The sequence below is a fragment of the Dryobates pubescens genome, chromosome 17, assembly GCF_014839835.1.
Source record: "Dryobates pubescens isolate bDryPub1 chromosome 17, bDryPub1.pri, whole genome shotgun sequence".
Lineage (NCBI taxonomy): Eukaryota > Metazoa > Chordata > Aves > Piciformes > Picidae > Dryobates > Dryobates pubescens.
In genome coordinates, this window is record NC_071628.1 from 11,532,661 (window position 1) to 11,665,767 (window position 133,107).

The 133,107-nt window shown below is 41.3% G+C and overlaps 5 protein-coding genes across 7 annotated transcripts; 3 read left to right on the forward strand and 2 right to left on the reverse strand.

Annotated features, from left to right (window-relative positions):
* The first annotated feature begins 2,455 nt into the window (after window positions 1-2,455).
* HDGFL3 (HDGF like 3) lies at window positions 2,456-41,132 on the forward strand. Its single transcript, XM_054169106.1, has 6 exons — window positions 2,456-2,979; window positions 25,517-25,593; window positions 28,808-28,946; window positions 30,246-30,404; window positions 32,684-32,830; window positions 40,046-41,132. Exons 1-6 carry the CDS (start codon window positions 2,896-2,898, stop codon window positions 40,049-40,051), a joined length of 612 nt encoding a protein of 203 aa, XP_054025081.1. The 5' UTR covers window positions 2,456-2,895; the 3' UTR covers window positions 40,052-41,132.
* TM6SF1 (transmembrane 6 superfamily member 1) lies at window positions 40,897-64,335 on the reverse strand. Of its 2 annotated transcripts, XM_009897282.2 has the most exons (10): window positions 64,174-64,335; window positions 61,879-61,982; window positions 60,503-60,600; window positions 59,410-59,513; window positions 58,475-58,557; window positions 56,984-57,105; window positions 51,706-51,810; window positions 49,560-49,652; window positions 48,454-48,573; window positions 40,897-43,007 (listed from the first exon to the last, which is right to left on the reverse strand). In XM_009897282.2, exons 1-10 carry the CDS (start codon window positions 64,263-64,265, stop codon window positions 42,816-42,818), a joined length of 1,113 nt encoding a protein of 370 aa, XP_009895584.2. In that variant the 5' UTR covers window positions 64,266-64,335; the 3' UTR covers window positions 40,897-42,815. The 2 variants fall into 2 exon arrangements, with proteins under 2 accessions (XP_009895584.2, XP_054025080.1); XM_054169105.1 differs by lacking the exons at window positions 40,897-43,007; window positions 49,560-49,652; window positions 51,706-51,810; window positions 56,984-57,105 and having other exon boundaries at window positions 48,457-48,573.
* An 8,854-nt stretch (window positions 64,336-73,189) lies between these two features.
* Window positions 73,190-89,465, forward strand: BTBD1 (BTB domain containing 1). The gene is made up of 8 exons (XM_054168884.1): window positions 73,190-73,633; window positions 79,832-79,988; window positions 80,506-80,611; window positions 82,259-82,456; window positions 82,706-82,898; window positions 83,429-83,516; window positions 87,422-87,568; window positions 88,429-89,465. Exons 1-8 carry the CDS (start codon window positions 73,227-73,229, stop codon window positions 88,585-88,587), a joined length of 1,455 nt encoding a protein of 484 aa, XP_054024859.1. The 5' UTR covers window positions 73,190-73,226; the 3' UTR covers window positions 88,588-89,465.
* A 495-nt stretch (window positions 89,466-89,960) lies between these two features.
* C17H15orf40 (chromosome 17 C15orf40 homolog) lies at window positions 89,961-93,301 on the forward strand. Its single transcript, XM_054169241.1, has 4 exons — window positions 89,961-90,069; window positions 90,148-90,274; window positions 91,120-91,247; window positions 92,362-93,301. Exons 1-4 carry the CDS (start codon window positions 89,995-89,997, stop codon window positions 92,452-92,454), a joined length of 423 nt encoding a protein of 140 aa, XP_054025216.1. The 5' UTR covers window positions 89,961-89,994; the 3' UTR covers window positions 92,455-93,301.
* An 18,195-nt stretch (window positions 93,302-111,496) lies between these two features.
* On the reverse strand, window positions 111,497-115,792 carry RAMAC (RNA guanine-7 methyltransferase activating subunit). Of its 2 annotated transcripts, XM_054169240.1 has the most exons (3): window positions 115,726-115,792; window positions 113,840-114,014; window positions 111,497-112,356 (listed from the first exon to the last, which is right to left on the reverse strand). In XM_054169240.1, the coding sequence occupies exons 2-3, from the start codon at window positions 114,004-114,006 to the stop codon at window positions 112,173-112,175; spliced, it is 351 nt and encodes a 116-aa protein (XP_054025215.1). In that variant the 5' UTR covers window positions 114,007-114,014; window positions 115,726-115,792; the 3' UTR covers window positions 111,497-112,172. The 2 variants fall into 2 exon arrangements, with proteins under 2 accessions (XP_054025215.1, XP_009895581.2); XM_009897279.2 differs by lacking the exon at window positions 115,726-115,792 and having other exon boundaries at window positions 113,840-114,024.
* Window positions 115,793-133,107: the final 17,315 nt, after the last annotated feature.

The window sequence follows — 133,107 nt, forward strand, 5'->3', positions numbered from 1 at the left end:
TCTCTGCATGGTCCTGCTGGGGCTCTGCCTTTACTCCCTTCTCCTGCATGTACTTGTATATACTGCTCTGCTCTGGAAATGCAGTACCTATCTAGAAAGACAAAAAGTGAGATGAAACTTGATCTTATCATGTTGGGGAGCTTAGGGGTGAGAAGAGAGCTATAGCAGGAGATCTGAGTTTTTGTCTGCTGTGATGAGTGGCTGACAGGTAAAAAACTCCTTTGCTGTTTGTGCTGAGATGCTTTTCTGTGATGTTAATGTGCAGAACATACGATTTGGTTTTTCATTTATTGTCAGGGAAATTTGTTTTGTCTTCTCCATCCTTTCCCAGCAACTTAACCATGGCTTGATGCAGGTAGTGTCTCCAAAGTGTATTTAAGAATTTTCATCTGGCCAAACCGGAGCAGAGTTCTTACCTTGGCAATAAATGTATCCATTGCAGCCTATATACATGAGAAAGAGAGAGCTGCATACTTACAAGTCCATGGGATGACTTTTCTTTGGAGCTTTAGTATGTGATTATCTTCACTGCAGACTAGAAACATTATTCATTCTCCCTAGAAACCAGTGCTGGTACAAAAGAAAGTGAGAAAAAAATAAAAAAAGTGGAAACTTCAATGAGAGGTTTCAGTTCAGTCCTTAGGTTGCATTTTGCTGCTCTGACAGCAGCAATACATTGTTGCATGGATGTGTACGCTTTCCATTTTGAAGAAATTAGCATTCATCCTACTGCTTTCTGATGTAAGGTCACTTAAATAAGTTAGTAGAAAGAGCTATTCATATCTGAGATGAAAAGCACTTTTTAAAAATTATTGTTTATTTGAAAAAAAAAAAAAACACAAAAAAACCAACAAAACAAACCCAAGCCGCCACCACCACAACAAAAAACACAGTTCCACCTTGGAGATAAGGCTGGTTTGGGGTGGTAAAAGTATAGGAAGCAAGAAACAGCACATAGGATTATTCTGTACAGACTTATGTCAGAGTCCACTACTTCTATACTCAGAGATTTAATATTTCATTTTTCTGAAGGGAATTTAAACTGACACGTAGTATCAGTTTAAAAGGATGCAAAGTCCATCCTACGTGAAAGTGAAAGTGAGCTCCTTGGCCACATGTCTATTCTGGCAACCCCGTGACTGATCTCAGTACTTGAGGAGCAGATAACGGCATTGAGCACAGCGCAGACTAATCATTTAAATTTAAATCCAGCTTCTTGGAATTTTTTGTATACTAGTGATACCTGAGCTAGTGATTTTACAACGGTGTGTCTTTCAGCAGCTTCCCAGTGCTTTATCCTATTTTATGACAGAGAGTGACAAACTTTATTGAGTCATGTGCTATCAACAGCAGTGTTTGAGTACCAGACCACATCTGGGGACACCATGTATGAATCTTCTTGGTTCTGTTCTTGCCCATGAACAGGTGCTAGGAGTAGCATTTCTTTTTCTGCCATTCCTAACCCTTACAGCCTGGTAATGCTCTTTGTGGTCCATATACTCTCTCCCCAAAATGTGGCTCTCTGGTTTTCAGATACCTCTTTCCTTCTTCATCATCAGGAACTGCCTGCAGCCAGGTTCTTTCCTTGGGACTCAGAGAAGCATTCTGCCAAAAGCAGATAGTTCCCATCTTGCATGTGGGAATGGTTGGGGAAACCACTGCTACAGTCTCAGACAAAACTGAAGAAAAACCTTTCCTAAACTTCTTTGCTTGTGGCCCATATTGCAGGTGCTGAACACTCACTGATGGGAAGTCCCTTTTGTGAATTTAAGATCTCAGGTCTTCGTGACCGAGTTTTTGAGCTTTATGCCAAGAAGGCAATTGGAGGAGTTGGCAGTGAGGAAGAGGCTGGGTTCAGAAACTGGAAAAACCCTGTGCCCAGGAGCCAGGCCTTTGCCCAGGGCCCTGTTTGGGGCTTGATGTTTGGCTGCATGGGGACGGCTGGGGTGAAGCCCGACGTCTGCAGGCACCCACCGGGTGCAGGCAGCCCTGGTGCAGAGGAGGCCTTTTGACAGGGTGTGCACCAGTGATACTTGCGGGCTGAGGCTGCCCGACAGAGCCGATCTGTGCTGGGGCCTGGGCCTCCAAGATAAAGGGGAACAGGGCACCCCCGCACGCCCAAGGACTGGGAATCTTTGGCCAGCAGAAAGCGGGGGGCCCTGATGCAAAAATCATCCGGGCACAGCCGGCGTCTCGTCGCCCGGCCTCCATGTCGGGCGCGCATAAAGAACCATGTCATGCTTCATCTGGGAAGGAAGGGCCGGGAGGGACTGGAGCTGCTCTCTGCTCTCCTATTTTCATAGAAACCGATCTGTGTACCTAGAAAATAACAGGAAGGGAAAGCGCAGGGGGGAGGCGCGGGGCGGGGGAATAAGAAGATCCTGTTTTCGGTCGCTGCCCGAGGAGTAATTCGGAGGAGACGGCTCCATATTCGCGGGGCCGCCGCGGCTGCGGCGAGGATGGAGCGGGCGGCGTAGCCAGCTCGCACGGGGGGGGCCGCGGGCAGCGCCGCGCCCGCCCGCCGCCGCGGGGTGAGGGCTCCCCGGCCGCCCCCGCCCGGCCAGGCGCCCCGCCGCCAGCCGGCTCCCTCGTACCGGGGGCTGCTGGGGTTGTGTCCAAGGCCTCCCCCTCCCCCGCGTACACACTCACACACAGAGACACACACACACACACACACTCACACTCACACACACACACCCCATCTCCTCCTGCTGCCGCCGCCGCCGCCGGAGAGATCGGGGATTGCCCGCGGCCCGGCCCCGCTCCCGGCTGCTCCCAGTGCCCGGGCGCATCGCACCCCGCGGGGGCTTGCCTGACTGCCCCCGGGGCGGTGTGTGCGGGGCGAGGGGTGTGGGAGGGCGGGGGGACACACGGCAGCTCCCGCGGCGGCTCCCGATGGCTCGTCCGCGGCCCCGAGAATACAAGGCTGGAGACCTGGTGTTCGCCAAAATGAAGGGGTACCCACACTGGCCGGCCCGGGTGAGTAACCGCGGCGGGGGCGCCCGGACCCGACTTCGCGCCGCCGCCGCCGCCCCCCTCGCCCTGCTACCGGCTGGGCAGCGGCTGGGCCGCGGCGAGCCTCCACCGGAGGCCCCGGCCCCGGGCCCGCCGGACGGGGGGCCGCGGTGCGCGCCCACCCCGTTATTATTGTGCATCTTTTCTTTGATCTGCAGATTTCTCTCCGGCCCCCCGGGAGGAGGAGGAGGAGGAGGAGGAGGGAGGGAGGGGGGCGAGCGCGGGCTGTACCTGGGTTGTTATCGCGGGGAGGAGGCTTGGGGAGCCGGCAGCCCTGCCTGCATGACAACGATGCTGTTTATTATACGCCCTCCCTCGCCCCGTCCCTTGTCTCCCCCGTGGGGTAGAGGGGCCCTCATCACCCCCCGCGGCCGGCGCCCGGGGCAGGGCAGGGCGGTCCGCTCCCCCGGGCCCAGCGCGGCCCAGCGCGTGGGCAGAGGACATGGCTTCGGGCCGGGCCTCGGACCCTGTGTGGGGCAGGGGCAGGGCCAGGGCCAGGTCTAGAGAGGGCATGTGGGGAGGGGGGGGCGAGGCCCGGTGGCACGCCGTGGGAGGGGGCTGAGGCCTGGGGTCAGGCTGCGGTTGTCCCCAGGGTAGCGGGTGCCAGGGTAGCCCCGCGGGCGGGAGCGGGGGCATGGCTGGGTGCGGAGAGGTTGAGTGAGGTGAAGCAGGGCCTGACTCTGAGGTGCGGCAGGGTACATGCAGGGTGCTGGCATCCCAACAGCTCGGTGACTACCCCTCTGTACGCAGGCTTCTGGAGTATTTGGCCTCCTGCTTTAATTTAGTCTTTTACTGTGTTGACTTTTTTCCATAGTCCTTTGTCATTTTTTGGTTTACACTGCCATGATATAACTGAGGTGGAAAGGTATCGTGGGCATTTGGCAGTCAGATAAGCACCCTATTGTATTTAAACATCCCTTTTTTGGTGCTGCTACAATAATGCAGAATGGAGCTTTCTCCAAGGGTCTGGTACTGTGGCACGCTTACACGGCCTGTTCTTTCCCTCCTTTTTGTTCACTACTGTGTTAACTCGCTGTGTGACATGTGCTGTGTGAACTGATTGTCAGGCATCAACCAGTGAGAGTCTGTATTTACTTGTCTTCTCCAGCCTTACCGGCATGATTGGGTAGTGCTTCATGCCATCATTTTCTAGTCAAGGGAAGTTGCTGGTCTTTATAGACTGTAAAGAGCATCAAGATAATGAAGTGTTGTATGCAACTCGCAGGGAAACATAGATGGGCAAGATAAAGATGGACTGACATTTTAGCATTGTCCTTGTCAAGGGAGACCTGGAAAGGGATGAGTGTAAGTGGCAGAAATTTGTCCTGAGTAAAACTGAGGGAGCAAGAGAAGTGGTGTTGAGCAGCAGACACTTTACAAGGAGGGAAGGACAATGCAAACAACCGAGCAGGGGTTGGTGAAGAAAGAATAGTGGGGGGGTGCTAAATATCTAGGAGCCTGTAAATAAGGTGGTGCATTCAGTTATTTTAGCAGAACAGACTAAAATTAGCATGCAAAAGGCTGAACTTAATCAACACTGGGTTGTGGTTTTGTTATTCTATCATTACACAGGTTGGTAGATATACTACCTAAAAACCCGCAATTTATGTCAGTAGAACAGCATGAGCCACTGAAAATTGACTTCTTTACTTCCTCTGTCATGGTTTAATTTACTGTGAAAATTTTAATGTGAACAGTTGAGACCATTACCACGTTGAAGCATGTTAATCACTTTCCTTTTTGAGCTTTTGTAAAAGTCCCATGTGTTTACCCATAAGCAGAGCAGAGCCTTTTGTTTTAATGGTGTTTTCTTTCCTCTAAAAAAATCATTATATGTTATGCAGCTGGTCATAGCCTTTGCCTGGGTGCCTAAATAGGTATCAGAATGGCTATAATATCCAACAGAACATATCTTTGCTAGCAAAAAATAGGTGTACTGTTAACATAACTTAATTCCTTTGTGCTAACTTAACAGGATGTAAAGTTCAAATGAAGACAAAACAGTCTCTAATTTTAACATGACTTAGCAAGCAGAGGTAGAAACCGTAAAATGCCCAGGGTCTGCCGTCAAGTAGGAAGACAGCAGTCAGGCTAGGGAAGTGTCAGTACTGGGGTTTAGTTCACCCAAATGTGCTCCTGTAAACACATGATGTAGTTGCATACAGCTTTATGTTAGACCAGACTCATGTTTGCCTGAACTTATTGCTTGTTATATACAGTTCGCCCCGTCTTTACTGGGACTTCATCTTTGTTGCCAAGTTTTGCATGATGCACACTTCCTCAAGCAAATGAAAAACCTAGTGAGGACACTAGTCTTTCTTCTGTCTCCTAGAAAGCATTATTGTATATGATTTAAGTAGGAAAGAAGCATTTGAGACGAAAATGTAATTCAAATACTCCGATCAGCTGAATGCCTTTTATCCAGGGGATGTGCTCTTGAGTATTTTCTACTTATTTTGTTATTCATTATACAATTGGCATGCTTGATCTTTGTATTCCCAGGTAAAAACTTACATATTTCATGCTAATATAGTAGCTTAATAATATGAATAACAATATTTTGAATGGCAGTGTTACTGCTCCTACTAAATGGTGATTTGCGTCTCAGAGACCTTTGGCATGAATTTCCTGTCTAGAGATAAACTTCTTAAACTGTGTTTAATCAACTTGAGAAGTGTTAAAGCAGGATAGAAGGACTCTGCCTACCCTTTAATGAAACCTAACTGACCTGACTCAGAATCAGCCATGTATTTTTTGTGTGCATGGGCAGTGTCAAACAGAAAATCCAACTCAAATCCCAGAAGCCAGTCCAGCTGCAGTAGTGCAGATCTGCACTTAGAAGAGTTACTCTTGTACCTCATTAGGTATAATGTTCATGGTCTTGGCCATCTCCATGTGGCACAACACTGCAGTTGTATCTAGCCTAGGCAGTAATCTCTAGTCCTGAGCCATTAGGTTTGCACCCCCTCTCCTTTGAGATATGTTGACCTGGCAATCAGCAAGAATAAGACTTGCAAGCCTGACTTTCATCACAAAGAGAGAAGCCATAAAGAAAGTGGCCAGGTAGTACTGATATGCCCAGAGACCACTGAAACATTTTGTCTAATAATTGATGGTGCGTTATAGCAGTCAAACTACCTCTAAAGTTTCTTTGTGGTTTGGTCTAGAATTAATTTGAAAAGGACCAAAGTTGCCATACTTAGTTAAAACTGTAATGGCCAGTAAATCTCATCTTTACATGCACTGTTAAAATAAAACTGGAGAATAAACCTGCTTTTAGATAATAATAAAAGATGCTTTTAGATACTTGGTGCCTGAAAGATGTCACTTAGGTCTCATTACTTGCAAAAGCTGGGGACTTTTTATTGGGCAAAGCTGAAATTTCCTTTAGCTTAACTGGTGGACAGTGAAAAGGTTTAGGAGTTAGTTCCCAAGAATTGTATTGAAGCTTAATAATAACAGATAAAATACTTGTATCAGTTTGGTTTAGCATGGGTTTTATGCAAGTCTGTGATGTCAGTTGTCTTCAGATGCTCATCAGAAGCGCAGAATAAATACCAACTGGCCAGGTCATCTGTCACAGTAATCCAACAAATTGTCTATCCAGGGTGCACACAAAACTAGAGGGAAGATGCTGCTGTGCTTAACATATATGAAATTTTTTTTTTACTCTATGAATGGTCTTTGCCTTTGAAGCAGTAGATCCCTCTGTGTCTTAGTTTTAACAACATTTTTCCCTTTAAAAAGATGTTGTGGAGGCAAGATCACATGTATGAGCTGCTTGACTAGTGCTATGCTAGGACCTGTATAAGCATACAGGCAGAAAAAATCTCTTCAGATACCCTAGTTTATCAAGTGTAGATGTCCTGGTTTATTGAGGAATTGCCCCTTGAATAATCACTCAGATGAGATAAAACCGAAAAACTGGTGGTAGATTCAGAAAGATCAATAATGGGGTTTGTTTTATGAGTGACCCTGAGGAAACAATAAGCACTCAGTTGCTGAAATTAGCTGCTGATTTAAAAATAGGAGAGAAGCTGTTAATGCAGCTGTAGAGAGCGGAGGAAAAAGTCTGGAATGACCTCAATAAAATAAGAGTGTGCCCAAGTAAATGGCTCATCCCATTGTTGAACAGAAAGCTGGGATCATACATCTGGGAAGACAAGAACTCTATTTGGGTAAACACAAGTAGTTTGTGTAGGGATGGTAAAGTTGATTTGGAACAATACAAAAGAGATCCAAACAGGTAAAGCAGTGCATTTTAGTGTAAAACGCATGAATGTTTAGAGCTGTCCAAAACATTTTGTGTTGGGAAGAGAAAGCAGCCTTTAAAGTGATGGTGTCACACTGTCATGAAGGTGTATTTACTGGCTTGTGAAGGCAAATTCCTGTTTTGTGGACTCTCATTTGTCTTGTCCAGTTCCTTTATTTCTCCTCTGAATTAACATCTACTTGAACTCCCAAGTCTGATAGTTAACTGACAATCCTCCTATGTTAATGTCACTATTAAAAACATCTGCCAATAGCAGTGGCAAAATGGTATTTGGGGCACTTTCATGTATTAGAATTGCAAATGGGTATAAATTTTCAGTATATTGCTTAGAGTAATACATAGTAAATGCTGTCATTTTAATGGGAACTTGTGTCTGAGGCAGGCTGAGCATCAGCAGTGCAATGGTTACATGTTAGATTGTAGCCAAGTACATTTTTTCAGTGTTGTTAACTATGTCTTCAGTCCAGCAAGGCATGAAAGTAAGGCACCTTAAAATATGAACTAAAGTAATACAAGGGAAGGGCTTAAAGGTAAGACTTTGTTAGACTAGAGCCTAAAAAGATAAGGCTAATAACACAATAGTATTAAAGTATAATATAATATTAGAGCCTATTCAAAGAAATTACTACTACAAAGTGACAGAATTCCTGAAGACTTTCAGTATCAATAAAAAAGTACAAAAAATGGCTATTTTGAACGCCATTGTGCAGGCATTTTAGTAAGTAAACCTCTCTCCTCCAGTTCAGTGAAGTATGGATGGAGCTAGTGGGCTGATTGCAGTGAAGCTCTCGGTTCAAGACCGAGGCCTGTGTTCTGACATAGGCTGGTAAAATACAAGGCACTTAACCAGGAACAACTTTGAGCAGTTGTAATTGCAAGTATGACAGCTTGGAAATATCAAACTCTCAAATGCATCATAGAAGAAAGATTCTACATTTTTAAGTGTTTGATATTTAAAACAGACCATTTATTTTCTTATTAGTATAAGGATAAGGGAAGGTAGGTTTTCCCTGGCAGGGTTTATCTTTTTTGGCAAAGAATGACAGACAAAAATCAGATTAGATCCAGAAAACTTCAAAGGGTCCTTCAGAAATAAACAACAGATCTTTCTCTGTTTTTCTGCCAAAACCCAGTCTGCAGTCTTTTGAGCTTTTCTTCTTGGCCATTTGGGACTTGTCCAGTCCTTCACCATGTGCTTTTCTCCTTTTTCACCTTTTGGTTGCTCTAGTTCATGACCTCTCTTTTGCCATGTTATTAAATATGAGTCTCCTGAGACTTATCCTTTACCAGCTCCGAGCTTCTTCCATCTCTTTCCCTCTTTAATTATGTACCTCACTCATACATCACTCCTTGGAGATCTGCAAGCAATTTTTCATGGCAGGTCTCTGTTCCTTTCTGAGATGAGACGTGATTTGCTGATGACTGCAAAGGTCTCTCTTAACCTAGGAACTAATGGTAAAGTCATGGCTTCTTCGGGCAGCACTCCCATGACTTCTGTGGTGCATCTGAAAAGAGCACATTTAAGGCAGCGAGTTCTTTATGGAATCGTTTTTTCCTTTCCAAACCTTGTGTACCAGGCTGACACATGTTGCTTCGATAGGATTTACATTTTTATTTGCAGATATCTGGCCACATTTAGAGTACATATGACTGCCTTTTCAGTGACTTCATCAGCTCATTGAGTACTGTTTCCTTCATTTTCTAAACAAAAATAACAAAAAGTATGCTCCTGAATTCTGCTCTAAGTGTGACTTAAAAACAGAGGATTGTAGTCTAAAATGGAGTATTTATTATACATAAAACTGAGCCTTAGCGTACAGCAAAATCTTTCCAGTTACTCATTTGGCAAATGATTAATTTTGGAGGCGAAATATCTATGTTATTAGCATGTCAGGGATATTTGGGAAAACTTCTTTTAAATCAAGCTTTTTTAAATCTTTCTGGTAGTGTTTTGGTTTTTTTGTTGTTGTTGTTTGGATTTTTTCGTTTGGTCAGTTGGTTGGTGTTGGGTTTTGGGGTTTGTTTTGTTTTGTTGGTTGGTTTGGGTTTTGTATTATTTTCTTTCCTTGAATTGGTTTAAATAACTAGCCCCAAATGTGCAAGAGATCTTTTGTGTGAATGACAATAGATGGATGCATTTTCTTCTTCGGTGTCATGACTTAAGTCCAAATTAAGCTATCCCAGAATGTAGACAGCTGTCTTGTTAATTTTGAGGCAGTAAGCAATTAAAAGTTTTTCATGCTCATACAGTACAGACTTTTTGTTGGATATTTTTCCCTTGTCACTTTGAAGTCACTGAATAATTTTTATCAACTAGTCTTGTGAAAATCATTGGGTATACGTTTTGTCTGAAGGAAGGATGTCCTTTCAATGAAATCTGTAGCTTGTCAAGTCATTCTGCATGTTCTTACTGCAAAAAGAAATGAGAAATGTTAGTTTCCATTACGATACCTGACAGATCTCGTCTTTTTATTATTATGTAAAGAACATTTTAGGACCCCCAACTGGAATGAAATTTTTTTTAAGTGCAGAGAGCAAAATGAAGGCTGAGTTTTCAGTCTTAACTCTTCATTTCCCCATCATAATAATGCATTAACAAGCCTTCCTGCATTTAGGGTAATAAAAATCTTCTCAGCAAGTGATTGCTGACAGTAAGTATATACAATTGTCATTTGAGGATAGATGAAAGGATTTCCTGATAATACTGGAAAAGCGATGACAATGTAGAGAGCTTGGACATTTTAGCTATTTGAAATGGTGTTGCCTGAGCAGTAAAGACCTTTCCGCTGTATGCTTAAGAGGTGTAAAGGAGAACAAGACTGCCTGAGGCCTCTTGGTAATACTGTAATTCGAGTGATAAATATAGCAACAAACACTGGAAAGTAGCTTGTATAGAGCAGTCAGGAAGAGGTGGTGGAGCCAGCTTTTTAAAGGCGTTAGGAATTGGCTGAACACCCAATACTTCACTGTATTTTTAGGTACCCTGGTACTTTTCTAGTCCACCTCTATGTCATCTGCATCCCCATCCCATGGATAAGTAAGTGTGTGTGTACATATAGCTGTGCTTCGGTATACACACTCCAATAGACAAGATGCTTAAAATGGTGTAACACAACATGGTAGCAGATCACTTGACTCTGGACTGCAGTAGAAACAGCATCAACATAGAAGAGCAAATTGTTTGGCTGAAGCACAACAGGAGCAACAAGAATGAACAGTTATTCAAAAGATTCCAAGAAATATTTGGCAAACAAGTGAATATCATGAGGTAAAGCTTCTAAAACTTAAAGAAGGAAACAGGTAGATGCTTCCTCCTCTTGGGAAGGTCTCTGCATTACTGGCTTTGCACATCTGAAATTGTTTCATTCATTTGTGTAACAGCCAGTTCTAAACCTGATACAGAAATTGGAAATAAACTGCAAATTCATTTCCAGTTTTCCTTTCTTCTACTCGGACTATTCAGTAGTCTTGATAATTCTTGCTTTTACCTGAAGGTTGTGTGAGACCTGGTTTTGAAGTTATTTTTGAAGGAGTGGAGGGTGGGGGTGTTGTTTAGATTAATTTTTTGTTCTAGAAAACAAAAGGAATGTAAGAAATTGGAGTAAATGCTACAGCATCCTAATAAAACAATAAACTTCCAATATGATGTAGGTCCTATTGTCCCATTGCCATTGCCCCGTCTCCATCCTTCCAATGGTCTCAGGTCAACTCATCCTTGGCATCATTGCTGCCCCAATAAGGCACACAATGTTCTTGAATTTCAGAAGGATTTAATCTCTGTCTCCTTTTTTAAAGCCCTGTGAAATCTGACAATGAGTTCAGTCAACATAAAGAGAGGAGATGATGCTGTACTGTGCTCTGGGTAGCATAAAGCCCAACACTAGAATGGACAGATGTCCACAGACTTTGGCCTCTGCCTTAGAAAAGTACATGTAAATCTCTTATGGTTTTCTATTAGCAGATTGAAAGGATAATTAGCATACATCTCTAGCCCCAAAAATGCAAACTGGAAACAACTGTTTATTTTGCCTTGAAGCAACGTGTAAAAAAACTAGAGAGGGGCTGTTTGCCAGCTCTAGTTTGGCTGCTTGAATAGAAGACATCATATAACAAAAGAAGAGAAACAGGGCAAGGAGTATCATACACCAAAGAATTTCTTTAAGACCATCAGTTAACAAAGCAGCCTACATACTGCAGAGTAAGTCAGGGGTCAGGGAAGAAAACAAAAAAAATTCCAGGCTGTAGGGACCTCACAGATACCACTGTTGTGTCACTGATGTCAACCATGAAGCAGAGCGTCATGACATTAAAGTCCTTGGGCTTGTACGGCACCTACCTGTGAAACCACCTAAAATACAGAAAGTAAAACCACCCTGAGGAAATGAGTAAAAAAACCTTGAAGTTGGGGAGAGCTAGAGACACAATTGCACAATAATGCATACCATTTCTGGGAATCAATCCTGTTCCAGACTGAATTACTAGATGTACTAAATACAAGTACATATTGAAACTTAATAACACAGGGAGTGACCTCACAGCGGTAGGTAGCGTCAATTTGCAGATACAGTCCAGGTGGGAGAAACAGGAAAGTTCTGATAGAGGAGCAAATGCTGTAGGTGCAAAGACCAATTCTGAGTTCCTGTCTTTCCCATGATATGTTTATGTGTTTTGCATAGAAAGTCATTGGAAACAAGCAGATTGTCTTTTGCTTTTCTGTAGCTCCACAAATCTTAGTTTTACAGTGTTCAAGCCTCCATCAAAGGGATACTGTGAACCCCTTCTTTTAATTCGTGGAGTACAGGGTATCTTCCTCAGCTGGAATATCCTCACATGTGAAGAAAACAAGAAGCCAGGTCTCAGTCCCTAGCTGTTACCCTAGTCCCTAAACTATTGTTCAGTAACTAGGAGGCAGTTCCTCCAGCTCCTCCTCCACATTTCCTTTGGGAAAAATGGAGATGTAGGGCATTTATGGTTCACCTTTTCTATGGCATGTATCAGTATCTTCCCATTACAGCAGCTGTGGGATGGGGGGAAGCGAGGAAGGCAGTGATGGAGTGGCATTTAGACTTGCATATGCCATTGGTAGCCATCCTGACAAAGCATCATGTTATGCCAGAAAGCAGAGCACTGTGCCTCAAAAGGTTTGTGCCCTTCCTCCTCTCATGTTTTACCTTTTTTTCTCCTACTGCCTGTGCAGAGACCACCCAAGCACAATGGCTGAGGGGAGCTCCAGAGCCAGCAGGCATGGAGGGGTGTGATTTGCACCCTACAGCAGACATGAGGTCGTCCGTGCAAGGCCTGACTTCCTTCCTTGGGATATGACTTATTATTTGTCACTGTATGTAAAGCAATCTCTCCAGCCCCATTTACTGTTTTTGGTGTGCAAGTTAACATAAATGTTTGTGTATTTTTATTTAGCTTTCTCCAACTTGTTACCAGACTGTGTGGTGATGTCCTGCACAAGGCCAAAATAATTTTCCTGGGTGCGGTCGCACTACATGAGGGTTGTCTGGCAGGATGTGTGTTTGCATATGGGGATTTCTGCATATTGCCTTGACCTTTGCAGCACATTAGTTGTTCAAATGTAACTTGTCCACTGTTGGCTTCCTGTAGTATTGCTGCTTCCAGCTTTCTCTCTCTTTTGTTGCCAATCCTTTTTCCCAGATGTGTTAGCTTTTTCCTTTTGCAAACTAAATTAAGGTTTACTTGCAGCTCATATTTCTCATGGGCCCAGGACTCCGAGAGTCAGTTGTCATGTTGGTGTTACCATCACTGGGTGTAGTGAAGTGACTGCATGTTCATGCATACGTACATATGAGCACAAGAGACTATCTTTGTCTTAATAGTTGCAAAGGTTTCCAGCTTGCTGCCCCAGATGCCTCTTCCAGAACATGGAAGAAGCTGTTAAGTGAGGGAGATCCTGGCAAGGAATACACCTTAGCAAGGCGTCTTATGCCAGACACTGCCCTACTGCGGTGGCATCTTTTGTCATTTTTGTCAAAACCTAATTAGTTGCTAGTTGATTTTCAGCCAGATGTCACTGTTCCATCTGAGCAAATGTAAATTTGTATTTCTGTAAGGATTTCTTCAGACATTATAATCTGGAATCCAATTAGGTAGCATTCGTTCAGGATTAACCACATGTGGAAGTGTTTGCAGAAGTGAGGTTCCTGTGTTCTGGTTAACACCGTTTCATTATCCTCCAGCAGGCAGGGGCTTGGGCATTTCACGTGCTCTAGGACTAGCTGTGCACAGATCCGCTGCAGGGCTGGAAGCTTGCTGTCCTGGTTGTTACAGAACAGCGTAAGGAAGATGATACCAATCCTATTAGTTTACTCTCTTAACGGCCATGTCCCAAAGGCAGTGAATGAGTTTTGACTGCATAAAGATTCCTTGATTTCAATAAAACTGCTTACATGTGTGCTGCCATGCCTGCAGAAACATAAAGTAGGACCACAGCCTAAGGGAGAAGGCAGATGTTCATCTTAAGAAGGAGAAAAATAAAAGATGACATTCCTCACTGCAGTGCCTCTCCAAATACCAGGGGTTTTGAAAGATATTAGTAGTGCAGCAAACTCAACAGATAATTCTTTCCGTATGTTGTCTGGATCAGGTGACTCGCATATGTTCACATTTTCAGGTACCTCTTTTGCTGCTCTTTATCAGGAGCTTTTCAGAATCTTCCTCTTGTGCAAGCCTTTTTTTCTGCCCCTTTGTCACAGTCAGTATTTCTATCACAGCTTTTAGAAGAAGGTAGCATGAAATTATTAATTTAATCCTTGTGGTTAGAATTTTAATGTCTGCAAAGATGTATCACCAGTAATAAGCTTGTTCTATCTGTTAATATTTTATTTTCTTTGCATTTGTTTGAGAGACATTGCTTTGGAGCTTTTTTATTGTTGGTTTTTTTTTAAGGGACTGGGTCAATTTTCTAAGCAGGTTTTTTGAATTGGAACTTCTGGTAAAATGACAAGGAGTTCTTGTTAAAAGATGAAAAGAGATTAGAGAAGACACATTTCTCAAGCAGGGCTCTTGAGCATTAAAATGCTGCAAATGTTTTCTCCTTATCTTTTGGAAAATGCCATCTCCTGCCTTACAAAAGAATGGATTCACCTGTGTATATAATTGCTGTGTTATTTTGCTGGATGGGATCTGATCATACAAAGACAATGGCTTTGTTTATGCTGCCAAACTATGCCCAGCTGTGCTTGCAGGATCAAGCCTCTAGCTGTTAAGTTTCTAGAAGCCCATAATAATAAAGATTTTAGTGGCAGTATGTTAAGAAGAAACACCAGCTTCTTTAGCAGATGTGGGAGCAAGGGGAACAATTTTTAAATGAGAAGCTTACAGTTTTTATGAAACATTTGCTGCTGGATGAAGGTGTTAGTTTACTTGTTCATCAAGTGTCAGCAGTACAGTTTACCTGGCATAGTAATGGGGGTGTCAGGCTTGTCTCCAAGGCGGTTTTATTGAAAAGGACACCATCCTGAGTGCTGCCTGTGAGACTGACTTGGGGATCTTGACAATTAAAAGCAGTGTGAGCAATTGCAGAGCACGGTTTGGAAACATGTATCATCACCAATATGTTAAAAAGTATAGGAAAGTGACACTTAGAATTACAATTCTGAATACTGACTTAAAGGCTTTTGATTGACATTTGCTGATTTGTATGAGGTGTATACACCAACTATATAAGGATTCCAGGATACATTTATACATGCAGTGTTCCCTGATGCCCATCCTACTTTTAGGTACGTGTCTCACTAACCAAGCTCTCTTTCATGTGCAATTGCCCTTTTCCTGTTGTTTGCACAATATACACTGTTTCTTTATAGCTGCTTTTTAGAACAAAATGACAGCCTCACTTGGAACATTGTTTTTTACTGAGCTGCCAAGGGAGCATACTAAGCTCCTATGCTTAGTAGGAATGTCATCCCTGATGCAGAGGTAAAGAGTGTTTGAAATAATATTAATGTATGTAGGCAAACAGTTATTACAGTTACACGTGCAATTTGTCCCATGACAGACTCTGTCCTTTTAAAATCATCCCTTTAAAATTAATCTGATTGCCCCTCCAAGTCCAGTATAGAAATGAGCATGATGGCCAGAAGCCCTTGGTCTTCTTTAGAGAAGGAATGTTAGAGAAAATCAGAGGCTTTTGGAAGAAAACTAATTCTGGAGTAAACTTTGTGACTTCTGTAACAGAAGTGCAGCTGAGTCAGTAGGCTTTGTAGATAACTTGTGTTCATTGAAACAGCATTTTCTGAGAACACCAAATACTTGCAGATACCTCATACACATATTCAGCTTAATTTATTGGGTAGAAAGAAAGGATGTTGGAAAGTAACTCTTCATCTTGCAAGTATATAAACATGTAGGCCGCTTCAAGCCCATGATTAATCCATGTAAATTAAAACAGAATACTAATGCTTAAACCTCATATTTAATGTTCATGATGTAAAATATATCTTTTTAGAATAACAGACATGCCACCTTAGCAAGTATGATCACTACCATATTGCTATATTCATCTCAACTTGGATGTCAATGCCATTTACACTTCTTGTACACTTCTTGTGTACACTTCTTTGTCCTTCATGTTTTTATTGCTTCATTTGAGTCATTTTCTTCTAACATAGTTTAGTAATTAAGATTTAAGTTTGTAGGCCTGCAGGTACATAATGGTGTGCTTTGCGTATTTTTATATAGAGTTTATTCCTGTAAGTTACTGCTTGAGATTTCATTATATTTTATTTGATAAATAAAGCTGTTAATCTTTTAGGGACTATCTTAATTTCAGCAACATTGCATTTTTGGTCAAAACTAAATGAAAACTCTAATTCTGAGGTTTTGGAAGCAGAAAAACAGTCAGGTGGGGAGGAGTATGATTTGGCCTGGAAAAACTTGTTCCCGAGTCTCTTTGGGCAGACAGATTAAAATTCCTAAGAGTTTAACCTAGACTGAGGGACTTTGCAGAGAAGGTATTTGACACTGTAATGACAGCTTCTGGAAATCTGAGCAAACCCAGGAGAAACAGCAAAGATGGGTCTAAGTGCTGTGCAGAGACTGCTGTGACTCCACAAGTCGCTTTTCATTCCATGGTTTTAGTGACCCACTCAACACACACAGAAGTTCCATCTTAGCAAAATAGTCTGCCAGTTTAATTGGGTTTCTACCATAGATAGTGACTAAGGCTGCAGAGGGAGGGAGTCATTTGGTTTGTAGTGACCATAGGCTTTCTGCAGACAGTGAGCCCTTCTGCAGGTAGGAGTTTGCAGTCTATCAGCAGTGCAAACAGGAAAACCTACCTTTGAAAATTTATTGTAAATTGCTCCATTTTGCTGGGTTTGCAGTTAGGTTTCTTTGCTTCTCCTTCCTCCTAAACCGTGTACATGTTGTATTTGTATGTCTTATTTGCATCACAACAAATGAGTTGGCCTGTGTACCAGTGATGCTTGGTGACTGCACTTATTCTGTAGCCCCAAAATCTGGACTGAGGCCTCTTCCCTGCTGAAGAGTTCCAGTCCACCATCTTCATGTGAGCACCCTCTGTACCATGATTTGGTACAAAGCATGCCTGTGTCTCTGCAGTCCTCAGCACCTGGAGGTTGTGTCTGTTTAGGACCTCCTGCATACTCAGTTCCTGCAGAAGATACCTGTTCATGTGGCTTCTGCACTGTGTGTGCAGCTCAGCTCAGACTGCCTGTGCCTGCAAGAAGATGGGTAGGTAATAGTAAAAATAGTTTATGATACCGTGAAACAGAAGTTTATGTTTTGAAGTAGTTGCTTAAATCCTGCAAACAGATATTCTGATGTGAACACATACACTCAGATGCTGAAACCCATGAGTCTTTATGGTCTAGGAGTCCACAGAGAGCAACATAATGGAGACAAATACATACTGAGCTGTGCCTTCATTCCCTCTGGAGGGTTGGTCATGATACTCGGGTTCTCATCTCTGCTGCTGCACCCATACCTCAGAGGGTTGTAGGACGCTAATAATGCTTGTACTTTGAGTGGACAGAGATTTTGTGTTGTTTTCCCATGTAACAGTGAGGATTTTTTCTGTGCAAACACTTGCTCCCTGCCAAGGAGTGTTTTGGTTCCCTGATATTGTACAAAACAGGCCAGACAGGAGACAAGCAGGAAGGTTTTCTGTACCCAAAGGCCCAAATAAGAGTTGCAACCTCCAGAGACACAAGCTCTGAATCCTCCCTAGCGGGAGCCTGTGGGCAGCATCAAGTGAAGTAGATTGTTCCCTTCTTTGTCTCCAGGAAGTTTTTGTGTCCACCCTGATACAAATTGGATGCTCGTGTGGGATGGGACCTGCAGTCTCCATCCATCATGTTTCCTTACTCAAAGGAGAAAAAAACTAGCTGCAAGCTTAGTGTCAACAAGGTTTTGTATACTTTTTGGGAAGCTGGACCAAATATTGCATGGCATTCTGGAAATATGCCATTCCAATGTTTTTTTTTTTTCACTTTTTAAAGAAGTAAATTACATTGGAAAAGAAATAGAAAATTATGCCAGCCAAGTCTGGGAAATGGCAAACTTCCAGAAATGTGCTTACCTTTTGGCTTTAAGTGTGCCAATGTGAGTATAAGGACTAGCAAGACTTCTTTTAATAAAAGCTTGAACAGTGGAATATGAAGCTTTTGATATATGGAACAGATGAGCCTCGAGTATAAAATTTGGTTGCATGTAGCTGACCAAATGTCAACGCTGTAGGGCAGGTTGTGTCTGATTGAAAAGGTTTTGATCAAGCTGACTGGCAAAAAAATTCCTGTATTGTGAATACAACATTTTTCCTTAAAACAGATCAATGAAATAGTAAAATGATAGTGTAAATATTTGAAGGCCAAAAAAAAAACGTTCCTCAGTCTAATGGTTTCTTACACCATTCATCCTCTCCTTATAGCAGATGTGATAACGGAGGGTGGCAGGATTTATCTGGGCGCTTTAGGGAGGAAGAATATAAGACTTTTCATGTCCTTTTTGGCTTATGAGAAGAGAGTAGCTGAGAAAAATATGGTGTCTGTGAATGTTCAGTCTCTAAAATTTCTTTTTTTTTTTTTTTTAATGTATTTATTGACTGATCAATGAGTTTTTCTTTGCTGTATGTCTTCCAAGCACACTTTTGCATGTTCATTTTCTTGCATACATTCATATTTCAAGACAAAAATATTTGTAACAAAATGATAAAGTAGGTTAACCAGATTTTGTCATCAGAAACTGCTTTGATTTGGTATTGGTGGGCTCACTATGGTTTACTCAGGTGGATGCACCTTGCAAACAGTGCTTTTATTTCTGAGGAATAATTTAGACAAAGGAGAATCAAGCTTCACTATGTTTAAGGGGAAGTAAACACAAAATGGCTCAGAACTGGCAATATTTGTTGAAAATTAACATCCTCTCCCCACCCATCCAAAAATAAAAAGTAATTTTGTGAGGCATGAAACTTAAGAAGCTTATTTTTCTCTGGCTTGCCTTTATGTGGATTCCCTGTTGTCTGATGCTTTGGTTGAGCCTGCATTGCAAGCTGTCTCTCAGCATATGCGCTATTTGTCTGGCCATTTTCTGATGGACAGCCTAATTATCAAAAAACATGGGGAATCTTAGTATGTCTTTGGCCTTTCTCCTTTTGTCTGATTTGGCAAAATATTCTGATGTGTCCCTGAGTTATTGCAGGTAAAAATCAGACTGAAAACAGTATGATCACAGACTGTGGGGGGGGCGGGAAAAGAATCTGAGTGGTAGCACCATTGTTTCCCTAACAGTGACAAGGAAACACTTATTTTGGAAAAAATGGAGCATTTTGTCAGCAGTCTAACTATGGGGTGTGTTCACTGGGAGGAGTACAGTTTGGTAACCTGAAATCCTACTCTGACAGTGCTGGAAGGATTTGTTATTAGTAATGTCTAGCATTTTAGCAGTGAACCTCACATGTTTTACAAGGAGAATATTCCCCATTTGTAGAAGTGAGACTGAAGAAGGTGCAGTGATCTGGCCAAGGTCACTCCAGAGGCCAGTGGCAGAGGTAGGACTAGCCTTTGTAACCCTCGAGTCTCCTCTGACAGTCTTCTGTCCACCAGCCACAAAACCACACAGAGGACTTGAATCACATGAATCTGTTATCTACAAAGTCATGCATATAGATACCAGTCACGCAGAACTAAGCTTTGGCCCCGATTTCATATCAAAGATTAAAGCAGCTCTGCAGAAAGTGTATTTAAACTTTCTGTCTTAAAAATATGCTGCTAATTAGGGATGTAAAGGGGCTGAACTCAGCTGCAAGACTGCTGATCTTTCCTAGTGAGACATTGCCTGCCAGCATTGTTTGGACTCCAACTAACCCTTCATTGTCTTCTATCTCGTTGAGGTCCTGAGCATGCACACACACACACACACACAAAAAGGAGGATTGATGTCTTTATATTGTCATTTCTGGCTGTCTGCAGGATACCCTTCAGCCATTTTCAGCAGTGCTCTAAAGTATGCTCTGCTGTTTTTAATCTTGTTTTGCTTTTTGTTTTTTGCTGGTGGCACTCTTCCATGCCTAGAGACTTTTTTAATTTTTATTTTTGTAGCTGTACAATTCCACCTTATTAAGCTGGATTCTGCTTCTAGTTTCACTCTTCACAGGCTTACCTTTTTTAATGGGTGGAAAAATGCATATGCCAGCATTCTACACTAGGTTCTACTATGTGATGTACGTCAGGGAAGGAGTTGTGCTCTGCTGCAAATATCATATAGTCCTGATAAATGACAGAAACATTCAGCAGTCTCCAATCACTTGGGTTGCTCTTCAATTTGAAGTACAACAGAATCAGAGTTACAGTTTTCAGCTTGAAGTAGCTTGGATATTTTTTCTCTCTCTCTCTCTTTTTTTTAACATTTTAGGATCCTCTGGGGAAAAGAAAGAATATTAATATTTTACATTTTACAGAACAGCATTTTAAATAATGGTTTAGAAAAGATACTGCCATACTGCTGGCTCCCAGTAGCGCTAGCTATTAAAAAGCATATTAAATCCATCTGAATAAAACTGTTGTAGAAAAGCAAAATATCTTATTTTAATAATGGAGCTTGAAGAGTATTGCTTTTATCCATGTAGAGTTTTGCTTATAAGCTAACTGCAAAAGTTCAAGCTGCTTGCATGTGTTGGGCAATAATAAGCAACTTGAACCACTTTCCAGCAAAAATACTATAGGCCTTTGCTTGACTGCTGTGCAGTGACTCCAGGGGTTTCAGTGGGAGATACTGATCTCCGCAACGCTTCTGTATGCCTTTGCCAATCAAAGGCATTTACACTATGTCAAAACAATCACTGATTACTGCTCTGCAGTTTTAATTCTTTCTTTTTACAAAATAAAAGGACTTTGTGGTTTCAATGCCCACAGAAGCATCTCTGTATGCTGCAGTAAAGCTTTCTTGTCTGTACATGTGGACCTGATAGGTGTTTTTTCATAGTACCTTTTTTTGGTTGTTTTTTTTCAGTGTAAAATTATGTTGGAACCCAGTGGAACAGGGTTTGGTTTGAAAGCCACCCTGACAGCCTGGAATTCTTGCTGCTGAGCAGCAGCTTATCCACAGCAGGGAGATTTTGTGATAGCCCTACAACATGACACCTGCTCTCCCTCCAAGTGGAAGGAGGCACATCTGGGATGCCCTTCCGCCTTGATGGGCAGAACTGTCCCTTTCTTGACTGCTGCAATAATGTAAACCTTCACAGAAAGCTGCTTTACACAGACAAGCAGAAAGACAAAGCTTGCCATTTTGTGTGTGTGTCTTGGAGAGACGTTTCCCATTTTGCAGGAAATGTAGAGCTCTGCGGAGCAGAACACCCAGGAGGGGGTGCAGCTTCCTCTGGTTCTGCACCAGCCCTCCCAGGGAGCTCCTCTGCCTGTCTGGAATATGCCTCGTTATCCCACAGGCAGGCATGGGGATGAATTGTGCTTCGGGGAGCCACTGTTGTTCTCGGAGAACAGCTCTGCGGCTGTGGCTCTGCAGCTGCAGTCCAACCCACCCAGCCAGTGCCTCTCTCCCTAGAGTCCCTAAGCTCATGGCAACTGGGAAGAAAGTGTTGCAGTGTGACTACTGCCAAACCCAGCCTGTGAGAACCAGCTGGAAATACTTCCTGGGAAGTCAGCAATTACTTAGCACCACTGAGAGCAAAAGATTCAGGCTGCACATACATCCTAACCTGTATACTACACGGCAAGGAGACAGATTTCATGCTTGCACATTGGTAGTCCCTAGCAACACCATTTGATAAAGCTGTGCTCTGGTTTGAGAGGTCTAGGCTGCGTTGTCTGCTCAGTGTTCCTGACCCTAGAAGCCTGGCACTTGTTTACCAAAAAAAAAAAAAAAAGACACCGTTATATCTTTAAAGCTCTGCTGCTTGGTTGGCAAACAAATGCTGGGAAGCGCAGCGCAGCTGAGGTTGTGCAAAAAGAAAGCAATTGTTATTCATTAAGCAGATGACAGCAACGGGAGCAAAAGGGATAAAACTGGAAATCTGAAACCACCTGCTTTAATTTTAGCCATAACTGAAGCGGCTGCCCATGTTGTTGCTGATGCACATGTCAGATTTGGACTCCATGCGTTCTCTGATTTCTGTGGCAGCAAGCTCCAGCCCGCTGTCTGCTCTGGTTCAGGAGGGGATGGATCTCGTGTTTGATTGCAGGTTATAACAGGCACTTTAGAATCTGTTTGTTTCCTTCCAGGAGCAAAATGCAGTGGCAGTCTGGCTCTCAGATAGACAGCTGCTTTAGTCATTAGCGAGGTTTCTGTGACTACAACACTGTGTCCTAGTATGGGTGCACTTATCTCTTTTGTTCGTGGTTTGAAGCAGTGATGCTTTTCTCCCTCTCATGCTCATGTGCTTATTCTCTCTCCCTCCCTCTCTTTTTTTGATCTTGCTGATATGGGGAAGAATATCTGATCCAAATCTTCAGCGTATTTAACAAAAACATCTTGTAGGATGGGAATAAATTGTGACTGAGTGCAGCAGCAGGGGGCTGCAATATGGTTGCTTGTACTGCTTGCTCTCTGTTAGTACAAAACAGCAGTGATTGTCAGGGAGTGCTGGGCTTGTTCTGCAGCTAAATAAGCATTTTCAGAGGGCTAAGGTGGTTTTACTGGAAATGGGTGGAGTGTGCAAAGCTCTTCTCTCATGGTCTTTAATGCAGGGATTTGTGTGGAATAGGTTTAAGGGAATAGATCTTATCTAATGGCAGAGAGGGTCTCATCCTTCACTAAATTCCCTGGAGTTTTTGCCACAGAGTTAAATGGCTGTAAGATAGCACTGCCACTTCATATTCAACCTCATTACTGTACATAAGCCTGAGAGCTGGGCAGCTCACAGCAAAATCAGTGAAGGCAGGAAAAGTCTTGACCTCAGCTGCACAGTGAAATGTTAGAGTGGGAGCACTAACAGTCTATCCTTGAGCTGCTTAGTGCAGGATTATACTGCGTGTGTTTGTACGTGTATGCCAACTTTCAAAAGCTATGAAAAGCTTTTCTGTGGTTTCCTGTGATGATACATAGTCAGAGGGTATACTTGGATGAATAAAGAAATGTCCCATGAAATAAGGAACAGGTGAGCTGTGTGACAGATGTGTGTGCTGTCCTTTGTCAGATTGGTGCTGCTCCTTTGCTAACAGTATTAAAGTGCTGAGAATACAACATGAGGTTTAACTATGCTTGGGATGTTGCTTAGGAGAAGATCCTCACTGCTTTGGAGCGCAGTACATTGTGTGATGTAAGATCCCCATTCCCTTCTGATCAGAGTTCTCTACTTAGCATGTCTTCATTCCTCTGCTTTACTGATCATTTACAGCTGTTTGCTTTATTTCATGAGACATTCTTAAAGAGCTGAGACAGTAACTGAACTGTGCTGCTCTGTAATGCAGCCCAGAGCTGGCGCCGTGTTGCAAGAGGACAAATAAGATTCACACTCAAGCCCCAGCAGACATTGTTCATTTTAGTTGGGGGAGTCTGCATTTTTCTGGGGTCTAGTATCTTTCTGGACATCTTTCTTGTCATAATAAAGAGGAAGATGGCTGTGGCATCCAGACAGTTGAATACCTTGTATTGGTAATCTGCCAGCACAGCCTTTTTTTGGTCTGAGGCATAGACACTTCCATCTTTAAGGGAACATTAAAATGTGCTGCAAAGTGGGACATACTATCTCCCTGACTCGTTATCAGTTTGTAAAATGAGTTGCAGTGTTTTTCCCCTGCAGTCTTTTTATCACTGTTCTAGTCTAATGCCTGTATTTAAATCACGAATTAGTGAGCAAGTAACCACATTATGGACACTTAAAGCCAAATAGTTAGTGTCAGGAAATAATGAGTTCTAAAAAAACCTCTTTGGCAGTCTTTCCTCTGTGTATTCCTGATGATGAAAAGGATGCCAAGCAGCATGTCATGTCATTTCAATTTCTTCTTACACAGAGCTGAGCTAAAAGGCCACACTTCCCTCTTCCACCAGTATCTTCATTCTATGTGTATTTAATCTGTTACAGACTTTCCTTTTGTTTATCGATTCATTAGCTTTGTTAAGTAAAAGAAGTTGTGTAATTGCTGTGCCTGCAAGGCATGTGACACCTCTGACCATCACAGATTGTCTCCTGCAGACCATGATGGGCAATGAGTACACAGTGACACACAGCCCAGCATGCTAGAGCCCCACCATTCACACCTCTGAGCTGTGCTGCAGAAGGGAGACAGGGAATGATTTAGAAGTGCTCTTGTATCACCTGATTTTGGTGTAGCTTCAGAGAATGCTCCACTTAGACCTACGAGATAGATATCCATTTCTTTTGCAGAGAGAAGTCCTGTGAGGTTATAGCTCCACACATGGCTCTGGTTTCTCTGTCCCCAATGGGTACCAAAAGGACTTGAATTCTTCTAAAATCTCATACTCCTTTGAGAGCTACATAGCCAGCAGATGCTTTACAGTGAAAGAGAACATCCTTTGAAAACAATCTGGTGTTTATTAATCAACAAGAATTCAGTGTATGGGGTCCTTGGTCAGGGAAAGAGAAGGAAAGCACATGTGGGCCTGGCCTCCTGAGTGAAAACATGCAGGTTCCATCCCTGTGCTCTGCTGAGGAGCAGATTTCGTTATGGCATTGGTATGTCAGCACTTTGCTCTCAGTTCCAGTGACATTTGGTGGGATTCAATATGCTTATGTCGAGATAAGTTGCCTAAGACCCAGCCAGCAAGCCATTCTACCTGCTCTCTGGTGTTGCCCTATAGATGTCTAGATTCATTAAGCTCCCTTTTAGCCAGAGACTTCTTTGGACATTTAATTTTAGACACCCACATATGCTCAGAAGTGGCATTTCTGGGAAGGCAGGCGCTCAGGTTTTATTTAAAGCTGTGCTGTGTTTCTGGTTAATGTGGGTAGACACCTGGACTCTCTCATTTCTGTTGTAGATGACTGAAAATTTTGATATGGACAAGACTAAGGCACGGGCCTAACCTCCTGCCTCACAACCAATGCTCTACCTCAAGATGTTAAAAATGGGTCTAGGCACTGATCAGCCGAAGGGGTTTGTCCCAGTCCTGGCTGGTCAGGAGAGCTGTATCTTGAGAAATAAGAGGCTGGGGATAAAATGTGAAAAAAGAGACAGAGTAGAGGGGGGAGTGGTGACCAAAACCAGTTGTTAGGATGGTGCAGAGGAAGGAGAAGCCCAAGCCCTCCTCCCTGGTGTGCATTATGCATTTTACACTATGTACCACCATCACCACCAGGAAGTACCAATGGGGGGTTGTCCAGTTTTCCAGCTGCAGAGTCTCACAAATACCATCTGTTCCCCATTTGTTGCAGAAGTTATTTAGGTGACTGTATGAGACAGACAGGATAACCCTCTGGGCTTCAGTGCCTTTGATGAGGCACCATCTGAAGTTAACACTAAAATTAAGCAGACTTAATTTCATTGCCTTTGTGTATTAGAATGCCCATGAAATCGCTAAAACTTTGTCTGCTCCTCGGTCTTCTGTCGTCTGCCTGTAGTGTTCCTGTCATATGCTGACTTTGTGTGATCTGCCTGCCTGAAAAATCAACAGCTGTCTTCCCTTCCCTACCTCAGCACACAGTGGGACCTCCTAGGGCTGCGGGATACCTGCACTAGCACTTCCATGACTTGTTAGGGATTCTTGAACAAGGAACACCACATTTGGGAATAATCTTTTTTTTTTTCCATTTCTGTCTCACAGATTGATGAGCTCCCTGAAGGAGCTGTGAAGCCTCCAGCAAATAAATACCCCATCTTCTTTTTTGGGACTCACGAAACGTAAGTGAATGAACATGATCTTCTCTTCTGAAAATACCTTCCTCCACTGTAGCTAACATTTTCTCCAATGATTTTATTGGGGCAAATCCTGACTGAAGCCATTGGGTGCCTAGAGATAGGTCCTAGGAGCCCTACTCATGTGTATTAACATGAAAGTGAAACCTGAAAGTAGATGAGAACACCTCTGCATGGGTAGTATACTATGGTCAAAACATAAATAATAACCACTGCCTCTGTTTACTGGCATAAATTTATTAAAGACTCATCTGAACTCAGATGCGGGGCCAAAAGCTTTTTACTTGGAGGTACATGATAGCAGGGATTAGGCTTCTGTGTTCATACTCATTTGGATTTGTGTCCTGGGTGAGAACTCACTTGGTAGTTTGTAAAATGAAAGCAAGCAGACCCCAGAGTCTCACACGGTCCTCACATAGCTTTAAAACAGATGCATTCCTGTGAGATTGGTGCTGCAGTAGGATTGTGTAGGATTGTAGGATGGAGCTCTCAGAAGTGATAAAAGAACTATGCTGAGTGAGCTCATAGGGAAAGAAAGGAATCAGAACAGAAAGGCTAAGTTGGGTCTTACAGTAATTGCTACAAAGTACAGAGATTCAAAATTACAATGTACATGTCTCTGTTTTAAACTTTGAAGTATTGAAAATAAATCACAGTTTCCATTCTGTATCAAATGTTTATATTATAAAGCTTTTTCCTCCCCACTTTCAGGGAATGCATTTTCCAGAATCCCTTAAAAAATGAAAAGAAAAAAAAATTCTGATGATATTTTACCCTCTATTTTAGAGCTTTGCAGCTGCATTGAGAGTGTGTGGTTAATTTTCAGATTGTAACGTTATTCCAACACATAAGCCCCATATGTCACAGTTTATTTTGACAATCTTTAAAGGCAGTTTCTGCTTAACAAAGATAAAAATTTCCTCCTATTGCTGTAATTATTTTTTGATACATTGTGTTCTACTACCACAGTCACAAGATAATCTAAAAGGAACAAAGTTCAGATAGGCTTGTGAGGCTTTTAAATCAGAAACCCAAATGTAATTGTGTTTTAATTGATGTATTTTTCCTGAGAAACATTCTGAGAGAAAAAAAAAATATATCTGGCCCCTTTTATTCTGAAATGAATGAGTCCCAAACTGATAATCTCTTTTTTCTTAACCCATCATCTGACTGTAACATCTGAAACAGGAAAACAGTTTGTAGTTACTACTTGAATAACTTAGAAAGCACAACTGTTAAACATGAACCATAGATTGCAGCTCCTTACTCTGACAGCAGAGCAGTGGAAACTGTTGTACTCTGCCAGTGGCAATGAGTGTAGTTCGGACAAAGATGTAGACAATTTGCTAGTGTTTACTGTATGTAAATGCTGTAGAAACATTTCCATTCATGTCTGTTGAGCTCATGGCAAGTTTTCATAATGATTTTTTGTTATTGGTATTAGAAATGTTTGTGTATATTTTTGACAAGTAGACATTTCCTAGTATTAGCAATAGCACAGATAGAATTATTTATTCAGATCCCTTGCCCTATTGTAGCCTTTGATATTAATGAGACATCCATTAGTTTGGAAATCACTGTTTAGGTTTCAGGTAGAAATGCATTCTTGGCTTTGTAATGATATAATTGTAGTACTTCTCAAGGAGATGGTGTCTCCTGTGTAGTCAGAAAGAAGCTTTTTCCCTAGAGGCTTGGCCTCTGATGCCTTTAGCCACCAGTTGGCTCTGTACTGGCAATCTTTTGGCTAGTGGGATGATTTAAGTGAATGAAACTTTGCACATTCATAAATGCTGGGAAGACTCAGAGCATAAATCAGGCATTAATCTGAAATAGTGTTTACAGCAAGGAAGAAATATGGTTCTGTGATTGAGGTATTAGACTGAGAGCAAAGATAGTTGGATTTTCCTCTGTACTCTGCTGTCAGTTCAAGTTTGACCTTGGGCAAATCTCTGTGCCTTAGAAGCCCATCTGCAAACAAAGGCAACTTCCCAACCTTGTGGTGATGTTATGAGAATAAATGTATTGTAAATGGTGGAGCTCCATGATCCTGTAGTAATGGAGACCATAGAGTTAACATTAATTGCAAAGATCACCAGGGAAGTAGGACAGTGATTATAGTGAATATATACTATATATATACTAGTGAATATATACTGTGACTTGCTTAGCTCCAGACAGTGGTGTCATAGTATCTTCCATGCGAGAAGGAAAGGATGCTTTGCCTTCACTGTTTTCAATTTAACTTACAATTAGCCATGCCAGTACTGTGATACAGAGCAAAGTAAACACACTGGATGTGGGTACCCAGTGAAAAGGAAAGTATGCTTTCTGCAGTTTTATGTAAGAAGTTCAGATTTAAGAGGTTTACTGTAATGTATGTATGAAAAGCACTCTTCCCCCCCCCCCCCCACTTTTTTCCTTTCCCTGCATTGTGGTGCCTGTGATTGAAATTTGTTGGCCCAGTGCATAGCTGATTTATACAGCAAAAAGCACAAAATCCCTCCCTTGCTGCTGTGGCTGGGAAAAAAAGAGTAAAATTTGGCCACAAGTGTGTCTCATTGTTTCCTTGTATTACTCATCTGCCTATGTGCACCCATTGTTTCATGTCTTATATGAAATTATAAGATTTTTGGGAACAAGGGCATTTTTATTGTGTTTGCACAGAATCCTGCATGTTAGGGGGCTTGATCCAAGAAAGAAGCTCCCAGGCTTACTGGCAGCAGAGATAATAAGAAATGTCACTGCTTTTTCTGTCCTGTACTACAAAGGATGAGTTTTGGCTCATGGGTTCTAGGCACTCCTTACACTCCTCAGCTTTTCTTACAGTATTTTCAGGCCTTTCTGGATTTGTAACACATGGACTTGGAGGTTTGGTCCCTTGCTATCTCAGGAATGATGTCATATAATCCCTTTCATAAACTGTTCAAGTGCCAGTTCCCAGCAGCAGTTAATATAATAAATGAGAGTTGTTTTAGTTGTTTCTAGAGAGGCTCAGCATGATTTTGCAGCATCAAACATCAGGATGGCAAGACAGTCCATTAAATCAGACTCACAGCAGTACATTCAAAGCCAGTGTGTTAAAGAAATAAACAAACAAATAAAGAAAGAAATGATGGAATGAACAGAAGAATAGGGGAAACATTTGGGTTTTTCTGAAGAGGAGGAATTGTATTTGAATGTTACCTCTGTTATAATGCAGTGCATTCCTGGGGCCCAAAGACCTTTTCCCCTATAAAGAATACAAAGATAAGTTTGGGAAGTCGAACAAGCGAAAAGGATTTAATGAAGGCCTGTGGGAAATAGAAAACAACCCTGGAGTAAAGTTTACTGGATATCAGGTAAATTATTTTCACTTTAATTCCACCTTATCTTTCTTGGTTTCTTCTTTGAAGACTTCTTGTCAATGTAAACATTGTATGAGTGATGTGGAGTGTCCTGGTTTTGGTAGAGCTAGAAAGCTTCACAGCTTTTGTAATGCAAAGGCAGCCGTGGTCTTGAAGTCTGTGACAAATTGAACCTTAATCATAGTGCAGAGCCCTTTGCTTTCTGTGATGTGTTAAGGTGATGAAGTGGAAAATTCTGCAGCAGATTTAGTTGAATTAAAAATGGAAGGTTTTGTTTACTCCGGTGTAAATATGAATAATTTCTGGCTTATTTTTTTCTGTAGTTTATTTTTATATCAGGTTTAGTGCACTTTATGCAGACCTTAAGCTCACTGCACTTTTGATTTTCACATGGGCAATGTGTAACATGTAGGACATCACTGCCAAAGTCGTGAGGGGTGAGAAGGTAGAGGCCTGAGCTGCTGTTACCAGATAGTAGCTGCTGTCCAACAGCTCTCCCTGTTGGATGTCTGGAGCAAAAAGTCAGTGAAGCTGGAGGGGGAGAAGAGTGGTCGTGGACTGTATAAAACTAAAGAACTTTTCTCGTTAAAAAATGTGGTCCTTTGAAGGCAGAAATCACCTCCAAAAGAAGGCAAACACCTATTACATTATTAGCACAAAACCTTACAAACCAGAGTTATGGACCACCTGCAGACAAGCTGCTGCCCTCTCAGTTCCTGTTTCATATTTTCAGCCCTACAGATGTTTTGCATATGCCTGTGGATTTAAAACAAATCTAGTGAATAGTCTGTGGGAGATGGACTGTCAAAGAGCCCTGAGCCTTCTGGTCAGTGTTTGCTTTTTCCTAATACAGAGATGTTGCCCCTGGGGGCAGTTTGTAACAGCCATCTTCTCTCCTGAATGAGACTCTCCTATTGTAGCCGAAGTCAGCAAGTTTCCATAGTTCTGCTCAAAGCAGAACATGCCAGGTCTCTCCACTGAGCAGCTCTTAGTTCTCTGGCAAACACATTTTTTGTATCCTATCTTCTGTTTCTGTCTAAACCCTTCAGAACATGCTATCCGAGAATCTGCACCTGATAACCGTTTTCAAGTGGTGACTAAGTAAACTGTCTTTGCAGCCCTTTTGTCTTCATAATTGCAAGAATAACCTGAGCTCTGCCTGACTAGAATAATTGAAGTGTAAGCTGCCTGTTACCAGTGTTTCTATCTTTGATACAGAACCAAAATTAAGTAATAGATTTTAAGGATTCTCTTCTTGGGTTTTCTATTATTGTTGCTTTTATATTTTTAAAGGCAATTCAGCAACAGAGCTCATCAGAAACTGAAGGAGAAGGAGGAAATACAGCAGATGCCAGCAGTGAAGAGGAAGGTGATCGGGTAGAAGAGGATGGAAAAGGAAAAAGAAAGAATGAAAAAGCAGGCTCAAAACGGAAAAAATCCTACACTTCGAAGGTTATCTTCTGAGTTTTTCCCTTGCTACTGAAGTGTGTTTACAATTAGAATACTGCCCACCTCATGGCAATCTGTTCTTCCTTTAGCATTTTGATTCCAGTTCCATTATGATAGTGTTCAAACAGGCAGAGGAAAGTGCTCTTGCATTTGTAGACAGCCGTGGTGAGATAGCAGTTGAAACACTCTGTTCTGTTCTATTTCCCACACTTTGAGAAAGAGGTAAAGGATAAGAAGGAGTTCAGAAGGGCTGCAAAGTCCATGCAAAGATGGATTGATATGTTTGATCATCTTTGATAGATATTTCCCCATGAAGAGGAAAAAAAAACTTAGGAGTGTGCCTCCTTGGAGACATGAGTTCAGGTTTGGTTCTGGTCCAGGAGACTCCAAGCTTCCCTCTGCCATTTCCAGCGTGAGTGCCTCAGATAGCATGCTGAAAGATATGATAGGGTCAGATGTGCTCAGGTGCTCCTATTGTAGCTGAGTGTAAAATACATCAGTAGAGGATACAGAATGTGAGAGAGGGAGAACTAGTTCATGAAGCAGGGAGTAGGGCACTCTATCTCTAGACAAAAGACCTGTGTTGTATTGCCCACCTGGCCTGTCAATATCTAGGTAGCAGTGTAGATGACAAAGCCTGGAGTAATGTGTCTCAGACTGCCTCGTGATGGCTAGTGAACATAATCACTTGTGTGGTGTAACGTGGGGTTCAGACACATCTCTCATTTGTCACCTGGGTGATAGGGAGGGTCAGAGTGGCTGGAGAGCAGTCAGGTGGAAAGGGACCTGGGGGTGCTGGTTGATGGTAGGCTGAACATGAGCCTGCAGTGTGCCCAGGCAGCCAGGAGGGCCAATGGCATCCTGGCCTGCATCAGGAACAGTGTGGCCAGCAGGAGCAGGGAGGTCATTCTGCCCCTGTACACTGCACTGGTTAGGCCGCACCTTGAGTACTGTGTCCAGTTCTGGGCCCCTCAGTTTAGGAAGGATGTTGACTTGCTGGAGCGTGTCCAGAAAAGGGCAACAAGGTTGGTGAGGGGCTTGGAGCACAAGCCCTATGAAGACAGATTGAGGGAGCTGGGGTTGCTTAGTCTGGAGATGAGGAGACTCAGGGGTGACCTTATTGCTCTCTACAACTACCTGAAGGGGGGTTGTAGTGAGGCGGAGGTTGGTCTCTTCTCCCAGGCAACCAGTACCAGAACAAGAGGACACAGTCTCAGGCTGCATCAGGGGAGGTTTAGGCTGGAGGTTAGGAGGAAGTTTTACACAGAGAGAGTGATTGCCCACTGGAATGGGCTGCCTGAGGAGGTGGTGGGGTCGCCGTCACTGGGGGTGTTCAGGGCGAGGCTTGACAGGATGCTTGGTTGTATGGTTTAGTTGATTGGGTAGTGTTGGATGATAGGTTGTACACGATGATCTCGAAGGTCTCTTCCAACCTGGTTAATTCTATTCTATTCTATTCTGGTCACTTCCTCTGGTTCTGTATGTGCCTCCAGGTCTGCACTTTGCTTAAAAAATTGTGGGAAGTGTGGCAGGGTCACCTTCATTCACATTCATGTTATTCTTCTCTGAAAGTGAAACCTAAATGAAATGAGAAGAAGCAGGTAAACAATCTGATCCAGGCTCAGCTTGAGGGACAGGGAGAATTTTCATCTTTCATCCACCAACCAAAACGTATTACATAATTTGACCCCCCCTTGTGTGTTTTACATTAGAAATTCAGGTCTGGTCTACCATCTTCTTTCCAGAAGATGCTGAGTAAACAGAGGATTAGGAAAATGGTGGCTTAATGCCACAATTTATCCTTTTGTACTGTAGAATTGCATAACATAAAGGGAGCAGAAAAGATGTATTGGTTCCACATGGCTTTAATGTTAATATATTAAAGCTGACAGTACTAAAAAAAAGTATGGAAAGCAGCTCTGCTAATGTTATTCTCATTTTACATCGCTGTGTTTAATCAAAACTTTTGTCAAGCTGGCACCATCTGTTTCATTAACTAACAAAACCTACAGGTGACCCAACACTAATACCCATCTCCTATTACTGCGCCTGTCTTACAGTCAGTTGTGCTGCCCACCTGTGCTGAACACAGAATTTCTCCTTTTGCTTTATTCACTCCAACTACTTTACCTGAGAAACACTTTTCACCCCAAATCCTCCCTAATACTCATCTGGAACGAGGAACCTCAGGTTCAGGCAGCATCCCGCCTAGAGCTGAAATGTGTCTCGCTGTGTCCGAAGCTGAGGTTTTTATTCCTTACCTTTGTTGTTGATCGTTTTAGAAATCCTCCAAGCAGTCACGGAAATCTCCTGGAGATGAAGATGATAAGGACTGCAAAGAGGAAGAAAATAAGAGCAGCTCTGATGCTGGAGATGCAGGCAATGACACAAGAAACACTTCTTCAGATTTGCAGAAAACCAGTGAAGGGGTAATCTTCTGTTAATATCATTCACTTCCCATGCTGTTTGCTACCAGGGGGCTTTGGAGCTCGGGGTGAAAGGCATCGCATTGCAGTGACCTGTGCATACCATATGCCAGCTTTCTCTGTTGCACTTCAGTGCTCAGAATGTGTCTAGAGCAGACACATGGGACTGGTCCTGCACTGCTACAGATTTTTCTCTAGAGCAATGACTGAATTATTTTTGTTCCAACACTTGCATGGATGTCAGCTGAGAGGAACTACTGAAAACCATGAGCTGGAATGATGCAAAAGTGATGTGAGAGCAGAATCAAACTGTCTGATAATGCATTTTGACTCACCAAACAGTGGAAGCCTGCTTATCCTTTCACACTTGTTTAAAATCTGTGCAGTCCCATTCATTTCTTTGGAGTACATGAGGGTTCAAATGCACACTGCACTACAGACCCTGCATACTGCAGGTTTCAGGACAGATCCTGCCTTGGGATATGACCTTCCAAAGCAGGGATAGGCAGCTTCTTACAATTTCCTTCTATGTTTGTGTCAGTTGTGTGTTCATATCAATGGCACTTTGTTGTGACCACAACAGAAAAAAAGGCTGCTGAGCAGGGGAATTAGCATGGGAATTAGTTAATCATCAGCTCCTTTTAACAGCCATGACTATTTCTGAGCCTTTGGAGCAAAACAAGCCTCCCTGCTCCAGCACTTACAGCTCCAGCTCAGAACCAATTCTTGTGCAGTTCCCATGCCAAGGCACTGCCACATTGCTGGCAGCCAGGCTGGGCTGTCAGAGGAGCTGCTGAGTGACATGAATGCCCAGGTGGGTGAGGAAGCCATCCAGCACAGGCTCTCATCTGATATTGCTGAGGTGCCTTAGCACCCAGCTGCATGCTTAGCCTCAAATCGTTCTCACAAAACGCAGCCTTTGGGGAGCTGCTGTTGTCTCCTGTTTAAAAACTTCTCCCAGAGCTTTATTTCCCTTGTCTCTCTGTGGCACACTGTATGTGCTTTGTGGCTCTTCACCTTATAAAGACTTTTTATGTGGCTCATGGGGTCAGGAGCCTCTCACATTCACTCTGAACAAGCATCTGGTTTGAACCAGAGAATGAAGCAAGGAGAAACTTTGCCCAGCTGTGCCTCCCCAGCACCACACCCACAGAAATTTGATGAGTATGGCTAGTGCATAGTGCATATATTGCCCACTTTCAGGCTAGTGAACCCTGTGACACTTTGGTGTCTTCAGATAGGTCTTTGGATGAGAAAACTATCCATAAGGTCCTTCTGAGGTGACAGGAGGTTCAGGAGTGCCTGTTTTGTTTGCCATGTTTATAGCAGTGACAGCAGCTATGCCTGTGAACTTCAGGGTTGTTTTCCACGTAAGGGCCAAATGCTTACTCAGTTAGGTCAGTTGCAGACTTAAGTGGCTAAAAAGTCACATCAGACATTGGCTTTGTGGCTGGTGACATTCATATAGCTCTTCCTTCTGCCTCTAACCACTAGGAGGTAGAATCTAGCACGCTAGAACATCATGGTGCTCTTCAGCATTTTCAGAATTGCAGATATTTTAGTCTCTGTGCTAAAATATCATGAACAGTCTGTGTCCTTCCTGCCAGCACCAACTCCACAGAAATACTCACAGTCCGTGCTGTCATACCTTTGTGAGGAGCTGGCTCTGCCTCTGACTTTGGCTACCCCAGCACTTGGGCTTGACCTCACACTTGAACAAGTAGATCTTGGATGCTTTTAACATTGTGGGAAAGGTGGCATTTTAGCATCACATACTAAAGAGAGACGGAGAGATGGTTCAAGGGCAGCTAGAGATAAATGCACCTATAAGTAAGGAGAAAGTCACATCCCCATACAAACCTTTTTACCTTGGGTGTTCCTGCTGTAGAATCAGCATTTCATCAGCAGTGCAATTCTCTTTTCGGACCAGGAGAGGACACTCTGTCTCCTGGCATCCTCAAGGCAGACCAGGTGTCTTTTCAGAAGGCATGCCTTCCTCAGGCACAAAGCATGCAGAAAAGCAGCAATCAGGTTTGTTTTTTTCCCAGTTGTTAAACAGCATGTCCCACAGCACGTGTCTAAATTGACCTCCTTAGGTACAGGGCAGGCTGTCCTGCAGTCACATTCTGCTGGACATCCAGACTGGGAGTCTGCTGGAGGCTGTTGAGCTCCTCTAGCCCATGCACTTGGCCTTCTATAGAAAGGAAGGTCTGAAAAAACCAACTTGTGCCTGCAGAGTTGAGATATGGTCCTCTTGTTCACACACATGAGTTCAGAAGAATGTCTAGGTCTGCTAAAAGGCACCATCACAGATGAGATTATGGTCTCTTTAAAATCATTTAGCTTGTGAGAAGAGCATTGGACCAACAACACGCAGTCTGAAGAAGATGGGCTTCCTCCTCCTCAGTGTGCAGCAGAGGAGCTGCATACCCACGCTTCGCCTTCCTGCGAGGCCAGCCAGGCTCAGGACGTTTGTCTGGCCATGAGATGGCGCCAGGAGCACACCCAAATGAACTCTGAGTGCGACCTGCTCCCTCCCCCCCGAAAGGTAGGGTGCTGGGGGCTGCGTGAGACACACCAGAAAAGCATTTGTTTCAGAATGACTTGTAGAAAGGTGCTGTGAAGGCAAAGAGACACGAAAAGCAAGAGTTCAGAGCCCTGATCTCAAGGATAGGCATTCCCATGGCTTTGCCACCACGACTGACTGCTTAAAAGATACCTGGTAGCGGAGGCTGGGAAGGGCTGTAGAAGGCAGGTGGGCAGAAGGCTGTGGACTCAGCAACCCTGCTTGTAGTGCTCCCTACAGGCTGCGTCCTGGAGAGCCTTTGGCTCCTGTGCTCTGCACGTCCCAGGACTCTGACCATGCAAGAGTTGCCTAAAGGACACAAGCAGCTTTTCTCTTAATAGAATACTGAAAATGATGAGGCAGTGATGATGTTTTATAATGCCTGGACTTCAGGCTGAAGACACATCTCCCCCCTCCAGATCAGAGGGAACCTTGCCTTTTAATCACACTCTTACCCTCAGCAGGATCTTCTTGAAGGGTTAACAGCTGAAGCCAAATGATTGCAGGAGCATCTTCGCCTATATTTTTAATGAAATTTCTAACCTCCAGGTGGTAGAGGAAAGCTTGAAAATGTGAACTGATGGCTTCCTAAAGACTCAAAACCCAGAGCAAATAAAAGTACTTCCAAAGCTATGATTCTCTTTTTTCAGCCAATTTCATACCGTTCAAAGGCTCAATTTGTGCTTTTATTTTATGCCTGGGGTTGACAAAGCTGCTTTCTCTTCTTATCTCTGTCTCTTAGTTTCTCAACTGTTCTCAAGGACCACAGACTCTCTCAACATTAGCTTTCTCAGACTCAGCTACAGTTTATAACTGTGCCCTGCCACTACATGTTTCACAAGCTCTTTCTCCCACTGCTGTTCTTTGTCCGATTCCTTCCCCAGAATGATGCAAGGGCTGAGCCTCAGGATTTTATTATCTAATATTAATTAGATAATATGTTATCAGCTACTAAAGTCAAGAGTCACCCACCACCCCTCATGACAGTGCCCTGCTATTAAATATTGAATTGTTTTGGCTTTCTCAAAATACCACATAATGTTCCAGTGGCAAGGTGTTCATGGCTCTGTGTTGTCTACTTTCTGTGGTACAAAATTAGCTCAGAAATTAGGGAATTCAGATTTCCACTCCACACTGAAATCTCTGCTGACTTGTGTGGTCGGTTCTCAACTGGCATAACCGAATCTTTACAGCTTGAGTCACTTTTGACTTTTACTGTCTGGATGCCCATATAATGGTGTTTGGCAGCTGGCTGCAGTCCTTGCCCTACTAGAGAGTATTTGAATTTGAAGGTCAGCACTCAGGGTACGTGGCAAGTTTTTCTTCTGCTATTCATTATTTTAGTTACAGACTGGACATTGTGTTGCTAAATGAGGTGTTCTCTTCTGTACAGGTGCATGTGGTTGCTTTTCAGGAGGTGAATGACTTCAGAGAGTCTCTGAGAATGGATTTCTTGGAAATTAAAGACATTTCTTTTTGCTGCTGGTACAACCTGAATATTAAAGTGGACCATGATCTTTTTACTCACACTGACAATCAGTTACTAACATAGGAGTCAGTGGAGCTATTTGTGGAGGCAACTGCTTGCCAGCATGAATAAGGGGATCAAAATCTGGTCCAAAATTACTGCCATCCGATACTATTGCAATTGGGAGAACATATTTAAAACAGCCTGTGTCCAGGACATATTTTTTGTTGTGATGTTCTTGTGGGGTAGCAACAATTCCAGTTACTGCTGTGAAAGACAAATGTTATGGCCAAACTGACCAGAGAAACATACATTCACTGTGTCCCGATGTTGTTTTGAGATGTTTGATTTCTCTGCCTTTCCTTCTTTACTTCTCAAGGATAGCACTGGGTAGGCTGCATGGCAGCTTTGGGGCTTTATCAACATTAAAGTGTAGCATTTAGGGCCCTATTTAACTTGAAAGTATTTATGTGCATTTTTCCAGGTGCTGAAAACACAAAAAATGTGTTTCTGATTGTTTTTCTGCAGTTTGAAATTAAAGTCTATCCTTAAGTTCTTTTCCTCAAAAATGGAGTAGCATTTGTAAAAATATATTTAGCTATTGCTCAGTAAAAATTTCTACCTAAAAAGCAAATACTAGCATGCTCTGGTGTAAAGAGCCATGCTGCCTGCTGCCTTCCTGTAGCTCAGGATAGCAGCACTGAGGCAATGAGACATAAGTCAGGAGAAACATGTATCTCTGAATGCAAGTTGAGATTAAAGCAGCCAATATAGATGAAATATACCCTTTGCATCCCTGTGTACCCTGAATCTTGTTACCATTCTGACCTCAAACCGACGTGGAATAGCAGTGATCACACAGAGAAAGCAATTAATTATCCTTCTGCTCACCCTGCAAGAGCTCTTAAAGTGCAGGACGGCTAAGTCAGTTGCCAGACACTGTTGAGGAAAGATTTTTCAGTGCCAGAAAAAGCAAGGCAATTTGTGGATGTAGCTTTATTCCCTGCTCTCTGTGTTCTGTGTCCCTCAGTTTTACTGATGACTGAAATTTCTCAGTCGAATTGGGTTCTGAGCTGTTTCTTTCGTGTGCAGCAGCACTGGTGAGTGTGGCACACGTTGTACCATGTCTTACAGTAAAGCAGAGAGACTTGTTCAAACAAAGATGATGTGAGCTGATCTGTTCCTGAAGAGCTGTGAAACCATGGAGACCATGGAACTTGCTCAGCTCCACCGCATCCTTGTGCAGCGGCTGCTGCGGAGCTTGGCAGGCTGTGCTGCCTGGCTGGGCAGCACAGCCTGGGAAGGAGCCAGCTCTCTGCAGCCCCACTGGCCACAAGGGCTGCTTGCATCTGAGAACTGTCGACTTCTGGGACACCCAGGAGAAAAACATGTGTGTTGTGCTGAAAGATGATGTTGGAAACTGAAAATCCTAGAGGACGATTTGCATAGCTGGCTCCTTTTACTAGCATTCCCAGTGCTCCGTGTAAGAATGATGCCTACCCAGTCTTCTAGCCTTTAGCCCAGGGTGGGATTAATAAGTGGTAAGGTTTGATGCTCTAAAAGGGCAGCTTTCCTTCCTGAATCTGAGAGGGATACTGCAGGGCTCCGCTTTACCACCCATCCTGCCTACCAGTGCTGGGAGGCAGCTGTCATTAAGAGCTTTAGCAGAAGGCATGGTTTGGTTGACTAATCATTTGTAGTTGTTTTAATGGGTGTCTGCACTTCCCGCTGAAGGGAAAGAAATGCCAGTGACCCTTCCAAGCCACATCTCCAAAGCAGCTCTAAGTACAATCTCATTGACTCTTAAAGAGGAGTGCAGAGCCCTGGATCAGCAGTGCATTGTTACACCTTTTGGGGAGAGGCAGGGCTTGGGTAGTTCCTGTAAGCCATCATTATATGCATGAGCGTTTTATAATAGCCTCTTATCATGTGCTGTTAGTCAGGATGTAGCAGGACCTCCTACACGGAAAGAGCAGGTTTCCATTACTTACTGTTTGCAGATGCCTCGTAGAAGAGAACAAACACAGCCTTTCGTTCAGAGGCACAGCAATCAGACTGGCATCCCAGACTGCTAACTGGGCACTCCTGGGCTCCTATCCTCTTAGACAGAGAAGCATTATAGCCATGACATCAGGCACAGCAGGTATGGTGGGCCAGAGGGGAAGAGAGCTTAGCATCCAGGCTGCTAGTGTAGGGATGTAAAAGTGTCTTCATGTTCTCCAAATCTTGTATAAGATGAAACTTCTGACATCTCCAGTGGATTTAACCTGTACTCTGCCATTTATTCCTTGCTTTGTTTTCTTGAGGGATCACATCAAATACAGTGCTAATTCCCTCATCCTGCTTTGTGTGCTGTGCTTCTTTCCATCTGTCAGAGTGTGCATCATTCGTGCTCTGAGTCCTTTACAAAGGAAAGGGATGCCTTGCTTTGATTAGATGGTCATGTAGTCATGCTGCTGGGCAGAAGTAGGGTGTGCCTGTGCCTGTGCCTGTAGGTGAGCTTCACTGTGTCTGCTTAATATGAAGAAACTGAGTCTTGGAGACACTTGCCACGATCACATGAGGACAGCCTGATGCAGTTCCCACTAATGTAAGTGGAAGCAGGAGCTGACCTTGATTCCAGTCATGAAGTGGGAGTTTCTTCCTTTTCTGTCATCACCTTACATTGGACTCCAAGCCAGACCGTTTCCTTTTCAGAAACAGCATGCAGACATGCTAGCTGTGAAAACCTCTTCTTTCGTCCGACTTGCCAAGCGTTCATTTGTTTGGACAAAGGGTGTTCTCCTGGCAAGCCGTGCAGGACGCAGCAGTGCCTGAGCTTTGGCCTGCAGCCAGTCTGTGTAGTGGGAAAGTGCAAAATGGGGTTGTGTGAAGTGTGCCACCAGAGTCATAAATCAGTGATTGGGGAAAACAAAAATCAACCCACATACCTGGCTGGAGCTGCTTGTTTGAATAAAGCCCTAAGCGTTAACTTCTAAACTGTGTTCTTTAATATTTTGTAGTGTTGTGTTTGGTGGATGTAACATAAGCAGTTTTCTCTGGAAAAAATTTCTGCTCAAGCTGGCCAGGCGGTTACTTGTACCAGTGACTGAAGCGTGGGAATAAGGCATTCCAGATACCAAGTTTGTTGCAGTATACTTTTTCTTACATTAAATGTGATTCTTTTTTTCTCTCTCTCTTTCAGACTTAACCAACATAATGACTGCTGAATATTAAGGGAAAACACAAGAAGGTTACATGTTTGGTTGTCTAATATTCTTGGATTTGATATGAGTCACCACATCTGTCCATTAGTATCATCAACAGCATCCCAGTTTGTATGCACATTATTCACATTCCTATCTGTTGTGTTTGCAGAAATGACATTTTACCCTTTTTTCTAAGGGTTACTTTTTGATTTTCATATTATTCGGTTGCATGAAGTTGCCCTTTACCAGTGGCTGAGGTTTATGAAATATCACATACTTGAACATACTTTAGATTCCTTTTCCAGACAGAAAAGGTGTAACTCCAAATGATGCCATTCTAAATCGGTGGGTTTTTAACAACCAGTAAATCTTAGAAACGAGTCCCCTCCATACAAGTACTACGATAGATTTCACCTACAAACATGATTTAAAATTTCCCCATGTCCATCCTTGCTTGATTTGTGATCAATTTACGACATCAAAGAGAAATTTCTCTTCGGTTGAGATCACCGCCAAGTTCAATAATGTAATAAAATACCCTTCCTTCTTAGAAGTACCTAGCTAGTTATACTCTTAATACTTCTCAAAACCATGATGTAATGTACACTATCTGACTTAGTTCCTATATGTGGAGTTAGTGAAAGTCTTTTTGTGTTTCTTTAGATTAATACAAGGATTTTTTCCAACGCCAACACAATTTGAAATCGTTCATTTGGATGCTTTCCATTTTTAAGCTTACTGTGATATAAGAACCCTATGGGAAACCAAAAGAAAAACATCACTTTTAAATACCGAAAGGCTTAAAAAAGGATGCTGTCATTCTGCCTTTTTGTTTGGGTTGGTTTGGTTTTCTTTCCTTTTGGAAATAGAACTAGACTAGTAAGTAAGCATTCCAAATCCATTACTCTGTGTACATTATTGTTGCTATTGTGATAATAGAGATTTTTATTTATTTTTATGCCAGCTTTTATTGTGAAAACATATTTAGTCTGGTTTTATCAATCCTTGTTATGCTTGTCCTTGGAACATCTTTTGCGTATTCAAGGTTTGTAGTTGATGAGTTTGCTGTAAAAAAAAAAAACTTAAGAAAAAAAAAAAAAACCACGACAAAAAAACAAAAAAGGCAACAAAAAGGAAACAAAAAAAAATGTATTGTTTTTACAGAATAAATTTATTGGAATGTGTATTGGGAGTAAGGTTTGAGGTTGTAAGCAACTAAGTTAGCGTCATATTTGGCTTCATACGTGTAATAATGTGAGGTATTAATGTAAGTCAAGTATTAAAGCAAAACATTCTGTTAACATGAGTTGACCATAAATAGATACCAGTGCAGGTGAGATCTTTATTTTTTTCTGTACTTTGCCTTTTCTGGATAACAGGAGGTTATTAAATTCACCTTGAATGTATTCAAAGTTTCTTTGAAAACGTTACAAGTGACACTGGAGGCTCAAATACCTGCTTGGGAGCCAGCGTGTCCTGCTCCAGCCCAACGGCTCTGGGATTGTCTGTGGGAGGATGGACTGGGGTGGAGGCATCTCAAATTGTAGCCTATGTGGAAGGAGCCAACAGCAGGGAGGCTGGGGGCTGGAGGGAGTTGTTGCTACGGTCCTTTTAGCCAAGAAGCGTTGCCTGAGGTGTGCTGTGGTTATTTTGGACCTGCCCCTTTGGCTGGAGGTATAAAACCCTGGTTCACTCCTCTGAGCACTGCTCAGTGTTCAACAGGAGAGCGTTAAAGCATGAATTGCTCTGAAAGTGTCCCTGTGCAGAGTGCAACGCACTTGCACATCAGCTGATGCTCTCTTGTTCCTGATTAGGTTTAAAAAGAAAATTCAGTTTCTCTAAACCCAAACACCCCAAGTCAACATGCCGAAAGAAGGTGTTTCCAGTTCAAGTGTATCAGCTACGCTGATCTGTGAGAAAGGCACTGAGCTACTGCTTTTAGTATAAATAAACGTCCAAGGCATAAGAAATACTGTAACTGCAAACAGCAACAGAAGCTACACAAACCCAGGTTGCTGTATTTGCTGCTACTCAAAGTAGCTGTGGAGAAGAACAGGGCCAAAACCCCTCCTCCTCTCTGGAAACACATGCTATGGTGTAAGACCCAGTTCTTCAAGGTAATGAGCCCTCCATGCCCACTTCAGAAGTGCTCGTAAGCACATGCTTAACTTCAAGCGGATGAGCAGTCCTTGCAGCAGTGAATCCTTTAAAGAATTAACTAAACTCTATGATTTGCTTATCCTCTCTGGAGTCTTACCGTAAGAGTTGATTGCTTCTTAAAAGATTTCTTGGGATTTTTAACGAGGCTGACCCACAAGACATACTTTTGACAAATAAAACATGTGCATGTGACAGAGTTATGTATGGTAATTTCTCACACTTCCAAATGTTGACCTTCACCTTCTACAGTAGCTGTGTATTTGCTAGCACTGATACTCCTCAGTGTGTGAAGGCTAAACAGTGACATCATTATTATGGTTTAACTTTGTGCAGTATTTCTCAGACTGTCAAAGCAGCTTGCTTAAAAATAGCTTTGGGAACTAGCGACTCGCTGCAGCGCAAAGTCAGACGGTGAGAAGCGGTACTGAAGGCAGTCGTCTTTATTTTCCCTTTTGGAGTAGGATAAACAGAACAGCCCATGCAACTTGACACAACTCTGCGCTCTTACACATCTTACACGCTTCATCTGGCTTCCAGCTGAACAGTTCAGTTACATCCCAACTCAATTACAAACACCGCCAGGAGGAGGAGCTGCACACAGTTGCGCTATTCTGGTTTTTCTTCTTGTTTTGTTTTCATAAAAAACTCTGGCTTGTTGACACACCTGTAAGCCAGCAGCTGGGGGAGAATCCCATACATTATGTTCAATACCAGGAAAAACTGTTTTGCTTCTTCAGGGACTCTGTAGATGTAAGGAGTTCGAGCATGAAGAGAAGCACCAATGTGGGAGAACTGAGCCTGTGGTGTGCATATAATGTAGATATTAAAAAAAAAAAGGTAAAGTCGATGTGTATTTTGGAAAGACAGCATAATCTGCATGCAAGTATGCATCTCCAGTGGCATCTGCCAAGCCAGCCCTTCCATTCCAGAACTATCCATCATACTTTTGCACAGTGGTATAAAAATACAGTCTAAACTGAGATCATTAGTATCTTGGTACAAGAAGCAGAAAGAGAACCATCAGTGGCATGGTAGGTTTGCTTTATGCACATGTTGGCACTGATCTTTACACCAGGTCTAGGATTTCACCCTTGGTTTATAGTTGACTATTCATACAACAGGGTCAGTGATCCTGCCCCAGGCGAATGGCTACTGCAGTGTGCACCACCAGTAGAGATCTGCACTCAATAAGCCTCAGCCCAGCAGTGGGGGTAGGACTCACACCCACCTAGCTGGGAATGCTGGAGTTAGCATCGACAGGAAGCAGACAGACACACACTCTGAACAGTTAGAAAGTAAAATCTTGGAAGTTACCCAGTCTTCCAGATTCTGACCCCACAGCTCACGACAGTTTCAGAAAACATCTGCAATATTTGGCTTTTGGGCTGGGGGTGGTTCTGAAGGTTAAGTTTAGAGTGGAGGTTATATGCAAAGCCAAGAGCACTGGGCTGAGACATATTTTTAGCATAAACAAGACACTTAAAGATAGAAGCACCAGGATAGTTGCTGTCTTTTGTCTCCATCTGTTACCTGCTATTTCAAGCCACAGCTCATTAACTATTGTGCATCCAGTGTTTTGTTATTATTTAGTAAGTCAGTAGGGGAGGAGCTCTGAGAAGCTAACCATCAATTTGATCTTGAGCAGACCTTGAGAAAAGGCCACCAGGATTTTAGTAACTATGGCCAGATCATGTCCACTGTTCTGGCTTCAGCAGGAGCTGGACTCCCAAAAAACACACATTTGCTCACTTAGCAAAGTAGAAAGTGAAATACAGGGCAGGTGCCTTAATATACACCCCTCTAGCAAAAGGTTAGGCTGGAACTATCCATCAGAACAGAAAAGGGAATTGGTTTTCAGGTGATTCTAATAACCTGCTCTGAACAGGGACAGCTGATCTAGCAAACCTGAGTCAGGAAGTGGAATAATTAAAGAAATCAAATACAAACACTTCAGCAGAGCACCACTTAACATGCTTCTGTAAATAACTATTGCACAGTAAACACGTTCAGGAGCATGCTATCAGTAGCCTTTTTTATATCAGCCTCTGTCTCAAAGCCTATTCTCACCTGTCTCAGGCAGGAACTATCTTTGGCACCTGGGTGGTCTTGCTCAGATCTCTGCTACCTTTCCTTGCCTTGGGAGCCATCTCAGCCCAGGCAGCTGGAGCATTAGAGCTCAGCAGTGAAGTTCTCCTGTTCTGTGAAGCAGCCATTTCCCAAGCAGAGAACCAGCCACCATCAGGCATAAGGTAGGAGGTTTGGGTCTGTCTGATGTTCACCTAGGCACTAACAGCTTCCTGGCAGTATTTTAGAGCCTCTTGGGGTGAACAAGATGCTAAGCTATGAACTTCTCTGTGGAGGACTGTAAGCCCTGCATGTCTCTTAAGAGTGGCCAGTGGTCTGTCACTGTAAGTTGATAGAAAATTCATAATAAGTTGAAGTAAACCTTGTCAACAAGAGATGTAAGGCTCTGCATCTGAGAGATACAGTTCTCCCAGTTTCCTACATGCCTCCAAAGATGTAAGCCTTGTGTGGCCTTGTCTCTTACATGAGTAGCAGCACTGTGGTGATCTTTGAGCATTATAAAAAGAAAGAGGAGAAACATTTTGTTCTATTTATAGGCCATGAAGATTTTTACTAGCTAATGATGCACTGTGTAATGAAATCATTGTTTATTAGACTTGTTTTTCAACATAAGACATGGCTTTTCCCTTTGATTACAGTCACCTGGGTTTTTTACAGAACATTTTATTTGCCTGCGTGGAAGTTGTTCTAAATTTCATGTGTTTCCTTTTCACGACTGTATTCTACTTCTGCAACAGTCCAGTCCTGCTTTTCTCTCAAGTGCCAGGCAGACTCGTACCAAGTCCATCATTTTAAGCAATAAGATTAGAGCTGTTAGTTCCTGCACATCTCTGTGCCTGTTGTGCAGGAGGCTGTCACTGTGGTGAAAGCAGCCAGAGTCTGTTGTGTTACTTTGCTGTGATCAGGTCCTCTCAGCAACTAAGCCATTTACTTGGTGCTTTCTGTTACTGAACCCTCTCATGGTGGACAATTTTGAAGATCAAACCCCTAAACCTCAGCTGAGAAATCAACCAAAAACTTTGAAGGTAGCCTTAACATGCAGCCTTTGTTAACCTTGGAGCCTCTGCCAGTCTGCTGATCAGGCTGTCCCACAGCAACTGGAAGCTGCCTGGTGCTGGACATGGCACTACTGACCTTGACAACTGCAATTTGTATATGCCTGCTACTCATGAAGATTCTTGCCTGTATCAAATAGCTTAGGTTTGGTTATTACTTGTTTTTACTTTCTTTTTTTTTTGCCTGTAACCTAGTCTTAGGCAGTACTTCCAATATTTCTTACCTTGCAGTACAGAAAGCCCTCCAGCTAGGGACAGAGAAGGGCCTGGAAAAAAGTTGGGAGTCTTTTTTTCACTCTGTGCCTTCTTTCTAAAACTAAATTCAGGCAAAGACTAACTTGGTGTGGAGGGATTTGGCCTAGATCTTCTGAGCCAAAGGAAAGCCATCAACTAGATTACGAAGCGAGTAACCTAGAAACATGTTCCTTGGGTTTAGGTTCTCTTGTAGGCTAGAGGCACTGCCACCAAAAATTGCAAGGATTAAGGAAAACACTTAGATGGAGAAGGAGTAGAGACAAGCTTGCCACACCTGAGAGAACAGGGAAGTAGGCTATGGAGAAGGGGTGAGACACAACAGTTTGGATTGCAGGGCTATGGTTATTCACACCTTCTCAGGTGCATAGAGCTCTTTGTGTAACGAAAGCTCCTGGTACTTCAGTCATGTGACATTTAAAAAGCTTCTTCCTGAAGCTTCAGAAGGCCTAATAAGGGTCACTACTTGAGTGTGGAGTCTGGATGCTGGTAACAGAGTAATTCAAGCTGAGAGCTATATGTAATTCTGAACAGCAGTAAATGTTTCCTTTGTGTGTGAAAGGCTGGGCACTTTTAGAGGTTCTTCGTTTAGGTGCATCACACAGGATTTGGAGACTTGTTTATGTAAAAAGAGCATCTCTCATAATGATAGAAAGAGCTAAAATCTGCACGTTCTGCATCTGTGGGAGCAGTGAACGCTCCCAGGGAGCAGTGCCCACTGTTTCCATTGATAGATATTTACCTTCATTGGACCTTTCTGAATAACAAAAAGCAAAATGTGTTTCAGTAAGTACATGTTTTATATACCAGTTACAATGTCTTAACTTAAGAAAGCAGTAGACAAACCTGGAAATGTGTTTTGTGCCTCAAAATGGCCAAAACAAAAAATAATATAGAAGTCCTCATTTCATTGCCACATTTCTTTTGTTCCAGATTGCTCATAGTTCACCAAGTCATATCAATTAATTCATGTTCAGATGTGGGATGACTGAAGTTCATTCTGCAGTACATTAAAGTAAAAACAAACAAACAAAAAAACCCCCTCCCAAACTTAAAGAAATGGTCTGAATCAGAATAAAATGTGAGGGGTGTGCAGCAACACACAGTTCTCTTAATCAGTTTTTGTCAGCTTATGGCTTTTGCTTGTGTCTAGGACAAGGTTTAAAGAGGAAAGTGACAAATTTTAAATGGTAGCTTTGGGTTGTCAGTAGCTTTCCTTCTCCTCTAATGTGTAAATCACCATTATCTTGAAGCCAAACCACGAGGGACAACGGGAGGGGTTCTAGGCTTCAGCAACAAGTATTGCATGCATTAATCATGCAGCTAAAAGGTACAAAGTGCTGTTGAAAACAGTGTTTGCTGTGGGAAACATTTAAAAGAAAGAAAAACAAACAAGCCAACCACACACACACAAATAACAACAAAACAAAACCCAACAAACAAAACCAAAGCAAACCCCCCAAAAATAAAACCAAACCAACCCACCCAAAATCATCTCCAATCTTAGAGGCTGAGCTCTTTCCTAAGTCTGCAAGATTATGATGGTCAGCACACTGATTTCTGGTTTACTTTTCCTTCTGCTATACAACCTTTGAAGGGGTAGTTTCTCTCCTGACTGTCTAGACAGATCATGAACCTGAATAGCCTTATCAGCAGAGAGGCTACTGACCCTGTCTTGCCTAGTTTAGCCAGCTTGTGGGTCTTTTTCTGATTAGATTTGGGCCACACACAGATCTATATTATTTATGAGATGTTTGAGCATCTGAACCTCCTCATTACTGTTTGCCAGATTCTGAATTTTGATTAAAATTTGGCAATTCAAGGTTCTCCATAAACTGTTTAGTAAAAAAAAGAAGTCATTCTCTGAGATAACTGCTGATAAATAACAAATAAAATGTCACTCCTCTCATCCTTGCTGGACAGTGGAGCTGGGTTGTAGTTTGTATCCGTGACTGTTCTCTCAGGCCTGAGGAACAAAGTGTTGGGCTGTGTTTGTCTCATAGCAGTACTTGAATTACACTTGCTGCCGCGTCCCTATGCTCCCATTATTGTTGCAGGATTACATGTGTATTTTCTGCATTGTCTGGATGCTCAGAGCACATTTCAGTTCCTATGTACAGAACAAATCAATTGTCAGTATGTCTCAACTGTTCAATGGTCATTTCTATGTCAAGAGCAGTCATTTGCTGGTTCCTGTCGACTTTTCCTGGTTTGGTCAGTCTTGTAAGCGTCAGTACCATCCAGCAATTAATGCCAGTTGTTTATTTAAAAGAATCAGAAGAGAATGAGTTAAGAAAGTGTGATCATTAGTGTGGCTTCAGCAACACAATCATATCTCAGTGTTACTGTGGTTTGTGGCCCAGGAGGTTCCTGGTGTTCGTATCAACTGATATCACCAACTGATGCTGTTCATTTTGTGTGACTTGTTGATACTTTTTCCATTTGTATTTCTCAAACTGCCTGGTTGGCCAACAGATGTAATGGAAACAAAGTATTGTACTGTGCTGTTGTGTTTGGGGTTTATTTACGTGGTCGACTGTTAACAGCTTTAAGATAGGCTTCCTTTGTGGTCTCAGCTAAAGAGTCCCTAGTGCTTAGTAAGGTTTAAATCAGCCAAATAAAAAGATTCTGCAGGAGAGAAGTCTGCTAAAGCAAGCATGAAGTCACCAGAGACATGTAACAGGTTTGATTCTTCACTCACTTAAATTAGTTTTTTATGGATACAAAAGGTGATCTGAGTTACCAGGCTGTAAGCAATGCATGGGAAGATCAAGCCCTGAGCTCCCTGTTTATTTCATAGCTCAGTGCTTATTAACTTGTAATTCAAGAGCGAACATTTTGCAAGGAAATACCTGAGCTAGTCCTCCGGCATATATAAGGGTTATATCAGGCATCCAGGAACAACCAGGTACCAGCAGGCCGTACAGAGCAATCACATGGTATGGCACAGAGTAGAACATGTATGCCAGCATCTGCATTTTAAACAGAAGTGTTAGTTGTTTTGCAGTGTGAGGGAGATGTATTTAAAAATTAGCCATCTGCTGACTGAGGAGTTGAGACTATTCAAAGCCACACTCCTGGCAGCAATGATTCCCAGGCCTTTTTACAGCTCTGTCTTAACTGAGAAATGGGTTTCACACCTGAATGCTGTTGAGTGGATCCAATTACCCTAAAGCCTCCAACAATAATGATGACTCTTGCCATTTTACTCCACCCAAATCCACTTCATTCCAGGATGTGTTTGCCTACCCTTTTGCCATCTTGAGACCATGCCAGTAAGCATGGCTTGACCTAACTCAGCCCAACACAACAATATGGGTGTCCCTGCTGCCCTTTCAGCTGAGAGGTGTGAGATGCACCCAAGCCACCCTTTCCTGGAAAGAACAGGTCCAGCAGAGGTACTTGGTTTCTGCTTGTTGCCTCTCACCGTGTGGGGCCCTGTCCCCATGCAGCAGCCAGGGTTGCAAGAGTGGCAGCTTTGCAGCTGCTATGACTGTAAAGCACAACGTTCCCTTCTCTGCGATGCTTGCGTGAATAGGGTTTGTAAAAAGTGTCATGCTTCAAGGCATGTGTCATTGGTGACAGGAGCATAGATGAGTCTAAGGATGCTCCCTAATACTGCAGCCCTTTTTGACCTGTTAATCCAGACTGAAAGTCTACTTTGCTCCTCTGAGGAATGGTCATAAAAAGCATGTGGATCTGTTTCATGGACTATATCAAAGGAAGGTGGAGTAACTAGAATGGGTAACTCTAACAGATTTGAGTCTAAGTCAAGTTTATCACAATGAAGACCTGGAACCCTGCAATAGCTGTAGTAGAAAGTAGGAATTAGCAGTGAACTTGCCTTGAAACAGTACTTCCCTTACTCATCTTCTCATCTGTGAAACCCATTGCATCATCTTTGCACCAGTTAACACATCACTTGGTAACACTCCATGCTCCCCAGTCAATGCTTTACCTGAAGCTTAGGATAGGCAGCAGGATCTTTTATGTAAGGCTCATGCAGCTGGATATATAACCGGCAGAGTTCAGCAGGGCAATCCAGAGCAATCTAAGAAGAATTTTTAAAACTTCCCATCAACAAAGAGTCTGTTTTCAAAAGAGCTAAGCTGACACCAGCCCTAGAAATACACTAGTGGTCTGCTGCACTGCTACCCTGGAGGCTTGTTCCAAGTCTGTTGCAAAGGTGATCCATCAGATCATCAATTAAAAAAGCTGAAATTCAGCTCAGAAGGGTTAAAAGGAGATGCTGACAGCCTGCTTTAAAGGTTTTGACTGGAAGAGAATTCAGTCACTTGGTTATGCTGAAGCAAAAGTATAATTGATACTGATTTGCTCTGATAAACAGATTTTAATTCCACCAAATAAGCTTTCCAATGGAAAACCACTCAAACGGTGGAAACTTCAGGTTAAGCACCCGAGTTTAGGATAGCAAGCTATAAATGTAGTCCAAGAAGGGCTGGATTGTGGCAAGGTAGCAGTGGAGAACAGTGCAGAGGGACAGGTGTTACTTAAAACAATTTTTGAAAGAGAGTAGCAAAGGAGAGATTATTGAATTTGATAGTAAGAACAAAGTTCCTAACAATATTAAGAGTGACCCAGTTGCAAAAATATTTCCTTTTCCTAGTAGCCCTTAAAACTACTAGAGAAAATGCTATTCTGAGTTAGCAACCCGTGCCAACAGCTGCCACTGAAGGTGTTTTATGGCAAGGCATCACTAATGCCAAGTTTTCAGGACTGAGCAGGAAGCTTTGCACGTTGTAATTTCATGTGTATGTGTTTTGTGACTTTGAGGGAGAAATGTGAAGGTTTACAAACAGTGGATATTCCTCCCTGTTAATTTCCAACATGGCATCCAAGAAGCAGGTCTGAGTGGACTATAATGCATTATGTTTTATTAGGTTTTTCATAAAATCATGGCTACACAAAGATATTCAGTTGCTGCCTGTAAGCAATTCCTGTTTGTTGAAGGAAATATACAAGGAAACAGACAAGCTTTCAAAATAAACAATTAAAACATCCTCTGAGATATGAAGTGGTGGGATTGCAGAACCAAGTGAGTCTTTAGACCATGAGAGTAACACTTCCCATGGTGAAATTACAGGTAAACCAGCTGATTAATTTGCATCAGGGGTGCCCTGAGGTAGCATGATCTATAAGAAATAAAGCAGTCTGTGACAAGTTAGACAAAAAAAATATTTTTGAGAAGCAAGTTGTCAGAGAAACAGCAGAAGATGAGAAAGTAATGTGAGCAGCAGAACTACAAAAGGCCAGCCTGTGCTAGGTAAATAAAATGTTGCTTGGATACTATCATCACTGCTCGCTTGAGCTGTAGACAGAAAGGGATCTGCAAATCAAGCCAGCAGGCAGTTGCCTAAGACACCTAAACATCTGAGCTCTGATCAGTGAGTGATATACAACTTCCCTTCTGCTTAAGCAGAAAATGCTTTGGAGCTGACAAAGGACTGGATTTACCTACTACCGGATTTATCTACATCAAGCATTTTCTGTCCTGATTAATTCCCTCAGACATTTTAATTGAATCAACTATGCTTAAAAAGCAAACATTTTAAAGCTATCAGCTCTTGGTAAGTAGAAGCCAACATGTCTTGTTTAGGTAATGTGGAAAAAAAATGTCTTTTTGTTGTATTTTTGGTTTGGTTTGTTATTTTCCAGTGGCAATGTTCTCTGCTGTCCCATGCAGTGTAAATTAACTTGGCTTTCTATATATGTGCCCCTCTGTTTAGAAGCACACAAATACAGATTTAACTTAGTGTGTCCCTGTGTTCTTGGCCATAAATATAGCACCAGACCAATGAAAACAGTTTTAAATCATGTTTATCTGCATGGGATGCTGGTTACCCTTGTGATTGTGCACTTCCTTTTGAAAAACATGCTTTACACAGAGCAAAATGGAGAAGCAACGTGCCGCTAAGTATCATGAAGAATAAATTTGTCCTTTTTTTCAATCCAAGGCCTATTTCAACCCTGAAAGTCACAGGATTTCCCTAGACTAAAATGTACGTGCTTTCTGACACAGGCACAATGATTTCAAAGTTTGACTGAGAATTAGAGGTCAGAATATTGAAATATCTTCAACTTACCATGCCCCTAAATATGCAAAACCCCGTTGCTAGAATGAGGTACGCAGCTAACATTAAATCGATTGGTCGTCTTAAGAGTCCTTTCTTCTGGACCTCCTGAACCGCCTGCAACACACAATGTTGACTAAGTACATTCTAGTTCCACATGACCTGTATTTAATACCAAATCAGTCACTACCAGAAGGGCAAAGTGATGAAACATTCTGATAGATGCAGTTAGTTACATTACCCTGTTGATCCACTTATCTCACAGACAGAAAGTTTTCCACAGCTAAAAGGATGACTTCAGACTTTACAGGATACAGTGAGGAAAATGACTCTGAATAGTCTAGAAATAGATGGATCCAACTAAAGCCACTGCAATACAGATTGGATTACTTTCAAAGCAACCTAAATCAAGTGATCACTAACTCTGCATCTGAATTAATTTTCCTCAGTGTCCCTATGTAAGAACCTTTGGAAATGTAGGTTTGTCTCAAATAGTTGAAGTTGAATCTAACACACTTTACATAAGGAGTATTTGGAGGGGCAACAAAGTGAAGGTTCACCTCATTATTAACAATGAGTGATGTTTTTCATCACTCTGTGACACTACTGAAATTAATGGAATACCACTGGAATAAAATAAAAGCTTTTCTGTGGCCAGCTGAGTTCTCTGCAGAGTTCAGTGAGCAAATAATACAACACGTAATGCAGACCTGGAGAATGTAATGTGTGTGCCTATGGAGCATCTAGAAAATGCTCCTTTCATTCTTTTATCACTGTGTACTATTGATGCTCTGACAGACACTGAAGGTCTTGTTGGCATCTGGATCCCATCTGTTCTGTACCTCCGTTCATCAGCTCAGAACAGGACTCCCCTCCCACTGCAATGCATCAGAGGGCTGATGTAAGTTCACGCCCCACAGCAGAAAAGGCCATAGAGATATTTAACATGGAAGACGGCTTGGTGCTTGGTTGCATGGTTTAGTTGATTAGGTGGATTGGATAATAGGTTGGACATGATGATCTTGAAGGTCTCTTCCAACCTGGTCTATTCTATTCTATTCTGCTTAGTAAAAGATCCATGGAAATAATTTGAGGTACATTTTCAGCCCCATGTAGTCACAGACAAAATTCTAAGTACATCACACTGTCTTTCTGTAGTTCAGTGGGAAAAACTTCCCCATTTATATGTGTTACTCATTTCCTTTTCCTTTTCATTAGCCATGTGTTGGCATGAAGACAGCAAAAGAAAAACCTGATTTCCTTCCTGTTATACACTGGTGGAATTATCTCCAAAGCACAAAACAATAATTAGGATGTAGAGGCACAGTCAAAAGCACTCAAGATCAAGATACTCACAATGAAGTTATTGAAACAGGAGAACTGATCTTGCAGGCACAATTCCTGAGTAAGAACTGCAAGATCTGAATTGCAGATCAACAAAAATAAGGCTGTTATAAAATCTTTCATAAGACTCTTCATTTTTTTCTTTTATAGGATCATTTTCAGGGAAAAGGAAAAAGTGACACCTTTTGTTTGCTTTTCAAACACAGACACCAGGTCTGCAGTATGGTATCACTTCAGAGTATTTAAAATACTACTGTAGGAATGTTTATAAACTACCTGCAAAGAATGTCTGTATTCCTATGAAAGACAAATGCCTCCTATGGCTGCTGAGCTGCAAGTCATTTTCAGACGTAGAGTTCCTGAGGACAATGGAGAGCTTGAGTGTTGATACATTATCTTTCCACTTTTGTCTAAGTATGAAGCTTAGATATATATAAATGTATGTATCACTCCTCCTTTCAATAGGTCTATTAGATTAATGTGTGTATTCATTGTGATCACAAAGCTACAACAGAATTTTGTACTCAGAAGCTCTGGAGACAAAGCCAATATTGGTGAAAATCACCTTTGGTCCAATACAAGTTTGCAGAATTGCCAAGGTACAGAAAACTCACACCTCTTTTTCTCTGTGCATACAGAAACACAAACAAATGAAAATACAATGCTTAAGAGAAAAAAAAAAGGGGGGGGGGGGGGGAGGGAGGAAGGAATAACAAAGAATCTGAAAGCATGCAGCTGCTGACAGACCTCAGCTACACAGTACTTTTGCCTTACCTTTCTTTTACACAGCAAAGTCACATCCATGCATGCTACAATGAATGGCATGTTAAGTACCCTGGCAGAGTAGAGATCACCTGCCACAGGTTTACCATTTACTGCAAAGCAGCATTGAACTCTGCACAGATCTCACCAACCATGCAGTTTCTTTGTGTAGTAAGGAAGTATTCAGGCACGCTTTGCAATCTCTCACTTCCAGGAGAAAGCTCTTCTCCACAACTTCTAAGAGGCTCCTTACATGATCAGTTGTAAAGGATTAGAATATTCTTGTGTGCAGTCCATAGAAGTCAGTCCATTAACAGAATTAATGCACATAAATTCAGGTTTGCACATGAATCCTTAATGGATTTCACATTACATTAAACTTTCCTGAGCTGCTCCACCTGTAGATAGATAAACCTGCTGAGCTTTCTAAACACTGCAGCACAGCTTGGTTTGCTTCTAGAGGAGGGCATAGCTCCATTCCCCTCCCATGAATCCACTTCTGTTAGGAATCATAGAATCCTTCAGGTTGGGAAAGATCCTCAGGATCCAAAACTTGATTACCTCTTCTCTGTCCTCACAGTGATTTTATTCTTAAACTACCTGGTTTATAATATTCTAGCAGTGAATACCTTGGCCAACAGAATATACCTTGCTTCTGTTGCTTTCATGTATGTCTTTTTCTACATACTTGCACTATTTTCTTCCTACATCTTTTAATACCAACTCTGATAAGGATAGCTAAAAAAAAGTTCAGTTTTACAGCTAAATTGCAAGGGATCTGTGGAAAAAGAGCTAAGTATTCCCAGGACTTACAATGATTAGCTAACTGAGAAGTTGCATTACACACAATTATTTCCTGGAAACTTAACAAATTGAGAAAAAAATCATAAGGAATTTAAATGTATAAAGTTATTGAGCCCAGATATTTGGGATATGGAGCATAAATTAGGTGTGAAGGTAAAAAATTACTTCTAAAAAAGGGGAACTACTTAGTAAGGGTAGGAGGCACCAGTGAAAGGAACCAAGGCTTGTTCCTATGACTTTCTGAGCAAGCAAGTTTAACTCTACACAAAAGGATTCACTACAAAGTGCAGTGTTACATTTTCAGATTGCCAGCTTTCTATGCACTCTCTTTTCGAAACAGAATTAAACCCCTAAGTTTTCCTGCAAAATACACCAAAGTGCAGTATCAAACCCAGCTAAGCAGTTTAGCTCCTGGTAAGCATAGGAAACATGGCTAAATTTCAGCAAATAAGCAGTTCATCAAATATTTTCTGTAACAGACGTTTCAGTGGTGTTCTCAGTAGTAGGAAAACAAACTGGGACCTCCATCCAAAGGGTGTTCTCCCACTCCAGCAGGAGTAGGGAGGTGATTTCCCCCTTGTTCTCAGCTCTGGTGAGGCCACACCTTGGGTATTGTGTTCAGTTATGGGCACCTCAATACCAAAGAGAAGTCGAGGTGCTGGAGCCAGTGCAGCAGAGGGCAATGAAGCTGGGGAAGGGCCTGGAGGATAAATCTTATGAAGAGTGACCGAAGGAGCTGGGGATGGTTAGTTTGAAAAAGAGGAGGCTGAGGGGAGACCTCATTGCTGTCTACAACTACCTGAAAGGATGTTGTGGAGAGGCTGGTGCTGGTCTCTTCTCACAGGTAATTAGTAATGCAGCTTGAGGCCATTCCCTCTTGTTCTAACTGGGTAGGTTTAGACTGGACATTAGGAAAAATTCTTTCAGGGAAAGAGTGGTCAGGCATTGGAATGTGCTGTCCAGGGAGGTGGTTGAGTCACCAACCTTGGATGTGTTTAAAGGTCATTTGGATGTGGTGCTTGACAATATAGTTTAGACATGAACCTTGTAGAGTAGGATTATCAGTTGGGCTTGGTGATCCTTAGGGTCTTTTCCAACCTGAATGTTTCTGTATACATGATGTATACAGGGCAAAAATGGCCATTACTACCTTTACCTGCGCTGAACTTCTCTATCCTGATTGCTCTGACAGATGTGTTTCTGTCCAGAATTAGTGATGCCTTTAAGTAAATCAGCTCAAACTGCTTTGGGATGGGACATGTGGCTTCCTATATATGTGTGCTGAGGGTAGGAGAGGGCTTGGCACCTGAAGTCCCTCACAGTTTGCTTTCATAGTGATTTGCCCTGGAAGTGGCAATTCTGTAGCCATTCTTCAAACTTCAGGAGGTACTAACATCTGTCTGTACCTCTCTTTCCAACTGAAGAATCACAGATGAATAGCTGAAGGTTATCTTTCATACATTTCTGGGAAAATCTGTCAGCACATCACCTGCTGCTATTCTATGTATAGGCTACACCACCTGCACGCTGACTGCCTGTTAGCTATGGGATGGGAATCAACTCCTTCACCTGTGTTAATGTTATCAGTTACAGAATGAGCCTGACTGAGACCTAGGAGCTTGTGATGCAAAAATATTGATTATATTATTTACAAGTGATATGGTGTGCTGTGGCAATAAACTGGCTTGTTTATAGCAATGAGGAGTTAAAGATGTGTTCTGTGCTTTATGCTGCAGGCACATTTAAAATATTTCTTTTTTTTTTTTTTAAATTAAAAGAGTGCAGAAATTATTGTTACACTTTTTGATGACTCAGTTAATCTTATTACAGCCCAACTCTTACATTCAAAGACAAAGCCCTAAGGAGTTTTAACTAAACATTAGTTTTGCAGATTGATTTTATTTTTCTTAAGTGTGTAAATCTTCATATCAATTAATGTATAATGTCTGACATGTACAATCAAATATTGCAGAAAAGACATTTAAAAAATGTTAAATTACATTAAATCTATAAGAATATTTTCCTGCAGATCTTCTGTAAGGACTTTGTGGTGCTTTGTGAAGCTGGTACACGCCAATATTTCCATCAGCTAAGAAACTGGAACAGTCAGAAACGAGATAGAGGGTAGTAATACAATTACACCTAGAAATGGGTTCTTTAAATGTGAGATTCTTGTGCCTTTTCTTTATCCCACCACAACAAAATAGTCCTGCAGTATAGATACTTTTACAGTGTCTACACAGCCCAGCCTCCATTGTCGTAACAGTGAACAGTCACAGGACATTCCATGCTCACCAAGGGACCTATAAAGCTCAGTAGAAACAGCAAAGCCTATTTCAGCCTTCTTAACAGTAGCCAGCACTTAAAGACAATAATTTACCTTGACTGGAGCGTCGCAAGGCGCCGAAGGTTGGTTGTAAATCCGGAACCCAGCCCATATGGGAAGGCAAATATATGGTATGCTCAAGAAAAAAGCAGGGCACAATTTTGTTCCATATTTACCTGTTTAAAATAATTATAAGATGTATGGGAATTTGGAAGCTGTGTTGCAAAAGAGTTAAAAAGTATCCCATGTAATATTAAACCCGAAGCAGCTCTGGTAATGCAAACATAAAACATTAGAAATCACTGTTAAAGCAGAACACAAATCTTGTGGAAAATCATGTGCTCAGTAGTGGTAGACTCACAGGTGGCAGAGATCCTATCAGACAGGAAACCATTTCAGAAATTAGGGGTTTTATCAGAGGACAGGAAGCCACCTCTATCTGCAGTAGGCAATCCTACAGGATGGGTAACTTTGAACTCTCTTAATGGAACCTGCTTCAAATAGACACAATGGTCTTTAAAAATGGGGAAGAAAGAAATGTATACACTTTTTAAGATCTGAGTTAAAATTAGTTTTCAGAAAGTCCTGATTTCTCTCCAGGCTTATTTGAGTACAAAACACAAATTCAGAGACCTATCCTCAGCCCAGGTAAGTCAGGAAAATCTGCATCTTTTACACTAGCTACTTGTGTTGTCAGAAAGGAAGGCAGGAGGCATGCTCTTGAGAACAATTTTCTCAGCCTTCCCTAGAGGAAAGAGGAAGAGATATTATCTCATTAAATCTGACTCTTTTCTCTGTGGTGTGTGTATATCTACAAAGGAGAGAACTAGACTGGCCCAGGCTGTGCTATGAATATTCCTCCTCTTGTTATAAAAAATAGGGCCAGGGCAAGCTGACTACGGGACTTGGACACATGAAGATTTTTCTCAGTTGAACACTTGTCAACTTTGCATCAATTTAAGCTTTGTTAAAAAGGAAATCTTTCATTTCCACCTGCCAGTAATAATGGTGTAGAAATTTTTATTACAGTTCTCAGCCTCCAGCAACACAGTTATGCACCACTTTATGTCAGAAATCTAGCAATGTTAAATTTATTTTGAAAATACAGTAACTCCCAGATTGCACTTTTGAAGGTGATTTAGATGCCCTTTGTAGAGTGTTTGAAAGTCAGACTACTAAGTAAATTGGAAATTTTATGCAAAGTAAGACTGATATTTTAATGATACCAAGAGACAGTTATTGTCTCATTGTTCAAATTAAACCTAGTTTGGATGAACTCATGGGTATAACAGAAGACAATACTTTTCTTTTCCCCCCTTGACAGAAATGTAAATTGAAAGGGTTTTTAGTTTTCCTAGTCTCCATCTTCTCTTCTTCATATTTATATTCTGAAATATCTTGTTATCTCTTTTCTGATATTTCTAAAATTCTTCTTTCATATTGTTACAGGAAAGAATCAATACTGCAATAAGATATAGGTAGCCTTATACTGAATTTAGGAAATGCTTCACAGGAAAAAGTCAGTCATATAAATTGCATCCTTACCCACAATATTTCCAGGCATAAAGACAATGATGCTCATGATAATGGAACCTAGCCAGTAGAGGCCAATGGATCTATAGCTTTGTCTGTTTAAAAACAAAAACAAAAAACAAACCAAGATGTAATTATTGCACTAAAAATCCCTAAAAATCCCCTACCCCAAATCACTCTCAAGTATTATACTAACTGCCATGTCATAGTAAGTAACAGTTTTAAATCTGTACTACAAGTCAGTCGTGGATTCTTGCCCCAGAAATCCTGCATTCATTAATGTGTAAGAAGGTTCTCACATGAACAGTACAGGATTTGTGCACACTCAGTGTTTTGCTGTTAGGTTTCACTCCTCTGAAGGCTGACTGCATGATTTTGCACATTACAGGTTGTACAACAACAGAGAGGAATTAGTAATTAATACATACTTAATTCTGGCGATACATCTACCAGCAGTGGGTACATTAACCTCTGGAATTTAAGTACTTGTTTTCTCAAACTATTTATTCAACAGCAAGAAAAAACTAATCTTTAGAAATAACCATTTTCTCTTAAGCTGCATGATACTCTCTAACATGGATGAGCGCTCATTATCATGCTAATAGAAAATATGTTACTTGGGGAGGAAAAAAATGGGGGTTTTCACATGTGCTTTTGACATGCATCTCCTTTAAGCTTTCCTTCTAATTAACACACAGCATGCACATAGGCTGTATTCTCTGCTGCAGAGTGACAAGACAGACTACAACTCAATGCATTTGCTGGGTTTATTCAGCTGAGAGAAAGGGTAACTTGGTGAGGGTACAATTTCTGAAAGTAATGACAGACATTTGAATTGTGTGGCTTTGGCCTAAGACATGAAACATTCCTGAAAAAAACTCTGAATACTGCATAGGTTATGTGAGAATGCAAGCCAAGTAAACAGTACACAAAGCAAAACTACTCACTCCCATGCAATAGCTGCCACCATCAACAGATACATCAGATAATGAGCAGAGCCATCCCAATAGCAGATCACATGGCCATAGGCAGTGTTCAGATAGGGTTCACCCTATGGAACATTTATTTTGAAAAAGATACCATAATTAGAGGAATAATAACAAATAATTAATAAAGAACAGCAGGAAGTCATTTCAGAAAAGTAGTAGATGTTCTTTCCATTCAGAGCTACAGTTTTTTGACTGACAATACATGTTTCCAAGCACAACCTTGCTTTAGATAGGGTCATGTATAATTAAATCAGTTCTACAGTTTCAAAACAGGATGCAATAAGGAAGAGAAACAGTTACATATGACTGCCAGAATTATTGTGCTACGTTATGAAAAGATTGCTTTTCCATATTTTAGTGACAAAAGCTACAAAATCAAGATGTATTTCACATGGTACAAAAAAGAAAGATACATTTAGCAACCCAGAGATCTACAGCAGTATTGCAGATATTGATGGCAGTATATAACCTTGTAAGGTCCAACTCACTTCATGCTAAGGTTCGCGGAATCTTTTCAATGACTTCAGTGACTTTCACATCAAGCACTTACTGAGCTATTTTTGGTGGATGTTGATATTCAGCAGCCAACAGATTCTGCTGACTGGGTATCTGGCATCACAATTTTTTAACTCTACTTTAATTCCTTTTACTACAGTGATTAGGCAAAATAAAGGAGCAATTTTGTTTATTTCTTGGTAACACATTTGAGAACTGAAGTACTCATCCCCTCCTCACCCACTCCTGAGTGCTCTCTATGGCTTTCTACAAAGCTGTACAGCCTAGTCAATTCCCACAGATGTTAATACAGAACAGCATTACTTAAACTAAGTGAAATAATATTGGAGCTCAAAAGGAATGGTATTTTTCCCAAGTGAATCAGTGATTTCAAGTCAGTGAAGGTTCTGTCCACAGCAATAATGAAACAGGACAATGACCAAACTCAGAAAGATCCCCTTGAACATGTAAATGGCTATTTTTCTGTGATAAATACTACACCAAGTTATTTATAGTAAAGATTTTGTTTACATTTATAAGCAAAACTATTGTTTACCTCTCTCAAGTAATGAGTCATGAATCCATCAATAATACCATCCTGTTCCAGTCCAATTATTAGATTCACTACACTGGTAAAGGCAAATACAGCATAAACTGCAAAGTGAGAAAAAAATAACACATTAATAAACATTTGGCATCACACAATTGCTTCACAGTCTGATAAATTCAGTCTGGCAGAGATCTGTTGAACTAGATGCATCCACTTTGAGGTCACAGATATTTGAAATACAGCATAACATTCCCCCATAGCTTGGCACTTTTAATTAGTGGTTAGTCCACAAAGTTCTTAGGAAGCTTTTCCTGGAAGGTGAAATTCTGCAAAGCTGTAGGCTCTGCTTCCATGGAAAGCCAGCGTCTGCTGAAAAGACTACACAGCCTCTCTAAAATCTTGGTCATGCAAAGTATACAATCTTGACTGTACTCATCTCTTGGAAAGGAGATGGAGAGGGAAATGTGACTTGCCATTTTTGGCAGCGAGCAAGGCAAACTGCATTAGCCACGTCAGTCCATAGGAGATCTACCTGACAAGTTAGCGAGTCACTCCTTTGAGACAGGAAATTTATTTGCTGCAAGCTTATCTTATTTATTTCCTTTTCCTTCAGCATGAACTGAGAGTTTACAAACTCATGCAGAACACCAGGGACAGACACCTTTGAGTTGTAATGAGGAGGAAGACAAAGGGCAAATACAAGTGATGTGTATGCTGCTCTATCGGCCCATCCTGCAAAGTTCCAAAAAACAGCAGTGTTTCTTCTTCTAGATTTTTGCTGTAAGGTAACCTAGATTTAAGGTTTACTTTTAAAAGGTAATTATACCTCTATTCTTTTATGGCAAAGTATCAATACAGAAATGTTTGCCTGAGTCTGCAGACAGCCTGAGCCAGTAAGCTGGGGTGGTTTAAACTTTCTTGTATATCATAAAAGTGAGTCAACACAGAAGCCAAGTAAAAATGGTGGAATCAAGGAATTCAGTCATAGGAACAACCAAGCCATGGAGGCCATTAATCCAAAAGAGCGAAAAATCCCAGATGAGATATGCATGAGAGGTCTACTGTGGTGCCTAAGTGCTAATACAAGCAGGATCCTAACAGAGGGGGTATGACCACATTCCAAACACTGTCACAGCCCAACCAGGGTGTTATTTATCCTTTTCACACAGGCGGTGTGGTTGTCCCTAAGCTGGATGACTTCATTGAGGAGAATAACAATTTTCTGAAGAAGTATTATTTTTTCCTCATTTTCCCCACAGACTTTCCTTCTTTCTTGGGTCTTTAGCACCTCACCGGACTGGGTTCTGAAGCCATGCCTTAAATGTTTAATCTGAAATAACAGAACATGTTCAGAATTTAGCTTCATTATTACAAAGACATACCATAAAAAAGAGGGTCTTTTGGTGGTTTTCTTTTGACAAGAAGACGAGCCAGCAGAGCAATAAAAAGCAGGACCAGCAATCCGACTGCAACAATTGCCCAGGAACTGTAACAGTATTAAAAAGAAAAATAATTTAAAAGAAAGACAGAGAAAACAGAGTTTTGCTTCTTCAGCTTTTCTTGTCAGCTATCCTCAAATGCACAAACTTCTAATACTTTAAATTACCATTTTCCAAGTCCAATGCATAGACTGTTATAGTAATAATTTTACACTTTTGCAGAATTTCTGTGATCATTAAAGAAAGAGAGAGAGAGAAAATACAAAACCAGCTAGATAAGCAACATATTTGGGAGCCTAGATTTGTCCAAATAAAATCAGTTTGCATACTAGTATGAAAAATGGTGGGAAACTTTAAGGGCCAAGGAGAGGTGAAAGTCACAAACAGTTTTCAAGGCCAAAACAGATCATTAGGGACATTTAATCTGACCTCAGCAATAAATTATCCACTCAGGAAACTACACATTCACAAATAAAACACATCAATCCCACAGAATAGAAATAGCAGTGTGAAGCATCCATGATCGATACAGGTTTCATTTCTAGTTATGGAAGTGCTACCAAAGCTCTCTCCAGCCCTATAAGACAGGGTCATTTTGGGGGGGGGTGTCAGTAATCACTGCAGGTGGGCTCTGTCAAGAAAGACCTTCACTCAGAAGATGGGGCTATAATGGTAGCACATGTAAAGTGGTATTGGAGGAAAGCACAGAAATATTCAGCATAAAGCAAATTTGTCTAATCCTCAAGAAAATGCAAGTTTTAAAACTTAGTTTGAAAGTGTGTAAATTTTATTTAGTTCTCTTTAAGACAGACTTTCCTTTTCAGTGTTCACTTTTGTGCTTGTGCATGGGGCAAAAAGAAAAAAGGAGGGGAAAGTTAGGTAAAGCTCAGAGGCATGAGCTGAAATTATTTGGCTCATGATTTTATACATGATACCACATAGTGTGTCAAGAAAACAAATTGTGTCCAAGCAAATAATACTGCTGTGACAATTTCAGACTTACTGGAACTTGACTTAAAATTATTGCAAAAAAATTGCAAGATGAAATATTTCAGAATATATACACAGATAATATCTGAGCCAGGATGAGCAGTACTAGCTTGTTGATTTATTTTATGTTTTGAATTTTCCGCTAGTCTGTTTTCCCAGTGATGAATTTCTTCATACCATTACAGCTGTTAATGTTGCAGTGACTTCACTGCAGTCTATCAGTTTGAAATAAATATTAGCAATGACTCAAGGAAGTCAGCATGTGTTATTTGGCATTTTTCTAGCAATGAGAAAGACAAAATTAAGTTACTGGCCAATGAGAAAGACAAAATTAAGTTATTGTCCAGAAGGACAAAAATGAGGAAGGAACAGATGCAGCAAAGCATTAAAAACACTAAGTCAGTATTTCTGCAGCAAAGCTGCAAAACATCCCGGGCTGTGGTGTCACAAAATACCACACGGACCATTAAGTACATTGTTTTTCCACGAAGAAAGACCCCTCTTTTCCAGATCTGCGGTTTATTTTGGTTTGTTTTTTTTTTATGGCAGAGCGAGCGCATATGGACATTTTCGGTTAAAGCCGGCGCGTCTCAGGCGGTGCCCTGAAGCGTGCGGCTCGGGAGGTCTCAGAGGCCGGTGCGTTCTTCCCTTCATTTTTAAGCAGAATGGGATTTCCCCTATCGCCCTGATAGGAGAGCCAGAAAGAAGCCGCCGAGCCCCTCAACAGCCTTCCGCGCCCTCTGCCCCGAGATTCAGGGCACGGTGCGGAGCCAGGCGATACCTTCCGGGCTCGTTTGTCCTTTCGGCGTCACGAGCCGACCCCGTCGGCGAGTCGCGTACGGGAGTGGCGGTGACCCGAGCTCTGGGTACCCCGGGACACGCTTCAGGTGATGCGAAACCGACTGTTTTAAGGGTTCTGGGCGGAGCGGTCACGCTGGGCTCCCGAGCCAGGCTCCCACTCACGTCTCCCCGGTTGCATCTCGGCACGGGTCCGTAAGAGGTCCCGGGAGTGGGTCTCCATCTTCCACTCGAGTGGCTCCCTGCCGGCGCCCAGCTGCCCGCGGCGAGGCCCGACCCTCGCTCTTCTCTGCCCTGCTCCGCCTCTCGCCCCGTGCCGCTCAGCCCAGCGGCCGCAGCTGCCCTCTCCTTAGCCGCCGCTAAAAATACCCCACCGGGCTCCCCTGACCACCGGCACCTCTGTCAGCCCCGCCGCCCGCCCTGCTCCCCTCCCGGCCTCGCCCGCCTCACCTGCCGACGGCCGCCAAGCAGTTGAAGAGGTACGTGACGGGGATGGCTGTGAGGGAGAGGACGAAGACGCCGGTGGCGGCCGAGGCGCTCATCCCAGCGGCGGGAGGCGCCGCCTCACCTCAGCCCTTCCCGCCCGCGGCCCCGCCGGCCTCTGCCCGCCGCTCGCCGCCCGCCCCATCGCCGGCGCGCGCCCCCGGCGGGCCGCCCTGTCCCGCCCCGCGCGGGAAAGGTTAAATCCGCCTCAGATACCGGAGCCGCCCGCCGCTCCTGCCGCGGCTCGGGGAGGGTACCGGAGCTTTCAGCCTTGCCCCGGGGTTCGCCCCACTGCCCCTCGGCCCTGCCCTGGGAGTAGGGGACGGCCCGAAACGGTATGTCGGGGGTGATGCCCGCACGGGGCTGTGGGCGTGGGGCCAGTTCCGCGGCGACGGGGAAAGACCGTCCGCCGGTAACCGCCAGCGAGCGGCAGGGCCGAAACGCCAGTGACCACTGCAACAGTTGAGCTATGCGTTGGGAAAGAGGTTTCGCACGTTAGTCGGCGGTGACTTGGCAGTTCCGGGCTTACTACCGGGCTCGATGGTCCATCCACGAGTCCGTGATGCCATCCTGCAGGTGGATGCCGTCGTGTGTGCGGTGTCCCCCCGGAGCGATCAGGTTTTATGGGAGGTGGTAGATGGAAAAGAAGTTTCCTCGATCTGACCTGTGCAGGAGTCTCTCAAAGAAACCCATACGAAAGAATTATGCATCTCTTTTGGCATCAGAATTTACCTAGAGTTTTAAGAACAGGGACCTTAACATTTTTTAAATGTTTTAATTTGGGAACTTACATTTTCCATTTAAATGTCAAAAAATCCCCAGATATTAGGGCATATGTTAGGATTTATCCGGCAGCACTTTTTTCTGGCTTCAGACTATGCATGAGTCTCAATACTAAACTGTTAGTGTGCTAACAAAGCTGAAATATTCCTTGTGTGCGAGGCAAGCAGACATGAAAACCACTGTTCCTAGAAGCTGCTGAGCATTTAAATCCAGGACATTTGCCAGACAGAGTGCACTTTTAGTCTGCCAGGCAGGCTCTTTCTAATAGAGATCAGGAAGTATTAACATTATAAATATATCCACCTGCACTAACAGGCACAGTTCTGATTCCCTTGTATTGAAGTGATACAAAGGAGGACTGCTAAGGCTCTGTCCATTAGGAAGAGGCTGTAGAGCTAGGTATTTGAGTGCTCTCCATAAATACTTGAGGAATTAAACCAAGGAGAGGAAAGAACTCTTTAATTTGAAAGGCAAAGCTGTAAAGAAACTTTCACTAGTTTTTGGAAATAGATTTTTAGTTATGAGCAGTAAATGGTCTTCTAAGTCTTTTAAAATAAGAGTAATTAATTTTTAAAAAGGGCCAAAACACCAGTTTTAAGATGTTACTTGATAAGTATAAGCACTAGACTAATGGATGTGATTGCCTCTAGCAGAACTTGACAGCCCAGAATATATGTCCTATGTATTATATATAAACATTCTTGCATAGTTATCTCAAATGAGAAAGGTTTAGAATACAGCCAAAGGTACATGAATGGGTTAAATCATGCTCAATCAAACTATCTGGTAAAAACATGATGCAACTCCTAAAAGTAATTTAGTCCATCCAAATGCCAAAATTGCCTTTGGATGAGTCAGGGCTAAATTTACCATTTCCAAATGCCTACCTTTCAATGAACAGCCCGTTTACTTCTCAAGCTTTCAAATGTATAGGCTGCTTATTTGTATGCAACTGCCTCAGTACAGTCTCAACACACAACTCAAGCTTTCCTTCTTAATTCCTATGTCCATAAAGACAAAACTTTATATGACAAACTTCTTCCTTCCCAATCTGCCAACATGTTCCAGCACTGATTTGCAGCAGGCTTGTTAAGTCCTATTTCAGCTTCTAAGCTGGAAACTGTCAGGGCACATCATATAATAGGCACATAGCAAGTCACCTGTATAGGGTACATTGTGAGTCTATTTTGTTGAGATATAAATATTGATTAAAAAACAATTATGAGCATCTGATAGCAGAAAGGACCTCTGAAATGGGATGTTTGAAGAGCTTGTTCAAAGGGATATGTTTTTCCCTTTCCTCTTGCCCTGGGAAAGGAGCACTAGTACGCCTTATAGCTCTATCATTCCTTTTCATTTCCTGACAGAGAAGGCCCCCAAGTCCACCTGTGATTGTGCTGAACACGTGGATTCTGTGTGCCACAATTTCTATAGCAGAAATCTTTATTTCTGGTACCTATAGATCCTTCTAATTCAAACCACCCTTCTCTGTGCCAAAATACCCTGGCCTCTATTTCAGGCTTCATGAAGAAAGCAAAATCTCCAGCATTGTTGATGACTTTATTTGTACAGTTCACACTAATTCTAGAGGAGACGGGAAGCTGAGTGCAGCCCAAACCCACTGACCAACTCCCCCAACAGTGAATAGTTCATAATTTGGCTTTAAGTCAGAAATTAAGTAAAATCACAAATCACAGAATTGAGCTATCTTACTGATCAAATAACACCCTCATCTTAAAAGCAGGAGTTCTCAAAAACTAGCACAAGCATTTCTTGAAAGCTTTAAGTGTTCTTGTGGGGGAGGAAGAGGAAAGAACTTGAGCTTCAACTATATGTAACACCACCCTCTATTCACACATACTAGAACAGCAATATAAAAATGAAGGTAGGAATAAGGTGTCTTTAGCAATATAATTACTAAGTGTTGGATGAAAGCAGTGTTGATAAGCTGCTGTCATCAGAGTAAGTGTAACCCCCCTGCTTCCTGTCACATACTCAATTATATTAATTTCTTGATATTGCAAAACCATTTTTCCTTTATTTTTCCTGAATTTTAGAAACGGTAACATCATGAAGCATGTGAATGTCATCACTTGCAGAAATTAATACAACTATTTCATTATTTAGCAACATCACATCTCAGGATGAGACTGAAAAATACCTCTATCCTACATAAACTGCAGTGAAGCTTAGAGAAACAAAATGGAGTAAGGAAAATACCCAAACTAAGACTCCTTCCCATGCAGAAATTGTCAAGAGGATTGTATTTACTGACAACACAAGATTCCCAGAGTTATGATCTGAAAGGCAGTCTCTTCAGCCCAGTGTCAAAACTGATGATCCTTCACCACAGTGTAACATTCCTGTGTCAAAAATGACAGAATTTCTGTCTAAATAGTTGGGGTTTAATAGGTACTCTAACCCTCTCAAATCACAAGTGTCAGCCTTATGCCATATGGCAGATTCCTCACTGGGAATCCTGACCACAGCAACAGGCCAGACACACTTGTGTGGCCCCTTGCCTGGCAACACTCAACTCAAAAACAGTAAGCTTTGGATGGTGTTCACCAGCTTCCTGATTAGACTATTACTGGATCAATATTCAGTATTTATGATATGGAAGATGTTCCTCTTCATTCTCTCTACTAAATGGTGGGACATCAATCTTGATGTCAGGATTGGGAAGGCATTTGTAAGTATGCCAGTGAAAGAATACTGTGGAGGACATAAAAATGCTTATTTATTAATGGTCAGCTTCAAAGCAGGAGACTAACTGACCATTAGGTCTTTGTGTCCACCTTTAGTCTGGGAAACAACTCTCATCTGCCTTTAATAAACCCTAACAAACTGTAGGGCTTAACATCACACTGAGACATAGCTGATTTTATTTTACATCAATGAAATGGCATTAACCTACACAAATACAGGCAGGTGAACCTTAAGCAACATGAAGATCAATGCAAGGATTAAGAGACATTTATTTATAGCTCATGGAAGCATTGCTCATGTGTTCACATACAGGCCTGCCAAGCAGCAAGCTTTCCTTGCATTATGATGCCAGCTACAAAATACCATCCTGGTAAAAAAACAACTCATGCCATTCAATTTTTATTCAGCTAAGCTGATACATTCTTGAGAGTGTATTTCCTGTATTTGCAAGTGAGATTTTAAAGTGAAAGAACTCAGTAACCAATAGTCCAGTTGAAGATGGATTAAAAGGTGAATTAATAGGTGAACTAAAAACTTCCTGTTTGAGACTTTCGGTAATGTGCTGAAGGAGCAGCTTAGACTACGCATAACTGCAACAGCTTTAAATCCAACCTATTCTCTATTTCTTACTAGTTGAGAGTGTACGGCCTAATAAATGATGCTGTAAACTACATGGTGCACCAGATGCAATATAATGTAATCATACGGTATGCACTGGGGGTCAGGAGTGCTAATGATCTGCTGAGGATTTGGGGGGATTCTCCAGCAGTAATAACAGCACCAAAGCAGCATGCAAAGAGAAATTAGTGATTAGTGTGCATTCCACTTACAGAATTAAATATCAATACCTCAAAAATGGAGCTGTATTTTGTGCTACAGCCTATTCACCAATGCATAATTTTAAGTGGGAAAGAGACATGTCAGAGCAAAATTAACAGGCATGACAGGAAAAGGCAGCATGTCAGTTATACCATTTGACTTATACTGTAAATGCCAAGAGGGTGCTTCTCAGTAAAGGCTATGTTGTGTAGAAAGTGAACTGCTAACTAATGCCACAGTAGAAATGGAGGAAATGTGTGCTCTGGCTGGAATGCATTTAGCAGCAACTGAAAGGTAAATAGCTCCACAAAATAGTCACTGCTTAATCATAAAGACATGCTGGTAAAACACAATGAAAGAGTTTCCCCTCCTTTGCTTCTCTAGCTAGGCAGTAACAGACCATTTAAAATTATTCAGAGTATAAGGTTTTTCACAGAGTCACGTCAGTGTTTGAAATTATATGTAAAGTAGGTATGTGGTGAGTAGAATCTTCTAATGCTTAGTTAAAGGGGTTTTGTAATTACTTCCTGATAAGAGATGTGAAAAATGTTGCTGTTGCCATTTGTTGCATGTTTTTTAAACACACAAATGTGCAGAATGAAAATGAAAGTGCTACCTCCACAACTGGATTGGTTAAAACAGTCCATGTGATCTTTGTATCAGTTGTTCACATCTCAAAGTTAGGATTCTGAACGTTTTCACAGAAATATTTTGATTAGCAGGAATGTTTCTGGCAGCAGTGTACTGCAAACAATAATTACAATATATCAACAGACATTAATGTAGAAATTACGAGCATTACCACTAAAAATCAGCGAAGTATATCAACATAATTGAGGGCAAAGGATACAGAACAACCTTAATACCCCAGGACTACTGATCAGCACAGCTGAATATATACCACAAAGTGCTCACAGGAATTACTTGCAGAAGTGACAGACAATGGAATGATGAATCTAAAAAATTCTGAGGAAGTTGAATACTTATTATGATCAGTTTTAGACTACAGTTGATTTTAGAACACAGAAAAAAATATCCCAATTGCTCTTGATGTGGCTTTTTTTATCAGCATTATATAGGCACTTTACAAGATGTAATAGGAAAACTTAGTTCCTGCCCTTCAGTGCTCCTCAGACCTAAGACTCTAAATGTGTTTTCTGTGCATGCATGGATCCAATGCTCCAAAACCTGCAAGGTTATGTTACCTGCAGCCGTCACATCACAACAGAACCGGCTAACACAAACCAGATAAGAAAACAATAACAATCATAATAAAAAAGCTTTACTATTATTTGAAAGCACTGTTATCACAGATTTACACATTTCAAGAATTTTAATGCTACCAGTAATTCAGTCACAGGAATGGTAGTATGCATATGTGTCATTCACAGCAATGGCATGGATCATGTGCATGGGATTTTTAAGAATCTAATTGATGATGTAAAGGAAAAGAAGACATCAAATAGCCCCAACCAGGAAGTTTAATCAGAAACAAATCTGTGACTTTTCTGAATTATTCTCTTCCCTTCTGAGGCAGAGAAAGGATGCTAGCCACTTACGAGAACAATTGCTAATCACTGTAAAAATACGTGCCAGCTCAAAAACTCTGATCATAACAACAAACAGCTCCTTAGAACATACACAAAACTGAGTTCATGTGGGAGGAAAGGGAGGAGAACTTAAATAATTTCAGGAACAAATGATTGAAAACAATACCCTATGTAACTCAAACCCTTTTGATGGCTCTTACAGAACTGGCACTGTTTCCCTGGCTGGGTAGGCCAGGATCACCAGGCAGGCATTCCTGTGTCTCTGGGACGTCCCTGGCACCACAGGTATCTCAGAAATCCCTGCAGCTTGATCAGGACATTCTCTAGTTCTTCTTCAGTACATGTAAATACACTTTTCCTCTCTCTCCCTACTGGCAGGTAAAGGAATCTCAAAACGTGAAGAACACATCTTTCATGAATTTCCACAGAAACAAAAAAGACACCAGGTCAGCATGAGCTTGCTCAGGCCATTATATAGACCCTGAAACTGAGTTGCTCGGAAGTGTAGACACTCCATGACCTTCTATTTTGCTGGCTAGTGATCAGAACAACCTTCACAGCTATATAATATAATACTGTTGATCTTTTGTCTGCAGCCTTTGATTTGTAGCCATTTTGATAAGAGATCAAACAAAAAGTTTTTGAGCCAGTTTGTACTGCTTATGTTGTATTACTATTTTTCTCTATATTAATTTCTGCTGTATTTCCTAGACAAAACCTGAGCATGCTAAGAAAGCAAACAACAGGATAGTATTTCAGTGACATTCATGTGTAGCCCCCTTTGGGAAAAGCATTGTGTATTAGTTCTGATTTAGACTGGTAAATACAATCCCATGACATCATATTTTAAACCAGCTATGATCCACCTACTGATAATGCCAAACTGGCTGAGGTTTTTAAGCAAGCTGGCATGAAGATTATGAGATGAAACAAATGTCTGAGGCTCATTGTCTACACACAGAAGAGACCAATTTCAAAAGGAAACCTGTTACTTAGTGCGTTTTCAGCTCTCACTTCCAAAACTGTTACATTAGTGCATTTGGATTTTAGATGATCTAATGGGCATCGAGGTTGCATTTCTTGTCTCCTTTCGTCATCTTCTCCTGTGTTTATTTCTACCCTCTCACCTTCTCTCTCAGCTTTCTTTCGTGGCCCTTCTCATAAGTCTAGACCATTTTTTTCTCTTTCACAGCTTTGTCTTTTTATGCTTGATTTCTCATCCCTAAAGCTATCTTACACAGTCTGCTCCAGCTGCCCTCCTATTAGTTCTTTGTCACACTTTCCCTCTTTTTTCCTTAATCTTCTTCCACTCTTGTTAACCTCCCCTACTGTGTTCCTGACTTTTTACACATTCCTCTGTCTGCTGACAGCATAACCTCTGAGAACACAGAAAGGTAAAAGCAGAAATCCAGCAACATCAGAAACTCTGATCGGAACATCGGAAGCTCATCACATCACTGAAAGAAAACATACTGCCAGAAAACAATTTATTTGTGTCCAAGGTACCACCATTTCCCTCATTATTTTCCCCACCTTCATCTCTAAGCTATTGGTGGGAATCTGGTCTTCTCCCACTTTCCCTTCTTTGCTCACCTTGGGCAAAGATGATACCTTTATTCTTCAAAGTCAGCAGTATGATTTTATTTTTAGATATAGCCTCTGTGCAACGCTACTTGCTGCTTTCTGGTTGGTGTACTGTGTCTTCTCGTGCCCTTTCATGCTGTAGATTATTCAGCTGAAATTGCTTCCATCTTGCTCAAGGTTCTCTAAAACGTGTTCTGTGAAACAGACTACACTTGCTTGGTCTCAATTTTGTCCTAATTATAAACCTAAAAGCAGGATGGTGACATATTCTGTTCCTCTTTTAGCCCCATGCTTCCATAAATGCTGACAAGTCAGGAGCAATGATAAATAGCTTTCAGCTCCATGATTTAAATTGCGGCTGTATTTACAGCACAACTCCAGCAGATGGCAAAATGATCCACCTATTTAATTTTTTTTTAACGGAGAGTATGTGGTTTGACAACACTCTGAATATGCAAACGTCAACCCTGACTCTATCCCTAACCCTAACACTATACCCCTTAAGCCCTCTTAACCCCTAACCACTAACCTAACCTGTAATACCTAACCCCAATTCTAAACCCAAACCTAACCAAAACATCAACTTGACACTACCTGATGACTTTTAACACTAATTCAAAACCATCTTGGACACATTCCTGCATGACCTACTATAGGTGATCCTGCTCTGGCAAAGGTTTTGGACTAGATGACCTTCCAAGGTCCCTTCCAACCCCTAAATGTTCTGTGGTTCTGTGAACTCTAGCCCCTAACCCAAACCCTAACCCGACCCTAACCTTAACCCTTGCCAGAATTTGCCAGATTATTTCACCACCCTGCTTTCTGGGCCAAGGAACTTAGATTTGATGGCTACCGTGTTAGGCACAAAACCCTACTGTCCCTCTGCTATGTTATTACCTATTCTGCTTTTTCTCCTCAGAAGTTTGAAGGAAACACGAAATGTCAACTCACTTTGTAAATGAATTTCATTTCTGCAAGAGCTGTAAGGCAGATGTGCCCATAATCACCAAAATCAGTGATCAATCCTTGGTGTTGACTTTATTCTAAGTTATTATAAAAGCGAATTTGCATTCCACGTACATAAAATTAATAGTTACAAGACTCCTACATATAGCGATACAAATTTCCGTGACGGTCGCAGTGCTCCGTGAATAGCACGCCCGCTTTTTCGCTCTTCGCGGCTCTTGCAGCACATTCCCACTGCACAGGTTATCAGACGCCTTTGTAAAGCTGGCAAGTGACAGAGACAGCACGACTTGACCCGGAGGGCCCGACCGAGGCCTGGAACACCGTGCTCCCAACGCCACGCTCCAGCGCCCCGGGCCCCCGCCCGCCTCCCTCAGCCCCGGCGGGCAGCCGCGAAGGGTAGAGGAGCCACCACGGCTCGGCCGCCCCTCACGAGCCTGCGAGAGACAGCGGCGCATGCGCGGCGCAGGGGCGGGGAGCAGCTGACGTCGGGGGGCGCGGCGGGGGTTCGCGTGCAGCCGGCCGACGGAGCCGCCCGGCTTGGCTCCGCCCGGCTCGGCTCGGCCCGGCCCGGCTCGGCTCAGCCCAGCCCAGCCCAGCAGGGCTGTGATGGCGGCTGCCGGCGGCAGCTCGGGTCCGCCCGCGGAGGCACCTGCCGCCGCCGCCGCCGCCGCTGCTACCATTTCTGCCTCCGCGGCGGAGGCCGGCGCGGTGCTGCAGCGGGAGCCGCTCTACAACTGGCAGGCCACCAAGGGCTCGCTGCGGGAGCGTTTCGCTTTCCTCTTCTCCAACGAGCTCCTCAGCGACGTGCACTTCGTGGTTGGCAAGGGCAGCCCCCGTGGTGGTGGCGGCGGGGCGGCCCCTGGTCCTGGCCAGCAGCGCATCCCCGCTCATCGCTTCGTCCTCGCGGCTGGCAGTGCCGTCTTCGACGCGATGTTTAACGGCGGCATGGCAACCACCTCGGCCGAGATCGAACTGCCCGACGTGGAGCCCGCCGCCTTCCTGGCGCTCCTGAGGTCAGGCCGCAGCGGTGCCGGGTGGTGGTGGGCACGGTGGGGGCTCTTGAAGTGTGGTCACGGGGCGGGGAGCGGGTCTCCTCCCGCCGGTATCGCCTGCCTGCGGGGCAGGGCCTGGCCGGGCCGAGGCCTCCGCTCTGTCGCTGGTGTCATTTTCTCACTCCGCGGCCCCGCCTGTCCCCTCCCCAGACCGTCCATCCTTTCCCCGGGCCGCCTTGTGCGTGTCCGTGGAGGGAGATGAGGAGAAAGCGCATAACCTCCTTATGGGCTGGCACACAAGGTCAGACAGACTCGCGAACACGTTTGGATCCCATCCTACTCTTTTTTCGGCATCCTTTTCTCAAGTGGTTTGGAGAAAAATTGGGCAGCCAATTGTCCATTCAGAAAAGTACTTTGAAAGTGGTAGGTGTCAGGTTTGGCTTTTTGATTTTATTTTTTTTTTAAAGTAAGATTATAGGAACTGTCCATCCACCTCCTAATAATGCTGAAGAAAGGACAGAGGCTGTTCTACCGAGGTTTTGATTTAATTTGATACTTCGAAATATTACTTGACAATCACTGTGCTTTTTCATTGGTGGTACTAAATTGTTGTACCCTTTTACCAGAGTAAATAATACGTATTTTTAATGACCCTTACCTCAGATACTTTTGGGTGGACAGTGAACATGCAGCAGAAGGCAGTAACTAACTGATTTTTTACATGCAAACCACCCAAGTGAGACCATGAGTACAATGATGTCAAGAAGTCTGTAAAATGGGTTAGTGATTTCTCCTTTGGGCAGATTAGAATCTGCTGCTCCTCATGCTCACAAAATTGAAGGGTTTATCTGCCATTGCTCACTGTAGTGGTAAATAAAATCAATGGTGTTCATAGAAACAATCACTGATAGTTTCTTGGTGCATCAAGCTGTGATGTGGTAAGATAACTAAACTACTTTGAAACTCTTCTGCTAGGCAAAAACCTCTATAAAATATATGAGAAAGATTTCTGTAATATGGATTTGGGGGAATAAAAAGTAATGTTATTGCCTGGAAAGAAATACGTAGCTTCTTGAAGCTTTCTGTAATGGTAAAAACTCAAAAATCTTTGAAACTTTCATATTGTTTTGAGGCCTAGCAGGTAAGAACTGTGCAAAGAGTCATCTAGTCCTTTTAGTAATCATGGACAGAAAGGTTGCAGCAACTGATTTGAAAAAAACCCAACCACAAACAGACCACCACCAGCAGCAATATCTCTACTGCTGTTAGCAAATGAACTGTATTTATTTTGTGTATGATTAGCAAGGAGAGATGGCAAGGTGAAGAGTTTGTGCAGCAGAGTGGGAGACAGCAGGGAGTGTCTTCCAGTCAAAATAGTTTCAAAGGTTAAAAGTAAATGACTGTGCACATATATTTGGAGAAATCATTGGGGGATTGCAAAGTGTGTGTAAGGAAGGAAGCTTGTCTAGAAAAAAATCATGGAAATAAGAGAGTTATAAGTAAAGGTAAGAAGGATGGTATTTGAAAACTGTAGAAGTGAATGAAGAGATGCTGTTAGAAGCAAACAAAAGACATCTTGTGTTGGTAGAGCTGCTAGTACTTAATGGCCAGGGGACTTACATAACTGAACTGATTATACCTGTTTGGTGTCCAACTAGCACCAGACCGATGAACTGTTAAAACTTCTGAGGTTCAGTGTCTCCTTTGCTATGAAATATGTGGCATCTTTTTAGGGCTTTCTTCCACATTAGTTGTACATCTATCTATCTATCTCTTGAAATAAATACAAATTGCAACATGTTGTTAAAAAGATACCTAAGGAGAACTTCATGAATACAGACAAGTATTGGACTTCTTCCATGCTTGTATACACTGGTTTTTAAAGTATACTAACTAAAAGATGCCCTTTTCTTTTTTTTCCTTAGTGTTGTCCAGAAGAGGTAAGACAAAGATGTTTGCCTTTTATAGGTTGCCCTTTTTAATATTTGCAAAGACCAGTTTGAAGTCTTCAACTAGAATTTAAGTTGAGGTCTTTGAATATGCATAGCAAGTGAATGTGAAATGAAAATGAAAGAGCTTCAAAGACTTTTAGGGATAGTTTACTAATTAGTGTTCCACAGCTTGTTCCTGTTTTATTTACTCATGTTGTTTGTTAGGTCCTTTGTTCGGTTGACATGTTTTATAAAGGTCTGCTGACAAATACAACTTGTAATTTAAGGCCAAAAGAAAAGATTTTTCAATGAGTTTTTCCCATTCTCTTAAATTTATTTGGTCTGTAATCTGTCCAGTGAGACTGTCATTTCTGTGTTCTGTGATGTAAATTTTGATCAGTGTTAGTGCTTTGTCACAAAATAGATGGTAGTTCAAGAATTGTTTGTGGGGAATCAAAAATGTACTTAGAAACTGAACAATTTAAATACTTGATAGACACTGAGTTAATGTTTTGTGGTTGGTTGGTGGCTACAGTTGCTACCTTCTCCTGACAGGGAACTTAAAAATAATAAATCTGTAGAGTTGAAGTGTTTAAAAATAATGAACTGAACTATAATCGATAGTATCACTGTAATTGTACTAAAACCGTTTAGGGTTTCTTCCTACTCCCAGAGAAAGTAGGGTAGGCCTCCTTGTCTATGGGCTAAAATCTTAACTATAAAGATGAGAAAAGAGAAAGCTTTTTAAAAATGCCTGGGGAAGAGGAGAGAACTTTCTTGGAAAACAGTTGTGCTCAAAGGCATAGAAAGGTCTGTGGTGTGTGTTTTTGCTTATCATCCAGTACTTCTCTTGCCAGAAGAGTTTTCAAACATGAGACAGAGGAGCCTGCTTTTAAAAGCAGGTGACTTCAGTAGTTTGACAGATAAATCCTTAAGAGCAGAAATAATATCGAAGTCACAAAGTTTAAATCTACTTCCCAGGTAAAGAGTTTTTGGTTGGTTGGTTTGGGGTTTTTTTGTTGTATGTTTTTCCCTAACTATACAAATTGGCTAGTAGTGATAAAAAAAACTGAAGCTGTCTCAGTAAGAATCTCCTTTAGGTTTTTACTTTGTTTTTAATTGGATTTTTTACATTTCATGCACATTTACAGTAATTTAATTTGTCCTTTGATCATAGTAAATTTGTGCCATGTCTTTACTTTCCTTTATACCAGTCTATCTTCCAAATCTTTTTGCTTTGGCAAGCAGTAAATAAAGGGGTAATCATGATTAACTGGAGGGATTTCTCTCTGCTTTTATAATGGTGAAACCATCTTAGCTGCTGGGAAGATGCTAAGACTAGGGGAAAAGCTGACCTGAGAGTAAAGAAAAGGGACATAAAATTCATAAGAGGCTTATGTAAAATGGGAAAATAGGTTGGTTTTTTCCTGGTCACTAGAAGTGGTTTTCTGCCGTGTACATACACACACACATACACACCCTCCCTCCCCCCCCCAGTTAGTCAGTATCTAAAGAGCAGGTTGTTTCTGTAAGTCTCAGCAGGGACTAGAGAAGGGAAGAAGGCAAGGGGGAAGGGTAAATGATCTTGAGCCCCTCAAAGTTAGGTGGAGGATGAACAGTGTCTTAAAGGTGTACTGGTTCAGGTGTGCCACAAATGGGAGAGTTAACACAGAGGCAGCTTTTGGCACATGAGCAGAGGGGTTTTTGGAAGACACACCTGGAAGTTCCTCTTTTATGAGTAGATGAATGTATCATGGTAATCTGACACTTAAGGGAAATAGGACTATACAGCATCCCAGAGCCATGTACTTCATTACCATTTTTCATGGCTTTTGCAGCTACCCTTTAACTTTGAAAATTCATACTTTTTAATACTTGCAAAAGACTACTGTTTGACTTTGAACTTTGCAAAAAAGTATTGGCATTGTCAAAAACTGGTCAATTTTATAGCTTTAATATTTCAATGTGACTTTCTTGCTTCATTTGGATGCCTCTTGTCATGAGTTTTCTCAAAGTCTACAACTATATCGTGTTCTGCAACTATGAGTTGTTATGCTCTGGGTGATTGATGTCTAGAAACAGATTACAAGGTCAGTAGTGCCCAGTAACTCCTGTCCTGAGTGAATACCATAATGGATGAAGCCCAAAGTTGTAGACCAAACAAACTCAACATTTTTATGGATATTTATGTACATTTTAGAGGGAAAGGGATGGTTAGTGAGGGTGTGTTGTGATAGTGTGGGACTTCAGCATGGTGTAAAATAGTATGCAGTAAGGAGTGGAAAATGTCCTGGGTTCTTCTGGGGTGGAGTTAAATTCTTCATAGTAGCTTGTTTGGGGCTGTGCTTTGGATTTGTACTGAAAGCAGTGTTGATAACACAGTGATGTTTTAGTTACTGCCTGAGAAGCTGTGCCCCTTTTAGCAGTCAGAACTTGAATCATGTAAGTCTGGATAGTTTGTCATAGACACACTTTCAGTTGGAGAATGTTTTTTAATGTATACCCAGCCATACAGCAGGGGAGGGATTGGAGTACAGAGCCTCAACTGTGTCCTTTGTGGGGTGGAAAAAAACCCTCCAGCCTGTTAATTTTCAGCTGTTAACATGCCTTGTACTCCAAGCTCTATAAAGTTCTGACAGGAAGATTAGAACATTTTAAATAGATGTTTTGCTTTAAGATTTAAAAAAATAGAAATGTGCTGTTCTAGTGCTTTAATGAACTATTTATCAATTTGGTATACAAAACTGTACCTATGAGATCTTAGTTTCTTTAAAGTAGATTTGTCAGTCATTGTGACTGGCAAGTCAGCCCGTCATTTTCATCAACAAGTAATAGTCTGTAGCTTTCATGAATCCATTTGAAATGAATGGTATGAAACTTCTACTGGAGAAAAAGGCAACATTTCATTAAACTCATTCATTTTAAAAGCTGTTTGATGGAAGTCCAGTTTGAAGTATTAATCCAGAACATCATTCGCATTTCTTAAGTGAAAACCGACCATTTGAATAGAGTAGAGTATTGTAATGGTAAATAGGTACCTTTTGGTAAGTGGCAGCAGATTTAATGTTGAAGGCCATATTTAGTTGTGTGTTAGTGGTTACTGAGAGAATTTTCTCTTCTACATTCTTGCAATGTAAGAACTATAAACAGTGAAGAACTTCAGCTGAAACTTTAATTCTGGGTTTCTAGTACTTAGATCTCCCCATGTTACAATCAGGTTTGAGTCCATTACTTTCTCAAGTTTGTCCTGTTGAATATGATCTGCTTAATGTTACATTTTAAAATCCCTATAACCATAACTTCCATCTCTATGTTGCTTGCCATGCATTATCAGGAGGTTCTAAACAAAGACTATTAAGAAATACAAATGAAAAGCATGGTTTTCATTGTGGTATTTCTGCATTTGCTGATGTGCCCTGGTTTATAATGTTTACTCACCTGTGCATTGGGGAGCACTGCATTTTTGCAAATCACAAGAGTATATTCTTGGTTAGTATCTGAAAAAAACCTATGAAATATTGGTAAGATCATCCTCAATGTCACCTGTAAGAAAACTTACTTTCAAAAAGTCATTGTTCCATATATAATCTTAAAATACATCTTAGCTTGTCTGATCCCAAATAACAGCTGTTTATGAAACAGAATTTTTTTTCCCTGTTTTTGGTGGAGCCTTTGGGTTTACAGCTTATGCTTAAAATGTCAGCCAATCATCTAGGCTCAAACAGTGGAGGAAAGATAGTGTTTTGCTGTCAGGAAGAGAAGAGTCAAGGTCATCTGCTAGAATATTGGTCCCTTTCTTGTCATTGCAACACTACAGAATGGTAAACTTGACAAATTATCACAGTGAAGTCCTTGACGTTATTGTATTCATGGCAGCGAAGCTAGTGTGCAGTTAGTAAGTGGAGTTCAGTAATGTAGCCATAGAGGGTTATGTATTGACATTTGGACACACAGCTCTTCCTGGTGAATCAAAAGAGCATGTATTTGTATGTTAAGTAATTCTGCATCTCAGCTGTTGTTTACAGTTCAGTAGCTATGTATAGCTAGTACAGCCAGATCAGTAGTAGGGAGTAATACTTCTTTAAAATAAATCTATGCCACTAGGTTGATGTAATATTCTTTCTTCAACCCTAGCTTATTAATTTGTAAAAATGCCTCATGGTCAACTGTTGCATGTTTACAGTGCAAATCTTTGAGCCATTCTCTAAATGCAGAGGCTGTTATATTGTTTGTGACTGCCCCCATCAAGATACCTTTTTATGATCTGTATTTGTGTATTGATTTCTAGGTTTCTTTATTCAGATGAAGTACAAATTGGTCCAGAAACAGTCATGACTACTTTATACACTGCTAAAAAGTACGCAGTCCCAGCCCTGGAAGCACATTGTGTGGATTTTCTAACGAAGCACCTCCGAGCAGATAATGCCTTTATGCTGCTTACTCAAGTAGGTAAACTTGAACTTAGTTTTGCTTTACTAGAAAGATCAGTATTTGGAGGGAAATGACTAAATATTACTTCACAGTGGGGCTGCTATCACATAGTCTAATTTATGTATGAAAATGTCTTGCCCTGTCAGCATTTTTACAGACTTAGCTTCTTATGAATGTGGAGGAAAGCCTTTTTTTAACTATGCAATGGGCTGGAGACAGATTATTCTACAGTATATTTGATGAATCTTTTAGTTGTTTTTTAATACTGTGCTTCAATTCATTGTAGTGGTTTTAATATGTATTTGTTTGTAGTTTTGGCAATCTAACTAAAAATAAGCACAAAGGAAAACTTGGATTTTGTGGATTCTCCTTACTCCTTTGAGAATTCTGAGTGCTCTTTCAGATATAAACATAAAAGAGTACTTAGACAAATCTACTTTTTTAAAAATTTAGATCTATACTAGAGTTAAAATGCTTTAAGATTAGTGATTTGTCAATTTATGCTTGAGCTGTGTTTCTTTACCTTTTTAGGCTCGTTTGTTTGATGAACCTCAGCTTGCTAGTCTTTGTCTTGACACAATAGACAAAAGCACTATGGATGCCATAAGTGCAGAAGGCTTTACTGATATTGATATAGGTAAGTTACTTTGTGTGTCCTAAGCATGAAACTTCTGAACGGAATTGTGTGAAAGGAGAAGACTTTGTTGCAACAATCAGCACAAGTTTTATTATCCACCTCTATGGTGCTTTTCTTTGAGCTCTACTCCTCAGCAATGTTCCACTGTGTTGGGTCCCTATTTAATTAATGTCAGCATACTGGGGCTCCCTCCATGATAACACTACTCTTATTTTAAAGCCAAAGGTTTTGCTGAGTGCTATGCCCTGTCTCTAAGGGATCCATACTTCCTGTTTGCATGTAACAGGGAACACACTATTTTGTTGCCACATGCTCAGAGTTGCATAGATAGGTACAAATTTTGAAATCTGTTAACAAGCAAACAAAAATCTAAGCTGCTGCTTTCTGTGTTTCATCTTGTATGAAAAGCTAGCAGTTGTAAATCTGCTTATTTAATTTCATTGTTACTATGTGTCTAAGATTTTACTGCAATTCAGTTAGACTGTCTGAAAAACTCAGACTGAAGGAAGATATTCCAGCTGTTTAAAGAAATTGTAAAGTCATTGTTGACTTTTGTTCAGTGGGATTTGTACCCAGACTGAGTTTTCATCTCTACTCTTGCTAAGTCCAAATCTGTTTAGACTTTCCAATGTGGTATTTTCTGTGATCTCAAGCATTCCTTGTGCAGTTTTAGGTCTTGTAGAAATTCCCAAAGAGGACAAAAAATTCAGACTATGAATCATAGAATGCATCAGGTCAGAAGGGACCCTCGAAGGTCATCCAACCCCCCTGCACAGTGAGCAGGGCTATCATTAACTAGATCAGATTGCTCAGGGCCCCATCAAGTTTGTCCTTGAATGTCCCCAGGATGGCATCTCTACAGCCTCTCTGGGCAACTTGTTCCAGTATATCACTATCCCCATTGTAAAGTACTTCCTCTTATTGTCCAACCTAAATCTACCCTGTTCTAATTTAAAACCATTGCCTCTTGTCCTATTGCTACATGCCCTTGTAAATATATTTTTCCAGGCTTATGTTCTGCGAGACACTGCACATTTTTGCATACCTCTTATTGATAAGAGGTCAGAATGAGTAAGAAAAGCAGGAAAACTTGCTTTTGTAAAACATGTGAGTACCTTGCCTCACATCCCATGTTCCACCGTAAAGCTATGTGGGTGGCTAATAAGTCAATGTTGTAGATCGCTTTCATCCATCCTTAAGCCAGTTTTGTGTGCACCACTGCTGCTTGTGTCTGTAGTTCATCCAGACAGGCAGGTAATTACTAGGATGAGAATGTGACAATGTCATCATTAATAACTTGGCTTTTTAGCAGTGTGGATTCACCATTTGTTCACTTCCAGTTATGATATTGTGCTAGGTGTGGAAATTCTTTGGGATACTGGTTGTCCCTACATAGATTATACATAGTCACACTCTTGGGAATGAAGCAGAAAGTTTGTATGCTGTCTTCATAGCAGGGAAATGATTTTTTTATTTTTAGTATGGAGTCTATACATCATTGAAAGATTTCTTTATACACAAGTTGTGTTATCTTTGATGCCTTAATATGAATCTTCTTAGCGTTTACTTAACATTTTAAGCTTACTTAAAGCACTGTTACTGGCTTGGATGAAAACACCTAAATCTGTTAATGTCTTTCTTCTTCAGACACATTATGTGCAGTTCTAGAAAGGGATACCCTTAGTATTCGGGAAAGTAGACTCTTCGGAGCTGTTGTTCGCTGGGCAGAAGCAGAGTGTCAAAGACAGCAACTGCCTGTGACATTTGGAAACAAACAAAAAGTCCTTGGAAGAGCTCTTTCCTTAATCCGTTTTCCATTAATGACTATTGAGGAGTTTGCAGCAGGTGAGTTTTGGGGTTCTTCATCTTACTGTCAGACTGTATCTCTGCACTGTTCATCTGTGAGTGGTTAGAGGCATAACACTCTATTCTGTTACTAATATCATACTAATGAAAGTTGTGATGCACAAATGAAAGCCAAACATTCTCAAGAATATGCTCTGATCATTTTGTCATCTTCAGTTTGTAAATCTGTAAATTAAATACAACAGTTGGAGTAGTTCTTTGAATCACCTTGAAGTTTTCTTTTCACAGGCCCTGCTCAATCTGGAATCTTGTCAGATCGGGAAGTAGTAAATCTCTTTTTGCATTTTACTGTCAATCCTAAACCTAAAGTAGATTATATTGACCGACCAAGATGTTGCCTTAGAGGAAAAGAATGCAGCATTAACAGGTTCCAGCAAGTGGAGAGTCGCTGGGGCTACAGTGGAACAAGTGATCGGATTAGGTATGGCTTTTGAAACTGAAGAGGAGAGACAGAAGTGTGGGAAGAAAGGGAATGTGTTACTCAACATTTTTCACATAAGATACAGCAACAAACATGCTGGTCCTGTTTGGACACATTTGCTCTTTTGTTTTTGTTGTACAGTAACTTAGATTGTGGTGTGCATAAAATTATAAAGTACCCAAGAACAAAGTTGAAAAGGATTGGGTGCACTCTAGAGTGATTGGGTGTTAGCTGTATACTCCTTTTTACAATACCTAGTCTTGATGTGTTGTTATTTTGGAGATACTCAAAAGAACCTGGTTAATTTTCATTTAGTGACACTGAGTGTCTTGGGGATTAACAAAGCTGTAATCTATAAAGCTGATACCTTACAAAGCAATTTTCTTAGTCTTGCTATTAAAAAATAAAGTAAGTCTTTTTCATCTTACCTGCTTATTCTTCAGTAGGGTCTTTTTTTTTTCTAGTTGACTGGGAGTAAGGTAATGCACCTATCACAGTTTAAATTCCTTTCTTGGTTTATGTGTTACTAGGTTCACAGTTAATAGAAGAATTTCCATAGTGGGATTTGGGTTATATGGATCTATTCACGGACCCACAGACTATCAAGTTAATATACAGGTATGGTATATTCTGTTTAAATAGGCTTACATGGAAACTACACTTGCAGCACTTGCAAAAGGTTTGGTGTATATTTGGGTAGGAGCAAATGATAGGCCATGAATCTTAAGCTGTGTTTTGTCACCAGGAGTGGTCATAAGCGGATGACTAGGGAAAAGTAAGAACAATGTAACACTGTTTTCCCTCTCTGCTGTATTCTCCTGTTCTTCAATCATTTCTGGTATGGGTTTCGCAAGACCCATTTGGTTTCTCTATTGAGTAGTTCCTGGTAAATCTTTGGGAAAGAAGAGTCAAACTTTGACTTCCTGTAAGCTTTCTGCAGAGGAATTTCTGTTCAGTTGTGCACAAAATCTGTCGTTTAATAAAGTTTCTAGTAAATTAGGGAAGAGGTCTGGAATTTGTCAGCAACAGCTCTCTGAAGTCAGTAACCCAACGTGTAGTGACTGCTTAAAAAGCCCACTGTGTCAGTAGGAAGAGAAAACAAGCTAAAAGGTAATGTTATGTTGCTGTATGAAAGCCAGGTATGCCCACATCTTGTGTGCAGCACCCAGTCTCACACAATACATAATTGAAGTAATTAAGGGATTACATCATCTGCTTTATGAAGGGAGATAAAAAAGGTGAGGGTTTTGTCTGTAGGGAAAGACACTATAGGGAATGGATAAAGTACGTGCAGAACCCTTAACTCAAACCCCAGAGTATTAGAATGACAAGACTCTTACTGATACTAGCAGAAGATCATCAAATCCAGTAAGAGTATTTTCTCAGTGCAGAAGACAATAAACATATTGCCACGAGAAGCAGATACTGTTTTGAATTTGGTGGTATTAGAACATGTTTACTCCTACCAGAACAGGTGTGGATGCTGGAAGTAAGGGACAACAGAGCCCTAACTTGGTGCTAGCCTTCAGCAACATCTTCTGTTGCCATTGTCTGTGTATTGGACCGTTTGTCTGACCCATCTGGGTATTTGTTAGATTCTTCGCTCACCTGGTACACATACTGGGGCTTACAGGCTTGCCCTTGCCCTGAGTTTTTGAAAGATTGATATATTTACTACTGATTCAGTCTGGGGCAGAAGGATGCATGTTACTGTTACTGCTTCTGTAAAGTTATTTCAGTGTTAGGTTTGCTGAAAATGTTGTCCTAGCATGGGAATCTTTCTGTTTTCTTCTGCTGGTAAATGATTGTTTTGTATTGCTATTCTTCAGGCTCCTACATGACCTTACCCTGTGGCTACTCATTTTATATCTTCATGCTGTTCAGCCCACTAGAAATTCTGCAGGACTTTTTGCTATGTTTAAAAAATGGTTTAACATTGTTTTTGGTGCTTTCAGATAGCTGTTTTTAAACCACCTTTGAGCTTCCTTTATTTTTTTACATTTTACTCTCAGTTTGAACCTTTCTGTTCTAATCTGGATACAACTTTGTGTTTCTACAGGATGCCATGTGTTTATTTGTTTCCAGTAATAAATTTGCTGATCAGCCCTGCCAGCTTTTTTTACCCCTCTTCTCAAGACTTACTAGGTGGTGTGTACCAGTACTGTACTTGGGCATGTGATGTCCTTCAGTAGTCTGCATGCTTCTTACAAGGATTTGATTTTCTTAATTGCTTCTTTTGAACAAGCTCCCTCATTTTTCTCCTTTTGAAATTTAGCACAACTGTGGTGGATTTGCTTTTGCTGTTCATGTGGGAGCATTGACTCCAAGTGTATTCTGGACGCTTACATAGTGTTCCCATTACAAAATTTAGAATCCTATCCTGCTCATCACTCAGAACCAAGTCAAGGGCTGTGTTTCTTCCTACTGAGCAATTGGTTAGCAAGCTCACGAAATGGTCAGTGATAGCATCTAAAAATGTCACCCTTGCTTCATGTCCTCATCTGACACTTGCATGGTCTGAGTGGGTAATTGAAGATGCCACTAAAATTATATTTCCTGCTCTTGTAGCCTGTTTGGTATCTGTTAGTGTATTGTGGTCAGGATTGTCTTCTAGTAATATTGATCCAGCACTACATTTTTTTCCTTTTAAATATGGAACTTCAGTCTATTTGAATTCTGTTTTTTATTAACATTAGACTTTATATCATTCTAGGCTTTCTAACAAGGTATCTGCATTCTGTGACTGGCACAGTTTTACTGTGTTGTGCTTTTATTAAGGATGTGGGAAATCTTATGAAAGAAAGAAGCTGTGGCTTTATTTAGGGGCAGAAATTCAATTGTCCCTATCTTATTAAAGAGACTTCTAGCGTGGGCTGGAACTGCTGCTTTGGTTCATTTCTTGGCATCCTATTTAAATATCTATTTTCTTCTGTTTGCTATATGATGATTACTTTTCTCTGACCATCCTGTACTTAACCATAGGAATTTCATGTCTGTCTCTTAAGAAAAAAAATGCTATGCCTTTCCTTTTGTGATCTGAACAGAAGGTATCTGTAATGAGATTCTGAAGGAATTTACTGGCTTTTCCACATTCCTCAGTTTAAAAACTCACTTGCAAATTTCTCAATATGAAGTGCCAAGTGGTTTTCTCTAATTAGACATCTACATAAACAAGTAGCATAGTGCACTAGACTGGATCTTTAGAACAGAGGTTGGTATTGAGGACCTAGCAGCTGTACTATACACATTTGAGGATTTTTACTTTGCATTAACCCTTGTTAGATCCTCTCTGCCCAGTTCTTCTCAGCAGATGAGAGCATTTGGTGTGCTCCCTCTGCTTGTTTGGATTTGTTTAATCTGAAAATTTAGTTCTTGCAAGGCAAACCATGGCATATTAAGTGGGAATGATAGAGGCTCCCATGAAAAAAACATGTTCCTGATCAGATGAAGGCTATCTATCTTGACAGATTTTCTTTATTCTGGAAGTATTACCAGTCCTGATGAATCTAAAACTTTCTTGTCAAAATTTTTTTCAGTCCGATACTTAAGTGTTGTGTGTGTACCTCTCTTCTTGGACCTGTGTTATTACCAGCAGAGTACTTCAAATAGTGCTAATGTATATTGCAAATACATCTTTCTAGGTCTTCAGCATTATAATTGTTAATATTTTTACTAGTTGTGGTTGGGGGGGGGGTGGTGTTTGAATTTGAGCACATTTTGCCTGGAATAAGGTTTCATCTCATTTGTGCAATATAAAAACATTTTATGGCAGTTTAACAATGAAAGGATTCTTGTGCAGTAATAATGTGTTCATGCAGTAATCAGTGTTCACATTATCCTGAAGTTCTAATACCAAACTTCTGCAAGAGGTGCTAGGCAGCATGGATCACGATTGCTGGCCAAAATGAGAAGTGTTGGCTATTACTACATCTTAGCTAGTGATTCCTAGTCACCACTAAAATTGAAAGCAAAAAAAGAAGTATGTAGTCTTGAGTGTAATTTTTATGTTGAATCTAGACTAGAAATACATTGTATAATTTTGTGAATTCTTGTTTTAAGAATATATCATTGACTGCTTGTCTTATCTGTGAAAACTTGTTTTCTAAATTAGCCACAGCCAGCAAATGTGCTTCCCTCATGTGGGCTGTGCAGGTATACAAAAATCAGCAAATCTACGTACAGGTTTATATGTAGCAGCTGAAGGTCAGAAGCTGAAGGTATAAGAGCAATTTTTCATCTGCCAAGCAAAGACCATGACCTGGTTGGAGCAGTGCCAAGTCTAGCCCACAGATTCAGGGTCAGCCTGTGTAAAACTTGCAAGCCATTGTTTGGCATGCTGCTGGGCCAACCCTAATGGTATCGGGAAATGACACCCTATTTTCCAGTTCTGACATTGTGCTACCCTTGCAATTAAACTGGGTGGAGTAGGCAAGTGTTTGCTTGTCATCGTTCTAATGCATATACAATAAGAACCTTTCTCAAGCTGGTAAATATGAAAATGCTGTTTCCATGTCTTTGTACAGATTATTGATTACGAGAAGAATCAAACGCTAGGACAAAATGATACTGGATTTAGCTGTGACGGAACAGCCAGCACATTCAGAGTCATGTTCAAAGAACCTATAGAGATTTTGCCAACAGTTTGCTACACAGCTTGTGCAACATTGAAAGTAAGAATGCCTAACAGTACAGACGAAACTGTTATTTTGATGCAAGACTGGTTCTTTTATCTGCCTTCTGATAGGGAAAACATCTTCTGGATATTGAATTTAAATTCATTTTAAGTTTAGTGCTAAACTAGGTGCTGCCTCTCTGATGTGCCACAGCACAAAATTCATAACTGGATCCTTTGTGCCTTTCCACTTTCTGCCTTGATGTAATAATTAGAATGAGTCTTAATGGAAGTCACTGGTTCTGGGTGTGCAAAAACACTATCTAGAATATTTAATCTGACAGCTGTCAAGATTTAAATTGGATTTTGTCTTATAAAGAATATTCTAACCACTAGGTAGTGTCAAGAAAATGGAAAACTTTTCTTAATGACTTTTTATATACTAGTATTGAAGTATAGGAAAGGATTACTTGTTCTAGGAAAGTCTCCCCTCAATGTTATGGACAAGTATATAGTGTTCTCTCAAATAATTTAATACTCTTTTAAAACAACTCCCAATACAGAAATCAAAGTGGAGTGGGATAGAAAAAAAACGTTCACATTAAAAGATGCTGAGGTGGGGAACTAAGTGGGAGTATAGACAAGGAGAAGTATCAGAAAATATTCACTACTACTTTGGTAAAATCAAGTGACTTAAGTCTGCTATCAGAGTAACTTTTTGTTTTGTTCTTTAGGCACAGGGCATTTGCTTCTTTTGTCTGTGACTGTGCTGTACCCGTTTTATACTACTGTATATATACTGTATACTACTGTACACAGTTTTATACTATTAAAATAACCTAAATCAGTGTTAGGATTTCAACTTTTTATGGATCTTGATGCTCACTTGCATAAATTGCTCTCTCTTGTGGTTTTCAGGGTCCCGATTCCCACTATGGAACAAAAGGTTTGAAGAAAGTGATCCATGAATCTCCTACTGCTAGCAAAACATGCTTTGTCTTTTATAGTTCACCAGGTAACAACAATGGTACATCAATAGAAGATGGACAGATACCAGAAATAATATTTTATACATAATTTCAGTGTCAGCTTCAATGTGTCTGTGTATTAGTGGACATCATCTGGAAGGGTATCAGTGGACTTGGCAGCAGTTCTGTTCTGTGAAACTACATGCACATGTGGGGGCAAAAAACCTAACTTGAGAGGTATACCAGAAAAGCTACTTTCTCTGCATTGTTAATTTGCAGAATCTAATTTAATTTTTCCTCTTAACAAAGCATCAAATGGAATAATACTAGTGTCTATTGAAATACTGGTTTAAGTAGTATCATGTGATTAATTGCTTTGTATTTTCACTCTTTTTATCATATAAGTAAAACACATGTTTTTTTGAACTGGAAAATCCTTACTCATTATGAACTTCTTGTGTGTATTTTCCATAACCTGTCCTTAAAAGACAGTAAAACTGCTGCTGTAGTCCCAGTTTACATTTCTTTCCAAAACGACCTTGTAATGACCCTATGGACATGAACTGCTACAATATTTTTTCTGGAATACATCAGCCAAGCTGGATTCATGTTGCTATCATTGTGACTTCTTGGAAGAGCCATGGATATCTCATGAACTTCAACTGGAAGCCAGTACCTGCAGGTCCACTGAAGAAATACTAACTCATATTTAGCAACAAACAGATCTTTGCAGAATCTCTCTTAATTCAGAAGGGCTGTTTTGGAATGCAGAGCTGGTTATAGAAATAGCCACTGTATATACGTATGTGCCTAAAAGAAAATTTATAATGTGAAAATAAGAATAGCAGACTTGTAATGATACAATTTTATTATTGGACATCCTCATACTAAAACTATGAACTAAGGATAATTTGTATACAACTAGTTTTACAACTGTATACACTAATTTGATGCAATAGATGTATGCATATAGTATTTGGTGTCTTCTTGCACTATGTGCTGTGTCATTGTGGAATTTCTTCCTCTACAACATCCTGTACCCTCCCCCAAATAAGTGGGGGCTAGGGGTGGCACACGACATAAAAAAAGGAACCACAGAAAGAAACCCCCCAAAAAAACTTTCCCTTTTCCTGGCTCTCTTTACATGCTTGCTACACGGGCTTTGAGAGCCAAGACCTTCATGGCCGTCAATCTTTACCGCAAGTCTGTGCATTTCGAGCCGCCTGCTCTGCTCGGATGTGATCGGCGTTTCCCTTGCAAGGAGGCTTTCCTGTCTCACCGTGGCTGGGTCCATACGCGCCAGCTGCCGCCAGCCAGGGCTGGACATCGAGGCGCGCTGGACGCTGCTGCGCCGGTCCCACCGGGGCGAGCAGGGAGACGCCAGCAGAAGCTAGCCAAAGGCACCCCAAGCTGCAGCGTACTCTTGGGGGCCCTGCTACGGAACGGCTCCGCCCTTTCCGCCTCTCCGGGGACCAGCGCGGGGCGGGACCAACAGTGTTGCCGGAAGGGTAATGCTATGCGGGGCTTCGCCGGCTTCCGGCGGCTGCTGGCGGCGCCGGTGCAGAGTCGTGGTGGGGCTATGCCCCGAAAGGTGCGGCGGGGGGAGTTCCCGGGAGGTGGCGGCAAGCAGGTGGTGCCCGTGGTGACCGCGCCTGTTCTTCTGTTTCAGGGAAAAGGAGCTGGGAAGGGGTCCGCGGAACCGGAAGTCGCCGCGGGCCCAGTGGTGGCGACAGGCGACGGCTGTGTGAGGGTGGCGGTTCGCGCCAAGCCCGGCTCTCGGTGTAGTGCCGTCACAGGTGGGGCCGCCGGCGCGACGGGTCGGCCTTCTTTGCCTGCCCGCGCCGGGAACGCGGCGCTGCCGTCTGGGAGGGAGGCTCTCGGGAGAGCTTGCTGCGTTCGGCCGGGGCAGCCCGCGCTGGCGGGCGGGTCGGAACGCAGGTTGATAGCGGGGTTTGAGATGCTCCCGTCGCTCGTGTCCCGACGAGTGGTGGAGGCGTTTTTAACCACAGCAAACGCGCTTGGTCTGCGCTTCAGTCTGACACAGGCCGCTTTGTGCCACGAAAGGTGGTGCGCTTTAATTTGAATTATAAATTTTGACCCAATAAAATTTGTTCTCCTTCTGCATGTCTGGTTTGTGTACAAATTAAATGCCTTTTTTTTTTTTTTTACAGGTAGGTGTATGAGACTGACAGGTGGGCTGTAGTGAAGAACCCAGACTCAACTGTCAGCATAAGGAAATCGAGAGCATAGCTCTATGGCCTGTTTATTTATTACGCCTTTTTCTTTCTGGTGAGGTAACCTGATATGTGTTATGGTACATGGTACTTAACTGGCCTGGACCTGAAGCAGAATGGGCGACATAGAACAGTGCCTCATTGTGTGAAAAACATTCATGGCTGTGCTCTGAGACAGGTCTGAAGGCTTCTCTTTTCATTGTTTCAGAAGATTATTTTTCTTTGTACTGGCTGACAGTTTTAAGCTAAGGCAATTTATGGAGCATAAAAAAAATCCTTACCTCCTGATCTGTACTTTTATTTGTTTTTAAATTAAAGTCCTTTTGAAAGTATTTCTTCATTTCAGAAGAAAACAACTAGGTGTTTTGAACATTTTGAGCATAAAATCCTTAAAATGTTTGTTATAGATGTGACAGCTGAGGCAGTAGGTGTAGCTATTGCTGCACCTCCATCAGATGGGGAGGCAAATGCAGAGCTGTGTCGCTACCTCTCTAAGGTGCTAGAAGTGAAGAAGAGTGACGTTATATTAGAGAAGGTACTTCCTTTTTTCTTGTTTGTTTTTCCTTTAAGTTTTTGCTCTTCTGCAATTTGAATTCAAGATTTTGAAAATTACTAATTGAGTACAGAGAACCGCTTTCTGAGTTTAGTCCGAAAGACACTTTAAAGGTGTTTACTCAAGTTAATGGAATGTTTCATTGAGAACAAGCCTAATACAGGAGGAACCACAGCTGGTCTTGTGGTCTTTAATTCTAATAGTTCTCACAATAGGAGCAGACTTGATGGGGTGCTTGGTGCCATGGTTTAGTTGATTAGGTGGGTTGGATTGGTTGATGGGTTGGACGCGATGATCTTGAAGGTCTCTTCCAACCTGGTTCTATTCTATTCTATTTTTTCCAGATTTGCATGGTTCATGTTTTCTGTGCTTTTCAAAGATTCTCTTGTTTTCATGTCAAATGCACTTCACAAAATTTGTGTTTAGCAGAGAATGTGCATTTTACAGACAACTTTGTGGGTTTTTTGAAGTAACTTTGTATTTGAGTGAAAATTTTCTGACAACTGTCACACATAAGCAAGAGCACATATTAGCTCTTGGATTGTAGCTAGGCCTCGAGCTTCTTTGTTGTAGACTTTACATGTCATGACTCTGGCAATTGGAAACTCTTTGTTTTATTCATTGTGCTGAATAAATAATTTGTTTTATTAATTCATTGTACTTAAAAGTCAGTCTTTCCAGCCATGTTCATTTATAGTTTATGAAGATAAAAGCACAAGGAAAACTTGTGCCGTTTATTTTTGTTTCTTGCTATAATGTAGTATCTGTAGAAGTCTGTTAAAGGATAGTGGTAAATGGCAATGTGACTGATGCATTTAGCACTGTGTTACCAAAAGGTAGAGATGTGAAGGTTTGAATCTTGCTTTTCCTGCAGCATGGGCAAATTTCCTCATTAGTGTGACAACACTTATTTTTCACCTTTCAAATAACTAGAAAGGACATTGGATGAGCAACCTTCTCCTGATGCATTCCCACACTTTTAAGGATTATTTTCAAAGTACTTAGTTTGTTGGCATTACAGTGAGATTTTTGTGAAATGTGTATTTGATGGTGATTCTCTGAAAGATGTTTTCCTTTGTGTGTGTGTCTAAACCAGGGTGGTAAATCACGTGAAAAAGTGGTGAAGATTTTGGTATCGATGACACCAGATGACATTTTAGAAAAACTGAAAAAGGAAGCTTCCAGTTGACCTTAAAGCAAGAGTGGAAAATGGGAAAATGCATCGTGGTAAATGGACTGATACTCTCTCTTATGTAAATCTAGTCCTGTTGAGAATGTGGGTAATGATTGTGGAAAGACTTCTTCCCTTCCACCCCTTTTATTAATGTAGCTGCTGTATAATTGATGGGTTTTTGTAGGTTTGGTTAAAAAAACTTGTCTGTACCAAGGCTTTGTATCTGCTTCTGTCACTGTAGACTTCTTCCCTCTGGAGAGTTTCCTGTTGGTAAGATTTTCCCTCTTTCCTGGTCCCTAAAATGGTTTAAAAAGACTTGTTGTAGTGAAACAAACTTTGGTTAACAAAGTGAAAGGCTTGGAGTGACAGGCTTCAATATGAAAAGTGGTGCCTGTGGTACTAAAGGGTAAGTCTGTCTCAATGGTAAGGAAGGTTCTCTTCAGTATCTAGCAATTTTGCACTGGGTGCACGTTTGTACATCTAAAATTAACATATTTAAAGCCAATATACTGATGTTGATGATGCAGGCAAGCTAAAAGCAGAATCACCTAAACAACTGAAACAAACCCAGAAGTTTGCAGTATGAAAAACTGGCCCAGGACCTAGTAATTGCATAGAGTGCTGCTTTGTAGTATTCTGTGTTAGATTCCTGGAAGGTAGAGATACAGTGCTGTATCCTTGCCAAATGTATGTCAAGTGTTTCAACTGTTTTAAATAAAAGAGGCAAAAAGTATGCTCTAATTTTGATTTCTGTTTATATTTTTAACCCCAAATAATTGTTTCCTAGGAGCCATTTATTACATTTATTAGAATGCTGTTTTTAAACAGGATCATTATTTTTTCCCCCAGTCCTTCCTTGGTTCAAAAACGAGTAGTACTCCAACCCATGGAGAACTGAGTGGAGTCATTTGTAGGACAGAACAAGAAATCTGAAACAAAATGGACAGCTACAGTCTCAGGGCTGATGAGAAGGCTTAACTTCTGTATCATACTTGAGAGATCAGAGTAAGATTTAACTAGTATTTCCCAAAAAAAGTATATGATACCACACATGACTCTGGTTGGAGTTTGCTTTTTCATCTGTCTCACTGCTGATGTCTGAAATTGCCCTATCTTTATTGTGGTTGTCATATTTAAATATGTATATGTTAATGTAATGCCAAAAGTAACCAAGAAAAAGTGTTCTGAAAGTTTGCTTACAGTTTTGTCATAATTTCTTCTGGAAAACAATGTTATGAATGCATAATTTTCAGCTAAATTGCTTTAATAGCTTCATGCAGTGCAGACTTTATAGGTCTTAAATTAGTTTTTCACGGACAAAAATCTTCTGCATTAGGAAATTCTTTCTGCTTCCTGTTATCCTAAATATTGCAACAATTATTTTTACTCAGAGAACTGGTGCTTCTCAAGATGACAGCCTTCAAGGTGACTCATTTTAAAGATGTTATGAAAAATGTTACTTCCTTGTTTGGACAGTGTTTGGAGTCTAAATTGTGAACGCATTCACTTAATGGTTTGCGTTGTGTCTGGGCTCCTTATTTTGTCAGGCTGTTGGTCAGCCATGTGTTTATCAGTTGCCTTTTTCACTTATCCTTGGTCTGTGCAGGTTGGCTTTGTTTTACTGTTGAGCCAGTTTTGGTTCACAGCTCCTTGCTGCTTCATCTATTCTTGCCCAGCAGAGGGATACCATGTCTTGCAGAAAAATTAAGGCAAAGCAAGCCAAGGGTTCATGGAGGTGTTTGGGGTTTTTTTTTGCCTTACTTCCTAAACATCTTTATTGTGAGTGGAAAACATCAGTCCAGAAACTGAAGAATCCTGCGTTTGTAAGTTATATTATTGGTTGGGTGGTACTGCAGTCATTATAAAGATGCATAGCAGCAGTACTTCACTCTGGTGGATCCCTGTGGACAGCACAGCTGCAAAGCAAAGCGTTGCAGCTCTCCAGAATTGGTTTGCAGTTACTTTCTGCTGCCAGTTGGTATTTGGAGGCCCAGGAAGATGCTTTAGAGCTGGCAGACCGCAAACAGAGCCATACTTGGGATGGAGAAAGGCAGTTGGGCAAGCTCAGCCAGCACCCGAGCACCTACATAGCCACTTGCTCACCCCTGTCACCCCCATTGGGCAGGAGAGAGAGTATGGAAAACGGAAGTGAGAAACGTTATGTGTGGAAATAAGAACAGGCTAAGGGAGGAAAAGAGTAGGCTGAGGGGTGACCTCATTGCTTTCTACAGTTCCCTGAAAGGACATTGTAGAGAGGTTGGTGCTGGTATCTTCTCACAGGTAATTGGCAATAGAACAAGCGAGAATGGCCTCAAGCTGCAGCAGGGCAGGTTTAGACTGGACATTAGGAAAAAAAAAATTCACAGCAAGAGTGGTCAGACATTGAAACAGCCTGCCCAGGGAGGTAGTGAAGTCACCATCCCTGGATGTGTTTAAAGTTTGCTTAGCTGTGGTGCTTGGGGATATGGTTTAGCAGTGAACTTTAGGATCAATGGCTGGATGGTGATCCCGGGGGACTTTTCTGTCCTGAATGATTCTGTGAAATAATGCATTACACTTGCCCGTTACTTCAGACACAGGCTAAGGGTAGGTAAGTACAGTCTCTGAAGTACTTTGGTCTTCCATGATGATTATGTACAACAGCCAATTTGATCTTTTAGTTCCCTCTCTGTGATGTCAACATGTTATGTCTAGCCTTTGCTAGCTTCTGCTTTAGAGGTTTCACCTTTCCCAGACACCTCCAGCTTGCACCCTCTGTCTTTTCTTCCTAATCAGTGAAAGTAATTTGAAGACTAATGGGGTGCCTTCAGTGTATTATGCTGTAATTTCTAATGTAATGTGAGCCAGGCATACTGTCATATTCATCACTTGTCAATCAGAAGACAGTGCTGTTCAGCTAGGAAGTTTTATTAGACCTTGGGAAAACAACTGCTGTACCCTCCCTAATGCATTTCTGATTTCTGTTGCATTTACAAGTGTGGGAGGGGGAGAGGGGAGCCGTTTCTGTAATACAGATTTTGTGCTTAGCCAAACCAAGTACTTTTGTCTGGATTGTAATACGGCGTTCAAGACTAATCTGTCCAGTCATCATACAGTGGTTTTGCAAAACTTGTTGCAGTTGGCTGGTTCTTAGGAAGCAAAATTATTACTCATGGCATGTATTGAAGCCCTAGTTTCTGTTGGTTGAAGCTTGGGTGATTGTGTAAAGTGAGCCATGGCAGATGGAAGCCAGCATAGCCATCAAAACGGAAGGATAGAAATTAAATTCTAGTAGTAGTTGCCTGTCTCACTTAAGAGTGAAAGTGGACTCGCTAGCCATGTGGCAAATAAAGCCTTTTCTGTGCTGGGAACAGAAAAAAATATTTAATATAAGTACCTAGAATTGTTTTAGGTTAAGATAAGTAACATTGAGATGTTGTTGTATCCAACATAGGAGAGCCTCTTACGTCAACGATATTTATGCAATCTTCCAATTATATCCACAGTAGCTTGGTTGTGGATATGTGTGTCCTGGTGAAATGCCTGGGAGGCAGGAATTGCTGGTCCATTGTATATCAAAAGTGAGGTACATGGCCAAACAAGTCAATGCCAAAACTCTGGCTTAGGACTAGCTCTTTCCAATCTTGTGTTGAAACCTTAACCCATGAACTCTCTCTTTGTGAACACAACAAAATGTGTTCTGTTCTATTGAGAAACTGTGGTAGCAAATATCCCTATCTGTTCAGCAGAGTATGTTTTTAGAACAGAGCTTTATGATACTGTAGGAGGCTTCATCCAAGAATTTGAAAACACATTTCACATCCCACTTACTCCTAGGCCAGTTTAAAATCACTGTGGTGTTACATGCTGCCCTCCTTTTACTTGTTGATCCCTGTTACAGTCATGTGCATTAAAGCTACATGATTATTCAAGTGTTTGAAATACCACTATTGGCTCAAGCACTGTCCTCTTTTTCTAATGCATTGTCTGGCCAATTTCAGTAAAATCTGCCTGATGGTGATTTACTATCTTGTTGCTTTCAGGCCTGGGCAGTCAGTGCATGTTTCGATATAATTAGGTTACTTAAAAATTAGAAAGATAGAAGCTATCTGAATAAATTCTATGCCAGGCAGTCTTACAGCATTTGCTCTCTAAAATCCAAGTTTGAAATTAGGTATATGGTTTAATTGCAGTATTCTAATATACTAATTAAGGATATTTAATTATACCCTTTGAAGCTGGCCTCTTTGCTCTTTTCCCTTGAATCTAGTCCATTTATCATCCTGCAGCACATTCATATCTCTACTTTTAGTCCCAAGTGTTTCTGAATCCCCATTTCTTCAGGTATTATCTGTCAAGATAAACCTGTATAATTGACAACTTTGTCAAAAACTGGCAGTGGCAATTTACCAGAAAGCACAGTTTTAATATCTTCCTCTTTCAGCCTCGAGGATGATAGATACACCTGATCTTTCAGATCATTACTTCGCATCTCACTCAGTGTTTCCCCTCTCATACTGTTTATTTGTGTATCTAAAACTTGAACCACTCGAGTCCATTTTTACATTTTTTTTACTTCAATCTGCTATTTTCCCTGGTTAATGTTTTCAGTCATTATCTCAGGAGGATGATTCACTGCCATATTAGCTATTATAAAAATGTGCTGCCCTGTCTTCTGGGAACACAGTGCTTTAGCCTCATCTAAAGTGTGTCTTTGTTATTATTCTCTAGAAGGGCTGCTGCACTTGGGGCAAAGTGCTATTAATGTATCCAAGGCACAATAACTAGCCAAAAAGCTGCTGGAAAAATGCAATACTTGCTTGAAAGGAAGGGATCTGGTACTTCTCTAAAGTACTGGGAATTAATTTCTTCTTAGTCCTTTATATATTAGCTTTTCACATAGTTGTTAGTGAGGCATGAAGAATTTTGCTTTCATTTGCATATGCTGCATTTATTTGGGATTGCATTGTTTCAAGAACTGTGGAAGTTAGTGATGAAGTAGTCTGCCATACCATCTTACTACAGCTGGAGGCTCAGGTTTTGGAATGTTGTTTAAAAAACATTATGATTTTTCATGTCTGAAGTAAGGCAGGTGGAAAGGGAAATATTTTGTGTATGAATTTTGCAGTTGGTCACTATAGAAACATGCTGTAAAGAGAATAGTTATCCTTGGACTGATGGAAAAAAAAAACAGATGTTGGAATCAACAACAGAGTCAAAGCCTCAGCTTGTGCTGCTCAGATGAAGCAGTTGTCTGCCTTAAGAGATTAATTTGGGTTACAAAGTATAATTCTGGGGTGATTGTCTTTTAAGTTGCCTTCTTTCTGTTGCCTAGTATGTGTGCAATGTGCATGTGGAGGGCTGCAGCATGCTGTTCCTTTGTCCAGGTTTGATTACTGTAGTGTTTTGCAAACCAGGATGCACTGAGGCATAAAAATGTCAAAGGTTTCAATACCTGTTAGGACGTATGTGATGCCCATCTGTCTGAAAGGGGCATTAGCAAGTTGAATTTTATAGAACCAAGTATTTCTGTGGAATCTTGTTTTAGTAGTGCTCCTCTCAGTTGCCTGTCTTAAAATATACACAGTATTCTACTTTTTAAAAATTATTTAGGAAGTCTGCAGGGTTCAATTTGATACCAGCATCCCCACATGTACAGAGTTTAAGCAACCACCTTCCTGACATTTCTGCGCCCTGGGTTCTTTGACTTTCTTGCTGCCTTTCTACCTTCAGTTTTGCTGGTGGTGTTTAAGTGCACTCCAGCAGGACCAGGCTCTTGGGTTGTCTCTGCTCATTGTCACATCAGCATTGTTGGTTGATGCTTATCTCCTTAGATGCTGTTGCATTTCTTTTTCTGCTTTTTGGGCCTGACAGCTCTTTGAGATGCATTCATTGTGAAAGGGGGAAAAAAGGCCTTGTGATACAATCTTTGCAGTCAGAGGACTAACCTGTGGTTTCCTGTGAGGTCCTGTAGCAGCTCTGTGTACCCTCCTGGCATTTGTCCTTTAATGAATTGTCTCCTTTTGTCTTCAGTAAATCTGACATTAATCAGCACCTATGTGAGGTCATGTTCCTGCTATGAGGAAAGGCTGCTATTAGTTACTAGGATGCACTTCAGAATAGACAATTTTCTTCAGCTCCTTAGCTGCCTTTTTACAATGGAAGTGCAAGCTGTTACTAATAAACCTGGTAGCTTTATGGGGGTTTTTGAGAAATCTTTTGTTTGAAAAACCTGATTAGGCTCATCACTGGCTGAATATAAAAGCTAATAGATAGAGGGGACCAGCCAGGCAAATTGCACTTGGCTAATTTAACTTAATGACAATGTCTGATTCTGCTCAGTCAGTTTCTCTCAGTGTTCAGGTTCAGTTACTAAAGCAGACACAGGAGCATTCTGGTTGGGTTTTTTTTGTAAATACTAACTTACAATGATGTTTTCAAACTGTATGACTTCTCCTTGCTATGATTCTAGTCACATACCAGTTAGACTAACTTTTTTCTTTATTTAATACAGTGGCAGGTGATACTTCTGACAGAAGGTAAATGTGAAATTAGAGCACCTGAAAACAGTAGTTTGACAGTCACAGAGTCGTAGAATCACCAGGGTTGGAAGGGACCTCTAAAGGTCATCTAGTCTAATTCTGTGCAGTGAGCAGGGGCATACTCAGATAGATCAAGTTGCCCAAAGCCATGTTGATCCTCATCTTGAATATCTCCAGGGATGTGGCCTCAACCACCTCCCTGGGCAACCTGTTCCAGTGCTCAGCCACCCTCACTGTAAAGAACTTGTTCCTAACATCCATTCTAAATCTACTCTAATTTCAAATCATTGCCCCTCATCCTATCACTCCAGGCCTCCGTAAACAATCCCTCTGCAGCCTTCTTGTAGGCCCCCATCAGGTACTGGAAGGTCATGATTAGGTCTCCCCAGAGCCTTCTCTAGATCTTTCAGCCTGTCCTCATAGTAGAGGTGCTCCAGCCCCCTGATCATTTTCATGGCCCTCCTCTGGACCTGCTCCATCAGGTCTGTGTCCTTCCTATATTGAGGGCTCCAGAGCTGGACACACTACTCCAGGTGAAGTCGTACCAGAGCAGAGTGGCAGAATCACCTCTCTCTCTCTCTGCTGGTCACACTGCTTTTGATGCAGCCCAGGATGTGATTGGCCTTCTGGGCTGGAAGCGAACACTCTGACAATAGCTGTCATTAAGTTGTGGATGAATGCAAGGCCAGTCTTTCAGAGCCAAATGTCTATGTGTGTAAGAGTAGAGAAGGTGTAAGATCTAATTAAACACAAATTTCACTAGTCTGAGAAGTACATAAATCCTGTATCTGCAAAAATAAGTGAAGTGAGCCTGCTGGTAGAGGTGCCTGTGTACCTGTGTTGTACACTTAAGGAAACACAGACAAAAAGAACATGTAATACCCCAGTTTGCCATAAGCCCTTCTGCCAGCTTTATGGGGTTGCCATTGCAAATCTGAATTTGAAAGTACTTTTTCTCTGACCTTGCTGTAAGGTAGACCTCCACAGGAAATGGAACATTTTCTGCCCCACTGCTTGTGGAACAGGGCTGTGAAGCAGAGTTCCACTAAAGTGTGTTTTATGGAAAATGGAATTTAACAACCTTTTCTGTAGAAAATCTTTTGTTTCTCAGCTGCATATGATTCCTGCTCACTTCAGGGAACCTACTTGGTCTTTTTCCTAGAGAAGAATTTAGTGAAGTGCTCATAAGTTTTACCCTCTTGGAATTACAAACTTAAACTATTTTTATCAGTTCATTTTCAGGTCTTAGCTTTTTTCAGGCTGGGTTTTATGCTGGTGAAGTGAACTGGAAGGTGAACTTCTACAATGGAAAATAAACTGTGGTGGGGAAAGGGGAGGGAAAAAATGAATTATTTAAGATAATCAGAGGTCAATTATTGGGCTAGGAGCAATTTTGGGTTGTAAGTATTTGCTGCTTATCCTTCAAAGCTTGGCTGGTGAGGAATATGCACAGAATAGAGGCTGTGATAGATTCTCTGTATTTTTTAGCACCTGCTCTCTGTTTAGCACTCAAGTCAGAGTAGGGGGAAAAAAACCGTCAGGTTTTCAAAACCTGTAATCTGCAATATAACTTTCACAGTTTTATTTCACTTGCAATCTATGAATCAAGGTGGGAAAAGGATATTATCCATAGTCTTCAGTGTGAACCCTGAAGCCTTAAATGCCACTCTGAAATCTTTCAGGAAGGAAAGATTAGTTCTCTGAAATGATAGATTCATGTCAGGACCATTAGTATGTAATACAGAAAGAGTATCTACTGATGCTGCTGTTATTTAGAGTTGTGTAGGTTAAAATGCAAATTCATATGAGCTGTGCATAACTAGTTCATTGATTCTGCCTTTCCATCTTATTTAAGTAAGTTGATTCTGCAAAGGCAGCTACAGTTTGCCAGTAATTTTTCATTTTGGTGACTGAACTATTATCCATCACAGCAAGTCAAGACTAACACTTTGTAATTGCTGTGAGAGGCTGGCACATCCCCTGACACTAGAGCTGGCCAACTGCAGTTTCCAGGGTCTTGTCTTATCTGAAGAGCTTAATCCAAAGTATTGTGAGGTCTCCCACAGGTTTCCATTATGCTAAATTGGCAGCCCTGGGAGCCCAGCCTCCAGCCTTTTACTGTGGGTGGAGCTGCTGCCAGAAATGTTCTTTCAGGATACAAGTGAGGGTTTGAGCTGCAGGGAGAAGGTAACTGTGGCCTGTATTAAAAACTGTTTCAAAGTATGAGACACTCTTATATTTCTATGTCAGAAAAGAAAATTTTAAGACTTTAATTAGAAGAGAAAAATTGAGCTTGAACTTAATACCCATCACTACCACCTTTCATTTCTGAATTTTAGACCTAGCCCCTCTGCTGTATTAATTTCCACTGCTGAAAAAGTGCAAATACCAAAAAAGGGATGATACTTCAAAGCTGAAGTGAAATCACTTGGGAATGGTAAAATCAGATGTTCTGATTAACTGACTCTTTCAATAGTATGTGAGTGGGTAAATCAAACATTTGCTTTTGCTTTCCTGTCTGTGAGCAGCATTGAGCAGAAGAGACACCTGTCCTTGTTTCTTCAAAAATTATATGCTTTCTCCACAAAGGAGCTTTTGGTCTGCTGTTACAAGTGTGCTCAGCTTTAGGGGATAAATGCAGCTCACTATTTCAGAGGATAAATAAACCCATGCCTTCTTAATTATTACAAAGTGTGACTAGAGGCAGGCTTGGAAGCAGAGAATAAGCTACCAAGACTGCTGTGTGTTAGGCTGACAACAGGGGAGACAGCTGAATTTAAAGATTTTAGGGAACTTGTGCTGAACAATAAGGTTTAAGCCAATTCTATGGAATAGAACTACTGATTATCTTTGTGTCCAGTTACATGAAGGACAGAATCTTTTCCAAAGAGGAATGTCAGGCTTCTAAAGTAAGAAAATAAGACCATTATAAACTAGGTATGGCAACTTCTGTGTTATGTCCCTTTCCTCCAGTCTTTTCTGTATGTAATAACCTATAAATTTTCATTCTAGATTAGATGTGGGTTTTTGGAGATGCTCACTCCTGTGGTAAAGCTCAGAGTCTCTTGTTGCCACTGTAATACAAATAATAATAAGAGCATAATCAAGGTTGTATTTGTTTTGTGGTTGTTCTGAACGCTGGAGACTTAGAGTAATTATAATACCATTAAATAGTAATGGGAAAAGATTTAAAAGTAGATCATGAGAATCTGGAAGGAGATTAAAATCTTGCTCCCTTTTCTTCACCACCCTAGACATTGTGTTCCTCTCTTTATGACAGAAGGAGCAACACAAAATGATTTTCAGAATGCTGGGGCATAGATCAGCCTCTCTTTGCTAGGGGCCAAGAGTGCCCTGTAGATGACAGGTTTAAGTGGGAGAGGAATTAACCAGGAATTAATTCAGTTTCAAAAAGTAGCTTTCTGTAATTTTGGAAGTGCATTGCATCTGACTGCATTTAGTAGTCAGAAATACTGCATTTAGTGCCTGGGGACATGAATACGACTGAAGAAAGCAGTTCTTCCACATACCTTTGTATAACTCTCACCATGGGACCCCAATGCTTTATAAATCTATGCAGCCAGTGGTATGACTCTATTTCAAATGGGTTTTGGAGTGTGCTGATGTGAAAACATTGTCTGATACAACTCTGTGACTCTTTGTTTCATGAAACAACACTCAGTCCCAGCACTTTAATTTGTATAAGTCAGTGGGTGGCTGTCTCCCATCTTCTTTCATGATGTGTTCACAGTGTAGAGCTTCTGCGATGTGCTTGAAAACTCTGCATAAATACCAGGGGTGAGAATACTCTCCATTTGGAAGCTAATAAAATTGCTTGTGTCAAGACTTCAGGTGGCAAGGTCCCACAGGGTCAGAGGTGTGTTGGTAGACTTTGGATTTTGCATGAGACAGACCAGTTCCAAGGAGTCTTTCAGCAGCTGCAAGGCCATTGACTTGCCCTTTCTTTGGGAGGGGTGTGTTTTAGGGAAAATGTATTTCTTCTGGGTAGTTTTAGTCTGATTACTTTGTTGTGTGTGAGCTACAAGGTCTGCATTGGGCCCTGATTATACAGTGTCTTTGTGGCTGTTGCAGTGTTTATAGTGTTCATTTGTGGAGAAGAGGTGATTTACATGATTTTGGGTAATGATCCTTTTCAGCACAGTGCTTCCAGTCCAAATTGGAAGAGAGCGTCTAAAGAGAAGAACAGGCTATGCATGATAAATATCTTTCCCATCACACAATTAAAGTAAGTTCATAACAAATGTGGAAAAAGCAATTTCGTTTTCCTTCAGCTTTTAATGTTCCTGCTAATACCTTTCACAGAGGGGAAAAAAAAGTGGGGTTTTTTGGTCAAAATAACAATAATTTAAAGCAATACAAATTTTAAAGACCTTGAGCAATTACGAAGGTGAATTAAAACACCCATTTTAATTGTTCCTTAAACATTATGTGTTTGATATTGGTTTATTCCTTTAGCTCTTGTATATAGTGAAAGAACAAATGAAGAAGATTTATAAACTGATAAACTGGCCTGTATCAGTATCCCAGGATGTTCAGGATGTATTGCTTATCTTAACCAGAAGTGATGTGTTAATTTGACTAGGAAGCAGAGTAAGATGTGGACATAAACAATATATCCAATTAAAATTGTAACTATAGGTCAGTGCTTCTGCTGTATTGTTTTCCTATGTCACCATCCCTGGAGGTGTTCAAGAGGGGATTGGATGTGGCACTTGGTGCCATGGTTTAGTAGTCATGAGGTCTTGGGTGACAGGTTGGACTTGATGATCTTTGAGGTCTCTTCCAACCTTATTGATTCTATGATTCTGTGATTATAATGCTTAGGTTCTCAGCAGGCTGCAGTGGACTCACTGCTCCTATATATTTATCTATTATGCTCACAGGAAAAGAATGTGATTTATTTAGCAGCTTAATCCATAAGAATTCAAATAAATTCTGCTCTTTGGACCCTTTGCTTGTTTTCAGGTCTGTAGTGTTCTCCATCCCCTCTTGAGTTAACCCAGACAATTCCTAGTGAGGTGTCAATGAGTTGCAGTTCCTTTTATTTTGTTGAATAATCCCTCAGCTGCTGAAACTGAGGCAGTCTTGTGTAGTTAACTATGAGACTACTGTATTAAATTCTACTTGTCTGTTATGCAAGCAATAGTAGAGGATATTGATGGAGATCATGGTAGGTGCTGCAGGTATCCCAGGCTCTCCTGAACTCAGCTGGGATCTCTGAATAGGCTGCTTTTATCCCAAGTGGTGCTGACAGAAGTGCTGTAAGATCACTGCCCCATGGTGTTCCACAATGAAAGTGCCCCAGAATAACAAATCCATACCTGATGATAAATGTGTAAAGGATGAAGTGGTCCCATACTTGAGCCATTGTTAAGAAGGAAGGAATTGGCAATGAGCCCCTGGAGATTCAGAGAACAGCATCCCGAGGGAAGCATGGAAAATCTGCTCCTCAATTAGCATAAAATTTGACTGGACAAAACCCCCCAAACACAGCTACAAATATTCTGTGTATGGAGGAATGGGCTATTCAGTCTGGAGAAGAGAAGGCTCCAAGGAGACCTTATTGTGGCCTTCCAGTATCTTAAGAAAGCTGGTGAGGGACTTCTTAGGGTGTCAGGTAATGATAGGACTAGGGGGAATGGGAAAAAAGAATAGAAATGGGTAGATTCAGTTGGATGTTATGAAGAAATTCTTCACCATGAGGGTGGTGAGACCCTGGAACAGGTTGCCCAGGGAGGTGGTAGAAGCCCCATCCCTGGAGATCTTTAAGGCCAGGCTGGATGTGGCTCTGGGCAACCTGGTCTAGTGTAAGGCGTCCCTGCCCATGGCAGGGGGGTTGGAACTAGGTGAGCCTTGAGGTCCCTTCCAACCCTAACAATTCTATGATTCTATGGTGGCATCACAGCAAGTGGAGTGAAAGAGGCTGGTGATGGACAGTAAGCGAAGATTTATCCATTTAGAGACTCTTCTAAAGCCCTGCTCTGATTTTGCCAAATGAAATCAAAATGCAGATATTTGATATGGTCTTAACTCAGGGTTGACATTTTGCTTGTCTTGATGCCCACTTTGGGAGGTATGAATAACCTGAAACGTTTGTGTGTGTTTGTGTTACAATTCTTAGTGTGGTCTAGCAATCCTTAAAGTTTCTGTACTAGTAGCAGAAAATGTGAAGAGCCTGAGCCGTGTCTTGGGTGTCATGGTTACAGACGTGTTTCTGCCTTTTAAAATGTGGTACAAGATGGGCAATCTAAAGAGACGGAAATTAACAGTTAAAAGTCATTCATCAGCCAGTGTCCTGTAGCACTGCTGTGTGCCATATGCATGTGCAGCAAAAGCAGAGCTGAGCCAAAGAGCAGCTGAGTTTGTGGACAGTTTTGAATCCAAAGTCATGGCAGGACCTGCTGGAATGTCTGGGATCCTCCCCTGGAGCATTAATGAGAAATAGATGCCATCTGGAGGAATTTTCTTGCCAAGGGACTGTGATGCCATCTTTGTCTTCCAGTTCTCATCAGTCACAAAAGGCTTGTAATAGATTTGTATTTTACCTTCTGTCACGATTTTGTCTTGACAGCTACTAAGGGTACTCAGACCATTCAATAGGCTCTTGCAGAAAAATACTTTTTATTCCTGGTAAGACACATTTGTTGCAATGCCTGTTCTGCCACTCCTCTATTTCCTTTTCCCACACCAGTACATGCCTCTTTTCATCAAGACTGACTCATCCACTCCTCCCCTTACCACTGTCATTTCTTTCCTCTTCCTTTGCTGTAGGTACAAAGAACAATTTTATTTGGTTGGAAACTCAGATGCTTAACTGTGTATTTCTAGTAGTTTGCATGAAAATTTTTGCATCTACCTTAAAGAAATGTGAGCACTGTAACACCTAAGGCTGGAATTTTACCCACTCTTCTCATGATTTTAATGGTGTGTGCATGAATGTTTTTAAAATCAGTTAACTATAAATGAATGGTACATTCAGTACAGTAACTGTCACAAGTGCTATTGATGTGGAATCTAGTTTGCATAAATTGCCCCCTCATTTTTTGTGCACCTCTCTTTAATTCGATATTAACTGTGAAATAGCACTACCTGTACCTCTTAGCTACGATGAGGCTCTGAGCAATCTGATCTAGTGTGAGGTGTCCCTGCCTGTGGCAGGGGGGTTGGAACTAGATGATCCTTGAGGTCCCTCCCAATCATAATGATTCTATTATGCTACTTATGGTAATTTTTTTTGGAGGGCTTTTCTACTACACCCATAGGATTAGAATCACTAATTGTTTAGTGCAGGGCTAGTTTTGAGAGCTTGCTAGGCCGCAGAATCCCAGCTATATGCTTTGAAATGCTATGCTGTATTAACTATGAAGTGACATAAAGGCAGTGCTTTAAACAGGGTAGACCCTGCCTGGGAGGATTTTTAGCTGAAATGCAGAGCACAGAGGAGGGAATCAGGGCAGACAACCACTGGCTTGCAGATGGAAGCTGAAACACAAAAACATTAAAAGTGGTTTGTAGCTGAGCTGGGAATTAACACATCTCTGGGTTTTAAAACATCTTTTCCTTTTAGTGTTCCTTTTAGTTTGGATTGAATGATGGCACTGTGGCAAGATTGTCTATTTAGAATTTTAAAGTAACTTTGAAAGTTTTCAGGAGTGTTTAAGAGTATGAAGAATTAGTAAAACAGATGTGTCTGAGATGCAGTATGCAGGCACTAGTTTAAGTTTCAATAAGAATGTGTCTAATGCAGGTATGGAGGGAAGTAAGATTAGGCTGATCTCTTATTACCTAGCACTAAATCAATTTTATCTCTAAAAACTAAAATCCTTCTGGTGAGGACTAAAGAGGTTCTTCAGTTGGATTTACCTGGACTGCAGGCTTTGTGATCAATACCTGTTTATTATTCCTTGGATCTCTCCACCTTATTTAAGGACTGAAACTCTGCCAGTGTAATGAGCCAGCTGCTTAACTGCTTGCAGATCCCTAAGTCCACTTTTTATGGGTTTGTTTTATGCTGGGGAGGTCCCTGATGTCTGTGGAGGAGGAAGGAATCTCTCTTCCCCTCCCCTCCACCCCCTAGGCTGTGGCATGCCAGTAAAGTCAGTTGATAAACCAATAATCAAATCTCAGAATTTATATTCTTCTACAGAGTTCAGGACACAGGAAGAAACTGCCATGAAATAATAATTCCTTTAGCTCAGCTGTGCTCCTTCCTGTCATTGCCTGGGCTGGACAACATACACTCCCATGTTCTCTTACAATAAGAAAAAGTGTAATTCTGATGATGAAAGTATCCTCTGAGCTGCAAGGTTGGAGAAAGAGGATTTGCTCATGTTGGCAATTTAAGGTAAATCTCCTTTATGTTATTATAGCAGTTTAGTTGTAGTTGGGGTTTAGAGGAGGGTATGTGTAACCCAAGCTTTTTGCTCCATCAGCTCACTTCAGAGGGGTGTTTCAGGCTTGTGGCTTATAGATGAGCAGTATGAGGAGAACATGTCCATACAGAGCTCTTCCACTGAGCTGATCTAAACTCCGGAGGGTTTGTATGCTATATTGAAATGTTCATACCATTACAGCCAATGAAGCAGTCAGTATTCTTAACCAAACTTTCAGGTCTCGGTGACATTCATAAATCAAGATGTCTTGATGACTACAGAAACTTTAAAAATAGGCCTTTGCTGTGGAAAAAAAGAAAAAAAAGTAATTTTCTTTTTATATTGTAAATATGTATGTAATCATTTGGGGTTGGTTGCACTTGTCAGCTTTGATATTTGACTTTTTCTTTTTAAATTAGTGAAGCAAAGTTTGGATTACACAGTATGTAAAAAAAGGAAAGAAAAAAAAGAAGCAGCCCATACTTGTGGAAAAAAGTCATCCAGCTGCTGAAGCATTATTTGGGAAGAAAAAGAAAGGCAATTAGGAAAAAGACAACATTTGTATTCCTGCTACTCACAAATAACACAAATCATATCATCATCATGCATGATGACATGACTTACCCAGTTGTGTGTTTATTAGACTTGGAGTAAAGCACAGTTATTACCAACCTTCCCCATCTCTTGCAATAAGTTGGTATTTGAACAGGACAGAGTACTTAGAAAGTCAAGGGGTGAACTGTATAGAAATAACACTCTGGCACCACCGTTTCACAAAAGCAAATGAGGACTGACAACCACTAAGTGCAGCCCATGCTTTGCTGAAGGAAAATATAGGCCACGGTAAACAACAAAATAAATTCCCGCCTGCAGTGCTGAATGAAAAAATAATCCTCTTGGGAGGCAAGATCATTGTGCACCACCATGGTATGGTTGCCACCTACTCTTCTGGCCACGCTGGAACTGCTGGACTGTTTTTTGTCTCCTGGGATTTACCTCTGTGTGTCTTGGGTCAGGCTACATATTTCCTAGGTACTTCGAGCGAAACCTGATCTGCCTTCTAATCTTGCTTCGTGTAGAATGTCAGCACTGTGCATAATTTAAGCAGGGTTATATATCTCACTTCTAACACACAGGAACAAGGGGATAGATTATAGTGATTTTTTGTTTATTTTCTGATTGGCAAGTGAAAGGCAAGGGAGGTGCACTTTCCTTAAATTGCTCCTAAGGCAGGCAGTAGCTGCTGTAAGGAGCAGGCCTGTTTTCCCTTCCTTCTTGCTCCATCTTCCCAACCCCCCCCTTGTTTCTCACTTAGAGAAGGTGGGACTGGATAAATAGAATTAGCTGACAAAATTCACCCAAACTTATGTCATTCAGTTTGGTTGTGGTTTTTTGTTTGTTTCAAATTTGCTTTAAATTTGATACAAAAAGAATTTTCCTTCCAACATCTCAGTATAAGAAACAAATATGAACACGTTTCTTGTTTAAGCAGAACATTTGCTATCAAATTAATAGTTTGGCCTTATCTGTGCAAATATGTAACTGCTGCAATATATTCAAATAAACAGTAGATTAAGGAGCGGTTTTTTTGGTGCTAGAATTTGAATTACATGTATTTTAGAAATGGCACTTGTCTTCCCTGTCTGAGACAGCTCTAGAGAGCTGCTTGCAAGTAGTTCAGCTTCTAACTGCACATTTCTATTCCCAGCTGCAGCACTAGGGTAAAAGAGAAGCTGAACAGCAGTGAATGCTTGTGAAATTGTATCTCACAAATCACACTAAGCTGGAGGGTTTTTGTTTGTTGTTTTTTACTTTACAGTGCCAGTTAAGAAATTGAGTTTTCTTAGATGCTTGCTACAGCATCTGTAATTTAGCATGTTAATTCTTCAGTATCAATTAACAGTCCATACAAAATTGCTCTTTGTGTTCAGGAACAGATTTTGAACTGCTGCAAGAGCCATATTCAGAACTTCTGGGGTGTTCAATTTCTTGGCAATGTGGCAGTTATTTTATAACATCTGACACTTATCTTTCATTTCATTCATGATAATAATGATATCTGAGCAAATGTCAGATGGAAGAGATCTCTTAAGGTCAGATTCCAGACACTGAATTTTAATTTTTCCCCTGCAATCTCTAGCATAGTTAAAGCAAACTATTTCTTGTAGTGCTTGAAGTTGCAAATGTTAAAAGTTACCCAGCTTTAGTTTTGTCGTCTGTAATGCACTGAAGTGCACAAATTGTAACTGCAGGCAATACTTACTGTTTGATTTAGCTTGACAGCAACAGTAAACTGGACTTTATCATAAATACTAATTCATCTAACTGGAAACTGCTGGAGGCAATATAGTTTGAATACCATTTACCTTTCTGTCCCGTGCAAGGCATGCATTCAGAAGTGTATTCATTGTCATTGAAGGTGTTTAGGAGACTTGATAGGGTGTTGGTTGCATGGTTTAGTTGATTAGGTGGTGTTGGATAATAGGTTGGATGCAATGATCTTGAAGGTCTCTTCCAACCTGGTTTATTCTATTCTAAAACAAACTCTTGCCATAAGTATTCCAAGGAAAAGTTACATAAATCATACAGGTCCTTAAAGTTAAATTGAGAGCTGTGAGACAGATGCAGTCAAGAATGTAAAGAGAAAAACCAAGAAGCAGCACTGGCCTATGTCTGTCCAGTGGCAAACTCCAGTGGGAAAATCAGAGAGCTGATACCATTAAGTTGTCCCTGCCCATGGCAGGGAGGTTGGAGTAGATGATGTCTAAATGTCTGTTCCAACCTAAGCCATTCTATGAAATGTGTGATACTAGGCCATCCTAATCTATCTGCCTCTAAGCTTTGTTCACAGTATTGTAGATTGTTTATTCATTAAAAATAGTTATTTGCCTTGAGGAAAGGCAACAGACAAGACAGAAACCATTTCTTTTGCCTTTCTCCACACACCCCCCCCCTCCAACCTGAGATTCTACTCCAGATGGTAAAGAAGAACAACATCCTGGCACAGCCTGACTTCCGTGGCATAGCTGCCAGTGTCTGTCTCTTTGCAGAGAGACACACTCCCTTCCGGGATGTGGGAGTCTGGGATATCTGGCACTGCATGGAACTCTGCATTAAAAAGGAACTCCACCATAGCAACTTGTAGGATCTCCATAGTGCACAGGTAAGAATGTTGTGTGATCTTAAATCCCCAAGCATAACAACTCCACAGTATAATGAGGGTTAAAATTGGTGCATTTCATCCAGTAGAATTCCTTAAGGGAAAGCAAACCTCTTTGTAACAGATTTCTAAGGCTGCAAACTTCTGAATTCAAAAATACTTCAGGGAGTAGGATATTAAAAACTCTACCAGCTAACATCTCAAAAGCAGAAAACAGAAATACTTCACAGGTAGATGAAGACACTTGTCACAGACTTGAGAGAGCTATATACAGTGTGTTTCTGAGATGAACAGCACACATACTCTTTAACTCTTAAAAGCATCTTCTGAACTGGGAGACTTCTATATTTAATTTTTGTTTTTAAATCCAGATGCACTAATTTGCTCTCTTTATCAGATAATGTCATGACTTTTACAGCAGTCAGCAATGGATGTTTCTGTACCACAGCTGAAGGAAATGTCAAGTACAAAGAACTGCACTGCTCGCCTGATACATATTAGCTTATCATGTAAATGGTGAGAACTTTGACCTTCTTAGAGCAGAAAAGAAGATAGTGGATTAACACTCCAGATGTCTAATTAATCACAGTGTGTCTCATCCTCTTGATTGTAGCTAAGCAGGCTGTCCAACTTAAATCAGTTGTCCAGTACTAACACTTACCTGTTAGTACTGTCTCTTGTGCAGCTGTCAACCTAGATGACAGTAGGTTTCAGAAATAAATCAGAAACATCCTTATATGTGAACTATACTTTTATTGTGTGAATACTTAAAAAAAACTCTCACAAAACTAAAATTCTAAGAACTGAGTAATACTGCACTCAATGCTTATACTATTTTCTCATGCAAAAAGTACAGGACAGTACTGACTGCACAAAGCACTTCATACAAACTTCATACCATTATCATCAAAATTTTACAGCTTTACTGAAATGGGAAATCCAGAGTTTGTTACACACATACCAAATTTATTTGAAGATTAATTCTATGAACTTGCTGTCACTTCTCAGGCAAAATTTACACATCACAGAACTACTACAATAATAAGATACATATTTAAACTATTTAATTTTTATTCCAAATTCTAAACTGTGTTTTAAGAGGCATACTGCAAATAAATTGAAGCCAGAGTTGTCAGATACTAGGTCAACCCCCTAAAATATTTCTGTAATAGCATCTGTCTTCTCAGTTTTAAGGCATCTGAAATTCAACCTAAACTGAGCTTTTCTATCAAAAGCCAAACTAAGAAATTCTCTCCAGAGAAAGACACAGTATGTCACTTTCAAAAAGACCTATCTTAAGGCAATGTGCCATTGCTACAGGCTGCACACAAACTGCAGCTGTTTTCCCCTGACCTGTTGTTTTGTAAAGAGTAAGAGAGAAATCTTGGTGATGGAAGAAAAGAAGTGTACTAGTATGTATTCAGACAAAAGAATGCTGGAAATTCAATCTAAGACCTACAGACTCTAAACAGTCTCCATATAATATTATTTTTTTATTCACAAGAGGTGTTCCCTTTTTCAATTCACACTACAGATAAAGAGCAATGGACTGTAAACATTCATTCTTCAGTTATCTATAAAACTGTGGAAAAATAAGAAAACTGAGGACTAATGGAATTTGTTACATAGCATTGCTGGACTCTCAAACCACAAGTATCATCAGTAGGGATGGTAACGAGGCCCTGGGTTGTAAGAGTTGTAGCCATATTGTCCATAGGGAGAGGAGTATGATTGCCCTTGTCTGTGGTAGTTATTACCCCAACTTCTTTCTGGCCTCTGATTAGATCTATAGTCACCTTGCCAGTTGTATCTGTCCCCTCTAAAATATCTACCATCTTGAAACCTGCAATAAGAAGAAAATGTCAAAGGTTCACACATGAATTTTACAGTTTTCACAAAGCCTGTTATGTAAGTGCTTATACACTAAATTACTTGTTTTCATCAGTATGTCATAAAAACAGGTATCTACAGTCAGATCTGAGACAATTAATTAATTTCTTACTAGTACCCAACACACTACTTGCCAAGTGACAGCAGGATGGTCTGCTTCCTAACACAAAACATTCACAAGCATCAGGTCAAGTGGTGGGACTTTGAATAGACTCAAAAAGACCACTTATCTAAAAACCAACCAGAAGATACATCTGAAGCTTCATCAAAACCAGGTTCAATACAGCAGTTTCATGGTTGAAAGCTGTGGTAAAGCAGTCTTAGGTACAGTCTACTTAAGTACAGCAGACAATCAGGGAAGCACATACTGGCACTGCTTCATGGTCTCCTGTAGATTCTGCTACTCAGGAGTATATCTTAGCAGTTGTAGTTAGCCATTCTCTAAATGTTGGCTTTTCAGCTGTATCTTGATTGCTACTGGCACTTGATCTGCCTCACAGTAATTATCTCTGGGTATCTCAACAGTGTGGTGTAGACAGACAACATTTACATGAGGTTCACTTTGTGACAAAAGTGTAGATGTAAGAATTGCTTAGTTCAAAGAACATCCTCTTTTAAAAAATCACTTTTTAATCTATAGAGACTGATTCTGTGTTTAACTTAATGACAAGTTTTTAGCATGAGAAAAAGTTAGAATGTTCTTTTTTTCTTCAGATAAGGCACGAATCCTATTTAGACATTTAGCTAAGAAGTTTTCCTGGTTGTTAGTTGGACTGGAGTTTATACTAAAGGCTGATGCTATTAATTGTAGTTTTTCAGTCACAGAGAAATCAGATGTTATTGTCCAGGATTCAGTAAAAAGCTGCAATTACATCCTGAAGAAATAATTCAACCACTGCACTTGCTAGACAGATCGGGTGATGAATTTTACAGTCATTTCTGATAGATAAAAGAAATACAGGCTAATCTAACAAAGTATGGTAAATATTTAGGTTACAAAGGAAACATTCTTCTGGACTGCTAGCAACAGATTATTAGCCTGTTCCTTCACACGTTTTTCCCCACTGATTATTATCCAAACAGATGACAGGCTGCTTAGTTTTGCAAAACTCTCATCTTTCTTCTCTGCAAAAATGTTTCTATCTGAGGAGTAACAAACCCCAGGTCAGTAGAGTCAGTGGTTCTAGCTTATTCCTTACTAAACCAGCAAATTACTGAATACTTTTATGCACAATGTATCCAAAAACTGATTATCAATACAGAGAAAAAAACTTTTCAGAGATTTCCTCTGAAACAGTTACCTAAGAAGTAACAAGAAGATACCTCTACTAACAAATTCCTATTTTTCTTCTGAAATAAATGATCTTTTAACTATGTGTTTGTGAAAATACAAATATTTAAAAAACAGACAACAACAAAAAGCCCAACATCAGTACCGATCTCTGTTTCTCTGGTTGCCCCCAGATCTGTTTCTCCATTCTTCAACCACGGGAGGGGGATCCGTGGGACGTTTCAGATATTCCTGGTACTCTTCATCATCTGATGTGAATCGATGAGCAAACATCTTTTCATAATTCAAGGGCATGTCATCCAAGGAAGTCATTCTGAAAACTTTAAACATGAACACAATAAAAGTGGCTTTAGCAATGTATGATGACTCTTATTGTAATAGCCACCAAAATCCATGCAGGGCAAAATGAAGGACAATGAAAAATTATACTCGGATTAACAGGTAAGTTTTTGGCAGACAGAACAGATGACTGACTTTTAAGCTCTGGCAATTTAAGACTGTAAGTAACTCCCCTGAACAGCTTATCCCTGATGGAAAGCAATTCCAATTCCACATGCGGTATTTGGATGTCTGTACTGGATATGCAGACGTTGATCTGTCTGAATAATGGGAGTGGTTTTAAGGGACTCCATTCACACAGGAGATACTAAGATCAGATTAATACCTAACATAGTCATTATACAGAAGCATCTCTGATGAGTTTTGATAGACCTAGATTAGATGAGCTGTGGTAGAAAGATACGGGACATGTTTGAGGGTTAGTAATGGGAAAAAGTATTTCTTCAGAATGCATTTCCAATCTACTCTTAATCCATTTTTGACAGGAAAAACATTAATGCAATCAACTTGAAAAGTTTGCTAAGGTAGAATATCATGCAAAGCCTGCAAATACACATAGCCAGCAAAGCAAAATAGATATTAATTCACAATAATTTGTGTTAACAACTTGATTCGGGAAAAGGACAGCACCTAATGTTAAAATTACCTTATATCATGGCTCTCTGATGGGACTGGTGTTTAAGGCTTTAGTTTCCTTATTTACCTGATTATGTATGCATTTGCCCTTCAGATGTTGGTGCTGCTTATTACTGTCAATCAATAAAAGCCTGACCCTAACAGCAGATGCTGAGAAAGGTTCTATGTCTGCTATTTTAACAAGCCCTGAGTAATTCAGAGCATTCAAGGTCTTCACCTGTAGACTTTCAGGTTAAGCGCTTCTGCTGGCTTCTGAAGATTTGCAGACAGGACCAACATTCACCACGCAAACTGATGAGAAAGGTGGAGGTGAGTTTTCTATTGGATCCACAAAGCTAAATGTATAGCCTAATGACAGCCCCATTCCTCTCCCCACCATATCCATGAGCAGCTTGAGACTAGGGTAAGCGGGATGTTCACGGGGAATACAGAACACTACTCTTTCTGTAGATTGAACTCCCCTTCTGTCAGCTTCAGGAAGTTCAGTGTCTGGTGGTCTTTCAGGGCCCACCCTGCAGCAGCCTTTCCCTTCCACTTAATGCTGCGGCATAAACCTTTCTGAAGCAGGAGTAAGAGCTACTCCTGCAGGACGCCAAATGGCTTCATACTCCCTTCTTGCAATAAGCAAACCTCGTTGGGTTTTTATTATGAGCTGTGTCCAGGGAACTTTGCTCCTCAGCGGCTCAGTCGGGGGCAGGGGCAGCACTGGCGTGCACACCATTAGCAGTCTTCTCCAGAGCGCAGTGGGAGCAGCTCTCCTCAAGATTAATAACTTAAATGTAAGTATTCGTTCTGCGGGGACGGCTAACAGGGGATGCCCGCCACCTTCCCCCCCGTCTGCGGCCAAACTGTGTGGAGCACCGAACGGGGCCCGTTCCCCTCGGGGTGGCTCACGCCGGAGCCCTCCTCCTCGCGGCCGGCCGGGACGGGGCCCTGTCCTTTCACCGTGGGTGGGGCCCCGCTGCAGCCCTGACGGCCAGAGCCCGCCGCAGGTAGACTCTTGGCTTTCCACCCCCCTCTTCCCTCATGGCCCCTGGCCGACACGGCTGCCCTCACCCTGCGTCTCCAGCCGCTGCCGAATCGCCGCCGAAGCCCTCCTCTTCCGGGCCGAGCTCCGCCGCTTCCTGCCGGTGCTGCCGGGGCGGGTCCACCCTGGGCCGACGTCCCCTCGCAGAGCCTGGGGCGGGCTGGGCTGGGGGTTGAGCTCAATGGGGTGGAAAAATTGATTCCCTGGAATTGGGATTTGGCACCAAGCACGTTGGCATAAATAGCACTGAGATTTGAGGGGCACTTTTCTTCGCTCCTACGCAGGTTTTAGGGAGGTGATATCTGTAATATTTGGACTTCAACGGAAAGGTGCAACTGAAAAAGTGAACGTGGTGCCTACAGCCATAGCCTTGCGAAATAAATGTGTTTCAGGCATAAAAAAGCACAGAGATGTGTCGAGTACTGTGTGAGAAAAGTAAGATGACGGGAAGATTTTGTTGGCAGCTAAATAATTCTGCATAAACTAAAATAATGGTTGTTTGGCATCTGCTTCTGCAACGTGTTTACACTCTCGCCAGGTCCTGTGGGTAGCAGTTAGCCTTGTCACTTTGAATACCTGTGAAGTTATTGTGAGAGCGTCGCAAGCTCTCTTAAGCCAGGTCCTGTGGATGTAAATAGCTAGAGGCAGAGAACTCACCTCCCCTCCTCTGCTGCACCTCTGGCTCTTATTTACTCATTTCAGAAGTGCAACAGCAGTTATTGTCAGCTTGCTGCCCAAAGGATTTGCAGTATGGGGACACAGCGTTGCCTCTCTCCTTTGAACAACTGGTGGCATTAGCACCTCCTTGCAGCAGAAGCTGCGTTGATGTCCCTGTGACCCTGGCTGCCTTATTTTCACAATATTGAAACCTTTGCATTGGTGTCTATTTTCCACAACTCCTAAGCCAATGGTTTTGAAGTGGTTTCTTGTGCTGTGCAAAAGAAACGTGTGGTTTTTGGTTTGGTTTGGTTTGGGTTTTTTTGGTAGGATCCTTTCAGAAAGGAATGGTTTTATAAGCCCTACTAGAGACTCTGTCACAGGCACTAGCAAAGCATCGAGACTGATAGCTGCGTCCATCATTTGAAAGAGAATACCCCAGCAAGGGCAATAGTGGCATTCAATTGTCAAAAAAAAAAATAGACCAGAATAAGTGCCCTTTGTTTCGTATTAACAGTAATAATTGCAGTCTGCTCTCCTGAGCAACCTATAGCAGGAGCGTATTGTCACTTGCAGAACAGAAATGATGACCTCCATCCAAGCAGCCTAATGCAAGTATCTTAGCATGCATATCTAGTTCTAAGCCAAACAAATTGTCACTGAGGCTGAAAAATAATATATTTTATCTTTTCTCCATATAATCCCCATTTTACTGTCTGCCTTTTTAAAATGGGCAGAAGTAAGTAGGATTTTATTTCTTTCCCCAGACATGTTTCTCTTTGATCCCTGAATATCCCTGAATATTTCAGGTGCATGTACAGAGGATTTCATGCATAAAATTAAGAAGATGATCCTTAATAAAAGGGGTAGACTTTTTTTTTTTTTAAAGGCTTTAGTCTGCTGTTTCATGGGTGGTGTTTTTCATTAAAACATCAAACTTAATGTAACATTAAACTTTTTATTATAGACTGAAGTCATTCATACATTTAAGCATGCACACAATCTAAGTTATAACCTCTAGCCTAATAATCTCATATATTAGTTCTGTTGAAGTCATGGGCACCTTATGAGTGCTGTGAGCAGTGTACTTCACAAATTGCAGTTTTCCTAAGGTGCTTTCATCAGCATATTCTGCACAGAAAAATGCTTGCAAGGAATGGCTGAATTAGAGTGGCACATAATTATAGATAGATAGATAGATATAGATATAGATATAGATATATGTGTGTGTGTGTGTATATGTAACACTTGTGCTTTGGATCTTTTTTCATGACATGTCTTTATGCCTGCGTTGGGTTATAAAATCAGGAAGGAGATCATAATCCAGGTGGCAGTAGTCTTAAGATTTCTCATAGATGTTATGCTGAAGTTCAGACTGTGTAAAAAACCCATCGTGACAGGTGATCTTTAAAGGAATAAAGGCACTCAAAATAAATATTGTCATCAAGTAGGAATTTCAACACTCACTAAACATCTCACATAGCACGTACCTACATAGTAGGTGGGCAAATACTTAAAAGGTCTAGCTCCAAGTGTTGTCAAGACTGAGGACTTGATAATCCCCTCTCGCAATCTTTCTGCTCACTTCAAGGCTCTATGGGTAATTAATGTGTTGGTTTTGTATGAACACAGTCTCATAATCAGTATCTCTGAAGTCTACTGTAGTGTGATAAAACCTCAAAGGGTTTGCCTTTTTTTTTTTTTCTTCCTGTGGATTTCATTATGTTAAATAATGTAGCTGTTAGATGAGGTTTTATCTTCTACATTTTAAACTAAGAATTATTCCTTTTAGCCTGTTGGAAATTAATGGATCTTATGTAGAATTGGTATTCCTTACAGAACAAAGGAATATACACTAAAACCAGCCAAGTCATGTTTGCCTTGAAACAATGGAAAATGACAGTTCTTCTTGTGATTATTTAGTCTTGATAACTCTTACTGTTCTGTCATGAGGCTTTGTATTCAGTGTTTTACATACATCCCAGCTTCTTCATGTTTTCATTATATTCAATTTTAATTTGAAAATTAATTTCTAGCCCTTGTTATTGTAGATGCTTCTTGGGAGAAGAAGTGAGTCTGCTGCACAGAATCACCAGCCTGTACCAAGAAGTAAAAGGGAAATATTGTTCAAGTTTTATTTGTTTAAAAATATATTTTTAATGCTTTCTGTTTCTTTATGAGTAGGTTCATTGCTTTATCTCAGCAGAGGTTGACAGCTGTGGCATTTTTAATGAAAAGTCAGCATGTATCTTGGTAGCAGGAGAAAAGGAGAACTGCATTTTTTGTGTATTTTTTTGTATCTTTAAACAGGAGGGATCCTTTTACCTCAATGTTAATATCTACCTTGAGAAATCAACTGAGGAGCTAACATTCCTTGTAATGGGAGCCTGTCTGATCAAGGAAACATTTGCCTGCAGATGAATAAGCAGAGAAACCTCCACAGATTGTTATAGATGCTGCCTGAGTTTTTCAATAACAAAACAATACATCAGATAGCTTTTTTGGTGAAAATTTATTTATGACTCTTCCCTCCCCCCCCTAGTTGGCTGAATTTGATCAGTGATTTCCTGTCAGCCGATTTCCCTCTCCCCCTATTCTCTTTCACAATGTCTCAGTTACAATGTAACTGAAAGCCTGGTTAGTTTATACAAGAAACCCGATTTCCACAGATAGTTTATTCTAGGAAATGGGGTGATGTCTGGCACTGCTAGAGAGAGCAAGACTTTGTGTTCTGGCTAAGGGCAGGTACAAAGCGCGTGTGTGGCAGCCTTGTAATTGATTATGCACTAAAGGAAAGATGTGTTTCTGAGGGTACGAGAGGCTGTAAGACCACCAGGAGAAACCTAACTAATGATTGCAAAGTATTTGCTAGGTGATTAATTGCACTGAGAGGTAAGCAGACATACTCTTTAGCCAATCTGCAAACATACTTGGAATTGTGCTCTTTCTCTGGGACCTCGTGTGCCTGGAAGATCAGTTCTCATCATGGGACATTATTCCTTTGGCTAGAAAGGATTATTGCCTGGATGAAGCTCGCTTAAATAACAAGAAAGACTGAGATATAACAGCTGTTACTGACAGCTAAAGCCCGTCCAGTTTTTCTGTCAGCTCTCTGCCCTGCCTTTGCTCTTATACTGCACAATATCACTGAGCGTCAGAGTGTCTTCCACATACCTCCATATGGTATTGTAAAGGAAAGTCCATAAAGGAACAGACTGCACTATTCCTACAAACCTCACTAAACTAAATACAAGGAATGTTTCCTTCCCATAACAATGACCTATAAATGTTAACTGCCTAAAAAAATAATATTGTCCTTTTTCAAAAAGGGAAAAATGCAATTCCTGGTGCTTTTTTGTGTTGCAGAATAACCATTCTGGTGCCACGGGGTCCCATTCCTTTGCATTAAGCTTACAGTAGCGTAGCACTTGATCAAAAGGAATTTATTCCTAATTTATGCCATTATGAAAGTTGTCCTTTAATTTTTCTAAGAGTTATTTCTGTCTTCAGTCTTTTAAAACTCACAGTCACATTAAATTATATTCCTAGTGTATTGTTCTTGAAACTTGTGCAGAGGTGGTGTTACCTGACTGGCATTAACACATGACATATACATATACATATGTATATATGCATATATACACATTAAAGATCACTACATTCTAGCTGCCTTCTTTTATTTTCACCTTTTAAACTGACTAAGCTAGCTGTGCCCTTTGAGGTCTATAAGAATGAATCATTTTTATTATTTTTTTTTCTCTCTTAGACAGTAATTACAGAGTAGTATGCTGTCTCTGTTTTTTAATATTATGGTGCCATTTTAATCCATGGTGCAATGCCATTAACTTCAACAGAACTCCACTAGAAATGAATTTGACCCCAGGAGGCTTTTCCAAATGTTCAGTTCTTTCCTTATGATTACCCAGAGGAATGAAGAAGAAGAAGGCAAGACAGAGGGTCCTTTGATAGGAGGAATGTAGTTCAAAGCGAAGTCTTGTTTGTACCATTCATGGTGCTCCATATGTTCCTCATTTGGGGTGGAGGTGGGTTAGACCCCGTGGAGGCACACATGCTGTGGCTGAAGGGCAGGCAGAAGTTTTTACATAACACATCTGGTACACAGGTTATGTTCTTTCCCAGATGTAGGTATTGTACAAATGGAAAAGAAAAAAGAAAAAAAAAAAAAAGAAAGAAAGGAAAAAAAAGTGGGAGGAATATTCAGATACTTAAAGTATACTTCTGTAGAACTGCTTGAAAGTCAGAAAATGGAGTAGCCAAACGCTAAGATATCAAACTCATCATAATTGTCAGGCTGTCTAAACTCCAACTCAGATGCTTTTTAGATGTCAAGTAATCTTGCAAGTGGGGATGTATGAATCAGTGCTAGCATGCATTGCCTATTGTTAAGAGAGTTGCAAAATATAAAGGAGATACTTGCAGAAGTTTCTAGGACTAGAGTTTATTCATACTCAACTTTCTTTTATAGTTGGATATTTAATTTTAGTCTTGTGTCCACATCCAGTCTAAAACATTCAAGTTTGCTGCAGTATGGAAACACTAACTGGTAATTTAGATACCAATTAGTAGCACCTAACTGAGTTCAGAAGGGAAGTTTAGAGAATTTCCTCTGTGCTCTCAGGGAGCAGGAAGGGACAAGGAGCCCACAGCATGGCCAGCAGGGTAGAAGACCTATGCCACAGCTCTTGAGGAGGGCTGGCTGGAAACAGCAGCTGAGCGCTCAGAGGGACGGACAAGTTCATGGGGATGAGACAAGTCCAAGGTAAGTCAGAAACTCCGTCTGGGATCCACAGGATCCCTGGCCAAGCACAGCACTGCTCAGCATAGCTGGATCTGTAGCCTGGCAGAGCCACAGCAGTGCTAGGCTGGAGCCAATGGCCCAAGGCTGAGTATACATGAGTCCCTGTGCCCAGGGCAGGGGTGTAGGAGAGGCCCAGTGGGGCTGGTCATGGCAATTAAGGCCTGTCAGTGCATTCAGGACCCTGACATGCACATCTGGTAATAATTTCTGTTATGTTTGAATCAGAAACTCAAATGCTAGCAAAACCTAGGTTGTAGCAGAAGGAAGTGGTTATGCCTTTTTAGCAAATGTCTGGTGTTTCTCCTGGGTTGGATAGTTCAAGCAGTTTGCATGACACATGCCAGTCAACTGCTCAGATGCAAAGTCAAATATTCAACCTCTAAAGAGGATACCTACTTCTGCCATTTTACTCCCAGAGTTTCCCTTCTCTGGATGGGAACACAAGTCCTATGAGGAGTAGCTAAGGGAGCTAGGGTTGTTCAGCCTGGAGAAGAGGAGACTGAAAGGAGACCACATTGCTCTCTACAACTACCTAAAAGGAGGTTGTGGTGAGGTGGAGACCAATCTCTTCTCCCAGGTAACAAGTGATAGGAGGAGAGGAAATGGATGTAAGTTGCACAAGGGGAAGTTTAATTGGATACTAGGAAAATTTTTGTCACCAAAAGGGTCATCAGGCAGTGGAACAGGCTGCCCAGGGAGATTATGGAGACACCATCCCTGGAGGTCTTTAAAAGACATCTGGATGAGGTGCTTAAGAACATGATCTAACAGTTGTGTACAGGGAGGTGTTAGGTAGTGGTTGGACTTAATGACCTTAAGGTCTTTTCCATCCAAGCAATTCTATGATTCCATGATTCCTCAGGCACTGGAATGTTGCCCTGAGACTCTGTGTGGAGCTCCCATATCCTTTCTGGGACTCAGGTTTGAAATCTGGCCATGCCACCAGCCCTGCAGATAGATATGCAGTGAGGACTCACTCACACCCCTCCTCCTGCTTTTCTGTCAAATCTACTGCACGTGTGTAAGCACATGTTCAGGTTCTGCTAAAGGCAATGAAGTAGAGCAGTAATTCAGTGTTTTGTTCCCTCTCAAGGCTCAGGTCAGTGGAACTGGTCTAAGTAATGCTCCCTCCATTAGATACTAAATGTGGCTCTCCCCAGATGGCTTTATCAAGAAGCTGTTAGTTAGCAGAGGAAATTGTCTCTCTTCGTTCTCTTGGCTTGTTTGCACATAAAGAGAGTTATTGAATGTTCTCTCTGCAGTTCCTCTTAAGTTTAAGGGCCATTAGAGAAAGGATAGGCAAACTTCTTACTACTTCAAGTTTGGAGTGTCTTCTTAATCTGAAGTAATTTTGGTTTTTTAAATTGTAAACCAGAATTTTCCAGAAATACAAATTTGTGTTGAGGCCACAGTGTGCTTAAGTGAAATATGGTGTAAGTGAATTAGCTGAGCTGCAGAGAAGGCTGCAGGGTTTTGCAGAGCTCTGCTGAGCAGTCTCCTCTGTGTTCTGAGATTACCTCACTACTGTGGTGCACTCCCCGCATTGCTCCTTGTACTACATAAAATCTGGAAACTCTGTGGGCAGAGGCTGTCTTCTTATTTTATGTTTGTGCCGTGCTGGGGCCGGTCCTTGTCTGGGGGTCTAGGTCACCACTACTAGCAGTAATAACTCTCTCTCTTCTTACTGACTTAGGACTGGAGATCATTCTTTCCAGCAGAAAAGGGTTCCTAATCTTCAGGAGATTATGCTGTGTTGCTACCCCTCTGCATTCCTTCTTGCCCCCCTCCCCAGAAGACCTCTGCCTCAGATGTCAAGGCACAGCATCCTTGCCTGCGACAGTGCTGCTGTAACTCCTTCTCCATCTTTGCCCTGGACTCCTGCAGCAGTTTCCTTTCCTGGAAAGTTTCCACAGTATTGCTGTGGAATTTCACTCTCCCAGTTTCAGGTCTCTCTTCTCTGCTTTCTTCAGTCATGACTGTTTCTTTCCCAACCCTGCATGGCTTGCAGAAGCCATGCTGTGGTGGCAACTGGTTTGCTTAGCATTCTAGCACTCAGCCGAATGCTGCTTTCTAATGTTGGTTGGGAACCAGTGCAGAAGTGTTTAGACTACTCACCAGTCTAAACTTAAATAATATCGAGGTGTTATCTTTAGAATGCAAAGGTCTGGTGGAGGCTCAAGAAAAACAAGCTCAGAAAATCTCACACATAAATGAAAACTACACAAGAAGGCCAACAGTATCCTGAGGTGCACTGAGAAGAGTCTGTCCAGCAGATTGAGGGAGGTTCTCGTCCCCCTCTACTCTGCCTTAGCAAGGCCCCACCTGGAATATTGCATCCAGTTCTGGACTACCCAGTTCAAGAGGGACAGTGATGTACTTGAGAGGGTACAATGGAGGGCTGCAAGAATGATTAAGGATGAGGAAAGGCTGAGAGACCTGGGGCTTTTAGTCTGAATAGAAGACAGCTGATAGGGGATCTAATAAATGATCTTGGGCTGGGTGTCAAGAAGGGAGAGCCTCTTCTCACTTGCACCCTGTGACAGGACAAGGGATGCAAATTACAGCACAGGAAGTTCCACTTCAGCATGAGGAAGAACTTTACTGTAAAGGGTCACAGAGCACTGGAAAAGGCTGCCCAGAGAGGTTGTGGAGTCTCCTTCTCTGGAGCCTTTCAGGAGCCATCTGGATGCATTCCTGCGTGACCTGTGCTAGTTTCTATGGTCCTGCTCTGGCAGAGGGGTTGAACTTGGAGATCTCCAAAGGTCCCTTCCAACCCCTAACATCCTGTGATCCTGTGAGTATGATTGTTTCATACTATGCTATGGCTGCTCATTTTAAGAAGAATAGTTATTTTCTTGGTCTTGAACACTGGTGTGGGAGTATCACAAACTTCCCCAAGTAAAAACTTCAATTGAAAAGCAAACGTTAATCTCCAAGCAGTAGCATCTGCAGCATATTGCAAGATAAAACTTTGCCAACCTGAAAATCTAAGCAAGATTCTAATTAAATCAGGAGGAAAATGATGAACTAGATATACATTTTATATAAGGATGGGAATTACATAAGATATCAAAGATCTCACGGTTGCTATCTGATGGGAAATGTTGCTGCCAGATCTCACAGACTATTTCCAGGGAGAGAAACACTTGTTCCACTGGTTCCAAGTACTGTTGTGATTTTGCTTTCAGTGAGGACAGGACTTGGCGGTGGCTCTCTGACTCGGAAGTCACATCGGTCCAATTGAAAGCTGCAGATGATCCAGTAATAAAGCAATGTGTCATTATGGTATGAGAACACACCATAGTGCAAGTGCTGCCATCTTTCCAGTGAGGCACAAATACAAAATCCTGACTATTTATGGTTATTAAAGATCCCAGTGCACCTTTTGAAAAGTAAGACTCTTAATCCCTGTGTGCTGGCCAAAATCTATTTTCAGTGTTTCCACTCTGGCTGTCACCATTTCCTGTATTGTTCCAGATACAGATAGTGTCACCCATTGCCTCCTGTTCCAAACTGCGTGCTGGGCTCCTCTTTGTTTCAGAACAGCTAATGTTTTCCAGAGACAACCATGCCACAGTGGTGTGTGAAGTGATCTCTATATATCCCTCTCTTGTCTCAGAGAAATTGAATGAGAATTAATCAATTATGACTGAATCATGTTTCCACTGAAGTCAAAAGAAACATTTTTTCCATTGGCGCCACGAGGTCCAGGGTTGGCTTCTGTGTGGATATTATTGTTTTGAGATACCCACACATGAAAGCAAATGAAAATGCAAAGCATTACCTTGAATGTGCCTGTGTAGTCAGAGTTCCTTTAGCTGGAGAGGAAAATACATTTTAAAGTCGGTTTCCTCATGACTCTGGTTACTTGTCACAACAGGCATTACTGTGCACAAGGTAATTCTAGTTCATTGAATGTATCTTTAAGCATATGGTGTTGGCTGGCTGGCATTTGTGGCTTTGCATGTCATATGCATTCAAAGCATTCAGGGCTGGCTCCTGCTCTTCTCCCAGTACAGCTAATGGTGTGGAATTGTATCTTGGAATCCGTGTTCTTAAAGCCATCAATAATTCAGTTTTAAATACCAGAAGAAAGTTGAATACAGAGCAACAATAGCTGTAGGTTATTCTTCTTGACCAAATGTTAATTCCTCTGGGCAAACAGAGGATCTGAAAAAGAGCAACTCTGGTTAGATTTGTAAGAAACTAAAATATTTCCTGCTTAGATATTCTTTCACATGCCACTTAGGATGTCAGATTTCAAATTTTTAATCAGTTGACAAGCTGGACAAGTGATATCGCTGGAAATTTTTGCAGGGTCACCTAACTTCTTCCATGCAAAATATAGTAATAGTACATCTCTGGAGCAAATATAGGAAAGAGTGGTCATGGACTATTCTGGGAAAAGCATACTCACCAGGTGGACATAGAGAGCATAATCAGCCACTGAGGAGCGGAAGAGTAATAAATATTATTAAAGGTGAATATGGATGAAAATTATCCCTTTCGTGCAGGAAAACGATCAAATTAAACTTAGAAAAATGTTGGTAGATTCACAACATAAATCATGTGATCCTCTGCAAAAGAACAGTGAATGAAAAATAGAGGATATGTGTCATCTATACTTGATAGGGTTGCCTTCATTTTCTCAAGTATGTAGAAGTGGTTTTGATATGTGTATATTAATATCACTGTTGGCTTAATGTAACATAAAACATTGCTCAAAGCCTTTCTGGCAGTTCTACGTGTTCTGCTTCACCTTCCACTGAGTTTCATGGAGTTAAACTGAATTCTCCAACTGTCTGTTTCATGTCATCTCCCATAGCAGTGCAGTGGGATCCCTTCCCTGGCTCCAAAGCCCTAGCTGAACTATGGCTGAAAAGCTCTATGTGATAGAAATGCATGGCTGCTCCTCCCTGCCTTCCTTTCTTCACTTCCTCAAAACCAAGGAAAGCACTCTGGATCTAGAGAGTGCTCCTCCAGGTGCATGAGCTGCAAACATGCCCCTAAAATGTTTCTTGTTAAATATTTGTAAGTGATTTAAATTTTCACCCTGCCTTTTTTTTTTTTTTAATGGATTTTGCACACCCTCCAAGCACTGTGAAATTTCCCCAGAAAAGTGGAATCTATGTTTACCATTGATGTGAGCACTTTTATAACTTCTGTTTACCATTGATGTGAGCACTTTTATAACTTCTGTTTACTAGAATTATACAAGACTGGATTTAAGAGTGTTGACAGTAAATACTTTCCAAGAAGTGAAATACAGAGCTGAAAACAATGTTTGTGTTTAACTGATTGGTAGCGTTTATGTATTTTGTCATCCAAGTATTGCTGCAGAACAGAGCTATACTTGGCAGAATTAGGAAAGCAGAAGCTCCCCTTGAGCTAGTTTCACCTAGGGAAGATGTGCAGCCCAACTTGCCACCCAGTAGATGGTTTTAAAATGCATTTCCTCATCAAACTATGGCTCACATCTTTCTTTGTGTGGACTGTATTCTCATTGTCCTTTTGTCAAATAACTGGTTTTTACTTTTCCAGATTTTAATTCTTAGTGTAGTAGAAAGAGAACAAATTCTGCAGGATTTGTGGCCTTTTGGCTTCACTTTTATTGTTGAGTAATTATTGGCATTTAGCAGGACTGGTATTAGTCAAAGTCTTTAAATGTACTTGGAAGTTGTATAAATTAAGTCCAATGGGGCTTTTTGGTTTGGTGGTTATGTTTTTTGGGGGATTTGGTGTGGGGTTTTCTTTGCTTGTTTGTTTCTTTTTTTTTTTCCCCCATAGTACATTTTGGAAGCAGTTGGCAGGGTGAAAAATTCAAGGCTTCCCCACCCCAAGAATGGAACAAAATACAGCTTTTGTGGTGACAAATAGATTCCTTCACAAATGAAAGTTGCCCCTGTCTGTGTAAGAAGCCCATAGCTGGGCAATTCTAGCTTCTTATCTTGAAGCCAGGTCTGGCTTCCCTGAACTCAAGATATTTTTTACAACTGGAGAAAAGAAATTTTGTGCTGCAGTGGCACTTGTGTCAGTGTGAGCTTTCGTGAGAGCTTTGGGGTGCTCATCCCTACACCTCAAACATTGCTTTTTGTAATTAGGCTTGAAATCCCACATGGCTTCATTCCCAGCTGGCACTCGGTCTGTACTGCACAATGCTTTGAGAAAATGATCCAGGCAAGGGATCCAGATACCTCTGCCCACAAGGAAACATATAAGCCTTTATCAGGCCATTAAGCATTCATGTAAATGAATCAGACCTCCAGCGTACCCAGAGAAATGCCTGCCTTTTCCAGTAAGGCAAGCAGGGAGTTGATGAAGGGGCAGTCCACCAATGAGTAAGTTCTAAGGAAATGCAAAGAATGAGGTATTTTGCATCTGTCTGAAGTGTGAATTTCTACAAGCAGCTAAGGCAAGTAGTTCTGGAGAACTAAAATGCTCTGAAAGGTCTGGCCTCAGCCTCTCTTCTTTTGTCCTGTTTTATTATGGGACTAGTGTTTTCTGGGCAGAGTGGGGATGCAGTATGGAGTGACCCTTCAGGGAAGAACCAGTAGGATGGAGATCTGCCTGCTGGTGTGTCCAGGACCCTGAGAGAAGGGTGAGGGGAAGTTAGAGTGTCTTGGAGAAGAACACACTGCAAAAAGGAAAAAAAAAATCTCACTACAGCTCCTAGGAACATCCCACATTGCCTCCTCATCCCCTTCCCTGGCTCCCACTGCTCTGATCTCCCTTTCCTTCTGGTGTACCCATCCCGTGTTCCCACATGTCCCTGAGTACACTCTGAAATTGTACCCACCACTGCAGACAGCCAAGTGTGGGGCAGCAAAATTCTGTTTTGCTTATGTGACTTAAGCTGGCTCTGGTCTTGAGGGCAGGATTAGTTTTGCAGATGATTCAGGACCACAGCAGAGTCCCAGCCTCAGCAATGATCCCTCATGCCCACAGTCCCCTTGGAGGCCAGACACCCTTCCTGCTGCAGGAGAGCTGGCCACAGTGATACGGGGTGGGGTCTTCTCCACCTCCTCTTCCTTATCCCATCGCCTGTGACAGCATGACTCCCTTGCCTGGCTCACCAACCCACACCAGACATTGTTCATGCACCGTAGAGCCCAACACAGCCAGCAAATGGAATGGGCTAATTAAAGAGGCAACATTTAAAATGCCAGTCCGTGGTTGCTTAGAAATGTAATCCCACTTCGGTATTATTTTCGAGCTTAGATTTTTGAATCCAAAATTCCATGTGACGGAAGAGATGGGTATTTAAACAGATGTCTGCAATTTCTTTAAAAAAAAAACCAGAGATTGAGTTACAGATGGTAGAAAGGGCCTGAGAATTGAAAACTCCTGAGCTACAAGAAAATTTACATGTGAGCAAAATGGTTGGCTGAAATGAATGGTCGTGCAATTCTGCATGTTTGAAAAGTAAGCTTCTTTCACCAAATTGTGAATATCTTTCCCCTTCCCATATTATCTGTGTCTCTACTAGTAGCTTTGGCTGTCACCATCATCATCACAGCCAAGCTACAACATGAGGGTCCTATTTCTAACAGACATGGCATATAGTTCTTTCCTTCTCCTACTGCTTGTATAATTTTGCCTTCTAGGTCCAACATTTTTGACAGAATTCGTTTAGAAGAAGAGTAAATGGCCCCATCTGCATAGCTGGTGCCTGATTGCTCTAACTCCCATTTTATAAATCACAAATAAACGGAATTTTGTGATCTAAGTCTGGTAGAAAACCAGAGCTGTCATCTGTACTTGCTGATGAAATGAATTTTTGGGGTTTTCCTCTGGGGGGATTTCAAAAGGAAATAACCAAACTAAAAAGCTGGTAACTTCTTAAGTGCTGCTGCTTGGAAGGGAAAAACTGAACTCTGCATTGGTGAGTAGCTTCATGAAAATCTACACTCATGCATATATCTCAAAAGAAACTACTATTAAGATGTATATGCAACAAGAATGTAGACTCAAGTACAAGCTGTAAGGAGACTTTTACATGTGGTGCTCTGCACCTGCTCTGCAGAGTTCCAGTCTGTCCATTGTGAACTCAGCTCAAACAGGCATAATTTCAGAGAACAGCAACAAGACAAACTAGGTGCAGAAGAAAGCTGTTATGGGAAGAGTGACCAACCTTACCTGCTCTGCAGTGAAGTGGATATAAGCAAAATGTCTCCATCAATGACAACATTAAGAAGGAGAATTGAGGGTATCTTTTTACCCTGTACTACCTCCTAAGTACAAAGAAATACGTCTGTTAAAGGGAACAAGGTTTGCACCAAGCTTGGACCACCTGAACAGTTCAATGTGCACTCCTGGATGTGTCCCAGGCTGGATTTCTAGTAGACCAAAGCATGGAGGATGCCTAGAGTATCTGTCCCAAATTGTTTATTAATGCTGACAGATGCTGTCTGACTACACAGTATTATTAGAAATCCCTCAGCCTCTTGCAATTTCACAGTCTTCAACACTGTGCTGGGTACTCACATTCAGGGCTGAGAGACATGTGGTGACTGGTAGGGTGTTATTCTGGTTTTGCTTGCTTGCTTTGTGTCTTTTCTCTCTAAATCTTATTCAATATTATTATTTTTTTTGCTAGCTGTGTATTTTTCTTCACAGAGAAGACAGCATACAGCGTGGTGTGGCAACCACAGGTCTTTGCATTCAGATGAAAGTCTGCTTTGAACTGGTGTTGGTCTATGTCACAGGACAGTGTTTTGAAAATGAGGCAGAAAGTACACATGGACTTTCTGTTCCTCCACTTAAATAGGAGCTTCCTGGCACTAAGTAATTACATATAAGAATAAACTGCAAAGAATAATAAGAAAATCCTCAGCCTACTCTTTTAAAGGTGATTGACAAAATGCTTTTAAATTGAGTTCTGCTTTTTTGCCTTTAAAGACACAGAGTGTAGTCCCACATAATTATTTCGGTTTCTTCCTGGAGAAGAGAGGAAAATTACTTTTACCTTAGAAATCACATCTTGCTGGAGGACTTGTTGAAGGTCTCAGATGTTTATTGTGAGGTCTGACATTTTAATTGAAGGACACAAGTGTTGAATTTTTAAAACAAACAGATCCTCTGTCCAAATTGTTTATCAGATATTGGCTGAAGCAGGTTTTGACGAGGAAAGTCATAAACTGGAGCATTTTCAGCAATCTGACTTAAAATTATTGTTTTTTCTCAGTTGCTCATCTTTAAACTTTTATAGCCAGTGATATTATAATTATATTAATTCTCCATTTGTCTGGGGATTCTGAAAACTAATTTTCTGTTTCAAATGTGAAAATCAAGAATTCCCCAAAGCTTTTTTTGTTAAACTGCTGGATACAGTTAAAGCTTGAAAGTGGTTGGTTATTTGTCAAAGAGGGGGGGGAAGGGGGAAATGACACGATATTGTTGGAGTGAAAAAAAGGTGAATTTTTTCAGTCCAGTTGGGGAAAAAAAAAAGAGAAAATGACAGTACTGAATATTTTATTTAACACTATCTGCCATGGGAAACAGGGAAAAGATTGTCTTGAAGTATAATAGTTGAAAAAGACTAAACTGCAGGTTCTCTGAAATGAAAGTATATCTAAAATAAAACAGAGTGGCAGAAGATGACAATAGTGAAAGTCAGACAAAAGGAGAGAACAGAAACACCGAGAGTGGTAGAGACCAGTGAGCTCTTTGCTTTTCAGAATGTGGACTGGGTACATACTCCTCGTTGCTAGATCTGTGTTCTGAAAAGGATATTCACCCTGTAACTAGGAATCAAAAAACTATACCTTTAGGAGGCCTGAGGGAATAGGAGAAATTTCTCCTCTAAAGAAGTTACATCCATTTACAGAATGTGGATATTTTTATTGCTCAGCTTGAATCGTACCAAGGGATCCTGTGCCTTCAGTATTTTGAGTCTTCCTAACGGTGCCACAGTAATAAGAGCACACTTGTGAATACTAAATGAGGACTGAATCACCACTGTGTACACATCCTGCACCGGAACCCAATCGGAAGTGAATATCATGTCATGTATGAAAGCTTGATTAATTTTGATAGCATATTTATAATTCTCATTTACAGAGAACAAAAATACTTTAAGAAAATGGAATACTAAATTATACTCAAATATGACAACGATACATGAGTTAGGACTCTGTGAGAGTGGAAGAGTTCAAGATGGCACTCTGTAGATCAAACACTTCATTCAGTGTTGATAAATGTTAAAGAGTTTTGCATGATATCTGGGCCTCATTCAAATCCATGGCACTTCAACTAAAGACAGGACTTCATCCTCTTTTTAGCGGAGATGAGAGGACAACAGCAGTGTGTCACTTCAGAAAGAGGAATATCTCATCCATTTGGAAGAGTAGAGGGAATTTCAGACAAAACCAGTGCACTTAGAGAAGTCCAAATATGAGCAGAAAACTGGATCAACTTGCTGTCTAACAGACCAAATGTCTCAGGGTCCTTGAGAAATGGGACCACAACTGTCTAGAAGACAGTTCTGAAAAGGGCATGTATCAAACTGGAAGACCTTATAAACAAAAACAACATACAAAATTTCACAGCCAATTTCCATAAGGTAAAGCTTTTTTTTTTTTTTTTTTGGTAATTGGAGATGAAAATACACTCTTGGATGCAAGACTGGAAAATATTAAAACATCAGAAAATGTTAAGGCATCTGCAGTTCCCATTTCCAATTTTCCTCTTATCAAGACATATGTAATAAGTGCATTACCCCATTTTGATCCAATTCCATAGATATTTGTAAGTCATGTACAGCACTGGTTCATAAATACAGCTTTTGGATACGCACCAAAATGAGCCAATTAATCAGAAAGGACTAAGAGAACTCCTCTCTGATGAATGGAGTAATATGTAATTTAACAAAATGAAGCAAATGGTGGAAAAACAGTGAGATAAAATCATCAGACCTATGGTGGGAGCTTTTTCCACAAGGTTGCTAGGCTGCTGGGTTTTTTTTCCCCTCAGAGAACACTACCCCTTGCTGTTTTCCCAAGAAGAGAGGAATAGCCATATCAAAGCAACATTCAAGGCTACAGCCCACTGTGAACACCAAAGGATTGTCACTTTTGCCATGACCATCCCAGACAGATGAAATGGAGCCTAGCCTTTCACTGGCAGAACAGGGTATTGGTCTTTAGACACCAGTATTTAGGTAAAGACTTAAGTCTCCTTCCATATCCATAGTAACCTTCTGGCCAGGAGAGGATGCATGCATTGGAGTGGTCCTACAGCCTTTTAAAAATTGTTTTTAATTCACCCTGCTTTCCACCTCCCCATGGTGTGATACCATTTGAGTGTATGGGATTAAAATTCCAATTGGGTGTTCCAGACATCAGGAAATAGTTGTCTATCAGAGTGGGAGAGAGTTTCATTGTCCATAGCTGGAAGGTGTTAGGTTGCTGGTTATGTTTTACTTTGAGAGTTCTCTTGTGGTCCCCAGGGAACACTTGGGAACAATCTCAGTTATTATATACAAAGTTAAGGCCAGCAAACACAAAGCCTTTCCCACAATTTCTAAACTTTCTTTGAAAGATAAGATAAATCAACATTAAGGGGGGGGTGGGGGGGCTGGGTATTAAAATAATTGCTCTAGATGGCAGGATATTAATTATAACTACGTGTGGGAGCAGTTGCAGTCCTCTCTTACGTGTGGAGCAGGCACTTTTTCTCCACAGAAGAATAACTGTCTGTGTAGCACAGCCCTACCAATACCTGAACAACAAAGGCCATATCTTTCCTATGGATTTGTGTCCTGTGATTGCCAGTCGGGTGTCAGTGTCACCCTCGTGTTGGGCAGCCAAAACACAGCTCTTCCACACTGCTGCAATTTTTCCTTCCAGGGAAAGCAATCATCCCTCTCTTGATTTTCATACCTGTGTCAGGAATGATAGCTTTGAGACTGTATCTGGCACAGATTTGCAGGTGGGCT

Excerpts from the sequence above, each read along its gene's own strand:
- TM6SF1 (XM_009897282.2), bottom strand. The coding sequence starts at position 64,265 with ATGAGCGCCTCGGCCGCCACCGGCGTCTTCGTCCTCTCCCTCACAGCC. Across the intron at positions 57,106-58,474 it reads TATGCCTGGAAATATTGTGG|GTAAATATGGAACAAAATTG; the intron begins GTAAGGATGCAA and ends TATTTTAAACAG. Across the intron at positions 49,653-51,705 it reads TTTGCATATTTAGGGGCATG|ATTGCTCTGGATTGCCCTGC; the intron begins GTAAGTTGAAGA and ends AATTCTTCTTAG.
- RAMAC (XM_009897279.2), bottom strand. The coding sequence starts at position 114,024 with ATGTTTAAAGTTTTCAGAATGACTTCCTTGGATGACATGCCCTTGAAT. Across the intron at positions 112,357-113,839 it reads AACCAGAGAAACAGAGATCG|GTTTCAAGATGGTAGATATT; the intron begins GTACTGATGTTG and ends TTCTTATTGCAG.
- BTBD1 (XM_054168884.1), top strand. The coding sequence starts at position 73,227 with ATGGCGGCTGCCGGCGGCAGCTCGGGTCCGCCCGCGGAGGCACCTGCC. Across the intron at positions 82,457-82,705 it reads TATTGAGGAGTTTGCAGCAG|GCCCTGCTCAATCTGGAATC; the intron begins GTGAGTTTTGGG and ends TTCTTTTCACAG. Across the intron at positions 83,517-87,421 it reads ACTATCAAGTTAATATACAG|ATTATTGATTACGAGAAGAA; the intron begins GTATGGTATATT and ends GTCTTTGTACAG.
- C17H15orf40 (XM_054169241.1), top strand. The coding sequence starts at position 89,995 with ATGCGGGGCTTCGCCGGCTTCCGGCGGCTGCTGGCGGCGCCGGTGCAG. Across the intron at positions 90,070-90,147 it reads GTGGGGCTATGCCCCGAAAG|GGAAAAGGAGCTGGGAAGGG; the intron begins GTGCGGCGGGGG and ends CTTCTGTTTCAG. Across the intron at positions 90,275-91,119 it reads TCGGTGTAGTGCCGTCACAG|ATGTGACAGCTGAGGCAGTA; the intron begins GTGGGGCCGCCG and ends TGTTTGTTATAG.
- HDGFL3 (XM_054169106.1), top strand. The coding sequence starts at position 2,896 with ATGGCTCGTCCGCGGCCCCGAGAATACAAGGCTGGAGACCTGGTGTTC. Across the intron at positions 25,594-28,807 it reads TTTTTTGGGACTCACGAAAC|TGCATTCCTGGGGCCCAAAG; the intron begins GTAAGTGAATGA and ends GTTATAATGCAG. Across the intron at positions 30,405-32,683 it reads AAAAATCCTACACTTCGAAG|AAATCCTCCAAGCAGTCACG; the intron begins GTTATCTTCTGA and ends TGATCGTTTTAG.